Here is a 108,302-nt window from a genome sequence, read left to right as displayed (position 1 = left end):
ATTCTTTAAATATTTTCAATAAATGAGTAAAAATCTTCCAAAAAATCCTAAAAATATCTAGTGATTACATATATATCAGTAAAACTTCTAATATTTTCTTTAAGAACATTCACATAAAAATCAACATCAATGGTTGATTTTTTTGTGTGAATGTTCTTAAGAAACATTTTTAACATTTCTTTTTTCCCACCAATAAATGTTCAAAGATTTCCCCAAAATGTTCAAAATGTGGACATCAGAAGTTTAACTGTGAAATTTTTTTTCTCCACATTTTCAAACTTTAAAACGGGTCAATTTAGACCTGCAGGACGACACGAGGGTTCATGTTCTTCTGTACATCGTCCCTGTCAAATAAACTCATTAAAAATAAATATATTTACTGCACGTAAACTCTCTGCGATTTAGTTTGTCCTCTGTCATTTTGATAAATGATTCCCAAAACTGCACATTTGAGGACCCAAAGGAGGTGTAGCTCGGTGGTTAGCACCGTCGTCTTGCAGCTGGAAGATCCCTGGTCCGCCTGGGATCTTTCTGTGAGGAATCTGCATGTTCTCCCTGTGCATATGTGGGTTTTCACAGCGTTCTCTGGCTTCCTCCAAGAGTCCAAAAACATGCTGAGGTTAAGTGGAGATTCTAAACTGTCAGTAGCTGTGAATGTGATAACAACTGTCCAGGAACATGTAGGGGATTAATGCACATACATGACATCATATTGCATGAGGGGTGGAGTGAGGCAGTGAGGGGTTACTGCACAAACTGTTCACACGTCTGGTTTTGCCATCAATCTCTCTGTGACAGGAAAGAACTTCTGTAGAACTGTGTTTTGTGTGCAATGATGCTGTTTCTCTACAGTGTATGAGGGTGTAGGTGTTTGTTTGAGCAGAGGGTGAGTTGGGTGGACAGTGTCTGGTGATACTCTCTGCTGTTTTTGGCAACGCTGTGTGTAGAATGAGCTCAAAGAAGGAAGCTAAGTCCAAATGACCTGCTCTATAAAACAGAGTAGAATACTTTATTGCTCCCCACGGGGAAATTCTGTTGTTGCAAAACTAGCAGAAAGAGCAAGGTCACCACCGCCGCAATCGAACAATATAAACTACTGCTGCAGCGCGACTCTACATGAGCACAATGTACATTGTGCCAGTTCAAAATTAAGTCAGATGTCCGACAACGCCACCCTGGGAATTTCACCCAGAGAATTGTCCTCCTTTAATAAATGGAGGCACACAAGTTCATTAGTCATGAGGCTTAAGACGTGTGTCCAAATTAAAACAATTTATTACAATTTTCTGAAAAAACAGATAAACATTCATACTAGGGGCCAAAAAAAATAAAAAGAAGCAGAAATCTAATCAGTTGCTGGCCACCAGGTGGACGAGGCAGTGAAGGGGAAGGGAATACCCAAAAATAATATAAAAAAAACCACCCCAAGCACATGTGACATACACTCTGGATGTGAACCAATTTCCCAGGACCACAGCACACAAAAGGAGGGGGACGCCACCAGCCGGACACCAGCACCGACCTTCAGCAACAGAAAAGTAAACAAAAACAAGTTACTGGGAGAAAAGAGCAATTAATCCAACACAATATACTAATGAAACAAAATATACTAAATAGGAGGGGTTCAAATTAAACTATATAAATCATACAAGACACTAAATGCCCCCAAAGAACAAAATAAACAGAAACAAATCAATAAACAAAATAATCCAAATCAAAACAATACATTTCTCAATCACAATTAAAATAGTGTTCATGGGTGCATGCCATATATATATATATATATATATATATATATATATATATATATACATACACACACACACAGAGACACACACAGACAGACACAGACACACACTCGCAAGGAGGGAGGATGAGAGCCCAGGCAGCTCAGCACGTTTCATGCGATCACAGGAGGGTTAGCCAGATGACAACAGCTACACAATAACGCGGTACAAGAGAGGACACATACCAATGCAGCTAGGAGCGGGGGATGCGCGCGCACACACACAGACACACACAGACACACACGCACACGCACACACACGAACTCGCGGCGCACCAAATGGGAACACCAGTCGCTCCAGGGCACAAAGGAAACGCCCTCAGCATATCAACACAGAAACCCTACCAGCGGGAGTAGACGTACCTGTCGTGCGGAAGTGACGCAGCAGCGAACGGAGGACGAAGCAGGGGCGGGACCACAGCTTAAATACTCAGTCCCTCTTCAGTGATTGGCCACCAGACACACAGCATCAAGTGAGGCCGTACAGCATTAGAGATGCAATACTAATGCTGCTACACTATGATAGATAGAAAAATATACTCAGATACAAAATGCACAATAAAGTGTGAAATGTACTACGAATTAAAATGTACAAAAATCAAAAATGCACCATAAAGTACCAAATGTTCTCGGATTGTAAAAGTAGAGGGTAAAATGGATGCAGCAAAGCAACTTTTGTCTAATTTTGTCTTTTTTTGCTTTGTTTCGTGTCATTTTGTCATTTTTGTAATATTTTGTCTTGTTTTCATTGTTTTTTGTCTGACTTTTTTTGTTTTGATCATAAAGTAAAAATACTACATCATTCAGTTCCAGATGACTGAATGTTTTGTGTGTTTGTAGACACTGTGATCTGGAAGTTGTGATGTGTCAATGATAAACTGAGGCATAATGTTGCTGAAATTAAACTTATTTTTCTTCAGAAATTTCAGGTTGTTCATAATGTTTTGTAACATAATAATTCCTTAAATGTGAACATTTTCAGAATGTACTTTTTTGCACTAAAACAAAGGAAAACTTTGGAGTTGTGATTATTTATAGGTTATTATGCTGTGATTTTACTGGTCACTTGAGATCCAATTGGGCTGAATGTGGAACCTGAACTAGAATGAGTTTGACACCCCTGGATTAGATTAATACCTGATTATTATGTTACAGGATCTGTAAAAAGATAATAAATAAATGAATTCAACAGTGATAAAGCACAAACCAAACAGAAACAGTGTAGGGTGAGTAAATATTTTATTTTACATAGCACACCGTATCCATCTGTTAAAGGCCTTCACAAAGTCCACAATTTACACTTAAATAGGTTTTAGAATGAAAATGACATACCAAAAGAGCAATATTAGCGTCTTTTAGAAATCACGAGTAAACCAGGTTAAAGAGACAAAAACAGAACGTCAAATCTAAGATCACAATAAGTCAGAAAAACACGTGCAACAGTTAATATTTCTCTGTAGTTCTAACATGAAGTCAACTGTAAACCTACTGCTAAAGGCTAGCGTTGCTGATTTCTTGTTGAAAAAGGCTCATTTTCTAAACCGCTGAAGATCATTTACTCCGTGACACATTTCAGAATAATAAATGTGGCACAGTGAAGCAGACTCAGGCACATTGGCTGGACTGGTTCTCCATCTTTCAGGCAGTAGAGATTTTAATGCATTTAACTGAAGCTCTACAAGAGTTTTTTTTAACGTTACAAGAAGCCCTTATTTCCTTAAAAAGATATACAAAACAACGAATGAGTAATTAAAGATGATCTAAAATTTTTTGTTTCAAACTGTTTCCAATGCAAACATGAGCTTGTTTTTGGAGATTTATAAAAAAGTAATTAAATAAAGGCAAAAAATGAAACAAAAACGAGCACCAAGCAGGTTCCTTTGGGCTTCACACGTACAGAAATTGTTGAAAAAGAGCACAGAGAGGTAGAAAAATTCTTTATAAACCTTGTACAAAACCGACTGATTTGTCAGCATGATTCTGTGTCAGTGAAAAGTCGTACAATAAGAATCAGAAAGGCAGAAAACAACTTGGAAAATGAGCCATAAGAGTGTAACCTGAGACAGAAATAGAAGCCACTGTGGTCTGAGGTTATTAGAAAGGAGATATTAGAGCATAGCTACAGGAGTGGAACTTTCTGGACACTTCTAGCAAATGTTGCCTCTCATATTAATCTGAAGACGATATATTCTGGTAATTTCAGGTCTAGAAAAAACCCGAAAGTATATCTGCGATGCTCATTCTGATGCTAACGGTGGCTAGCTAACTATTCTACATTCTTACCGACACAAACACATGGACAACAGTTTAGAAATACACGCTGTGAGGTTTCCTTTAGGAATTGCATTGATTAAAAGGTTGCATTGAAACTGAGAGAACACTTGAATTCAGGCACGTGTTTCTGAAACGCTGTAGAGATGAATCGTCGAGTGTGAGGACTTTCGAAGGGAAACATCTGATCGATCTCTTGGCAAAAAGTCCCATTGGCCCAGGAGTCAACTTGTCTTTTATTTCTGTTTGTATATCTACATCTTGAAGAAGAACAGTTACCCAAGAAGCGAGTAGTTGGGGTGAGTCGACCTACTTTCTCACCACGTTTTTGACTTATCCTCTTTGTCACTGTCGAATAAACACAAAAATTAACCCTGAAAAACTGCGAGAGAAAAGACAAGGAGCCTACAGCAGCCTTTTTCCTCTCCTTAACATCCCAAACCAAATTCCCACAGCATGTTTCAGATTATATTAATGGGCAACGTGACTACAGATCAAGCTTATAGTTCATATCTGAACAGATATCTGCCCAGAGAGTTCTAACCTCCTCAGAGCAGGTAGGGATATTTGGAACATAAAAAGGGTTTCAGCAGGCCCAACGCTGCACAGTCTACTCTTATTCATCTCTTGACCTGCAGTAAAATACGGCTGTCTGGCAAGCTGAAGCACACATCCACACATTATCTACAACATCTACACCTCATTAACCAGTACACTCAGCTGACAATACAATGCAAAAATAGAGAAAGTCCTAAACGTCTCCCGTCTTCCCTTACTTCCCACTTGGCTATAAATAAAGCGTTGCACTTTTCGTAATCACCTGATCTCCATCAAAACAGCCCGAAAACAAAACATAAAAGGCATCGCATATGTACGCTACCGTTCAAAAGTTTGGGGTCACCCAGACAATTTTGTGTTTTCTCTGAAAACTCACACTTTTATCCATGTACTAACATAACTGCACAAGGGTTTTCTAATCATCAATGAGCCTTTCAACACCATTAGCTAACACAATGTAGCATTAGAACACAGGAGTGATGGTTGCTGGAAATGTTCCTCTGTACCTCTATGGAGATATTCCATTAAAAATCAGCTGTTTCCAGCTACAATAGTCATTTACCACATTAACTATGTCTAGACTGGATTTATCATTCATTTAATGTTATCTTCATTAAAAAAAAACTGCTTTTCTTTCAAAAATAAGGACATTTCTAAGTGACCCTTAACTTCTGAATGGTCGTGTACATCTGAATACGTATAAGAGGCGACCAGTAAAATCAAATGCAAAGCAGTGACTCGGTCGGTCTTGCATCATTTTGCTTTTGGTTTCCTCATGACTATTTTCTGATGCAGCTCTAAAAGCTCTCAGAATGGTTGGACGTCTTCCAGCTGGCACACAGAGATGCTGAAGTGCAACAGAAAACTCTGCTTGTGAAACAGGAGTTCAAAGACATCGGTGACTGCTTCGAGTTTCAAGAAGTTTCATTTAAGTCCGCGTTGAACCTCACGAAGGAAACCAGTCTCTCACTTCAACAGTTCAGGCAAAAGCCATCAAACAAATGTTGAAATTCACTCACCAGCTCTATACAGGTACAAGTCTGAGGTACTTGAGTGCCTTCTTTATCCTTCGACTCTGGAAAATAATCTTTTTTTTCTAGTCCACATTTATCTGACACCTATAGTCACTGGTTTCTTTAACAGTAAGGGTAGGACACAATACATCTTATATTGCTTCCTGTTGTGATACATTATCACTATACTGGCACCAAATGTCAACTCCTTGTGGTGTCACTTGTTAAATATATGATGGGAATAGTGACTGGAAGTCGCAGTAAAGATGAAGAAACTGACACTAATTGACTGACCCGCCAGTAAATACAAAATTCTTGCTTTTTGAGGTACATAACTATCATGATGCATCATAGATTATTGTCTTTCAGTATGTTGTTTTGCTAAATCGCTAGCTAACAAACCAAGATGACCTCACGTGGCAACCTACTCTGTGATCCCCACCTCTACTATATGGATTCACATTTAAATCCTGATTAAATGACATCAAGTTTTTCATAATTAACAGCGCTGCGGAGTCTTGTAATACCGGTGCCAGCTGCTGTTCACAAAGTGTACCACGGAAGCAAATGTGGACATAACAACAATACAGGATTTCTAATAATTAAAAAGAAAATGGCTTTGCAGATTACAGATGTGTTGTGGCAGAAAGTTTTAACACGTAGGTTAGTAGGTGGGATAAATACACTACCAGTCAAACGTTTGGACACACCTTCTCATTCAATGATTTTTATTTATTTTCTACATCGTAGATCAATACTGAAGACAACAAAACTATAAAAGAATACATATGGAATTATGTTGTAAACAAAAAAAGTGTTAATCTTCAGTATTAAAAAGCACTGGATGAGGAGAAGGTGTGTCCAAACTTCTGACTGGTAGAAAACATTTCTGCATACTGTTTACAGAGTTTATTGTACCCGTAACAACAGCTAAACTACTGACCTGAAATGTTCCGCATCGATTCAGGCTGCTCATCCAGAGATCAGGTGTTATGTAAAACTTTCACATGAACATCAAGTGTAACGACTTGAAGTTCTCAAAGATCAGACTGAGACTTTCATTGTCTAACTTGTAAACCTCATGTCCCGTCAAACACATCAGATCAAATGACAATAAATAAACGGGTCTAATTTGGTTGGACCTCCCTTTTTGCCTTCCTCTCTCCACTGACGTGAACATAAAATTGTTATAAATGATGCCTGTGGGCTTTTTGCTTTTAATGAGATTTAGGATCTTACTGTCAGAGACGTGTTTGTCTTCCTCTGCTTCTAAAGATTTCCTTCTTTGCCTTGTCTTTCTTAAAAAATCGCCTGTCACAGGTTTCATATCCTCAGAGAAAGTAGGGACTAGAAGCAGCATCTCTCAAAACTAAATACAAAAACTACACACTAGAGCGAAGATCAAACAAAGGTGTGTGTTGCTTCTAAACAGCTGACAGGCAGATTTGTTCGAGCCCAGTCACGCAGAAACAGCTTTAAACTTAATGCCTTTTCAATGGAAGAATGCAAATCATAACATTCAAGCGCGGCAGGGCAGTGATGCGACAGGTGTGGCTGCTGATTGTTTTTTGTGGTGAAATGGTGTAAAGAGCTCAGCAACTTTTATGTCTGTGGCTGAGATTTCCCTTTGATTTAACTCATTAAATTCACCTTTGACTGTTAGGTTGTGCTTTCTGATCAGGATGACGGGTTCTCCGGGGGAATATTATCTGGATTTAAAGCAGCTTCTTGCTCTGAGGCTGGGCTGCAGCTTTGTGAGATGAAGACGTTTTGGTGTCAGGTGAGAGGAGAGCCATGATGTCTTGGAGAGCGTTGCTGATCTGAACTCCAAACCTGTGAGAGTCCTAGAAAAGAAAAGAGTTGAAAACAGGCATTGTGAAGAGGAACTGAAAAGGGAAAGGAAAAAACAAAAGCGGTTGTGGGTAGGCAATCAAAACCACAGACGGTGAAGACAGCAAGACACAAAGAGAGTGAGCAGTAAAGTTACATAAGTCAACAACCTCAGGTAATTAACTTATAAGACAAAGCTTATTTGACAGTTCAAAAATTGTATATCTGCTGATGGAAGTTTTTTGTTGTTGTTGTTTTTGCATAAACCTTTTGCATAAGCATAAAACAATCACTTCCCTTTAAGAATCTCTTCAGGATTCGGTGGTAAAAATGAGACAGTGAGAAAGGAAGTGAGACAAACGGTGTCCGTCCTGTCATGTGTTTTGTGGTTTAAGAAGAAATGAAAGACGACACTTCGAAAGCTAAATGGTGCACATACTGTGTGCTAATACTTCCTCATTAAATGATGATGCTGCGTGCAAACTGCTTTATGCATGAAGCCTGCGTCATTCAACAGTAACACTCATGCACTGTTCACGATGACCGGGTTAATATCAGCAGCTGCACTGAACTCAGAATACACCCAATAAATTAAAGAGAAGCGGCAAACATCTTGTGAAAGAGCAACAGTTCAACCCAAACTGTGCATGTTTTCCTAAACCTAACTGAATAGTTCTGGTAAACCAAGCCTCTTAAGATTATTCTCATTGTCAACCAAAGCAGGATATTCTCCTAAACCTGTAGTGAATGGTGAGTAAAAACAAAACTGAAGTCTGAGAACAAAGGTACCACACAGGACATCAACTCTGTCGCCTCTATTGTCTCCTTATTTCCCTAAATGGGCGCAGTCAGTCTAAACTGGAGGGCTTTCCAGCTACTTTACAGTTTTAATTAACAACATGTCTCTTTCAAAGCCTAAATAACAACACAGCTTAGTTGTGAGACAAAGTTGTTTACAGCTGCTTCCAATCAGCACTAGAGGACAGAAAGGATTTGCTGCTAGAATGTTGGTGCCAGATGTTGAAAGGGGGACTTCAGAGGTTCAGCTGCAAAGATCCAAGAAATAACACAATCATTTTTACCGGAAATCTGCTGAAAGGATTAGAATGAGACATGCAAAACGGCCACAAGCACCACAATAAAATGTGATGAAAATGAGAAGTTACAAACGGATTCACAGGTCTTCGGCTGCCTCTCACCAACTGTAGCTTTGTAGCGTGTTTGAACAGAAAACGTAAATCATGCCAGGATGTTATAGGTCGACTAGGACTAGAGAAACATCCGGTCTGTGCGTAAAAAGGATTGCCACATCGCTGCATCATTTCTACGTCAGTTGGAGGTTAAGAAACAGTACTATCCCTGTCGTCTTCAATAGTTTTGTGAAGAACATTTCATAGTCTGGCTGGACGTTGCATTTATTATAACCAACAGTAACTGAAAACTGACGCGTGTAAATTTGTTTTTTAATGTCTTTAAAATGACACTGCAAGGGAGTGTTAGCTTACAGTGTTCAAAAGTGTCTTGTCTGTTTTTGCTTCAAATGACTTTCTCCTTTTCCACTTTATAAATTATAATGTCACTTAAATATCTCTGCTGGATTTCCTGTCGTTTTAATTCAGTGATGGGTAACCTTTCTAAACAACAGCGACAGCGACGAAGGCTTTATTTACCGTCTCACTGCAGGAGTGCTTGGATGACACGTGGAAGTTGATCATGTCCTCGCCCACAATGATGTATGAAACCCCATAACCATCATCAGCAACCTGAAATGACAGAGATCATGTGAGACACATGCTGTAAAATACATAATAGTGTCCTCGTGTTTACAGCCAAGTACAGGGGGTCCTCGACTTACGTCACTGTTCCGTTCTTATGTAAGTCGATTTTTGCCGTAAGTTGGAACTCCAGAGAAAATGTAAACAAAGCCGCTACATGCATCACGATATTGATCATTCTTCATACACGTCATGAATAACAACAACTTTCATGCATGTATGAGTCATTTAGAAGAAGATAAAAAAATATGTTGCACTATTTTTACTATTTGACCTAATAATGTCGATGTTCGTCGGTGTTCCGCTGTTTCGAACGTTTTATTAAATCGAATTTCACTTCCATGGTGTGTTGCCCTTAAGGTAGAATTATCGATGCACTTTTATTCTGAAAAAGCCTTTATTTTGAAATTTTATTGACAGTTGCCACTTCCTGTCCAATATTTTGATGTTTAGTTTTACACACATGCACGCTTTTCTGGATGCACGGCTCTCTACTTTGTAAACGCCACAGAGGCAACGTTATAAGTAATTAACTTCATTTTTGGACTTACTGGTTCAGTTAAAAGGATTTATTTACATGAATTTATGTTGTTTTATTCTGTTTTGTTGCAGTTTTCACTCTGTAATGTGTATCAAGAGCCACAGTAAAGAAGTCAAGTTTGCTACGACTCACAATTAATTTTGCAGCACAAGTTTAACTAGTTGGACGGCTGCAGCTTTTACATTGCAGTGAAGACAGCACACATGGAGATGGATTTCCTTTTCTTCAAAGCATCAGAAGAGTCTGACTTATGCTTGGGTTAGAATAATGAAGGGCAAAAAGTTAGTGAATGTAACACAATCCAAGGCTGCGTACAACCAGAGAATATAAACAAAGCCATCTTATAGTGCTGCGTGATGACATATTCGTCTGCTCCGCTCACCAACTAGTTCCACATAACCAGTTCCGACATAACAACGAAACGCTGTAGGTCGAGGATGTCGTAAACTGAGGACCGCCTGTAGTTAGAATCTGACAATATAAAACCAAACACCAACTGTGTTCTCGTCGCTTACATTTACAGTTACAACTAGAGGAAAGTGTAAGTTACTCACAGGTCCGAATCCTCCACCTAGCGATATGTAGTCCGGGTTGTTCTTCAGGTCGAACAGCTCCATCTGCTGAACGGGTGTCTGACTGGTGGACAGGCGCCAAGGCTCAGACAAAACCTGAGGGACAAAAGACAAATGGACTGAAGCAGAAGATGTGGAAGAAGATCAGTCCAGCTGGCAGCAAGAGTAGCCAAACGAAGACGAGAAGTGTTTTTTATAGCACTGTGCATCAAGTTTATCTATCTATCTATCTATCTATCTATCTATCTATCTATCTATCTATCTATCTATCTATCTATCTATCTATCTATCTATCTATCTATCTATCCATCCATCCATCCATCCATCCATCCATCCATCCATCCATCCATCCATCCATCCATTCATCCATCCATCCATCCATCCGGATTTAGACTCCATATCTCCAATGATGGCTTATTTATAGTGTCTGTAGATGTTCTTTGGGGCTATTATGTGACAGGATTTGGAGCCGTCATGTTCCTCAGCATAATGATTCAAAAAGATGTGGACATTTTCTTTGTGCTAGCTTTGCCCTTACTAAAGGTTTACCTCTTTGAGAAAAGGTGACTCCACCCCCAAGTATTTAGAGACCACGTAGAGGCAGAAGAGGTGTCTGTCAATTCCAGCTCCAGTCATAGCCATTCGATAAAGGTTCTGGTGCTTCTCAGAAGCCACTCGGAAGAGACGTCTGCATTGTTCCTCTCCCTGTCAAAACACATCACATTTTCATCAAATCCTTCAAATAAAATCACACACAATCAATCTACAGCCTTTAAACTTACAAAAAATAAGGAAAACACAGCAAAGTTGCAGATACTTGCTAACAGAAAACCCAGTCACAATAAACTCACTTTAAGTTTTGGACTTTAAGGAGCAACAATATCTGATGTTTACTGAGTAAAATGGGAGTTTTCTGATAGATCTGATGACCCAACCTGGCTGACTGTCTGAGGTGTGGACAGATGTAGAGTGTGATTAGCTGTTAGACCCTGACCAACCCTGCCTGTGTCTGGGGTTAATAATTATAAATTGCTATCATGCGTTGACGTGTGGAGCTGCCTCACGTTGAAGATGCTAATATAAAGCCTGCAGCCTTCAGAGGTTAAAGATATTTAACACTGCTGTGAGCAAACCAAACTTCTGTTTACATCCAGTGACTCCTTACACCACATAAAACTAATCTGTTACAGACTCTTCACTGGATATTCTTTTTACAGACATTCTAGTTTGTAATAGATGTGTAATTGTAGAGCAAAGTGAATGAGGTAAGATTCTGGACACCCAATTGTCTCTACTGCACTCTGGGATGTTAAGGACCGTTATTGGTAAAAGCCTCATGATCAGGCTTTGACCTGTGTGGATACAAATCTTATTTTATAATATTTTTCAAAAGTGGCTTGAAGTGAAATGTGGTGCGAGATTGTTTCGAGTAGCACCAGATAAAGCCTGAGGGTGGGCGTCGACTTGCCAGACTGTGATAAGGAACATGTTGACTTTGGGCAGATACCAGGGCCAGACGGCGTTACATGAAAGACAGATCTATCAAGTGATTCACGAGTACCTCTCCAGTCTCCAGAGCTTTGATGAAGGCACAGCTCTGGTTGGAGCAGGATCGCACTGTCTCAGTCCGGCCTTCTCTGAACAGACGGGTCATTGATGCCTCATAAGTGAGACAAAAACCACCACGATCCTGGTGACAGAAAAGGAGGAGAGGGTGGAGAGGAAGATGGGAAAATAGAAAAAAGATGGCAGCTTTAGTTAGTACTAATTGACACTGGCCATCTTGGCAGACATTTCTGGCTATAGAGCAGGGGTGTCAAACATGCGGCCCGCAGGCCAAAACCGGCCCGCCAGAGGCTCCAATCTGGCCCGTGGGATGATTTTGTAAAGAGTAAAAATTCCAGAGAAGACATTAACTGCAAATTGTAAATTTTTAAAACTATAAATTTAAAATAATTTTTGGACAAGTTGTTTCGATCAAAAAGTAAAACATGATGTTGCTCATTGTTCTTTTGTCGCTTTGTGTCTCATTTTTGTAATATTTTGTCTTGTTTCTGTTGTTTTTTTGTCTGAGTTTTGTCACTTGTCTCATATTTTTGTTGTTTGTCCATTTTTTTGGCGCTTTTTAACTTTTTTGCCTAATCTTTTGTCTCTTTTCTGTTTTGTTTTGTGTCCTATTGTCTCATTTTTTGTTGTTTTGTTCTTGTCATTTTATATCTCATTTTTCTAATATTTTGTCTGTTTTTTTTTGTTGCTTTTTGTCCTTTCCTGTCCAACTGTTTTTGTTTTGATCATGGCTAAATGTTTTGTGCCTCTGTAGACACACTGTGATCTGGAAGTTATAATGTGTAAATGATAAACTGAGGCATATTATTGCTGAAATTGAATTTATTTTTCTGAAGAAACTTGAGGTTGTTCATAATGTTTTGTTCATTAAATGTGAACATTTGAAGATCATACTTTTTTGCACGAAAACAAAGGAAAAATTTGAAGTTTTATGGGTTAATATGCTGTAATTTAAATGGTCCGGGCCACTTAAGATCAAAGTGGGCAAATGTGGCCCTTGAACTAAAATGAGTTTGACACCCCTGCTATAGATGATTCAGACTTGTTACAGTCAGGGTCAGACAGGAGAAGAGAAGCAGCTACATAGCTCAGTGATCAACACTCTTGGACTTTGGCACAGGAGATCGCTGCTTCAAATCCCAATCAGATTGCAGTTGTCCAGTGAGGAACCTTAGGCAAAGTCCTTAGTGCTGCTTGCCTACCTACCTTGTATCTACTCTCAGATGAACGTCGGGGAAAAGAAAAAAATCACAAAGATAACAGACATAAAGATAAACAGGAAAGACAAGAAGCAAAATGGCCACACAGATTTGGCCAGGAAAATTTGCTTTGAGGGAATGCTTCCAGGCAGAAATTACAAAACTATTTCTAGACTGAATATGAAAAGAAAAAATAAATAAATCATTCACAAAAGACAGATAAATTTAAAGGAAGGCAGAGTCCAGGTACCAGGAACTTGAAATGATCCATTATGACCAAAACTTACAGTCCTATTAAGTATTCACAGCTAGTTTGCAGTGGGAGTATGTTTTTAGAGTGTTTACACTTTTAAGTCAACAGATTCGACTGTAATTCCATCTGTCTCAACAATAGAGACTGACATCTGGACATTTGGAAGTCTTCATTTTTATGAATTATTAATAATACACATGGCATTTCCTTTCACATCGTGGAGAACCGGAGAAGGCAACCGGCACAAACTGACATATAACACCTTGAGCAAACGTGATTAATCATTATAGTAAAGATTTAAAATTTTACCATGCGGCCCTTTAAGGACACAGAAGACTAGAACTTACAGATGATGAGTGCAGATGCAGAGAAAAAGGTAAGGTTAAAGGTTTTGTCAGGCTAATGTCTACAAACTTGCAATTTAAAAAAAAAAAAGTGTGTCCATAACCAGTCAGCATACAAGTCTGTGTCGCTCCAACCAGTGCAGATAAGATAACAGGGCAGTGAATGCAAATCTCATCTAGGTTTGTGTACATAAAGGTGCTCAGCCAGAGCAAACTGTTGACTTTAAACGTGTCAGAAGTCTGAGTGACATTCTAAATTCAGAGAGTACAAACAAAATCAGTGCCCTGCATGAATCAACAATTTAGAGAAGCATTATTTGGTTGGATAAAAGCATCTGAAATCAATTAGAGAGAAGTCATAATGATAATGAAGCAGAGCAAGTGTCCTCCTCATCTGTTCATTAACAACAAAACCATTTTAACTGTGTGTTACTGTGTGTAATTGAACATTAATGTGAACGCTGCAGCTCGTCATACCTGGACATGATACAGAGCAATTGTACCTAATGTCAAAGTAACCTTCGCTTTTTGTTTTTTTCAAGGGTGTTTTCCACAGCAGGACCTTCACCCAAGGACTGTGCTGAGTCTAAATTAAGTTCCAGGGAAATTATTCTACCACAAAAAAGTTCCTGTTTGGGTCTTTGAGGGGGCGGGGTTTTAGCACGTCTGATTTGCCGAGAGCTCACAGTTTTAGCGACCAGTTTTAAAAAATCTGGAGCTGTAAATACAGTTTTTTTACTTTTCAATTGCACGGAGCTGCAGAAGAAAGACTACAAAGTACAGAGAAATGTGTGGAACATCATCCCTAATTTCTCCTTGGTTATCATTAGACAATATAAAAGCAAATCTTTTTTTGCTTCTTTCACTCCCATTAATTTCATTGAACCAGCACCACTGTTAATGTGAATGAATGTGCAGTTAGCCACACAATCAACCCTCAACATCTATAATGACATTTATTCAACCGGAATGAAAGTGTGTGCTGAATGATAATAAACCAAGTCATTGTGATTTCTCTGTTCGCTTTATAGATTTCAAACACATCAGGTTTCTGGACTGAAACCTAATGAAACATTTCTAATCGAGACGCATGTTTAGTGTTTGCGACCATCAAAGTGTTACCCTGTAGTAGGCCAGCTGTAAGCTGATCTGGATGAATGCATCGGGGCTGATCCGACACTTCTTGATCCGTCCTTTTCCGAACTCTCTGAAGGGAAACACATGGCAGTCCACGTCATCAGCCAGGGCCTGGGCAACAGCCAGAGAAGTGCAGACCTGAGCCTGAACCTGAGAGGCAGAGAAACAGACTTTCAGACACCACATCAACACTTTCTTAAAATTTTTCAGGTTTTTTAGAAAACACAAAAAACTGAACCACACCACACTGTCAAGGTTTTTTACAAACACAAATGAATTTCCAGTTGCAGAGATGTGAGAGTCCAACAAAAATGGCGGGGAAATTTGGTGCAAATATGGGGAAAGAGCAGGTGTGCGATGACTATCTTACAAACGGTACCCACAAATGGCAGGTATATTGGCAGGAGGTTATCTCAGTGGACGAACATGAAGGAGACGCTTTATCTGGACATTTGAGTGTAACAGTTCGCCCTCTCCACATTGTTTTTATCTTGACAGATTTGAACATTGCCACAAGGTTTTTTATCATCAAAAGAAGAAATAAAGGAACCATGAAATGCTTTGGAAAGCACCCCTTAATCTTTCAAGACCTGCTAAGTGCAACTGAATCAATGTGAGCAAACTGTTGGACATTAGATGTTTCAAGTATTTTTTAGGAATGGGAAGGGGAATGGTCATGAAAGCAGGTCAGAGGAAGGAGTCTATTGTTCACTAGTGTAAAATTTGAGCATACTGATACAATCTGCAGTCACACTGTGTTTGTGTGTGGGAAATTTACTTTTCCCTGTAACAAATTAGATATATTATGTATAACACTGACAGAAATATCTTTATTACACATACATTACTGTTCAAAAGTTTGGGATCACTTGGAAATTTCCTGATTTTTGAAAGGAAAACAGTTTTTTTTCAATGAAGATAACTCTAGTTGAACATTCAAGCTGGAAATGGCTGATGTTTAATGGAATATCTCCATAGGGGTACAGAGGAACATTTCCAGCAACCATCACTCCTGTGTTCTAATGCTACATTGTGTTAGCTGATGGTGTTGAATTGTGTCAATGAGTGTGAGTTTTCATGGAAAACATGGAATTGTCTGGGTGACCCCAAACTTTTGAACGGTAGTATAGATAGATAGATAGATAAATAGATAGATAGATAGATAGATAGATAGATAGATAGATAGATAGATAGATAGATAGATAGATAGATAGATAGATAGATAGATAGATAGATAGATAGATAGATAGATAGATAGATAGATAGATAGATAGATAGATAGATAGATAGATAGATAGATAGATAGATAGATAGATAGATGCTTTATTTGTCATTGCACGTTTTCATATGCAATGAAATTACATTTGAGCTGCCCTGCCAATGACAGCTCAGGCTGCTGCGCAGTATATGTATATATATGACTACATAGACAACATGTCAGCACACAATACACACACTTCTAAGCAATCAAATGGCTCACCACATCAAACACACCTTAAATTGTCGCCAAGAGAGACGTGAGTCAATGTAAAGTCTGTAGTCTGAGCAAAGTCCGCTCCTTTAGTTCTTATAAGGTCATGTATTTTGATAACTCAATCACAGGAGTTTGATTTCACGCCTTCTCCTGTCCAGTTGATATTTACAGAGCACTGGCACAAATACACATTCATTAATCTGCTGCGTTGTGACTGATGCAACTCTCTGACAAACACAGGACATGAACTTCCTCAGTTCGGTTGCTGTTGTTTGATTTGAGTCCAGGATGTTTGCTTCCTCAGTCTTGTCTGTGAACATTTAGAAACCACTCCACCACCATGGAAAACTACCTCAAAGTTGATGGTGTCAGTTCTTAATCAACACTATAAGAGCTGAGAGAAAAGTTCAGTCTGGGCTTCTTCATTATTCACCCAGTCCTTAAGATGACTTTTGCTGCTATAAACACCAGAAAGGGTTAAAATGTTAAAGCTGTGGAGCCAGATTTGCGTGCCGTACACTTTGAAGCTTTTGTTAAAGTAAAATCCATCACTACTTCAAATAAAACCTTCACTAAACTGAATAACATTCATCAGGGGTATTTTTGTTTCTTTGTGTGCAATCAAATGTCTCATTTTTTGTCATTTTCTTTTCGCTGTTGTTATTTAGTATCTCATTTTTGTAAAATTTTGCCTTGTTTTTGGTCCAACTGTTGTTGTTTTGATTATGACTATATGTTTTGTATCTTTGTAGACACATTGTGATCTGGAAGTTGTAATGTGTAAAAGATAAACTGAGGCATATTATTGCTGAAATTGAATTCATTTTTATGAAGAAATTTCAGGTTGTTCATAATGTTTTGTTCATTAAATGTGAACATTTGAAGAACATACTTTTTTGCACAAAAACAAAAGACAAATTTGGAGTTTTATGGGTTTATATACTGTAATTTTACTGGTCTGGCCCACTTAAGATCAAACTGGGCTGAATGTGGCTCTTGAATTAAAATGAGTTTGACACCCCTGGTTGATAGCATACATTAACACACCGTTACTACACAGATTAACAGGGCCTTTGTGCCATTTGCTCCAGACGCTTTTCAGGTCGAAACACTGGAAACATGTGAGATAAGCGCTCATCAAACACGACCCGGGAAAATGAACTGGACACAATGGTGTGAATCTCATTTCTACTTCCTCTGTTTATTGTTCCTCTTTCTGCTCAGTCGCAGATTTATGATCCTAATATCTTCAAATGTGGAAGCAGAGGCTGGATAACGGTCTGCTTTGAAAGGCCATCAGCTGAGAGAACAGTGCAGGGAAAATCCCAGTCCATCCCCTCAGCCTGCTCTCTAAGGCCTGAATAGATCACATGCCACAGCAGTGAGATCGGTGGGACTTTTGATATCGGAAACCACCTCTCAGTCCACACCGTGTCAGAGTGCTGGTTTGTTTACTTATTTGTTTTAATGATTACCATTTAAACTAACTGAAACTCTCACCGAACTGCAGACATACTGCACATGTACTGTATTAGCTTTATATATATTAAGTCACGCTTTGTGAGTATTTTTAAGGCAAACTGTACCAGAAGACCGGTGAAGTTAAGGTGAACTACAAGACTCAGTTTCTTTTTCCTTTCAGAAAGGAAGTGTGAGTTTATAGTTTGAACCTGGAAATAGCTTCAAACTTGTATCACTCTTTGGAGGATTTTTAATTGTCCTCTTCACTCACAAACCACACACAGAGGATGAGATTGTAGATATTCATTCATCAATTACTAAACAATAAAATTCTTACCATTCAGGTCAATGTTCAGTAGCTTTATGTTTATCATTTACTCTTTATCATTACTGCTGTAATTAAAAACAAGCCTTCACCCACTCCCTGGTTCTTTCACCTCCACGCATTATTTTTATTTCCGCCACCCACCACTTTCTTTTAATCGTGCTTCTCATGCAATAGTGTCAATATCAGCCCATCAAACCCGTATTTTTAAAAGCTAAAATATTTTCCCTCTCTGCTTACATAACCTGTCCTCTGTCTGAACATGCCAAAAGAGTTTCTTTCTAGCTTTCTCAGGATGTGTCAGCTTCCTGCTTGTGCAATGTTTTACTACACTGAGCATTTATCGCCAATAAATAAACACATCAGCATGTTTTTGATATACATCACTTATAAAAATAATAAAGTCTGCTAACGAACCGTGAAACACTCGCACGTGACACTAACGCATCTGCTTCGGGTAGCAATAAGCACTGCAATTTCCGCTGCAGAGTGACATGAGTCACTGTTGAGCTCTTCCAAGCTACTCTGAACTCATGAACTTCTTGCAAAAACTACATAGAGACTTCCCCCTGGAGGGCCCTCGCAATCTAATATTGTACTTTTTCTTTTCAATAATTATTACCTGCAAAGTTGGCATCAAGTTTCTATAGCTATTTACTTTCACTTTAACAATAACAGGTGACGAGCTGAAACAAGCTGTTGATGTGTGTGATATTTAGACTCATATCCTTAGGAGTTACTTTCATATTAAATGATTACGCAGCACTAAAATTAACATCCTATGGCTTCTATTACCCCTTTTCCACCAAGAAGAACTCAGTGCTAGTTCGGTGCTGGTGCTCGGTTAGCTCAAATTGCGTCCTAAGAACCGGTTTCCTTGTCCACTGGCAAGGAGCCAAGCTACAGCCACGTCATTGCGTCACCGTAAAACATCAGTACGTCGCTGCATGTGTAACCGTTCAATAACGCTCGCGTATCGTAACCATGCAAGTGCGGTTCCTGACTTTGCGAGCCTACATTGGGATGCAGGAGCAAATAATCAAACTGTTAATAGCTACCTATCTTCATCGTAGTCACAGGCAACAGCGACTACGTTTGAGAAGACAGATAATTGTCAAAAATGTTTAAATTCTTAACAGTGAATGTGTTAGTGTTAGCTTGGCTACTTAGCTTCGACTACGTTTGCATCCATTACATAGCGGTTAAACAAACCCAATAAGTTAATGATAATATCTATGTTTATCTTTATACTGTTTATCTCCTCAGACCACTGCTGCTTGGATTTGGTGACCATATTTACCGGTTTTCAAAACTAATATTAAACATTACTACTACTACTAGCTCAGCTGTTTAAAAATGGCAATTCTGTCTTTTCGCTGTTGATTGTTGGTCACTGTAACCCCGACCCCAGCCCCTGACGTACTCGGTGCTTAGCTCTGGCCCAGCAAAGAGTTGGCACTTGCTAAGCACCAGTTTTTGGAGCCTGGAGTCACTGCTTAGTTGGTAGAAACACAAAGAACTGGTGCCAAGTTAGGCTCTGGCTCCGATCCAGCACTGGAACCAGCTTGGTGGAAAAGGGGCCTATGTAGTGAGGGTTTGATAAAGTCTTTTTCAAACTCTTTAATCGCTACTTGTCAACACTGAAGTTACTGATAAAGAAACAAGAGCAATTGACATCAGTTTTTGTCTCATATCACGTGACAAATTGAAGTAAAAATATGTAATTTGCAGTTCTCCAAAACAATTTTGAATTCAGATTTTGTCAAGGCAGTGACATGGTTTCCCTCCTTTCCTTCCTCTACAGAGAAATTTTTTTTATATTTACTGTAATGTTACTTTAAATTTACTCTTATGTACTGCAGTCTGTTTGTGACAGATTATTGTACCAGTGGGTGAACTTCCATTGGCATGGTGTGTGAATGAGGAAAGCTTTCATCAGTTTCAGAGGTCCTTGGTGATAACAAATAATGTGCGACCTTTGGAGTGCTGGATTGTGCCTGGCTGCTCCCTTGAGGGCAGATTCTGAGTAGTATTTGTCTCTGCACAGGCATGGGGACCCATACTTATTATGGTACCACAATAAGGACTCTTTAAATATTTACTTTTATTTCTGACAACACCCTCTATGTCACTTCCTGCTCACAGCTCTTTCCAGCCTTCTTGCTCATTGATGACACACCAACAGGAAATAAATCTTCCCACAACTTTTAAATTATCGTCTTGACAAGTTCACTACAAATAGAAGTTGAAAATTAATCTTTAATGTCTAAATTTCAATGTCAAAACTATTACCTCTTATGATTTTTACGACAGACCCCACAATAATGTTTTGGCCATTATTCAAAAGGGGATATTTTCAGCCATTAAAAGACAGAAACAATATCAACAATCTAAAATCACTAACAACTGCTGCTGCTTTAAAACAAATGGTAATGAAAAGAGTGTAATCAGCAAAGTAAGAACGTCAGATTATAACATCTGCGCTGCATGAATATGATTGGACATGATTTTCCACATAGATGTGAACGAGACAATCATTGCCAAGCTATTTAACACAATGCCTATATACCGACATAAATAGTTACGATTCTTCCAGCAAAATGGGCAGGTACTTTTTTGTACTCTCAAACACCTCTTAGTTTTCTGTAAAGCTTGCTTTCATCAGTGCTCCTAGCCAGATTCACCAAACTGTTAACTGCGATCAATTGACACTCCAAAAATGTCCAATTTTATATCAAGAACAGTAGAGAAAAGAAGAGCTTTTACACCAGAGCAGCAGGAAAAATGATAGCAGTTTTAGCAGTGTCGGCAGCTGATTATTTGACCTGAAATAATGATAAAAGAAAGTAATGATACTAAAGCTGCTATTGACAGTGGCAGAGAGGTATTATATAAGAGAATACTACTGCCAAGAGTGGGAGATCTTATCAGCAGAGGATGGCGCCAAACAAACCCCAACATGAAGCTGCTGGAATGGAATTTTCCATCAACAGCATAGCAATATATTGCTGTGCCAAAATATGCTGAGGTAACTGTTCATTTTGCACTACTTTTTAAAAAATTCTATACTGTACTGGTGTACTCAAAATGCTGCTGTGGCAAAATGCTATTTTAGTGCAGACAGTCAGACCTGCTATAGCGCACATCTAATTCTTTTCCCTCTCACCTACAGTCTGGAACTGAATGTGGGGCTGTATCATCATCAAGCTCACCACCTACTTGTGCATGAAATGGGCAGATGTTTCTCTCATCTACCTCAACGCTACTTGAGAGCTGAACAGCCTGTAGCTTGTCTGGACTAAATTGGATTGAGTGGTACATGACACATGGTAGATGGTTGCCAAATACAGCACATATACAGCACTCTGATGGCTAAGCTAGTCTAAAACTTATTTTACTCCCTGATGGAAGAGCTCTCCTAAACAGGCAGTTGAGTTAATTGCTGGCGGTGGGCGATCTGATAGCAGAGCACTGGGCATGTGCTCTCAGTAGTGAGTCATCATTTGGATTCCCAGCTGGCAGGACATTAACAGTATGTCATTACCCTTTCTCTTTCAAACTTCCTGCCTCTCCTCACTGCTCCTATCTGACAAAATCAATAAAAACAAATTTAATAAACTACATCTGGTGCTCTGTGCAGACAACCAAAAATCCCAGTCACTAAAATGTTTCGTCATGGTTTTAAAGTCAAACCCATTTTTTGTTTTGTTGGGTTTCACTGGTTTTGATATTTTAAACAGGAAATAATTTGAGGGAGGGGGATGGCTCACATAACAAGAAAAGCACTCAGAGAGCGCAGTACTCCTCCAAGACTGCTTAGTCGTATCATTTCTGACGGCTAAAATCTTGAAAAATTTGTCTCAGAAATAACAGCATCATAGAACCTGTCCATTTAATATCAATGTACCCACAAACAAAACGACCTTACACTGAGCACAGGCGTGTGTTCTGCATGTGTACGTTATGTACAGATACTGAACTGTATGATCTAAATATGTAGCGGGTGAAAGGGATTGATGGGACTCAGAAACACCCCCACAATTAAATCAATTGTTCCTTGTATCATTTCCAACAGACAAGCCCCGATAAGTCCACAGCAGTGGATTTGTAGTGGGATCACAACCATGTGATCGTCTGCAGGCAGCTGACGTAGTAGTAGTAACAGACTTGTTGTCACGGTTACAGTGACGCCGTGCCACTATCTCACAATGATACAGAAATCTTTAACAAATCCGAGGATCCAGATTTTATTGTATCATTTCTGACCTTCCCTGAAAATTTCATCCAAATCCGTTAGTCCATTTTGAGTAATGTTGCTGACAGACAGACAAACGTACGCCGATCATCACATAACTCCACCGTTCATTGGAGGAGTAAAAATATTAATTATGTACAAACTACTGTAATCAAATACAATTAGGCTTGCATTTAACTCATCACATCATGCTCAGTTTTCACTGGTACTGACAGTGACAGAGAGAAGTTGATGTAAGTTAACCAAAGGTAGGTTTTGAGACCCAAGTGTGGCAGTGTTCACCTTTATTTACACACTGTGCTTATATGTGACAGAATAAGTAAAAGCAGTTTCCTTTGCTTAGTACCGCGGCCTGTGGAAGTTGATAAGGATTAAAAATGTTTGGCTTCCTTTCTCTCAGGATGTCAGCGGGCGGTGAGCTACGATACAGGAAGAACAGGTATTGAAAAACGAACAAAATAAGTGAACACATTTTTCTAGAAGGCAAAATTTCAGAAGTTGGAATATTATATCCGCAAAGCCTGTCTTTTGATCAAACCTGACCCGCATCTCTTATCAGAATACTTACTTGCACTTCAGTTCCTGTGTACAGTGTTTACCCTGCTGCCCTGCCTCCACAGAGGAGGAGGGCTCAATAAGGTCACAACAACTGCTATTGTTTTATATTTCCACTGACATCCACTTCTTTTTTTAGCAGAAAATTGAAATGAAAGTCAAAGTTTGTGGTTGTTTTAATTTAAACTGATGTGAGTCCAGCTTCCTCATGTCATGTGAAGGGCTCATTTGGCAACCATTTGAGCTGGAAGACACTATGAACAATGGTAATACGTACTATTCTATTATTTAATTACACAAATAGCTTCAAGGAGAGGGTGCTTTGAAGTGGCTACATACTCTCCTATAGACTGCTGGGTTATAAAAAGCTGATATTTTCAGCTGACCTTACAGGTAAAGTTCACAGACAAGATTGGCTCACTCGCTCCACACACACACACACACTATTGCTGACTCTCAGCCAATCAGAGGACAGTGAACTAAACACGGCACGTTCACTGACATTAGGTAAATCTGGAACTGAACAATAAACATTGAAACTTCAACATCAACAACAATATCAGTAATAGCAATATTCTGTTATCTTCTTGTAAAATGACTCATACATGCATGAAAGTCATTGATATTCGTGACTTTTCCAAAGAACTGATCGATATCGTGATGCACGTAACGGCTTTGTTTACACTTTCGTCGGAGGTCTGACTTAAGGTGAAAATCGACTTACGTAGATCATCAGGAACGAAACTCTGATGTAAGTTGAGGACCTCCCGTATAGGAAAGTCAAGGATTAAAATTCAAAAACTGCTGATTGATCTGGTCAGCTTTTTACTAATTTGACTCAATTTGATGTTTTACTCATTGACCAACAGGGATTACTGTGTTTTGCTTTGGTTTCTTTTGCCAAGGTTAAGTTTGATTTTCTGTAACCTCTGTTTTGGAACTGGATCTACTCCCAACTGAAAGCTGCCAGGGTTAGATGGGCATCAGGTATGACATTGAAGTAAGAAGATTTCAACTGCTCAGGAGACCCCTCAAACTCAAAGAGGTCTTAAAAGGACTTTCTCTTCAAACAGAGAAAATAACAAAGTGAAACGAAGACTGCTGCTTACATGACATACTCAGGCATAGTCATGGGACATGTCACTACTTTCACTGAAGTTACTAACAACGTATATTATCACAGATATACACATGAGATTCTGAAGTGTTGAGTGGGTGTAACTCCAAAGAAAACTACTGACAGAAATCTTGTGTTCATACCTCTGAGGGGATGTCCCAGACAAGCCTCTGAGGGTGGGGTAGTGAACGATCCACCTCGCCTTTACAGTGACCATCTTCAGTGTAGCCCAGATGGAAGGCATCTGTGGCCAGGGTGTACTGGAGAGTGAAATGCAGTTACACAATTACTCATTAATCTTTAAATGTTCATCAAATTTATTTTCTCACCGTCGCTTGTTTAGAGACACTGAAAGGGCATAGTGGGGATTTGTATCATGGCAGCTAAATGGTGAAATAACTAGAGGATGCAAGTTAGCCTTAATTCTCTACACTGGGACCAGCTGCTGTGATGGATGTGATTTCAATATAGTAAAGGAAACCGCTGCAATAACATCGCCAGGCCAAACCCAGTCCGAGAGATAAGAGAATAGAACAGAATAGAGTTTATTGACATTTGCACAGGTACATCACAGTACAGGTACATTGGAATTCTTGTAGATGATTCTGAGTCAAAAAAATTATTTAGCAACAATTAAAAAAAAAAAAACAGGAATTGTTAAATTATATACCATTGACTTCTGGGAAGCAGCATTTTATCGAGCCTTATCCATATCTATCTCTTAGTGAGATCTCTTTTTTGTTTTCCAACAGCAGCTGCAACAGTAGTAGTGACACGATGTGGTGCAACTCTGGTAAGGGAAGGATTTTCTCTTCTAAACACAGCTGCTTCTCAGGAACAAAAATCTTTCACTTCTGGTTAACTGACCGTGATGGATAAATGCTTGTAGGTGCAAATTCACAAGTCAGTCGCACCTACCTCCCAAAGGTGAGCCACTGTTGGTGCATCGGCCCAGGAGTGCTCTGCATTCAGGCCACTCTTCCCATTCTTGTAGATCACAATGGAGAAAGATTTATCAAACCACCTGAGAAATGACAAGGAAGAGGAGAAAACATATTTTATTAGGAAACAGCTTTTATTGTTTATTTTTTTGGTGGGGGTGGGCATTTTGCCTGTATTTAGATAGTGCAGTCAAAAGAGACATAAAGGTGGAGGAGAAAGCAGCGGAAAGGCACACAGTAAAAGTCTGGCCTGTTTAGAAGTGAATCTGAGAGCCACTGCTTGACTGTATTTGTGTCCCACTGGTATATGTCCCAACCATTCAGCCATTGGGACATCCCATGAGAGTTTAACATGTGAAATATATATTTAAATATTTGCTACTGTTCTGTTTAGGGGGGATCATAATTACATTAGGACTGATTCAGTGTGAGTGTAGAATGTCTATGCAACTTATGTAGTTTTATGACAACTGTCCAAATCATTTTAAACCACTTACATCACTTTAAATCATTGTGCCTTGAAAGGTGTATATACCGTATATTGAGTTTTAATACAATTAGTATTTTGATAGATTTTAATATTAGAAGTGTTGAATTTATAGCACTGTACAGCAAGTATTTTTTAAGAGTATATACTAACCTTTAATGTTAATGTTACTAACCTGCCTGTTGTCTTTTTGTTGTATGTCAGCTGCTGAATACTTGGATTCCCTTTGGGATTAATAAGCTGTCTGTCTGTCTGTCTGTCTGTCTGTCTGTCTGTCTGTCTGTCTGTCTGTCTGTCTGTCTGTCTGTCTGTCTGTCTGTCTGTCTGTCTGTCTGTCTGTCTGTCTGTCTGTCTGTCTGTCTGTCTGTCTGTCTGTCTGTCTGTCTATCTATCTATAGTCTGTCTGTCTGTCTATCCTTTTTTTACACTGTATTTCTTAACAAAATGTCAGGAGATGTGCTATGTGAAGACACTGCTATGTTTACAGCCTTTGTACTAGCATGACAAAAAACCATGATCATTGTTTTTGAATCAGGCATTCACAAAGACAGCAGTTAACATGCGAGCTAGTAAAATGCAGAACAAGGGGTCCTTGTCCTGAATAACGAGACACAGATTGTAGCTGCGACTGCAAAAGTTAACCAGAGTCACAGGAGTTGGCAAATGTGGGAGAGTAGAACAAAAATGGATTGTGATGTTGACAGTAAAAGACTAGACAGTATGTAGCTACATAGCCTTCACAAACAAGAAAAAAGATCTATTCACAGCGAACATACAGTAGACAAGACACGAAAGTGTTTTTTCTAGATATTTTGTTATCAAGAAGCCCTGATATAACTAAACAGGAGCCTGACATAGCATCAGGCTGAGACTCAGACAGACATACGGACAGACAGATTAAAGGATATGGAGATACACTGGGTCACTTGGAGATAGTGGAACAGAATGAGGAGTGTAGGCGTCTGTTGTGACTCATACAAAACAGACAGCAGACAGAGCTCAAAACGAAAGCATTCGTCTTTTATAGACCTTTTACTTCATCTTACATTTGTCATGTCCGCAACTATGTGGAGGCAAATGGGGGGAATTCTGCAGCAGTTTACTTCTGAGATAATTCAGCCAAAGTCGGAAAAATTTTCCACCACTATGTTTATTGAGTTTTTTGTTGTTTTTTTTTTATTTTTGAGAAATGCTGTCTGTCTGTTAGTCTCTTAATCCAACTGAAATATTAGTTTCATTTAATGAATTTGCTCCAAAACATTACATTGTAGAGTGGAGCTGTAGATTCCTCACTGAGAAATACTGATAATTTGAAAAGATGTTGTTCGACTGTGGAGTGTTTTGCAGTTTTAGGGGTTGACTGTTCAATACAAGCATGAATGTGGCTATTCAAGAAACAAAAAAAAAGAAAAAAGACAATCTATCTCTTGTACTTTATTTGTGACCTACTCACCTGTCGTAACATTTCCCATGGAGCAGAGACTTGGCATAGCGGTCCAAGTTTCCTGCTGGGTCGTCTCCCCTCATGCCTTGCTCCTCATCGTCCAAGGTGATGAAGAAGGCTGCCCTCTCGATGGCATCCAGGGATCGCCTATTGACACCAGAGCTGAAGTACTGCTTCCTCATCTGAGCCCAAGGAATCCTGCAAGTAGGTAACACACATAAACAATGACACACTTCAGATTCATGATGATTATTGCCGTAATCACTGGCCAGCGTTTAATACTAACAAAAACATCCACAGTGTTTTGTTTTCCAGAGCAGGCTTTTTTTTTACTGTCACAAAGAGCACAAAATGCAGGAAGAGCTTCAAGAGGTCAGGACATTCGTCGAGCAACTGCAGAGGTCATTTTAAGATTAGGGAGACAGATTAAATATTATCTAACATGTGTCTGGCATTGCTCAATAAGAAGCTGTTACAACACTGTATCCTCCCTTTGTCATATGTCTGTTTTAGTTCTCCAAGACAAACACGGAAAATGCAGCAAACAAAGTTTAAAATTATGTTTCCATCAACTGAACTGAAGTTCACAAACTGCATTCCCAAGAATAAATTAACAGGAAAATGTGGTGTCACGAAAATGTGAAATTTTGTGGCTCTTCTGTGGATGGATGGAAACCCAGTGAGGGATATTTTCCCAAAAATACCTCAACAGCTATGTGACAATTTATACACTCATTACAGTATTTTATGTTTTTTATGTCGTACAAAGGCTAAAGACTCTATAAAACACCATTTTTGGTACAGAAAATCATTATTTTCTGTGTTAAAATGTAAAAATATGGAGATTTTAGTGTGCTGTTTTTTGCACCTGGACCACTTTAGACCAGGTCCAGATCAAAAACCACTGAGTTTTGGTGGGTCATATCTGGAATAAATTGTTGTACAAAGGCTAAAGACTCTATAAAACACAATTTTTAATCCAGAAAATGATTATTTTTTATGTTGACATGTAAAAACATGCAGATTTTAGTGCATTTTCCCCCCATCTGGACCACTTTAGACCAGTTCAGGATCAAAAGCCACTGAGCTTAGGTGGGTCATATCTTGAATAGATTGTTGTACGTAGGCTAAATACTCTTTAAAAGCATAACTTTTGATATGGAAAACCATTATTTTTTGTGTTAAAATGTAAAAACATGGAGATTTTAGTGTGTCTTCTTACATCTGGACTACATTGGACCAGGTCCAGATCAAAAGCCGGTGAGCTTAGGTATTTAGCTTGTATGAAGGCTAAAGATTCTATAAAACCTAATTTTTGATATGGAAAACCATTATTTTTCTATGTTACAATGTAAAAAGATGGAGATTCTAGCATTTTTTTTTGCATCTGGACCACTTTAGATCAGATCCAGATCAAAAACCAGTGAGCTTAGGTGAGTTAAATCTTGAACAGATTGTCGTACAATGGCTAAAGACTCTTTAAAACATATTTTTTGATATGGAAAACCATTACTTTTTGTGGTAAAATGTAAAAACATGAAGATTTTAGTGCTTTTCTTTTGCATCTGGACCACTTTACAACAGGTCAAGAGCAAATATCTCTATGCTTAGATGGTTTAAATCTGGAGAATATCACATTTTTGTACCGACAGTTTTTATTGGTACAAGCCTGATCCACAGAGGAACCCAATGGACCTAAGGGATCCACTGCCGATGTCCCAGGACCAGACATAAATAACAGGACACCCACAGAGGTTGCATGTTCATCTAACAATGATCAGAGCTGTTTTAGCAGCAGGCAACCATTAACAAATGAGAGGCTACTGGGCGGAATAGCTAAATTTTACACCACATGTTTTGCACATTCGCCAAATTCTTGTGCACTGTGATCACAGCCACCACTGTAAATCATTTCACAGCCATTAACCTGGAGCTGCTGGTGACGGCCACCTGATCAGCTTACATCCCAACATTCACCTTTCAATGTAATGTAATTATTAAATTGGCCCATAACAAACAGATGCCTGCTAAACACATTTATTATGATCTAATTTTAAAGGTAAGATCATTTTCGAATGCATGAAAGGGAACTGAAAGGAAGATATCACATATACAGACAAACACAAACCGAAACCAACCGTCCATCTACACAACTATGTAATTAAAGTAATTTCCATTAGACTTGTATTACTTTCTATTATGTCAAAAGTATGCCGATTGTGTTTCAAGTGTTCTCTGGGATCGGCAAACAGCGTATTTATCAAACAAATAGGCTCATTTCCGTCCCTGAGTCATTATTCTCTGTGTTGCATTTCTTATCTCATCACAATAACACACTAAAATCTTGGCACTCCTTTGTTTGCTGTTGTGAGTTTGGCTTTCCTTTTTGGCCCTTCACTTTCTTCTCCATTTCTTCCTCTTCCATTTCTCCTTTCTGTTTCTCTTCATAACTCTTTTGTGGTTTTCCTTGTGCTATTTTTATTTGTACCCTTCAGGGATTTTCCCACAGTATCATTAACTTGCAGAGCCAGTAATTTTACTTTCTTGCATAAATAAATAATGGCTTGAATAAAACAAGCACACATGCAAGATTTTTTAAACCCCAGCTCTGTGGCACCTTCAATCTTCTATTTAATTAGCATTATTATCTTCGTAGTTGGACTGTATTTCTTTGTGCACTTGAGAGTTTTGTTATTTACTTTTCATGGCCAGAATATCAAGTTTAAACCCTTAAGGTCACTCAAATATGCGCAGCTTTCTGCTCAGACAGATCTGTGTCCAGTTTGTCAAAACCATTGACAGCTGTGTGAGGTTTATTATACAAGCATACAGACTGTGTCAAATAATCCTGCGAGCAACAGAAATGCATGGACTTTCAAATGTTTTCCCATGTTTTTTGCCGTTTTATGACGATGCTGTTGGAAAAAATGTAGGAATCTGAGCTTGTAAAGACAGTTTAACGTATCTGTGGTGTGGTCTGGTGTGCCATTAAATGTGAATAGACCATAAACCCTGGTTGGGTTTGTGTGCTCTGGCGGCATCTGGTGATCACACAGCAACTTCTGTGTATAATTCAGCCCCAGTGCAATTTTGTATACAGGAACATCGCTTTAAACATAAATACATACAGTCATGTAACACCTGTTAAACACATCACCATCACCCATATAACACAACTGCTAATAAACGTTGTGTTTTTATGATATGTGTGAAAAGTGAACATTTATAGAGAATCAACAAATTTGAGGAACATTCACATGTATCATTCTGAAAAAAGAAATCTGCTAATGTTTTGTATCTTTACCATTTTTTCCTGTCAGTTTTTAACCTCTTGCCGCCGATCGTTGCGAATTTGCATCATACCACTTTCATTCAGACTGTAGCTGAGATAGCGTATCCATCCCCCAATGCCGGTTTCTGCATATTCAATACATACCTCGGAACCTTTTGCAAGCAGTGGTTTCTGGTAGGACCGGTCGGAATGGGTCCTAAATTATTATATATCTGCTACTATTATTATATATCTGTTCTATGTGTAACAGACAAATTAACAATCTCCGCTTATCTTAGCACCAGCTGGAAAGCAAAAACACAAATAATAATTTTTTATAGATAATTGTGTTATAAAAATGTGTTGTTATTTTTTTTACTGATAAGAACCTGAAGCTGCTCAATAAACTGAGTCAGACTGCCTGATATCACGCAGTCATGAGGTGATCACGCACTGAGCAGGAATCAAGAGCATTCGTGTCAAACTTTCCAACTGTCATATAACTTGTACAAAAATGTGTACTTCAGAATCTAATATTCAGACAACCCTGTACCTCTGTGAGAGACTTGTCTCCTTGCTGCAAGAATTAAAGCAACTTTGGTGACTGTGTCTTTCACAAAATTTCTCAGGCAGATTGTATATAAATTCAGGCGTTAAAGGGATTAAGCAACAATTACTCTTATATTACTCTGAAATGTTAGTCATAAAAAATAATTATTCAGTTATTTCACACACCAAAGGACACACCAAAGAGTCCCCCATTGTTCCCACCTGTCTCCAGCAGTAAGAGCTCCAAGTCTTTCCTCTCCAGGTAACGGGGGTGAAGTGTCATCCAGGATCCTCTGGATCTGGTACTCAAGCTCCCTGGGAGACAGCAGCCGGCCGGCCCGGTAGACCCACAGGCGGAAAAAGCGCCCTTTGTGATACACGGCCACAAACTCGCTGTCCTGCCAGTGCTGGAGCACATCTGTGGAGGAAAGGAGGATTATTTCACTTCATATCTGCAGAGATAAACAAGGCTGTGGGGGAAAAGCCTGAGCATGCAGCAAAGGTCTGGTCAGACGATGTCCAGCTGTGGACTCAGCTGCTAAATTAAATTTTTTTTTTAGCCTGGTGTGGTATGTACCCTAAAAACTCACCCCTCAACATAGAGGTCATAAATGTGGCCCTATTTATGTGAATATTGTTTAGTTGGTGTCTTATTCATTCCCACTGTGTTGTTTTAATGGCTTTTAATTTCACTTTCTAGCTGTATCTGTTATACAATGACAGACATCTATTGATTTGAGGAAGCTCAGTCGTCCAACGTTAAACTGTGGGATGTAACTACAACAATGACATGTGTGCGGCTATGTAGTGTGTGTGTGTGTGTGTGTGTGTGTTGCGTTACCAGTCTCAGTTCCTGGTGTGCGTGTTGTGTTGAACATCCTCTCACACTGAGCAGCACACAGAGGGATGACAGTACCTGGAACACGACTCTGACGCACAGAGACACACACATCTATTATTAATTTTTTCTGTAACCTTTTCTCATCCGTTTTAATTTCTGGTTTCATTTTTTTCTGGACTAGAAAAGACTGAAGAAGCATGCAAGAACACCTGAGAGTAAAAACTAGTGGCTATACATCTGCTAAGAGTAGATTTTTTAACAAGTTCTACAACAAAAAGAATAGTAATTGTCACCATTGTCACATATGAAAACACCCAGTTCATGCATTTCATTCATCCACTTTGCAGAAGTGTATGTCGCCTCACTGGTTTGAGTTCCTCTCGGTTGACTTTGCGGCGGTAAAGCAACAAGGCAGTGATGGTGTTTCCTGCTCTGGCCGCCTGCACTGGGGTCGGGGTCACATACAGAAAGTCCTGGGAAGGAACACACACAGGACAGAAAAAAGGAAGTAAGAATTAAATGTTACATAAATTTCTTATCTTGCTATAAACCGTTATAAACAATAAGGAAGACAAAAGGTTTAATGAGGATTGACAAAAGACTATAAAAGGACAAGATAAAAACAAGAAAAAGGAAAAAGATGAATCTGTTTTGGCTCAGCATACTCGTCAAAATTCAAACACATTTCAATTCATCCTTCTGTGAGATGTGATACTGTGAAAGCTGGTTACCATGCCATAGTAGTTACTGTTGACCATTATGGGACTTCGGCTCCTCAGGTAGATGTATTCCTCCCACCAGTCGCTCACCTAGAACCAAAGCAGGGAATTAAAACTTTTCTGTTCATTTGAAACAGGACAAAGCAAACAAGAAACGTAGAGGAAACTTGAAGACTTTCTATTTATGAAACTTTCCAAAACTCTTTCATTCTGAATTTCAGTCACCAATAACTTATCCAGGTCATTGCTTACTGTGGACACTAATCTTTCCAAGGTTTAAGACATTGATGGAGGCTCACAGTGTGTGGAGTGGATCGCTATTTACGTCTGCCACAAAACTATCAAACAATGCAAAAAAAAAATGCAGGACATCTACGCCAAGGATGTGTTACGGAGGTAGTGTAATTATCTCAATATGCACACAAATCTGGGCACATAAACTTCAGCCAAGTTTAAAATGTGTTGCAAATCCAAAGCAGCTGCCACTTCAAATATTTGTATGTTTGTTGTGCCTCCAAGTGGCTGCATTCCTGCATATGTTGAGCTCATTGAATTCTTAAACTTGTCTGAATTTAACAGCACCGTGTGGATTCAATATATTATTCCGCCTGAGATTGAAACATGCTATGAGGCTGGTAGTTAGGCAGATTTACGACAAATGTGAGGAGCATGAGGCTCAGAGACTGTCATGCTAACAGGTAAGTACTTTTCCTAAAGGACTGTACTTATGTCCACATTTTATCTATTTTCATTCTTCTAATCCACTACATTTAGACAGAGATGTTACTCTTCTTACTGCACTATTCAGTTCAGTTTAATTCAGTAGTTTATTACTAAATCCGCTACAGAAGCAAAAAGAGCAAAATTCTTCATAATTCTTTACATATAAATAACAGGCGTCGTCTCTATTTTACACATCAGTTCTACCAACTGCATCAATAAAGTGAAGCACACATTACTACATCAATAGTTACACAATATATACTTTTACTTTTGGTACATTCAGTACGTTTTGATGCTCATACTTTTGAACTTTTGCACAAGTAACATTTTGAATGAAGGATTTATTTTTACAGTGGTACTGTTACTTTTACCTACTTAGATCTGAGAAAGTCGTTCTTCTACCTCTGCATGGCAACATAGAATGAAGTCTGGTGTCCACAACCTGTGCAGATCTGTTTTTTCTTGTACTTTTGTAGGTTGTTTGCCCTGTTTAACTGGATTTTTACTGCACGTTGCAGCCTCAGTGGTCTCAGTAGCCTTTTTTCATTCTTGTTTATCATATTTGAGCGTCTTTTCTTTAACTTTGTCTCGTAAAGGAAAGGAGGCAGACATATTTTGATAAGTGGTTGCCTGTTTTGTTTTAAGGGCTGCATTTAGATAGATGTTCGATTTGGGAAATAAGACCAGTGGTGTGTTTAATATCTATAATATATGCATATGAATGTGTGAGTGAGTTTACTTACATAGTTGGTGGCCCATAGAGCTTTAAGTTTCAGGTAGCGCTGCAGGCGGTTCCCCAGGTTAGACTCAAAGTGATTGGCCAAGTCTGTCATCCGTTTAAATTCTGGATCAGTCAACAGGGGACGCACTGATTCCAAGTACTGAGAGACAGAAAGTGATAGAGGGAAGGTAAAACAGCAACAGTCACAATCTGGTTCTGGGGTTTAGAGAAAGAGTCATTTCATCACATACAGTATTAATAAAGAAGTTTACAGGTACGTTGAAGCGTGTTTATACTCACTCTGCTCAGTGTGTCTTTGATGGGAGGAACAGGCAGGTGAGGTAGAGAGGTTTGATAGCTGTACAGCAAAGGCTTCCTGCTTGAAAACAACCTCACCAGAGTCTGACAGAAACAGACAAAATTGCCAGTATTATTGGGAATGAAAGCAGGGATCATGATCTCTGTCTTTTCAAAGCAGCCACAGAAGGGAGCTGCGGCACCAAGCAGAAGCAAAGCTTACCACCCAGACTTTGGTGGTGTTGGAGATCCTGCCGTGCTGTTCGAACATCCACTGATGGTAGGAGAGCAGCAGTTTGAGGCAGAACCTTAGAGCCAGGATGAGGGAGAGCCATAACAGAGTGCTGAAGACCAGCGCTGACACCATGGTCTGACCCTGGGCACTGAGGGACACATGGAGACTGGACAGAGGGAGGGGAAAGACATTTTAATAAGACAAAAGTGAGCAAAACAATATTAACTGAAAGAAAAAACATCTGACAAAGCAAAATGTTTCTGATTGCAATGAAACACACAAAAAATCAGTGTATAAATGACAGAACCAATATACTAAAAGTTGATGTTATAGATATCCAATTTAGATGTTTTAAGACATTATTTCAGACCAACAATTTAATTATTTTTGTATGATTAAGATCTGTATATACACAAACTGAATACATTTTTATGACATTAATTTGGTTGTATGCAATTATGGATACATGCTGTTAGTCGTCTATTGTAACTTAACATAATAACATAATAACACCTTAGAAGACAAACTTTATGCTGTTTTAACTGTTGTCATTACTGTCATTCGTTCTCCTTAAAAGTGCCAATCTTTTCTTATGGATGCTGACAGTGTCATGGTTCCCCCCTTCTCTGTGCTGTGCTCCTGGCCAGATGACATCCCAGGCCGACTGGGCACAGCTGTGCCCAATCAGCAATCAGGGGCAGTTAAAGCCTGGCTCAGACTGCCGGCTACTGAACCGGTCTACTAATCAATTAATCAGGAAATACTATAAATCCACAATGGAAATATTCATTAGTTGCAGCCTTAGTAAAAAGCAATGCACAAACAGTGATCTATTAATATCAATGAATGCATATTTACCACCATAAATAAGGTTTTTTTCTATGGCAAAATTTTAAAAAATGAATGACTGTCAATTGCAGACTCCACATGTAGAATCTCACTGTGAGGAAGTACAAGTTAACAGTATGAAAGTACAACAGCACCATCTGCTGGGTGACTGAGGAAGTGAATTTGACTTCCTCAGTCACCCAGCAATAGATTTTTAGAACAATACAAAGCAAAAATAAAATAAATTTAATAATAATGCACCAAAAATGGTACAATAATGTGGGTTAGCAGGACAAAATTACAAAACAGTAAAATATAATAACATAAAGGGGCACTGAGAATGTAATAAACTGAAAGTAAAGCGTGAGCAATGAAATCAAGAAAATAAGTAAAGTTTAATGGAAAATATGTTGTAAATAAATGACAGATATTTTTTCTGTGTGTATGTTATCACTGATTCAGAGCATTAAAAGTGCTATAATCCACCATGAGGTGTCCAAACAGCTATTCACAGAAACCCTTGTGTTGGTTTAGTAACATAATATGTGTTCAGCTTTGGAAAGGCACACTTTTAGTTACAATCATGAGTAGGAACGTCGCTGTTTACACCTCTGTTCTGTTCATTATGTTCATATACTTTATCGCTCATACATCAAATGTGAAATCATTAATTTTATCATGATTATTGTGTAATACATTAGTGTGTTTGGCTACAATGCAGACAGAGAATCACTTCTGTGTTTGCCATATCGAAAGCTAGGGATGGTGAAAAGATTGGTAGGGAAGTAGGGGAAAGTTCAAGTGTAGGAACCAAACCCTAAGTGCTCTACGCTGATTCATCACCTAAACATGCCAAAACCTTACTACGGTTGTTCAGATGAGTCAAACATAAGCCCTCCTGACTGTTAGCACATGTCAGACTGGTCTTAAAATGGAGATGTCACTTCTAGCTGTTGGACTCTCTTGAGCGTTGCACATCACTCTGTGAGACTCTTTAAAGCAAATAAATTAAGATTTTAAAATAAACTGCATTTCTAATGTGATCACAAACTTTTGATGCAACAGATCAGAGTGTTTGAAAGTTAGGAACGCAGATATATAATAGTAAAGTGTGACTTCAAAATGCAAACATTTCAAAAATAACAAAAAGTTCAAGCTGCAAACATCACTGACAACTCAACTCTGAACTACAACTTTGAGTGACATTTTACAGAAGAACATTCAATTCACAAAAGAAAAAATATGGAGAGAGTATATCATGAATATAACTCACTATTCAATAATTTCTAGACAAAAAATATGACAAAACTATCTCCTTATTATGAAATCTGGATCTTACTATTATGAAATAATGCTTAATAAACTAAGCAGCCACAACTGATAATGTGATCACGAGTTCAACTAAATCTGTGGAAGAGAGCATGATATGATCAGATCAAAAGATAGATTATCATATGATTTTCTGCCACAAGGCCTCCGACTTCATGGTTACAAAATCTGCATCTCACGACAAGATCCAATCTTGTAATAATGACATAGTATGACTTTACAAGACAAGGTCTCTAAAATGTTTTATGTGTGTGTGTGTGTGTGTGTGTGTATGCAATGCACTTCTGAAAAAGGTAAAAACTATTCCTGCTCCCTGTGTGTTTGTACCTGAGCGGCAGGTGCTGCTGTATCTTGGCGATGAGCCCCATGCTGGGGTCTGACTGCATGTACATGGTGGCCAGGATTCCAATGGCAACAAAGAGCCAGGAGGAAGGGCTCGCAGGGAACACTCCCTTTATCACCCTGTTCTGGTACCACAGAAGAAGAAACACTCGATTAGTCAAATGTGTTGACCTCAGTAACCCTGAAGCAAAACAGCCGTTTCCTTCTGGAAATAAATGGCAACTTATACCTTTCAGGAGTGAAGCTATTACCCCTTTTCCACCAAAAAGAACCAGATGCTAATTCAGTGCTGGTGCTTGGGTGGCTCATATCTCGTGCCTCCTAAGAACCAGTTTGCTTTTCCACGTCATTGCGTCACCGTAAAACGTCAGTACGTCACTGCATGTGTAGCCGTTCAACAACGTTCGCACATCCAGGTGCCGTTCCTGACTTTGTGAGCCTACATTGTGATCCAGGAGCAAATAATCAAACTGTTAGTAGCTACCTGTCTTCGTCGTAGTCACGGGCAACGGCGTCTACATTTGAGAAGACAGGTAATTGTCAAAGATTTAAATTCTTAACAGTGAATGTGTTAGTGTTAGCTTGGCTACTTAGTTTCGACTATGTTTATCCATTACACAAACAAACCGAATAGGTTGATGATTATATCGATGTTTATCTTTATAGATGGTCTTAAGGCTAATTGTGAGGCAGGAAGCACTGGGTCTCCTCCTCAGATCACTGCTGCTTGGATTTGACGTCCATATTTACCGGTTTTCAAAACACTAACACTAAACACTACTAGTACTCGCTCGGCTGTTTAAAAAAACACAAAAAACATGTTTTTGATATCATTCCATCTAAATTTTTAAGTTACCTTTTATATTTCTAAAGGAATTGTAATATTTGCATTACTACCCCAAGCTCTCTATCACTGATAATATCATACAAGAGGTGATGCACAAACTTGGAGGGACAGAGAACAGCAACATTTAGAGGGAAAGAGTGGAAAAATGTCAACAAAATGCAGGTTGACATTTTCTATTGCTGTTTTGTGTAATATTCTTCTTTTTACATGATCAAAATGTTCAAAATCTGTTAAAAAGTCAAAAATAAACGTATTTCAAACATGAAATCATTGTTGTGTGGACCAAAATATAATACAAACAATAATAAGAATTATTATTCTTAACCAAAATCACATTGATTCTTATACGGGTCATTTTTGACCCACTTATGGGAGTGTAGGTTCCAGTCACTGGAGCATCAAAGGGTTAAGAAGCTTCAATATCACATACAGACACTATAGGAGCTTGATCCAACACTGAGGAATGTTGAATTAGCTCTTAAAAACAAATATGCCCAGTTATGCCATTTCAAAGACATTTTATGCCCATCAACTTGAAGTTAAACACAATACACTGATTTAATTTTTACAGTTCTAACATTGACAAGTAAAGTTAAGCCATTTTTATTGATATAGCACATTTGAAAACAATAGCAGTTGATCCCAGTTGATTTTAAGAGAAAACATGACAATCAAGGTAATATTTAGAAAAGTTAGATGACACTAGTGTACAAAAAAATACAAAGACAAGAAAAAAAAACATATTTTTGGCGTCACCGGTACAACAAGGAGGTTTGTAAAGAGATCAGAGGAACTTAAGCACAACAACTACACTCACATTAACAGCTGTGTCTCTGTCAACCCGGCAGGACAAACATACATGTCAGTACATGTTAGGAAGCGCTCGACATTCTTAGCTGGCACAGATGGGAATTGAAACCCTGTAATAAGGCTTTCTGCTCTCTGCTACCTCCTGGACACAAATTACATCCCCACATGCTTCCTACCGCTCACATTACAAGTAACCCTCAAGTGGCAAGTGCTGATATAGCTAAGAAACTAAAGCATCTGTCTTTATCTATAGCTGATTAAACCACTTCGGTGGTCACACTTAACTTGTGATTTTTGTGATATACACAGTAAAAAAACAAACAAACAAAAAAAAACTTCTCCTAATCAGACATGCAGTGAGCAGTTTTTTTTACATTACAAATGTGTTTAAGGATGGATTTTGTCTCTACTCCTGTACTTTGGCTGAGCGTTAGAGCTGGATAATTAAAGAATTTCAAATATTATCATTTGGTTCACTCTGCTAGGATACAGCAACAGAGTTATGTTGGGCTGAAGAGGCTGTGAGGAGAGTTACATGTCCACCCAAAACAAGGAAATCCTTTGGATGATATACAGGCAACCTGAGCCAGAGAAGGCAGGAAACACAGCAATTGTTTGTCAGCATTCAAAAAATTAATGAGTGCACAGAAAGTCAAAGTCTGTCCTGAAGGCAGTAGAAGAATACTAGCACACCCAGGTTTGCAAATGTTTCATCCATGAATCAGACTAGACTCAGATAAACACAGTAAAAGAACAACTAAAACAACTGGGACTCGGCTGGTGTAACTGTCAAATGAAGAAAGGATCATAATCCCATGCTTTTACAACCACAAATGCTCTCATGTGTTTTAGCCAAATCAGAAATAAGTTTATATACATTTTATTTAAATAAAATGCTCTAAATGCTACACAAACAAGAGGTAATGTTAGTCCAAACTGCTGCAGCCGTCACACACGTCTGTCTTTCCTGTCATTATCAGGTCTTATCTATGGTAGGAACCTGTCTGTAGCCGTTTGTCACATTTTTAAAATTACTAACTTTTTGTTTTTATCTAGCACATTAAAGAAAATGCAACAGCTAAACCAGTACATAATGGCCAATATGTGTAACCTTTTATGTAATAGTTCTTCTAAAAAGTGTTACTGAAGCACAAATGTTAAAACATGTTGGTATCAATCATCTGATTAAAAATAATCACAGTTAACCCCATAAAAAACCTTTAATTGATGCATATAGGATTCGGTCCATATCCGAATGTGCGTAATGTTATTATGTATGTTGTATTTGCACTAGTATGTTACTAAGTTGTGTGTTTTTTTTCTTTTCATTTTATTTTTTATTCTTATATTAGTTGTTTTATTTATGTTAGTTATCTCTAATTTCTTTGTTTTCTACTCAATTTCTTATGTGATGGTTGCACTGCCTGCTCTACTTGCCTTTTAAACCCTGAAAGACCCAAATATAGAAAAAAAAACAAGTAAAATAAAAGTAAAAAATATAAATAATAATAATGATAATAATATAAACTCAAATATAGAAGACAATTAGCAAAATATATATATATATATATATATATATATATATATATATATATATATATATATATATATATATATATATATATATATATATATATATATACACAAACACAGGTTTTTTCTAACCCAAAATATTGAAAAAATAATGAGCAAAAAAATAAAACAAAAAATATTATTCTGATTAATAATAATGATAATAATAATACAGCTTCCTTGTAGAGTTTTCTTATGTGCAAGAAAGTTATGTTTACATTCCGTGTTGCTCAATAAAACACACCGTATTCATCCTTCACATCTAACAAACACATTTCCCTTCTCATTAATTATCAATACTGATCAAAATAAATAAGAATATTCTGCACACATTTTGGGCACCATGACTCAGTAGAACCACCAGCTCTCCTCACAACACTGACTCGGCCCAGTTCAAACCTAATTATCAGACTACTTATTTAATTATCAGACGTCTGCACTTTAATGTGGTAAAATTGAATAATAATAGTAAGTGTATCATTCTAAAAGACAAGAGTAACTCGATCCTGATATGGACTCTTGCTGACTTCAGATTGCTGATAGTTAGATGGTGTCAGTTTCCTTGATTCTGGAAAACATAAACTACATTATGACAGCAAAACCGTATAGCACATACAGCGTTGTGGTCACACCAGATTTTTCTATGGCCCTCACCCTGATTCGGCTGACTCGTTTCTTCCAGGATCGCACTCCGGACAGGTAGATCTGATTCAGGGCCTGATAGGACAGCTGCAGATCGATACCCTCTGGTGTGATGGTGAACTGGAACGCTACTGCCTGGTGGGCCTCCGCCATTGCTATGGAAACAGACGCATATTCAATTAAGTTACACACTGATTTCTAACAAAAATAATTTTTAAAACAACAGAAAATACTCATTTCTTTACAAGGATTGTGGCATGATTAATGTGTGATTATAGACAAGATTTAATAACTTGTGATGACCTGATATTTGGTTAGTTTCATGCCATAAACAGTGTGTAACGGCTGGTTTTATGAGCCAGCGGGCTGCTCAATGTGCCACTCTGTGTCCCAACACGAGTAATTTAATGTGTCAGTGGAATGTTGTTGTCTCACTGAATCCTGCTGCAGCACCAAGAATACAGACTGATGCTGCTGCTAGTTCACTGCTCTGTTATGTGAAGTTGAAGTTGGACCAAGCCTTCTGACATACAAGAGGTCAAACTAATGATTTACCATGTTGTTAAATATTCAGCCTTACTCTACTTGTTATATTTGCTATGACACTTGTAAGTCTTTGTGTGAACAGCTTCCTACATGCTAGTCCTCTATTTATCCAATGTCCCACCTCTGCAGTCAGTTACACTAGTTATACTGGCAGATAAGCAGCGAGGAAAATGTACATCGTTCACCAGCCAGTCAGTCAGTCACTGGTAAAGGTTTGATCAAGACATAAACATTGTTTCTTGTCAAATGCTGCACATTGTATTGTCATACACACTACCGGTCAAATTACTACCCAATTTTTCCATTTTTTAATTAAAATTCAAGTAGTTGAAGTCCAATGACTAGCTTGAAATGCTACAAAGGTAAGTGGTGAACTGCCAGAGGTTAAAAAAAAGGTAAGATAAAACAATGTAAATTTCAGAATTATACAAAAACGCCTTTTTCAGGGAACAGAAATGGGTTAACAACTTAAAACTGTTCTGCAGCAATGGAAGCTGATCAAGCCTTGAAAGTTGGTGCAACCAAATCCTACAGGTGTCCCAACTTTTCTACATTCCTTCCAACCCCATCTGTCTGCATAAAGTAGTGTTGGAACCCACCGTGGCACCAAACCCTCCAGAGCATTATTAGAACAGTATTGTACAGCAGAAAATAGTGTGTTGCTGTAAAAATGGAGAGGAAAAGGCAGTTAACAATAGAAGAGAGACAGACCATCATAACACACAGAGAAACTGAAGAAAGTGATGGTGTGAGTGAGTCGTTTTCTCCACCATCAAAAGTCTCAGAAACTGGAGAAACTCTGACAAGAAGAGTTCTGGAAGACCCAAAGCCACAACAGAACCAGAAGACAAGTTAATGAGAGTCTACAGCTTGGTGATAGGAGCTCACAGGACAACAACTTCACTTACATCTTAATAGCAGTCACAGTAAGAAGTCTCAGTTTCAGCTTGAAAATCTGTCCAAAACATGGGGAACGATCCGAATATTCGGTGCGGTCCGGATATTCGGGTCCAGCCCTACCTAAAACGTGGCTGAAATGACAAAACCTGTCCAAAATAACTAAAAATCATCCAAAACAACTAAAAATGTGGCCAAAATGACACAAAAACCTGCCCAAATGATTGAAAATGTGTATAAAACAAGTTAAAATGTGGCTAAAATGACAAAACCTGAGCCACAACAGAATCAGAAGACAAGTTTCTGAGAGTCAACAGCTTGGTGATAGACGGCTCACAGGACAACAGCTTCAAGAACAACTTAATAGTGGTCTCTTGGAGTGATCAGCAAACACTGAAATATTATTTAGGGATGGTCACAGCTCATTGAAAGATATTTCTATGAAAGAAATCAGCTTATTCTATTGTGGAAATAAACTCTTCTTTATCAAATATAATAATAACAACTCTGTCTACAGCTTAACTTCCAGCTGAGCGAGTTATAAGAAGGAAGTCTTGTGATGAAAGCAGGAAACCACAAAAATGACAAGCATGAGCAAACACTCTCTAAGCTACTGATCGGCCTGATGCAAGGCATGTAGCAGGTTAGTGTGTGAGTGAAAAGCAGAGTGGAGACGTTATTCTCTGGCCAAAATGATTGAAAATGTGTATAAAACAAGCTAAAATGTGGCCAAAACAACTTGAATTGCAGCCAGAATAACAAAAAAATCTGCCAAAAACAACTTAAATTGTGGCTAAAATGACTTAAACTTGTCCAAAATTACTTAGAATTTTCCAAAAATGACTTCAAATCTGTCAAAAACAGCTTAAAACCTTTTCAAAATGACTTAAAGTTTGTCAAAATGACTTACGATGACTCAAAACTTGACCAAAATGACTTCAAATCCACCAAAAACAAAATAAATTGCGGCCAGACTAACACAAAATGTGTAGAACACAACCTAAACCGTGGCTGAAATGACAAAACCTGTCCAAAATGACTAAAAATCATCCAAAGCAACTTAAAATGTGGCCAAAATGACACAAAAACCTGTCCAAAATGATTGAAAATATGTATAAAACAAGCTAAAATACAAGCTAACATGAAAAAAACCTGAGCCACAACAGAATCAGAAGACCAGGTTCTGAGAGTCAACAGCTTGTGCAGTGTTTGTTGTAATTCTCATTGTGCTGCATAAAACCCCATAAAAAAGTATTCAAGAATCGCGTACAGGTGTATAAGATCTCCTGACAGCATGCAATCATTTCAAAAAATGAATAAAGAAATAAATGTTTTGACCTTGGTGGATCAAATGTGACAAGTGAACTGCATTTTAATTTAACTTGTGTGGACACACCTGGTCATAAATGTTGGTGTCCGTAATGTTTCTTTATCTCAGGGCGTTCTCACATTTAAATTTCTGACCAGGGTTTGGTATGTTTGAACTTTTATCGTTCAGCTTCAAACCACGGACTCACAATCTTACAGTGTCGCTTTGTAACCCGGGAAAACATGGAGGAGAGCTAAAAGAAATGAGTCATCGCTGCACCGGATTTTACTGGCTAAACAAACAAGGACAACTCAGATGGAAACTATCTGGAAAATATCTGCTCCATCCACAAGGCCCAGTGACTTCCAAAGGCCTGGACAGTTAAACAGCCAGTGTTAAAAAGCAGAGTGAAGCACAGCTGCTGCAGAGGAACGAGGCTCTTGGTACATGCTGGTTACAGACATGACAACTATACGGTTACAGCGACATAACCTGCAGAAAGTAGGTCAACATATAATCTGTTTGAGGTCGTGTGCCAGCTTCCCCTTCTCACTGTCCAGCCACGCAACTGATGGCTGCACATTTCTCACTTCAAGTGTGCATGAGTCGCACAATTTGTGTATTTGCTGATGCTACGGACTCTTTTGTGTACCTAAGAGGGTCTCCATATGATCTGAATTTGTGTATAATCATAATCCTTGCTCTAAACTTAACTTCATTAACCCTCCTGTTGTCCTCATTTATGGGCATCAAAAAATACTGTTTCCTTGTCTGAAAAAAATCCCAAAATTCAGTAAAAAATTCCCCAAATTTCTGAAAATTTGCAAAACCTTCAGGAAGAAAATTCCAATAATTCCTTAAAAGTTTCCCTTGGAAGTTTTATTGCAAAAAAAATCCCCCAAATTTGGCACGAAAAAAAGAGATTTTAGCCAAGGAAAGGGAAAAACACCATCATCAAAATGACAAGACAATAAAAAACTATTTTTTTCATAACTAGGGTTTCATTTACTCCTGAGCTCAGACATTTTTGTTCATCAAATAGTCACAAACAACATAACATACATAACAGTTCATAATTCATGTATATATTTACATTTTAAATAAGGTTATTTACGATATTTTGCAGAAATTTACTGCAGTTTTGCACATTATTTTGTGCTTGAAAGTTCTTTCTGCTTGAAAGTTGTAGAGTAGAAAACTAAAAGAGGCTTGTGAAAAGACCTTAGTGTTTTTGTTGCTTTCCTCTCAGTCTAAAGTTTTTCTACGTGTACTATAACCCTCCTCTAGTCTGCAGCAACAAGAAGTACAAGATGTATTTGTACATAATTTTCCAGAGGTTTAATGCTTTGTTGCATGTTTTTGCACTTGAAAATTCTTCTCTGTTGTAAAGATAAACAAATACTAAAGGACAAAGTGTTGTAGAACAGTGAAATGTTCTGCGTGTAATTCACATCTTTGTTGTTGTAAGCGGTAAGGGACCAAACAAGAAGTTTTTTTACTCATTATATATATTTTTAATTAATTGGCCAATTAATCGGTTATTGGAATTTTTTTCTGCCAAATGTCGGAATCAGCCTCAAAAAATCCATCTCAGTTGGGCCCTAAAAAAACAAATTTTTTCATAACCAGGCTATCATTTATGCATGAATTCAGACATTTTTGTTCATCAAATGGTCACAAATAACGGAAAAAATCATAGATTTTCTGTCAGTAGGCTTCAAGGCCCATTCTGAGGGAGGAAAAATGCTCTTAATCCTTGGGACAAATAATTAAAGAGGTAATGATGAGTCAACACATCTTTACTTTCAAAAACGTCCACCATCGCCTGTGATTTTCTGTACAGATCCCACTCCAGTTCTCATTTCTGTTCATGCAAAAACACTACAAACAAGCGATCAAACAAAAATAGACTCGTTTGAAAGGGAAGTACCTCGCACTACACAACACAACATTGGACATCGGCATCAATCTAAACCAATAAACATGATAATACAGTTCATAATTTTGGTTCAGGTTGCACAAGTTGAGCACAGAGATGTGTCGTATCCAGTGCAACAAATCAAATATTTAAACAACTTTCTGTCAGTTTCAAACAGCATCAGGTTTATATTTTGAGACAGGAAGGATGAGCAACTCAAAGAAGCGGCAAACAGTTCATTAAAATGATCAAAAACCGCAGTATGGCCACATGTAATACCCAAATCGCAGGAGTTAAATAAATGTAAAATGTCTAAGGACATATCCTTGCAAATATAGCATTGTTTTGCTACGGAGGTGTCTGGCCAACAAATCATATTCTCCATTTTTGTTTGGAACAAATTGCCGCAGGAATCCCATCACTTTTGTTTCAGCGGAAAAGAAATGTAAAATTCCCATTCACTTAAGACTGTGACACATCACAATAACCTTCAAAAGGAATTAGCAATGTAATTTATTTTGCATATTGTTCGGCTCTAGCCCAAGTTGAAGCTTGTCCTAATTCAGTTGTTATTTTTGTTGTGGTTACCAGTTAATTACTTGGGCTGCAAATGTTTAGTCTCCAAGGGGGTGTTGATTTCTGGGTCTAATGAGCATCAAAATAGAGCTGAGATACGTCCCAACTGTGATCTGACCTCACACAAACAGAAGCTGCAAACATTTTCAACCTGATTCATATGGCTTCAACTCCTCGTTACGGAAAAATACTGCCAATAAGAGTAGTTTAAATAAAGCTGTACATGAATTATTGCATGAATATGCAGCTGTAAGTAGGAATCAAAATAATCACTGTGGCTAAAAATCACTAAATGCATCAAACCAGAATACATGAAACAGTGTTAAGTAATTAGGATACATGTAAAGGGAGTTTTATTCCATTAAAGTGACAGAAAACAAGGTGGTATGACATTAAATCTGAAACATTTTTCTTCCATATCAACTGATTATTTACCGAGAATTCTCCGTTTCACAGTTACCAGGATATTTGCAGTGGTGGCATCCAGAAACTACACATCTAAAGAGACCTTTCTACACACTAAAGTCACTGTCAGATTATGGCAGAAATAAAAGAACTCATAAAAAGTTGTTGTCAGCTGCACAGGTGACTGATATGGCCATTATCGTATTATAGGACATAGTTTTTTCCTACTCAGGTACACAACAGCATCTCTTCTGCTGTCCTACTTGACCCTGTAAGACCTAAATACAGAAAAAAATGAGCAAAAAATAAACTGAAAAAATTGTATATATACTTATGTATTACATGAGCTTCTTTATTATTTTCAATGTTATATATATATATATATATATATATATATATATATATATATATATATATATATGTATATATATATATATATATATATATATATATATATATGTATATATATATAATTTTGCTCATTTTTTGGCTTTTTTTCTATATATAATATATATATATATATATAAACCCAAATATAGAAAAAAGAGCAAAAAATGAGCAAAAATTATACATATATAATAGAAAATAATAATAATCAAAAAAAGCTGATGTGTCATTTTTGCAACAGTGGGTTTTACAGGGTTCAGGGGTCAGTTAATCCAGATCACTACTAAAATTAACTAAAATAAGTATATTTAAGTATTTAAGTAGATTAAACTCAAAGGAGTAACCCCCACGGATACTTCTGGACAGTTTTTCCCTTGATCAAACATGGACAGAGTAACATTTATTACTTTTATTATGTCATGCATATATTTGTATTTTTAAGTGCAATATGAAGTAATCAAGTTCCATTCATTTACTATTAAGATACCTGGATGCTTTCAGTAACTGGAAGTAATCCTCCAACCCTGGCTATAATTTAACCCAGAAAATTGGTTATTTGAGTAAAATTCTGCAAACCACACAGTAAATTTGCATACTAGTTGAGCTACAGATTGGTGTTTCCCTGTGAATCGAGCGCACGGTACTGATAAACTGGTTATAAACTGGTTTTACTTGCAGGAGCTGAAAAGCCGCAAGTTTCATCTGGCGCGCGGGCACGAGGGGCGGCGGGAAGAGATGCGCGTTCACGCTCCCTCACAGTATGTCCAATATTAACATATTAGCTTAGAGAAATGTGCATTAAATAGCGTTTAGGCAGATATTTAGCGGTGGTAGCACAAAAGTTAAACAACAATACATATAAACACACAACCAGGAGGCTAACGGGAGTGTTTATTTCCTCTCAGTGGACAGAAAACATCTAAAATATGCCTCAGATTCAGCGCTTCCCCACAGCTAGCATGAATAAATACTAAAAAATAACACATTAAATAGCTAAATTTCCTGTCTGAGACTTGAGGAAATAGTTGCTGTTGCCCTCCATCGTGTCTCTGAACGGTAGGAAACAACAACAGAGCAGAAACAGAGCAACACACCCAACATTACAGCACTTGTGTGAACTCCAGTGTTAGCCGACAGCAGAACCGGAGCTCGTCCGCCCACAGAGGTCCATTCATGCCCGGCACCGCCTCCCACCCAGCGCGATGCTTTCACACGCCAAAAGCACCCCGAAATGTTCGGAATTAACACAAAACTGGTGTGGAAATCCGCAGAGGGGTGAGAAAACACGAGGGTGGGTTTACCTGAAGTGTGTTTGGTGGATGATGTCTCGGTGAGAAGCTGGACGCGGAGCTGCTGGTGGATTCTCCTCTCTGCCGTCGCCTCAGAGTGAAAGCTCCGGTAGAACCACTGCCAGCAGCCGCACAGATAGGAGGAAACAACAGAGGAGCCACTCTCACCCAGAAATGTGCTGCAGAAATGTAGGGATAGAATAGAATAGAATAGAAGAGAATAGAAACATTAAAATGTAATTGTTGATGGCTTCTCTGGAATCACTCCACCAAGGAACACGGCGGAGTTATGTGACGATCAGCATACGTTTGTCTGTCCGTCTGTTATTTTTTTAAATTTTATTTTATTATCCCTTATTAATCTCACGAGGGGAAATTCAGATTTTTCGCATATCTCCCCAACTGGGGGGGTCAGAGCGCAGGGTCAGCCGCGGTACAGCGCCCCTGGAGCAGAAAAGGTTAAGGGCCTTGCTCAAGGGCCCAACAGTGGCCACATCGGGGTTTGAACCTCTGACCTTCTGATCAGAAGTCCAGAGACTTAACCGTTGCACCACCACTGCCCCGTCTGTATGCAACATTACTCAAAAACGGACCAACGGATTTGGATGAAATTTTCAGGGAAGGTCAGAAATGACACAAGGGCCACCTGAATAGATTTTGACAGTGATGGAGGTTATAGTCTGGATCCACGGACTTGTCAAAGATTTCTGTATCGTTGTGAGATAGCAGCTCGGCGTCACTGTAACTATGACAACAAGTGAACACTACGTCAGCTGCCTGCTGATGATCACATGATTGTGATCCTACTACAAATCCACCACTGAGGACTTCTTGGGACTTATCTGTCAAAAATGATACAAAGAACAACTGATTAAATTGTGAGGGTGTTTCTGAGTCCCATCAATTCCCGCCGCCTGCTACATATTTAGGTCACATGATTCGGTATCCATATATAACGTACACATGTATAACACACGCCTGTGCTCAGCGCAAAGTCATTTTGTTTGTGGGTATATTTTTATTAAATGGACATATTCTATGGTGTTGTGATTTCTGATCATCAACAACTAATAAAAAATGCTGCATTTCCACAAAAATATGCTGCATTTCTGACAATGCCATATGGGGGAATGAGCAGCCTTGGAGGAGTACTGCGCTCTCTGAGTGCTTTTCTTGTTTATCTATGCTACCATTCTACACTGATGTGCCACTCTGACCAAGATTAAAGCTGCATATTGGCTGTTTTTGTTGTTCTTGTCTTTTTTTGTTGGACTTTTGTCTAATTTTTTTGTTGTTTTTCTTGTTTTTGTCGTTCTGTGTTTCCTTTTTGTCTCGTTTGTTATTTGTCTTATTTTTGTGACTGTTTTGCCTTATTTGTTGCTTTGTGTGTCTTGTGTTTTTGCTGCTTGTGTTTTTGTGCGGCATTTTTGTCACTTTGTCCATTTTTTTGCCACCTTGTAACTTTTTAATTTTTTTGTCTCTTTTTAGTCTTGTTTCATGTCTGATTTTTGGCTGTTTAGTTTCTCATTTTGTCATTTTAAGTCTCGTTTTTGGAATATTTTGTCTTGTTTTTGTCCTATTTTTATCTGATTTTTGTCGTTTTGATCATAAAGTATGAATGTTTTGTTCCTTTGTAGATAAACTGTGATCTGTAAGTTGTAATGCACGTGTAAATGTTAAACTGAGGCATAATATTGTTGAAATTGAACTTATTTTTCTCAAGAAATTTCCGGTTGTTCAAAATGTTTTGTAAAAAGATCCTTAAATGTAAACATTTCCAGAATGTAGTTTTTTGCACTAAAACAAAGGTTTTAAAAAAAATGGAGTTTATTTATAGGTTTTTATGCTGTGATTTTACTGGTCCGGCTCACTTGAGATCAAATTAGGCTGTATGTGGCCCCTGCAATAAGATGAGTTTGACACCCCTGGTCTAAACTTCAGGCTATTTCTGGTGCTGCTTTTGGTTCAGCATCTTCTGGACTCTGGATTTTTATCAGAGTGAGAGCTCTTCGCTATTCTTCTGTTACGTACAGACGGAGCCCCGCCCACGTCCTGCTGTGACTTTATTGATAAACAAACACTGTGGAAGAAACACAAAGATGGATCTGTATCTGGCACTTGGATTCTCCTTTGTTTCATTATAATTTATATTTTCAAAGGATTTATAGTTTTTAAAGGGTTTAAATCAGGTGCAGCTACTAGCCTCCTGTTTCTCCGTTCATGCTCTTAAACCTACTGGAGGTAAAATTAACATTAAAAAAGGGTATAATTGTTTTTTTCTACCAGGAAAAAGAAAAATCATCATAGCAGCAAACAAGACCCTGATCCAAATACAATTTTTGAACACTTTTTATAATTGTCAATCAATTCTCTCTTTTTTTGGTCTTATAAAGCACTTTGTAACTTTATTTTTGGAAAGCAATAAACAGATAATGCTTATTATTATGTATTATTATCATTATATTACTAAAGAACCTTAATTTTACTTACAGTCAAGAGATATGTGAATAGAGCACTTTAGAAATTTGCAGTTTATATCAGTTTCTCACATTTCATCCAATCATTTACTTAATCATTTATATTATTCTGTGTATTAACATATATTTTATCATGACATAGTCCACTTTTTACAGGCATCTATGTGTCATTTACAGCATCCCAAAAGTTAGAAATGAACAACTTTAAACCTTAACACAATTTAAACAGGTGAGTTGCATAAAAATTCTTCCTTGTACAGTTTTCATGGACTGGGAAATTAGCAATAGAGACCAAAACCAAACCATCAGTCATTTAATGACAGAACTTCTTCAACGATATTCACATGTGAAAAAGTTGACCATACATTACAATAACTCCTAAACCATTTTTAATCTGTTCAGCTCATTAAGTTGCTACTTCTTTTTAATTTTTTACCTCCATCTCCTCTGGACTGTGTTCCTCAGCTGTGGTTCTGGATTCCTACTTGTACTTTGAAGATCAGGTCTTGAGGACATGCAGGTTAATCGGATGACTAAGCACCAGTTTTGGTTCTGGCTGTAGTTCTGGTGGTTCTTCTGAATCTTTTCAACCAGAACAGATTTCCTGGGGTTCTTTTGTTCTTCCTCTGAGGCCTCTTTAGCCTCCTCATTACTTGCTATTTTGTCACCTTCTCTTCACATTTCTTCTGGGCCTCTTCCAGTCTGGAGGTTTATGAGCTTCTGTGGCTTTATGAGGCCCACATGTCGTCTCACATTTACATGAACGAGGCCTCTATTTTCTGGGTTTTTGACACCAGTTGTTACTACAGCTGCAGAAGGAGGAGATTTTTCCAGGAGAATGCGTCATTTTTGAGAAGTTCTGTTCTCTTCAATTTGGAAAGCTGTCCTAGAAATCTGCTTGTGTGCTTGTAGCAGCACGGTGGTGGCAGTATCATGGCTGTAAAGCCATTCAGAGCTCATGTTGTTTGGGCTTTTTTAGGGTCCGAGCACCGACGGTGCAAAGACCCTATTGGAATGCAAGGAATTATTATTAGGGTCCGAGCACCGAATGGTGCGAAGACCCTATTGGAATGCAAGGAATTATTAGGGTCCGAGCACCGAATGGTGCGAAGACCCTATTGGAATGCAAGGAATTATTAGGGTCCGAGCACCGGCGGTGCGAAGACCCTATTGAAATGCTAGGGTTTATTATTATTAGGGTCCAAGCACCAAAGGTGCGAAGACCCTATTGAAACCCTGTGGTTTATAATTATTAGGGTCCGAGCACCGACTGGTGCGAAGACCCTATTGGAATGCAAGGAATTATTATTATTATTATTAGGGTCCGAGCACCGACGGTGCGAAGACCCTATTGGAATGCAAGGAATTATTAGGGTCCGAGCACCGGCGGTGCGAAGACCCTATTGAAATGCTAGGGTTTATTATTATTAGGGTCCGAGCACCAAAGGTGCGAAGACCCTATTGAAACCCTGTGGTTTATTATTATTAGGGTCCGAGCACCGACTGGTGCGAAGACCCTATTGGAATGCAAGGAATTATTTATTAGGGTCCGAGCACCGACGGTGCGAAGACCCTATTGGAATGCAAGGAATTATTATTATTATTATTATTAGGGTCCGAGCACCGACGGTGCGAAGACCCTATTGGAATCCAAGGAATTATTATTATTATTATTAGGGTCTGAGCACCGAATGGTGCGAAGACCCTATTGGAATGCAAGGAATTATTAGGGTCCGAGCACCGACGGTGCGAAGACCCTATTGGAATGCAAGGAATTATTCTTCTTCTTATTATTATTATTATTCTTCACTATTCTCCGTCTTTTGAATTGCCTTTTTGGCGGCCTTATCATACCCCAAAACGCGTCAAACTTGACATGCTCATCAGGACTGGTGAAAAATTTGATATTTTATGGGAGTTGCGCATGTGTGTGGCAAAATGGCTCCATAGCGCCCCCTGGAAAATTGAAAATGTGGTCATTAGGCCAACTTGCACGATGTTTCATGTACAGCTACAAAATTTTGTTTGCATATTCAGCACATCAGGAAACCCAAAAAAGTCAATCATGACCACGCCCTAACACCAACAGGAAGTCGGCCATCTTGAATTAGCTGTAAATTTTTCAAAATTAATAACTCATCGGGGATAAGTCCGAGAGATGTCAAATTTGGCCAATATATGCAAACACGCGACCTGATGAAAAATTATCAAAATGTTCATTTCATTTCAAAGGGCGTGGCCATGGCGACTCCCAAAAAAATGGATCCTTCGCCATGAAACAGGAAGTGTACATGGTCCAATCTGCCTGAAATTTGACATGTGTGATCAATGTCCAGGCCTGACAATATCCATGTGGTTATATACATTCACAGTCATAGCGCCACCTTGTGGTAGCAGGAAATTGACATTTTTCACACTTTGATGTACAAAGAACTTGTAGTAGATTTTAATGTGTAATTGTATATTTAAAGTTTTAATAGTAAATTGTGTTTAATTCCTAGTAAAAGTGTTATTGTCTTTAAGATGTTATTTTGTAAAGAAACATTTAACTATTTAAATAAGTGTAGTAGTTTCTTTCACTTTTTGTTTGGATAGGCGTAGTGAGAGACAGCTAGACAACGGGGTAGAAATAAGAATGAGGGCAAATCATACAGCACGGGGTTGCGAGCGGGAATCGAACCCGGGCCTCAGCGTCGGAGACCTAGTACAAACGTCAGTGGCTTAACCCGTTGAACTATATGGTCACACATGTGATGTGCTTTAAAACATGTATAAATGCAATAGAATGTCTAGGGGTAGGGTTAGGGTTAGAAAGGCAGGTCCTTACAGTTGTATAACAAAAATAGGGTTAACAAATATTAATACAATTTTATTTTTAATGTCCAAACGAAGCAGCCGAATATTAAGAGAAATTAATCCCCGGTTCTCCCGTTGGATTTTGGCCGGTCTATATAGCACAGCCAAAATTCACCGGGAAAACCCCACATTCATTTTAAGAATTTTTTGGCTAGTTTGACTTAATATTAAATTATGGAAATATGTAAAATTTAATACCCATATTTTTGTACATTGCTACTGTCAGGACCTGCCTCTGTAACCCTAACCCTACCCCTAGACTTTCTATTGGATGAATACACGTTTAAAGGCACATAACATGCGTGTCCATATAGCTCTACAGGTTAAGCCACTCACGCATGTACTAGGTCCCCAACGCTGAGGCGCGGGTTCGATTCCCGCTGGTAACCCCGTGCTGTTTGAATTGCTCTCATTCTTATTTCTACCCCGTTGTCTGCCTGTCTCTCACTACACCTATCGATCAAATAAGTGAAATAGACTACAATACTTATTTACAAAGTTACATCTTTAGTTATTAAATAAACTCCTTAAATTACTTCGACTTTTATATTTTCCTATTTTATAAATGTTTTCTTGTCTCAACTTTTTCCCTTTGATTTAATGGCATTTTGTTATGTCGTTTCTTTCTTGATTCTTCTTCTTCTGACAACATTTTAACCCCAACCAGGGGTGTATTGGCCATCTGGCGTACCGGGCGATGCCCGGTGGGCCGAAGCACATTTTTGGGCCGGCACAGGGGGTGTCATAATTTAACCATCATATATAAATCCTTTTTGTCGATTGCGACGGCCCATTGGTTGATTTTCTTGAAGGACATTGGACTAATCCAATGAAATCTCTCAGCCCTCCTTGGCCCGCCCCTCCCCGGCCTCTTGACCAAAGTCATCAAATTTTACCGTTTGAGTTGGCCGGAAGTGGAGAGGAGCAAAGATGGAGAAACGGCCCAAACGAAAGGGGGGCGCAGAAAAATTGCGCGAATAAACGCTTAAAAGCCTGCAAGTCGATGCAGCAAAATGCTGCTAAATAAGTGACATGTTTGCAGGGACAGCAGGGACAGATCGACGAGGTCACATTAGCTTTAAAACTATACCTTAACTGATTCCAGCTCTTTTTATTTTCTTGATCATCTATGCATCTCTCTCTCTATCTTTCTCTCTCTCAATCTCTCTCTTCATACTTTAAGGTTCCATTTTGGTGAAGAGCTCCACTTTAAATTCAAGTTGGTATTTTTGACAGTTTGTAATAAAATTTTAAATAAAGTCCCTGTGAGAAGTGACAGAGTGTATCTTTTTTTTTTTTTTACATGGTTACTCATAGCGCCACCTATTGGCAACAGGAAGAAATTGTCATTACATTTGCACGTGCCATTGCCTGATACTTTGTCATATGATTCTGAAAATTGGTCAGGTGAGTGACCACACATTGACGATGGCACAGTGTGAAGATTTTGACGATTCATAAAACGCTGTTGCCGTGGCAACGTATCGTTGCCGGAATAAACAAAGTACTTTTTGACAGGTTAAAAATGCTCAAATGCTCGCCAAAATTACCACACATATCTGGACCGGCAACCCATTTCAGATTTTAGGGAAACTGCACATGTGTGTGGCAAAATGGCTCCATAGCGCCACCTGGAAAATTTCAAACATTTACTACGGCCAGTACGTGTCACCTAGAATTATGAAACTTGGTAGGCATATGTAACTCGTCAAGACACACCAAAATGTAATTGACAGCCATGCCCAAAACCCAACAGGAAGTCGGCCATTTTGAACTATATGTCATACGTTTTGACGATTTTGGGTCATTTTTGTACATTTTCAAAAGCTATAAACTCACATAGGGTAACACCGAGAGAGCTGAAATTCGGCCAGGATGTAGTCCAGGCATGGGTGATCAAAAGTTATCAAAATGCTCACCTTAAGTCTGAGGGCGTGGCCATGGCGGCCTCGTGAATTTTGATGCTTCGCCATGAAACATCAGCTGCTGTGTAACTGCCCTAAACATGCTCCAATCTGCCTCAAACTTTACAGGTGTGATCAGAGTCCAGTCCTGATCACATCCATAGGCCGACATAAACTCTCGGTCGCAGCGCCACCTGGTGGTTGGAAGGAAATGCTCTATAACTAGCCTGGACATGGTCCGATCTGCCTGAAATTTTACGTGTGATCAGAGTCTGACCCTGATCACATCCATAGGCCAATATACACTCTCGGTCGCAGCGCCACCTGGTGGATGGACAGGAAAAGCTCTAGAAGTAGCCTGAATATGCTCCAATCTGCCTGAAAATTTGCACGTGTGATCAGAGTCCAGCCCTCATCGCATCCATAGGCCGACATGCACTCTCGGTCGCAGCGCCACCTGGTGGATGTGCGTGGATTCGCCGACCAGCAAGGATGCGAGGACCCGTCCAACGCTGCTTGCAGCTTTAGTTTACTTTTTGATCGCAACAACTTGTCAAGATATGGAAATGATTTTAATTTGATATTCATTTCCACGTGTAGTAATCCTGACACCACAGCATACAAACTAAACAGGAACTATTAAGGAAGAAGTTTCGGTTATCTCCCTGCCTTGTAAATGGAGAAAATTTATTTTTAAAAAATGCATAAAAGTTTTCTTGGTGCATGAACTGAGGCTGCTGACTGACCTTATATTGCACAATGTTCAATGTCTTTAAATATTTTCACAGTAAGGATTCATCTGTCGATCTATCTATACCTGAAACCTGATCCTCTGTATATAGTCTTCTACATGTTTGTTGTTTTTTTTTTAAGAATAAAGTCATCTGTATATAATGCTATGGGCAATTTTTGCACCGTTTTTTTCTTATTTATTCTTGCACTGCCTTTATACTCTTATACTTTCTCCTTTCCTAAGGAAGAAGTTTCGGTTATTTCCGCAGTTATGTTTGAAATGTAACATTACTTCTTCAGCTCAGTGCATCAGTGATCATATTGGTTTAGTGGTTGGAAGTCAATAAAACATTAGCGTCAGTCAAATTGAATGCGTCAGTGGATGGAAGTGGTGGTTGCCTTGTGCTGCTCTTCACTTGACTGCAGCTCCATGGCTCCATCTGCTGGACGGACAGAAGTGCAGCAGCTGATGGCAGCTTCTTTGACCTCACGCTGCTGTCAGACCCATAGATTAGGGTTTATTTCAGATATATATAATAGAAAATAGTAATTAAAAAATAAGCTGATGTTGTATTTTTGCAGCAGTGAGTTTTACAGGGTTAAGAGCAACCAGTCAAAGGTTATTACTGAGGATTTTAAACAAAAACATTCAGGCAAACAGTTAACATCATAGGGTGCCTGACATGTTTGTTTTTTTTCCGGGTCGATACAGATTTTTTTTGTAATCAAGGAGATCAATAACCAAGATTTGGAATCACTACACATTTGCAGAAAAAATAAAGTTTTTGAACAGCACATAAAGTTAAGTTAAAATTAAAATAATCACGAGTTGCAGCCTTTGCTTATTTATGTTTTACATGCTGAAGTTGTCCTTCAGTGTTTCACTGATCAGATTGTGCTGTGGGCAGGAACAAGATCAGAGGGAGGCAGCTGCAGCAGACCCAAAGTAGTTTCACATTCATTTATCTGATCAGATTTCAGGGGGCTTTTTTTTTTTTTTTTTTTTTTTTTTTAAGAAATGGGACCAATAATTGAAAACATGCTAAATATCAGATGGGATCATTGGTGTCACAGGACATCTGCAGACACAGGTCAAAGATTACAAGGAGTTTATTTAACGAATGAAACTAAAACCAACACAGAAAGGATAACTAAACCAAGGTGAAAACAAAAAGGGGAAACCAGACTAATTGTAGGAGAAAGGTTCTGGTTTCAAAGTCTGTGGTCTGGCAGAGAGCGGAAGAATGAAGAACCGGGCCTTTGTGGATTAAGGTGATTGAGAACAGGTGAATCAACCCCTACACCTGTGAGAGAGATGGATGGATGGATGGATGGATGGATGGATAGATGGATGGATGGATGGATGGATGGATGGATGGATAGATGGATGGATGGATGGATGGATGGATGGATGGATGGATAGATAGGTAGGGAGGTAGATGGACCATAGATAGATGGATGGATAGGTAGATCCTGCAGTGGGGAAATTTTTAGTGTGGCAGTAGCAGATAGGAAAAAAAGTTAAAAAAAAAAAAAAAGCAGCACTCAGTGCACAGATATAAATAGATGCTTTCTCCTTAGAGAAGAAATAGAAATGCTTGTAAAAAAAAAAAAACCCTGTGAAATTGCACATATTGACTTATTTACATTTTATTGCAGTTACTTCATGGGTGATCTGAACTACTGGGAGCAGGCTTGATTGAACACAGTCTGACTGCTGCAGGAAGGAAGGACCTCCTTCAAACATCGTGGGTGAAGCAGTCTGTCCCTGAAGGAGCTGCCGGTGATGGTCCTGTTTCCTGCAGGGGGTGGGAGATGTCCTCCATGATAGACAACAGCTTTGTCATCATCCTCCTGTCTACCACCAGCCCAGGACAGAGCTTGCTTTCTTAACCAGTTTCTTTAGTCTCTTCCTGTCTGCAGCCGTGATGCTGCTGCTCCAGCAGACCAGTCCATACAGGATGGCTGATACCACCACACAACCATAAAAGGTCCTCAGAATTGCTCCCTGCACCCCGAAGGACCTCAGTTTCCTGAGCAGGTGAAGTCTGTTCTGACCTTTCTTACACCGTGCGTTGGTGTTCTATCTCTAGACATGTTTGAATGTCTTTATCAATAAATGCTCAAACATATGTTGAGTGTCAGCTCAGCTCTTTGTTCCATACATGTAAATGTTCCTATGTGATTGGTGTCTTGCAGTCAGAGTGTAAAGAATTGAAGCTGTCAGAGGCTTTCTGTGGTGAAGAGGCTGCAGGACATCAGCTGCTCCAACAGGTGAAGCCTTTGTTCTTTGGCTCCAACCAGAAGCAGCAATAAATCAGCATGAGCTGCAGCTTATCCACCTCATAGAGTGTATAATAAAGAAACCAAGAGGTTTTAGTTGATAGCTGTCGCTAGCAGTGTGTTGTTGAGGTTGTGAGGAGAAGTAAAAAGCTTACAGCACCTGGTATTCCCAGGTAGTCTCCCATCCAAATACTAACCAGGTCCAACCCTGCTTAGCTTTGCAGATCAGATGAGCTCAGGTGTATTCAGTCTCAGAAACAAACCTCACATGATTCAGATCTCCACTCACACCTTTTATTTGTCGTTTGGTTGCGCCAGTACTAATTGATAGCATCATTTAAGCAAAGTTAGAGCAACATCTTGTAGGACAGGTGGTGTAGAGGTAAGTTTTTTGCCTCCCCGGTACCTTAGTACCTTTATTATCTTCACTTCCTTAATACTTTTGTGTACCATCATTTACGAAAACTAACAGCTACACCCAGTAGGAAGGATAGCGCAGTGGTAAGTTATCTGCCTCTCATCCAGGAGGTCCTTGGTTTGAATTCAGCTCAAGGCTCTTTTTACACTTTGGCTGCATGACAACCTCTTGCAACCATCATTACAACAAACTCCACCAGGGACCTTGTGTGACAGATAGCTCACACAGAGGGTGTGTGTCTGTCATGTGGATGGTCACGGTTCGAATCCCCGCTGTGGTGTGGAGTGTCACTGGACTGGACTGGACTGGATCGGATCGGATCCTGGAAAAAAGGAAAACAAGGAGATTTACCAATAAGCAAGGCACGAAGGCACGAAGGCACGAAGGCACGAAGGCACGAAGGCACGAAGGCACGAAGGCACGAAGGCACGAAGGCACGAAGGCACGAAGGCACGAAGGCACGAAGGCACGAAGGCACGAAGGCACGAAGGCACGAAGGCACGAAGGCACGAAGGCACGAAGGCACGAAGGCACGAAGGCACGAAGGCACGAAGGCACGAAGGCACGAAGGCACGAAGGCACGAATTTTTTTTTTAAAGTTATTTTTTTTTGGCCTTTTATCGGCTCTTTATTGGATAGGTGCAGTGTGAGAGAGACAGGAAACAGGAGAAGAGTCAGGGGAAGACACGCAGCAAAGGGCCGCAAGCGGGAATCGAACCCGGGCCAGCCGCGCCGGGGACCAGCCCCCGCACATGGGTCGCCCGCCCAACGCGCCAAGCCACACGGGCGCCCTGGCACGAAGATTTTTGGCAAATTTTGCCCTTTTCTTCTATTCGTCAAGGCGGTGACATCAACACTGAAAGAAAAAAAAACAATCCACAAAATCAAAAAAAGAAGATAATCTACCTACAACTTTTAAAGAACACGCTAAAAAACACAATACTAAAAAGTCACACTCTTCTCCTCATCACTCATTTTTACATTTTAACAATTTCAAAGCCACACAAATCACATTCTTCATGTCAAATCACTTCTCTTCACTACAAATGGGAGAGAACAGCAAACAAATAAAATACAACTTATGGCTTAAATATCTTCAAAATCTCTTTGCTATTCCTCTACATTCAAATTCCTCAACACCACTCAACAATCACCTGCAGGATCTCTTACTTCTTTCTTAGCTCTGACAAAACATCTTCAAGACTCTGAGAAGACAACTCATTTTCAACACATTTGCTGCTTCGTCTAAGTGTCCACACACATCTCCAGTCATCCACAGGCCTCACCACTGATCAGCTGCACAAACTTACATGTTAAACTTCTCCAAAGATAAAATACAGGCCCTTCTGTCTGATCACAACTTTTACTGGTGGCTCATATTTCAAGTTCATTTCCTTGCAAAGTCTTTATTTTGGATTAAAGTGGGATCTGTGACCAGGCAGATCACTTGTTTATTCTTAGCATTTGGATTTCACTGACATTCCTGTCATGTAGAAAAATAGAAATATCTTTGCATTGATTCAGCTAAACTAACTGCAGACACTGAGAGGCGTAAAGTTCAACAAATGCTGTTTTTATTTACTTCACTGGTGACATCAGTAGATGCTTGCAGTGAAACCACCACTGCAAATATTTATGCATTTAAGTATTACAACTGAAAACTCCCTACAAACGTCCACTTCTAACACCACAAACATTGTCCAGAGGAAATGATATTAGCTGAACATAAAAACATGTAAAACAGCTCTGATGCTTTCATCCTGAGCTCCACTCAAACATTTCACTGTGCAGCAGCTCAGCAGTTTGTTTAAGAAAAGCATTTAGGTTCAATCTGTGAAGCCCAAAACCCACCAGCTTTGAAAAATGACACCATTTACCAGAGTCACAAACTGTAAAAACAGAAGGAATTGTTGGATTTTCTATGTGAATGTGTCACCTCTCTAGTTAACTCACCCGGTTACGTCTCCATTCTGACGCTGCTCTGCTGGACCGGAGCTTCTGGACCAGCCGGGTGGACCTTCCTTCACAGATCTTCCCGGTGGGAGTGATTCTGAGTCGGCCTTGGTTGACTGCAAACTCCTTAAAATGGACACGAGAGGAAATCGTGGACAAATCGATACAACAGCTTGTTCGGTTTGTCCTGTTCTTAAATGGGTAGAAAACTGCTGAGAGTTCTCAGTTCAATTCAATTTTCAATTCAATTTTATTTATATAGCGCCAATTACAGTCAAATTGTCTCGAGACGCTTTACAGAACCCATATGCCTGACCCCCAGAGCAAGCCAAAAGGCGACAGTGGCAAGGAAAACACCCTTTTAACAGGGAAAAAACCTCGAGCAGAACCCGGCTCTAATGTGGGGGGACCCATCTGCCTGCTGGCCGGGCGGGTTGAGAGGGACAGAAGAGGTAGAAAGGTAGAGATAGAGGGGTAGAGGTAGAGATAGAGGGATACAGATAGAGGGGTAGAGATAGAGAGGTGGGGGGTGGGACACAAGGACCATAAAACACAGCCACACATCTGAAGCATCCAGCATCCAGCTCTGGGACCAGGGACACTCGGAGAAAGGACACAGAAAGAAACAGAGTGAATGTAATGCAATAATGGTATATGTAGTAAATACATAGGTAGTTAGAGAAGGGCTCAGTGCATCAAGAGAGGTTCCCCAGCAGTCTAGGCCTATAGCAGCATAACTAGGGGCAGAACTAAGGGACGTCAAGAGGGGAAGTCAGTTGTGCAAATGAAAACACCAGCATACCCCGTCAGGGTCCCCCAGTCAGCCCTAACTATAAGCTTTGTCGAAAAGGAAGGTTTTAAGCCTGGTCTTAAAAATAGAGAGGGTGTCCGCCTCCCGAACCCAAACTGGGAGCTGGTTCCACAGGAGAGGCGCCTGATAACTGAAGGCTCTGCCTCCCATTCTACTTTTAGAGATTCTAGGAACAACAAGTAAGCCTGCAGTCTGAGAGCGAAGAGTTCTGCTAGGATAATATGGTACTATCAGGTCTTTAAGATATGATGGAGATTGGTTGTTAAGAGCTTTATATGTCAGAAGAAGGATTTTGAATTCTATTCTAGATTTAACAGGAAGCCAATGAAGAGAATCCAATATAGGAGAAATATGATCTCTCTTGCTAACTCCCGTCAGTACTCTGGCTGCAGCATTTTGGATCAGCTGTAGATGTTTCAGAGAGCTATTGGGACAACCTGATAATAAGGAATTACAGTAGTCAAGCCTAGAAGTAACAAATGCATGGACTAGTTTTTCTGCATCACTCTGAGACAGGATGTTCCTGATTTTCACAGTATTTCTCAGGTGGAAAAAGGAAGTCCTACAGATTTGTTTTATGTGCGAGTTAAAGGACATGTCCTGGTCAAAGATAACACCGAGGTTCCTCACAGTAGTACTGGAGGCCAATGTAATGCCATCCAGAGTAGCTATATGCTTTGAAAGCAATTCTCTAAGATGTTTGGGGCCAAATACAATGACTTCAGTCTTGTCTGAATTTAGTAGTAAGAAATTATAGGTCATCCAGGTCTTTATGTCCTTAAGACAATCTTGCAGTCTAGCTAGCTGATTAGTTTCATTTGGCTTCATAGATAAATACAATTGAGTGTCGTCAGCATAACAATGGAAATTAATACAGTGCTTCCTAATAATGTTGCCTAAGGGAAGCATGTATAATGTGAACAGTATTGGTCCTAAGACAGAACCCTGAGGAACTCCATGATTAACCCTAGTATGCTCAGAAGAGTCATTGTTGACATGCACAAACTGGAACCTGTCTGATAAGTAGGATTTAAACCAGTCCAGTGCTGTCCCTTTAATGCCAATAGAATGTTCTAGTCGCTGTAATAAAAGTTTGTGGTCGATTGTATCGAATGCTGCACTAAGGTCCAATAAAATAAGTATAGAGACCAGTCCATTATCTGACGCTATGAGAAGGTCAGCTGTTTCTGTGCTATGATGCACTCTGAAGCCTGACTGAAACTCTTCAAACAAGCTATTCCTTTGTAAATGTTCACATAATTGATTTGCAACTGTTCTTTCCAGAATTTTGGAGAGAAATGGGAGGTTGGAAACTGGTCTATAGTTGGCTAAAACATCTGGATCTAGAGTGGGCTTTTTAAGTAAAGGTTTGATTACAGCAACCTTAAAAGCCTGTGGTACATAACCTGTTACTAGAGAGAGATTAATCAGATCTAACATTGAGGAATCAGCTCTGACAGAGTGTTGCTCTGACTCCATGTGTGACTGAGGCTGGAGTGAACAGAGCTGCTGCTGCTCAGCTGCAGCTTCTTATTAGCACAACAACAGACGCTGCGTTCACTACGTCTGTGGGTGTGGAGCTGATAAAGAGGATCTTCACCACTGACCTGAGCTGCTGCCACACGGTGAGACGTCCAACAGAGTCACTGAGCAGCTGATGATGAAAAAGATGAAGGCTTCAGGAGGAGGTGGAGGAGGAGAAGCTGCAGGGCCACATGAGACACTCAAGAGACAAACCAGAAATGATTCACACACTAGACATGAAGAAAAGAAAACATCAGAGAGTGTAAAATACAAGAATGAGTCCTGAACATCACAGGCGTAACCCGTAGAGCTACATGACCACACATGTTCTGGTCTTGAAAACGTGTATTAATCCAATAGAAAGTCTAGGGGTAGGGTTAGGGTTGGAGAGGAAGGTCCTTACAGTTGTAATGAAAAAAATAGGGTAATTAATATTACACATAAATATTTTTAATGTTAATACTAAGCAGCCGAATATTCTGAGAAATTAATCCGTGGTTTTTCCTTCAGCCGTTGTAGATCTAGATAACCTAAAGGTACAGTACAACCACAACGGCTGAAGGAAAAACCCCAACTTTATTCTAAGAATTTTTTGGCTAGTGTGACTTAATATTAAATTATGAAAAAATGTATAATTTTATATCCATGTTTTTGGTACATTGCTACTGTCAGGACCTTCCTCTGTAACCCGAACCCTACCCCTAGACTTTCTATTGGATTGATACACCTTTGCTGACAGCCAACATGTGTGATCATATAGCTCTGCGGGTTAAGCCACTGACGCATGTAGTTGGTCCTCAATGCTGAGGCCCTGGTTCGATTCCCGCTCGCAACCCTGTGCTATATTAGTTGTTCTCATTCTTATTTCTACCCCATTGTCTGGCTGTCTCTCACTACGCCTATCCATCAATTAACTGCAAAAGACTACAACACTTATTTACAAATTTCCTGTTTATTTATTAAATACAATTCTTTAATTTCTTACATCTTTTTTCCCCCCATACTTTATAAAAGTTTAATTGTCTTAACTTTTTCCCATTTATTTAATTGCTTCTTTTTTATGTATTTTCTTTCTTTAATCTTCTTCTTCTTTCTAGAATTTAACACCAACCTTCAATTTTGGGTCATTTTTAGACATTTTGAAAAGCTATCAACTCAAACAGGGTAACACCGACAGATATGAAATTCAGCCAGGATGTACTCCAGGCATGGGTGATCAAAAGTTATCAAAATGCTCCACAAAAGTCTGAGGGCGTGGCCATGGCAGGCTCCCAAACTTTGATGCTTCGACATGACACATCAACTGCTGTGTAACTGCCCTAAACATACTCTAATCTGCCTCAAACTTTACATGTATGATCAGAGTCCCGCCCTGATGACATTCACATGCTGAAATACAGCCACAGTCATAGCGCCACCTGGTGGATAGAAGGAAAAGCTCTATAACTAGCCTGGACATGGTCCGATCTGCCTGAAATGTTATATGTGTCATCAGAGTGCGGACGTGATCACATCCATAGGCCAATATACACTCTCGGTCGCAGCGCCACCTGGTGGACGTGCGTGGATTCGACGACGAGCATGGATGCGAGGACCCGTCCAACGCTGCTTGCAGCTTTAATTTGTCATTGTGATCCCATTCTGATTTTAAATGATCTGATTTATGAATCTCGTGAAACAAATTCCTCACCATCATTTGCCTCAGATACAGTTGAAAACTAAATTACCCCCTGTGTCCTTTGGTCAGATGAGACCAAATTAGAGCTCTTTGGCCATAGAGATGTTGCTAATGTTTGGAGAAAGAACACTGTCCTCACAGTTAAACACGGTGGTGGTAGTATCATGCTGTGGGGATGCTTCAGTGAATCTTGTCAAGGTTGAAGGAATCCTGAAAAAAGAAGGACATATGAAGATTTTGAAAGAAAACCTCAAGCAGTCAGCAGCTAAACTGGGTCTGGGTCGCCGCTTTGTCTTCCAACATGACAACGACCCAAAACATACGTCGTTCCTGGTGAAGATCTACCTCCAGAAGGCCAAAGTGAATGTTATAGACTTGCCTGCACAAAGCCCTGACTTGAATCCCATTGAAAACCTGTGGGGTCAACTGAAGACCAGGGTCCATGCCAGAAGACCATCAGATCTGGAGGAGCTTGAAAGGTTTGCCAAAGAAGAATGGGCTGGGATTCCTCCGGAGATGTCAGAGTTGTTACAAACTACAAAAAAACAACTGCAAGCTGTTATCCAGCAAAAAGGAAACACAATTGACTATTAGTATCAAGGGGGCTAATAATTTTGACCCTGGTACTTTTGTTTTTTGTTGAAAAATTTTGTTTCTGTGTGCAAAGTAAAATAATGTAAGCATCCAAAATAAAACTAGGATGTTTGGAAAAGCTGTGTTAGAAACTTTGATACATTTGGGGTTTGCATAGTATTGCATACCTGTATCAAACGGCTCAACTGACTGCAGGAAGTAAATAAATGAACTAAGATGCTAACTATAATATCAGTCTTGCCACCGTTCCAACTAAGAATAGTAACTGTGGATTTTCATGCCGTGAAACCGAACAAGGACACCGGCGTATATTTCCATTGTTGTTTATTGGTCAGTATTTCTCACAGGCAATAATAATCATTGTCATAATAGTGCACTTTTCCTTTTTTGTAATTATACTACAGACATTTCTCTTCGTCGTCGTCATCATTAATCGTGTGAGCAGTTTTCTCGACCCACCCTCCCCTACGCACCTCCTCCTCCCTCCATTTCTTTCTTTTGTTGTTTTTTCAGAGTTCAAAACCTTTCTTCTACCGCGTGGAGTGGAGGGTCATAAGATGGGGGCGGGGCTTGTGTGGTCGGATGGAGGGGAACACGGGCGGTAGACATGAGACGTGAGATTATAGTCGTACGGTTCTAACTGCAGAAGAAGAGGAAGAAGAATGAGCAATAACGATGAGAGGAAGAGTCGTATGGGTGACTACAGTGTCGATAAAACATAGTGAACGCTACATAGATATGAATGGCATACAATGGAGACAGAGACAGGCACGGCGTATACAGACGTACACAGCATCTGTGTCAAAGTATACAGTGTATAAAATGTATACAAGAGGGGTGATTATATAAGGGGGAGACATATGTGCATCAGGGACAAGGATGGGCGTGGATTCAAGAAATACAAAGAGGAGGAATGGGAGGGGGGTGTAGAAAATATCGAGTGAAAGGGTGAATAGGGGGTAAAGGAGGGATGAGGAAGGGAGGGGTGAGATTTCTTTCAATGGGAGAGTGTTGCGTAAACTAGCCGAGCGTCCCGTTGTGTCTCTGATTTCTACGCAGAAACCTGGAGAAGCCGTCTTTCTGTGTCTTCCTTGTCTCTATCCTTTAACTAGCTTCTTTCTAAGGGTGGATGTAAGGGATGAAACTGACCTTGTGTTTAAAAAAAGATCCTCTCTTTCATGTGTGTGTGTAACTTTAAACCTCCCTGACCTTTCAGAAGTGTGCATCTCACTGCTGGATTCTCCTACAGGTGTCCACCGTTAGCAGCGGGATGGGAAGAGAAAGCCTCGGACTACGGCAGAAACAAGGAAAAAATCAGACATCAACAGTAAATCTAAGGTTGAAACACAGCACAGACTGAAAATCCCTCTCGATTACATCTACCAAGGCTCAGAAAAGAAGAAGAACAGGCAAAGAGTTCCCCCAAAAGCCTTCAAAAACTATTCCAAAACCAAGCCAAATCCTCATGATGTACTCATCAGACAGGATATTATGAAAGGTCTAAGTTTGCATTTGAATTTTAATCCCCTGCGCAAACAAATTCAAGGATGCTGAAGCACAAAAATGAGGAAACTGGCCAATAAAATGATTTCCGTTCATGTGCAGGTGTGCAACAAGACTAGCCAAAGTGAATTAGGAATGTTTAGTGCTTGTTTGGATGATTAACCCTCCTGTTGTCCTCATTTACAGGCACCAAAAAATATTGTCTGAAAAAAATCCAAAAATTCAGCAAAAAAAATTCCCCAAATTTCTGTAAATTCGCAAAACCTTCAGGAAGAAAATTCCAATAATTCCTTAAAAGTTTCCCTTAAAAGTTTTATTTTTAAAAAATCCCCCAAATTTGGCAAGAAAATTCTTGTAAATATTTTGAAAAAATGAGTAAAAATCTTCAAAGAAAATCCTGAAAATATCTCAAGTGATTACATATATAAACTACAATCTTTGAACATTTTTCTGTGGAAAAAAAGAAATGTTAAAAATGTTTCTTAAGAACATTCACAAAAAAATTTAAGTTTTTTGTGAATGTTCTTAAAGAAAAGATTAGAAGTTCTACTAATACATACGTAATCATTTTACAAATTTTTAGGATTTTTTTTGGAAGATTTTTACTCATTTTTGGAAACAAATTTTCTTGCCTTTTTTTTTTTTTTTTTTTTTTTTAAATAAAACTTTTAAGGAATTATTGGAATTTTCTTCCTGGAGGTTTTGCAAATTTTCTGAAATTTGGGGATTTTTTTTTTTACTGAATTTTGGTATTTTTTTCAGACAAGGAAGCAATATTTTTTGGTTTCCGTAAATGAAGACAGCAGGAAGGTTAAGAAAAATAGTCGTGATGGAAGCATAAATCAGGGATTGGTTAGCAGTGTTTTATGGGTCCTGAAACTACAGATTAGTGGACACTGGGCGTAAATGTAGCAGAAGTTTTTCATTTTCAAAGAAAATCATATTGTTGTGGATGTAGCCTAAATGAACACTTTGACCTGCTGGTGGCTTTAGATGAAAATAAGGTTTGTTCTGTGGGGAATTATTTAACTAGGCTGAAAAAGAAACTGAATTTTAAAGGCCTGTGTGTGTTTTGTACTTACTGACACACATACAAGCACAGATGACTTTAAAATGATTCTGTAACATTCCAGCAGCTCTAAATCCTGCTCGCTTTTACCTTAGGCGCCATAAAAATAAAGAAAAACGACCTAAACAAATGGCTGAAACAGTGAATGACTCAGCACTGATTAGTATCTGCTGGTTATGGCCTTTTGTTTTAATGCAAAAAAAAAAGAAAAAAAGAGTCCTAAACGTGAAGCTTATGTCTGGCTGTGTGTGAAATTTTGGTCTAGCTTCATAAAAGTTGAACATCTACGGTAGTAAACGTGACGACAAATGAACAAAATCCAGACTAAACGGGAGAAACACAATATAAAGCTGGAAGGTATTTTTGCAGCATCAATTATCAGAATGTTGAAGAAAAAAGGAGAGGAGTTTGTTTTCAGTTTTTCTCAGGGAAAGCAGTTTTGCAGACATCTTGTAAGTGGCATTTCCCTGTCTGTTAACCCGTCTCCTGCTTTTCCATTCAGGAAAAAAAAAATCACACTTTCAACAATACATGGTGAATAAATAAATAAATACATAAATAAATAAATACATTTTCTCAATAAATATATGGAACAAAAATATGTCTACACTCTTGCAGTAATTTCAGAAACGTTTGTTGACATTCACATGGTAACTCCACCCTCTACTTTGCTGGTGGCAAACACAAAAACTAAAAATAAAACACACATAAAGGCCGGAGCAGAGTAGAAAAAAGAAGGAATAGACGGCAAAAAACAAAACAATCACGTTTCATTCTTAAATTGTGGCTTCATTTTTCCTTCCCGGGCAGAATGTGTGCAGAGCTTTTACGACAGCAGACACACCTGAGTCCTTTTTGTCTTTCTTTCTTTGCAGCTTTTCTTGTTTTGCCTCTGGTGAAACGAACATTATTTGTTCAGCTCCACATACCTCGCTCTCACCTCCCTCTGTATCTCCTTTCAGAGAGGCTGAAAGGAATCTGGCTTTTATTGGGGCTTTAGAGCTGCCCTTCACCATTCTTATCTATTGTCAAAGCAAACAGAACATATGAAGGGTTTCTGTTGTCTAATTGTGAGCCTGGAGCGCCTGAACACCTGGTAGTCCAGTTTGACCAGCCTCTGTCACGTTAAAGTACCGTCATTTCATTCATGTCGATTCTCCTCGTGGTGAAAAGCCAGGTTTGGATTTTTCAAGCCATTCTCTGTACAACATTCACATCCCATATACAGTGGAAATTAACCCTCATGTCGTCCTGCGGGTCAAAATTGACCTGTTTTAAAGTTTAAAAATGTGGAGAAAAAAAATTCACAGTGAAACTTCTGATGTCCACATTTTCAACATCTTTGGGAAATCTTTGAACATTTTTTGGTGGAAAAAAAATGTTAGAAATGTTTCTTAAAAAACATTCAGAAAAAAAATCAACCAAAATCCAGCGAATTTCACTGGATTTTGGTTTTTATGTGAATGTTCTTCAAGAAAATATTAGTTTAATATTAGTAAGTTTTACTGATACATATGTAATCACTTTAGATATTTTTAGGATTTGTTTGGAAGATTTTTACTCATTTTTTGAAAATATTTACAAGAATTTTCTTGCCAAATTTGGGGAATTTTTTTTTTTTTTTTTAAATAAAACTTTTCAGGGAAACTTTTAAGGAATTATTGGAATTTTCTTCCTGAAGGTTTTGCAATTTTTCCAGAAATTTGGGGAATTTTTTTCTGAATTTTTGGATTTTTTTCAGAAAAGGAAACATTATTTTTGTGTGCCCATAAATGAGGACAACAGCAGGGTTAAAAGAGCTACTACTCAGTCTCTCCATACTGAACCTGTAGTGATTCCTCAAATGACTGTATCGTTAAAGATAGGGTAGAAAACAGTTAAAAAATGCACTCAAACGTTACGCTACGATGAGCCTCAGGCTGTCTAAGCTTCATAAATTCAGTATGCGTATTTGTCCTGACAGCTGTGTGCAGGCTGGAGTTCTTTATGTTAACCTTCTAGTTGTTATTGAGTCAAAAATGTGGACTTTCTGACACCTATGGTATCTTACATTTGTTAAAAACAAGTATAGAAATGTGTGAGCAAAAAGGAGCACATGTGGAGCCATGGACTGTCATTGAATATCCTTAACTTTAAGCATTAATACAGTATAAATGGGTGAAAATTCAAACAGTTGACATGAACAGAGAAATTAGCTATATGTACTGTTCGAATGGGACTAGTATTACCTGGGGATCTCTGGTAATTTGTGAATTATCCAATTACCCATAATCGCACGGGACAAACAAAGTCTGTATTTTACTCGAATTTACTGACATTACAGCCCGGATGTGATGTCAAATCTGTGCATGTCGCAACATCCGTGGTATGTAGTCGTCATGGCAACAGTAAATATGTCAAAGCAGCAACGTGAATTGTGAACAGCAGGCAGCGTTGTCGGGATAACGGGCCGTCAGGGCGTTTGTATTCAGCCTGTTGAAAGATCAGCATAGAAAAACATTTCTTAGTGCATGCTGCTGCGCATGTCATCCATCTCTATATCCTCCTAAATTTCCCTCTTCCTGTTGATCTGATTTTGCCGTTTCTGTGAATGGTCTACTCCTGTATTTGCACCTAAAATGCTGTCAATAATTTCCACCGCAGCCTCCATAATTCAACTGTGAAAGAGATAGAAAAAGGTGCGCAATAAAAAAAAAAAAAATCACTGAGATGCAGATTTGCACAGGACTAGTATTATCACAGGACGTTGGTGTTTGGTGAAATATGGTAGGTAATTTTTACTTTACAAATTACAGACAGACATGACGCATTCGCACGGGATTAAGATCACAGACATCCTCCACAATTACTACAAATCACCACTGGTCCCGGGGTAATACTAATCCTGTGCAAACAGAGCTATAGAGACCCAAACCGGCTTAGTACCAGACTGTAAACATGGTTATTTCTGCTGTAAAGTTGATCATTTTAACATGGAGGTCTACAGACATTGACTCTCTCATGGAACCAGCCTCAAGTGGACATTCGAGGAGCTGCATCGGTTTTGGCCCTTCTACATTTTCAGCTCCAGAGGTTTCTACTTGTCACTTATGAATGAGATCAACAGCACTAGAAAGCTAATTAAGCCAACGCTAGTGCCATGAGGTGGCTGAAAATGAAAATTTCTAATGACAAGAAGCTTTAGAGTGGTCTTAAATATGCTCATGTTGAAAAAGCGTATTTATCAAGAGAGCATCAAGTCTGACAAACCTGCTGTACCAAAGCTAACTGGTGTTTGCAGAGGGATTTATTGAGTGTTATTCCGACTGCTAAAGCCTCAAATAGCTTTTAATGCATAGAACGAGGATTCTGCCGCCTATCTTGAACTACATGTTTCCTGTTTGTTTTTAGTTCTTATCGTAATTGTCACTGTACAATGACATTTAAAGTGATTTGATTGTTTCTTGGGTTATTTTTTGAGTCATTTTTGTAACGTGTGACTCCACAGTCAGCATGTAGAAAAGGAAAACCTCCAGTAACCATTAACTCATTGTGTATATGGCATATGAACGTTGTAAAAGTCAGACTAGAAAAACCCCTGACCCATCCCTTAACAAGACTGACTTTCATTTTCATCTCTAAGTGAAACTACGAGGCGACTTGTTCTTCTTTTCTCCCTCCTTTGCTACCAAATGGAGACCTGCTGCTAGCTTTCCTCAGTTTTACCTCCTATATATCCGCCTCTCTCTCTCTCTCTCTCCCAGCGGGCGTTTTCACTGATGAGGGAATCTACCTGTGGTGTGAATAGTGTCCAAGAAATGGGGCTAAATCTACTAGCTATCCACTTTTACTCCTCCATTAAAGGCAATACGGTATCATAGCTTTATCAGTGTAATCCAGAAAGAACTGCGGGGCTTCTCATACACTCAAAGAAAAGCTGTGTTTGTCTTACGTCAACATCACTCATTCTCCGTCATTTCCTCCTCTGCTTTCAGACTCTTTGATTTCTTTCTTTGATTGTTAAAGCACAACATTAATTAATCCACTTTAACAATCAAGACTCTTCTTATATTTCCCGTCCTTTCTTACTAGACGTCCTCGTTTTGTCGTTTTGCTCGAGTTGCCCTCAATTAGAAGGTGAGAAGAAGAGTCGAGAGCAGGCTTCCAATCACGTCTGCTGATGTTGAGGAGACTTCCGGTGACAGCTGGCCGGTCAAGAAATGAGAAATGAAGATGCCATGATGCCTTCCGTCACTGGCCACCATCCTCCCGAGCCGTTCTGACTGATTGACGGGAGGTTTCCTGTTGAGGTCGTTGCATGTGGTTGGTTGGTGGGAACGTTGTGTGCTTTCTTGATCTGCTGGAGTGGGTGAACTTGGTGTTTCCCCGGCTGTGAGCTTTTCCTCTAGTTTTATTCTTGAGGCTCATCCTTCCCAGGTAAAGCTGCCCTTGAGGTCTGACTAGTGACCAGCTAAACCTGCCTCCACACATACACATTTCTGCTAAAATCAGCCATTTTTTGGGGAATTATCCATCGTATCCCTAGATCAGCTCCGAGGAAAAAGCTTCCCCCTCCTCTTCCATCCCATTGCCTTGTATTAAAAGTATGAAGCAAGGCAGGAAGTAAGGAAATAGGGAAGGAAAGAATGTGGGAAGGACTGAGGGGAGGAAGAGAAAAAGGCCAGGCGGACGACCCTCGCTTCTCTTCCACGACATTCTTTTCATGGGTGAGACTGCGTCCCGTTGGATGACGACAGGAGTCTGGTCTTGTCTTTGCCCGACCCTCGTCTTTGTAGGACGGTCCCGCTGCTGTTCCCGCTACTGCTGCTGCCTCCGTCCGCCGCGTTCTCCTTCTCCAGCCGCTCCCGATCCGATCCGCTTTCGGAGCGCCGGGAGTTCTGACGCGACGGAGTGCTGGGCTGGCGGGAAAGCTGGCCGTTCTTCTCATCTGAGGGCAACAGGTAAAAGCAAGGAGATCAGAAGTGGCACAAGTAATGAGGCTACAGCCACGTGTGGCGGACTGTTTGTTCCGCTTCCCTCAGGCAAACGGTACAGGAAAATAAAAACTAACTTCCAGACTGAAAACTGTTTTTATCCCAGAGCTGTCCAATTCATTTCCCCCCTGCAAACACAAACAGACACACTATGTGCAATAAAGAACTGAGGCTTGGACTTTACCACCCATCCTACTGCTCATTTGCACTAATTCTGTTTCCATATTTATATATTTTGAGGATTTTTATTTTATTTGTATATAGTATGACTTTTTAAAAATCTTTTATCTACAGCTGGGAGTCACCAATTGAAATCTTGCTGTGTAGAAACACAATGACAACAAAGATTCTTGTTTGTTGATGTAGGTTGTGTGCAGGTTTGTGTTACTCACCAGCCAGTGCCTGCACAGAAGGCTGATCATGAGTACTCAGCAGCTGAGCTTGAATGGTTTCTACTACTCTCTTAAATCTGCGACTGGGACCTGAAAGGAGAGAGGATCCACTTAGTCATTCATTAGCTTTCTAGTCTAAAATCACAGGTTTAAAGTCGAGCCAAGTCACACGCATCTCTAACAGGTAACAGATGTTGCGTGCTTTCCAGTAAAAAAAAAAACCAACAAAACCTACAAACCCAAAAATAGCAAGATTAGACATTACATTGTTATTTAAAGTGTGATTTTACCTGAGTAATTTGCATATTAAGGATTAAAACCATACAAAAAATACACAAAATACTACTTCACCTGACTATAACACATGTTAAGACTGACACTCTACAGCAGGGGCATCGACATTTTGAGTAAAGAACATGAAAAAAAAAGTTAAATCCAAACACTACTGCAGGTATTCCACAATGAGTCAGCATAATCGCTGACACAGAAGATGAAAATGCACAATAGAACCATTTTAAAGTGTTTTTGGTGTGACATTTTTATCTGAAATGCATCAATTCAATGTAATTTTTTTTTGCTTTTGATCAATTTCATATTTAGATTTTCAGATGTGTAGATTCAAGGGGACAGTGTAGAGTTACATCTAACCCATTTAAGGCAGGAAGAGATGATTTTTCATGAGGAAAAATGTGACTGAATATATCATTTTCATGCACAGAGAGAAGTTTTTCAAGTTTTTCTGGGAGGGAAAGGATTCATATACCTATGGGAGCCTGAATATTTGGTTCTTCTGGTATTGATTTCACAATGCAATGCAACTGGACTGTTTGGTGCCTAGAGATGGACTGTAAGTCTTTGTTATTGAAAGCAACTATATCTCTGTCCATCCATTTCTCCTATGTGGGGCTGCAGGGGGCTTGAGCTTGTTGTTCCTCATAATGAGCCAGAAGCAGGAGGCAGCTTGGGAAAGTCAGCTATTAATCGCAGAACTACATGTGGTAAAATATTGTTTTCATTTACCCATACCCAAAAAGACGTACTGTACATCTGGAACGTTTTAGACTAAAATGTATTTAGAGCTTGGGTAGTTCAGATGATAGAGCTTCAGACTTTCAGGGTTCAAGTCCCTGTTCAGACTCACTCCCCAAAAGCATCAGAGAATCCTCCTCACTCATATTCAACAACACACATCTTTTCAACACTCATAAATCCCCCTTTCTCCACTATATTCTAGTTATTTTATTTTTTGTGCTCCTACCTATTTTGTAGAGCGTCTGAGTGTCTTGAAAAGCGCTATGTCAGTATTATGCAATGTCAGTATTATGCATTATAATTCTTATTATTAACCCTCCTGTTGTCCTCCTTTATGGGCATCAAAAAATATTGTTTCCTTGTCCGAAAAAAATCCAAAAACTTAGCAAAAAAAATTCCCCAAATTTCTGAAAATTTGCAAAACCTTCAGGAAGAAAATTCCAATAATTCCCTAAAAGTTTCCCTTAAAAGTTTTATTTTTAAAAAATCCCCCACATTTGGCAAGAAAATTCTTGTAAATATTCTCAAAAATGAGTAAAAATCTTATAAAAAAATCCTAAAAATATCTAAAGTGATTACATATTTATCACTTTTTTTTCAACCAAAATCCAGCGAAATCCGCTGGATTTTGGTTTATTTTTATGTGAATGTTCTTAAGAAACATTTTTAACATTTCTTTTTTTTCCACCAAAAAATGTTCAAAGATTTCCCACAGATGTTGAAAATGTGGACATGAGAAGTTTCACTGTGAAAATATATATTTTTTCCACATTTTCAAACTTTAAACCGGGTCAGTTTGACCTGCAGGACGACACGAGGGTTAAGGCTAACTTTCATGAATTTCCCCAAAAGGATGAACATCTAGCAATTTATTGTTCTGATGTGTGAATGAGACAGTCCAAACAAAGCCAGAGTTATGAAGCTCTTATATGATACTCATTTACTTCTATCTGATCCCATCTAACCTATAAAAGTGTTTGTCTCCAGCTTCGTGTCTCTCTCCCTGTCTGTCTCCTTCTCACCACAGTCTCCTACCTGTTATTAAAGTAAAGGTCACGCTGTAGATGCCCATCTCTCTCCTCCCTTCTCTCTCGGCTCGTTCCCTCTCTCGCTCCCTCTCGCCCTCTGAGAAAGCAATGTCCACCTGCAGGAGTTAAAGGGAAAAATAATGTTGTTACAGCATCTTTTAAAATACTGTGAAGAGATGACTTTCTGTTTGGGGTTCTACACATACTAGTAGTGGCCTCCAGGGTGAAGCTGAGTAAGTTGTTTAAAGGTTGTGTAAAGTAAATTAACTCTGTGGAGCCTATTCATCACTACATAACTTTATTTACACACTATACGGGGCCCCTCTACATACGTCAGAGTTCCATTCCTACAGCCGTAAGTTGGAATGCCGGCGAAAATGTAAACAAAGCCGTTACGTGCATCAAGAGTTTGACTTATGCTTGGGAGCCACAATGAAGGGAAAAAAGTTAGTCAATGTAGCACAATCCAAGGCGGCGTACAACCGGCAAATGTAAACAAAGCGTCTTATAGCGCCGCTTGATGACGTATTCATCCACTCCTCTCCTCAACTAGTTCCACATAACCTGTTCTGACGTAACGACGAAACGCCGTAGGTCGAGGACGTAGTAAACCGAGCACCCCCTGTATAGAGATGTTTACAAAAGTTTTTAAAAACTTGTTTTACTATCTTAAGCAATTTACAGGAGTATGTAGATTTTCAATTAATAGAGCACAAAAACAAGTTTGGATAAAAACAATTTACATGTAAACGGACCAAAAAACATTTTATTTCTCACATTTTTGTGGTAAGTTTGAGCATACAAACAGTGCTAAATTTACCTTAGTTAGTGTCCCTAAAGAGTTGTGCATTTCTAAATATGCCTTTGGTGTTTTTCATGCATTACTGGGTTCCTGCTGACTTATACTTTGTTAAATTGAAAAAATATGAGAGGGACGTCAGACTCCAAGCCGAGTTTTGCAAAAATGAATCAGCAAAAACTAAATTCAGCGTGTTTATCATTCAGCATTTCGATTACAATGAAACACCCTCTAATGAGGGAGCACCGAGATGTTGACTGAAGTTGGATAAAAACTTCAGTCAGAGGTGAAAAAGTAAAAGAAAGGAAATAATACTTGGAACTTGACAGGCTTCTGGAAGACAGAGGGGCCACCGGAGGACTTGTACTCTGCCCGGAAACTGTTCTGTGACACCACACTGTGGCTGAGGGATGGGATCTGCAGAGGCAAAAGGAAACGGGTGTTACTCAGTGTGGAAGATCAAGTTATAAATCTGTGCCTTTAACACCATGAAGAGTATCATATATCAGCGCTGGAAGCTATCGAGGCTTATCTAAGCTTGATTATACTCACAGAAAGAAAGGCGTGAACGATGTCGGCCTTGATGGAGCTGAGCGGCTTGTCTCTTATCAAAACAAAGATTTGCTCCTCTTTCTCCAGGCTGATGAAGTTACCGAACCAGGACCGCTTAGCCAGTCTGCAAATAAACCAATACTTCATATGTGACAAAGCAGCTGCACTCACACATTCCATACATCACAAAGAAGATTTCTGAGTCCTCTGTAGTCACCAATGCAAGCACAGAGACAAGTTAATACACTAGAAAACACAGACAGACAACTACTGACAGAAATATCTGCCTCTTAGAAGTCTAACAGAGGCGCTATGTTCTCCAACTAGTCACTACCTTGGTCTATCTGAGCAAAGACTTAAGTTTCAGACAGATAAACAAAGCAAAATAAACCAGTTCCTTCACCAGTTGTGCATTCTTCTGTAACGAGTAAGGCAGCATCCAAGGGAGCAGTTTCATCACCAAATCTTTTTAGCTAAACCAAAGGTCATGTAAAGTCAGTCAGGGATTTGACTGTGTCTCTTGAAAATGTCCATTTTTCAAATAGTAATAGTCCGGAAGCTCAGATGGCCTACCATGAACCCCGTCAACAGTAAAATAACTCATTCCCACTGTAATTTTTTACGTTACGTTTCACTTTACCCGGAATTACGATATTGTCCACTAGTTTGATATAGCTATTGTAGCCATTTCAATCATGGCAATCACAACATGTTATACACCATGGAGTCTCTAGTTTACAAATATAATCATCTTGTTCTTGGATTTTCATTATGATAGAAATGACATATGATACAATAACAGCGTGTCTCAGAGTTAACTTATTCGCAGAAATTTTTAATATTAGCAAATCAAATTGTATTATATATATATTTATGTCAACTTTTTTTATTATTGATATATAGTATATTCCTGATAGAATGTATTCTATACTGCATATCTGCACTATAATGTCATGTATTGCAATGTTTGGTTGCTTTAAGTATTGACCTACTGTATGATGTTTGGATTAATTTTTGATCACTTTTCATTCGTTTGTTGTTCTTGTTACTTTAAGCCTTTATGTTCTGGCTGAGTTAAGGATGTTTCAAAGGCTTTTCAGTAAAGGATGAGGGTCCATCATGGGTAAAACCAGCAGATTTCACTAATTTTCAGATTTTAACCCAAGAGTGGCAGATACAATGTATATTGCAACATAAAAACATTTGTTTGAGCATTAACATTTTTTGACCTGATCAAATTTTTGGTAAGTTATATTTCAACTTTACATTTCAATTTCTGTTTTGAATTCAAATTTGAGTTTATTTTTCATTAGTTAAGTACTAACAACACGTAATCTGGTATTTACACATGAAACAATACTATACTTCCATGTTGAAGTTTTTCATTAATATGTTTTCAGATACCAGTGGAGTCAGTAACCCGAACCCTAATCTGTCTTTTGTGCCAAAAAGACGTTGTTCAACCAGCAGTTAAGAAAATGCCAAATGTTTCCGGTGCAATATTTTCCTCTGTGTCAGTGACTTTAACATACAGTATGCTGATCTGTTGAGCAAAAAAGCAGAAGAGTCAGTCTGTACTCCTGTTAGGAACATGAAAATGTTCGATTTTAACACTGGAAACAGAAATTGGCAAAAAACTGTCTAACTTTGTCTAAATTGTTTTCATTTTTAAGCCTAAAAACATGCAACATCTGGAACAACTACTTAATGGATGCTATGGTGATTCTTTTGCCAGCAAACAAACGTGAAATTGTACATTGCACTTAAAACACATGTTCTTACTCTGGACTGGACTCTGGAGTCAAACTGGACATGTCTTCTGATGTAGGGACTGAAAACGAAAAGAGACAGAGTGAGAGAGAGAGAAGGGAGAGAGGAGGAAGAAAAAAACAGAAAAGGGCAGAGAATCGTGATGACAGGCTCTAATTTAATTGCCCTAATTACAGATTATCACAAAATCAGACATTACTCAACACAGCCGCAGGCTACAGGCGGGGACACGTGCTTCTGTCTTGGTAATAATAGATCCTATCTTGGATGCAGATGCAGAATAGAGGAGCTCTGATTGTCCAAACCAGGAGTGTCAAACTCATTCTAGTTCAGGTTCCACATTCAGCCCAGTCTGATCTAAAGTGGGCCAGATCAGTAAAATCACAACATAATAATCTATAAATAAGGACAACTCTGAATTTTCCCTTTGTTCTAGTGCAAAAAGGTACATTCTGAAAATGTTCACATATAAGTAATTGTCTTTTTACAAAACATCATGAACAACCTGAAATTTGTTAAGAAAAATAAAGTAATTTTCAACAACATTATGCCTCAGTTTATCATTTACACATTACAACTTCCAGATCACAGAGTGTCTACAAAGGAACACAACATTCTGGAACTGAACGATATAGTATTTTACTTTATGATCAAAACAACAAAAGTCAGCGAAAAAAGATAAAAAAACAACAAAAACAAGGCAAAATATTACAAAAATGAGACACAAAACGACAATAAAATGAGACAAACGACACGAAACATTTGACAAAAAAGTTAGAAAGCGACAAAAAATGGACAAAACAAAAATTAGACAAAAAAATGACAAGGACAAGAAACAAAACGATAAAAAATAGACCAACAACATAATTGAGACAAAAAAAACCCAAAACGAAAAAAATTCTACATAAAACAACGGATAAAGCAAAACACAAAATGACAAAAAGACGACAAAAAACAAGCGAGACAAAAAAGGAAACACAAAACGACAAAAACAAGAAACAAAATGACAAAAACGTGAGATAAACGACAAAAGTCAGACAAAAACAGTCAAAAAACAACAAAAACGACCAAATATTACAAAAATGAAGCACAAAAAGACAAAAGAACAGTGAGCAATCTAGTATTTTACTTTATGATCAAACAACTTGTCATGGTCTAGGAATTATTTTAAATTTATAGTTTTACTAATTTACAATCTGCAGTTAATGTCTTCTCTGTAATTTTTACACTTAGAGGGCCAGATTGGACCCTCTGGAGGGCCGCTTTTGGCCCGCGGGCCGCATGTTTGACACTCCTCATTTAAACTGTCAGCAGAGCATCAAGTTCACGGCTTCATTCCTCAGCAGTGAGACTGATTTTAGGACGTAACATTCACTCTGAGCTTGTCTCCACTCACCTTGCAGTTTGCGCCGGTGGAACCGAGGGGAGCCCAGCAGGTTGTTTTTGAACGAGTTGAGCCTCGTTCTCCAGTGGGCGGAGCTCGACGCAGCCATACCGCCGCTGCCGCCCGGGCTGGAGGGCGGGGTTAACGACAGCGAGGCCCCGCCGGCTCCGTCCGCTCTGGAAGAAGAAGATGAGGAGGAAGAGGAGGGAGGGGTGGTGGAGGAAGGGTGTTGGATTTGGTGCACGGGCGTGCCCAGCGGGGTGGGCAGCGGCGAGCCCTGCGGCGTGACCTGCGACACAGGAGGAGGGGTGGGAGAGGAGTTAGCGGACGAGTGGGCGTTCTTTGACTTGAAGGTGAACGGGGAGGGGAAGTTGAAGAAGCGTGGGATGGGGGAGAGGAGGGGGGAGGGGGAAGGGGAGGGCGAGCGTGGCGTCTGGAGAGGGAGGGACTTCATGGAGTGGAGCTGGGGCCGCTCGGCGGGGCCCTTAGAGGGCAAGGTCTGGGTTTTTGGGTCGGGCGCTGGGCGGGCAGGCCGAGGGGTGGTGGCACTTCCCGGTTTGGGCTCTTTGGAAGAGGAAGTGGAGGTGGAGGTGACTTCTGATTGGCTGAAAGTGAAGACCGGGCTCTGATGGGCAGACAGAGAGATGGACAGAAGGAGGGAAAGAGGTGTGGACAGATGAGACAGAAAGCAATGGTCATGAAATATGATTCATGGACATGACTCATCAACAAGATGCACCAAACGGAGGATGGGTTTGGTGATCTTTACTCTGTCGTACTATCATGTGTGTGTCCGTCAGTCCCTTTTTGTCCCTGTCAGAAGACGCACACAGACCTTTACATGAGGCAGCATGATGCGTCTATGAAATGAGAATGTGTATGAGTGAGAATGCGACGATATGATGGAGAGGCATGGCTAGAAATGACAGCCTGAGCGAGCGTTATCACAGAAAAAAGTCACCACACAGGAAATTTGTTTTTGTGTTTCTGATAAAAAAAAAAAAAAAGCTGCTGATAGGACATATATTTCCCTGTATGCACTCTACGTCCAAATGGAAAAGACTAGCGATGAGTCAACAACACACCACCCTGCAGGGAGCCAAGACAGACTGACTGTTATCCTTAAATTATAAAGAAAAGCAAAAAGCCAGCAATGTATTTACCCTCCTGTTGTTCTCATTTACAGGCACCAAAAAATATTGTTTCCTTGTCTGAAAAAAATCCAAAAATTCAGCAAAAAAAATCCCCAAATTTCTGAAAATTTGCAAAACCTTCAGGAAGAAAATTCCAATAATTCCTTAAAAGTTTCTCTTAAAAGTTTTATTTTTAAAAAAATCCCCCAAATTTGGCAAGAAAATTCTTGTAAATATTTTTTAAAAATGAGTAAAAACCTTCCAAAAAATCCTAAAAATATCTAAAGTGATTCCATATATATCAGTAAAACTTCTAATATTTTCTTTAAGTACATTCACAAAAAAATCAACCAAAATCCAGTGAAATTCACTGGATTTTGGTTGATTTTTTTTTCTGAATCTTCTTAAGAAACATTTTTAACATTTCTTTTATTCCACCGAAAAATGTTTTTGATTTCCCAAAAATGTTGAAAATGTGGACATCAGAAGTTTCAATGTGAAAATATTTTTTTCTCACATTTTCAAACTTTAAAACGGATCAATTTTGACCCCCAGGACGACGCGAGGGTTAATATGGGCTCCTAATACAATCAATCCTCTCAGCCCTGAGTTCAGTGGTTAAAACTGAAGATTTAAATATTTAAAAACCTGTAGAAAGACTTAGTTTCTATGCTCAGTATTTTCAATAAACATTTAGGTAGGTTTTATCAAGGTTTACTCAAAAAAGGAGTAAACACTACAGCAGAACGGGATTATTTTCAGCTTTGGACGACTAGTTAGCATCTGGACAAGAGAATCAAATCAGCTATTTCACTCAACTTTTAAAGAGTAAGATGGTTTCTTGAACTGCTCATAAACAGTAACAAGAATTTCTACAGGGTTCTGCACAGTAATGTAGGAAAACTATCACATAAATCGCACACTTTACTTTGGCATATTATACTGCCATGTCCAATGAAACAGAACGAATGGCGAGCTTTGACTCACTGTCCCCTAACAGTAAAAAATATAGTATAAAGATATTTCTCCCACTATAATCACTGCAACGTCTCAAACTGAATGCAAATAGACTGTCATACAATACAGCACATGTAGAAAATTCTGTTCCCACTTCAACAAAAGCTCAATATATAATTGAGTTTTAATCAACAGATGCTAAAAATGAAGTAAAAAAAATGTTCCCATCATTGCTGGTTTCTGTGACAATTCTACACTTTTATGAGCACCGTCTCTTTGTCAGGTTATGTGATGTAAAGTACAGAGCGGCTCATTATAGGGAGATTACAACGGGCCATTTCTACAATTATGACCGCAATCAATAAAATAAATACTTATATATATATATATATATATATATATATATATATATATATATAGGCTGAGACGCCATATTCATTATGGTACAGAAACATCAAGGCAAAGCAGAGAAGCAGAGACGAACTCTTAATTTGGAGCTTCTTCAGTCTTACGTAATGTGAAGTAGAGCTGAACAGAGAAGAATAGAGTGAAGCTCTCACCCTGGGACTGCTGAGAGGACTGGAGGACAGACCTGTGGACGCTCCGCTGACTGAGCGAGACCTTTAGAAGACAGCAGAAAATGACAAATATTGAGACTTTCAGGTACAATCGTAAAAATATGTTCTCCAATGTTGAGCTTCTTATTCCAACTTGTAATTGTGATTTCAGCTTGTCTGTTCCCTACAGTTTTAACCGGTTCATACCTCTGGCTGTGTGCGTTGGTGTCCAGGGCCCTGCGAGGCGGGGTGGGAGACCCCTGTTCTGTGACACTGATGACCTCCAAGCTCTTCCTCTCTGGACGACAGCGGCCATGACGGGTCAGCATGGGGGAGTCGACGCGCTTCCTGGGTGGGTCTAGAATGGCAGAAATATTAGAGAAAAAATGGTAATGAAACTTCTCCTGACATCATTGGTAATAATCTGAAAATGAACGAAAACACACTTCAAAGAAAAACTAATCAGGTCAATATAAAGCTGCGGGACTTTTTGTATCATAGTTGACATTTTTGCTGTTTTCAGGCCTAAAATCAACATGGCCGCATATAACCAAACACTACATGGCATTTTAGAGAAAGATTTGTCTAAATATTATAAATACAGTTGAATAAAATAGAAATTGAAAGTTATTTCTAAAGATATTGTAGTAAACCTGTTGACTACTTTATATTAAATAACTCAGAAAGCCTTGGAGTCTGGCCAGTCTTTTCTTCAGGAGGAAATGACATCATGTGGAGCAGGTCATGTGATCTGGAATTAACACACTTCTTGAGAGGTGATTTTGTAATGTGTAATTTTTTAAATTTGGATGGTTATTTAGTTGACATTTCAGTGATATCCAGTCATTTTTTATTAATAAGTGATTGTTTCTATAATAAATAATTATGGAATTTGTAAAGACATGATCATAATGAACATAAAGAACATTATTTTTCTTAACTTTTAATAAAAATGTATACAAGATATATCCCATGGACTTCAAAAGTCCCTCAGTTATATATTGACCCAAATATTTTCTGTTATAATCCAGCTTGTTGCTCTTGATTAGATGGTCCAAGGGTTAGAGAGCGACTTTTCTCACCAACGTCATTCCTGGGTGGCAGATCCTCATCCTCACAGCTGGGGTATCGCTCCTTCCTGTCCAACAGGAGGTAGTAGATCATCTTCTCCTGGTTCTCCCTGCAGACACAAGTGCAATAACACACTGAAAACCAAAGGTCAGAAAAACAGGAGAGGGATAGACGTAGAAAGAGCATCATTGTGACTGTCTATGTGTAAATCTATTTGCAACTGTTGGACCAGTCTGGATATACAGTAAATAACAACCAACAAACTGTTTCTAAACAAGGTGATTAAGACACACGAGTACCTGACAATTTGCTTTGTGTATCTATGGTTAAACAGCCCATTATGCTGATTTACAGGTTCAAAATGTTACTTCTTTCGTCTACTAGAATATGTTTACATGCTTTAATGTTCATAGAAAACACTATTTTTATTCCTTGAAGCGGTGACTACTCATTGTCTGAGGCAGTGCCAAACTAGCCAATAGGAAGTCATTATGCAAGCGTGTAACATGGTGACGCAGCGCTGTGTCTGGCTGTGCCTCATTATTATTCTGCTATAGGGGAAAAAATGCTCAGTATTTCTTTAAACCAATCCCAGTCGTCTTGGGCAGCGTTTCGCCCAGGATACAGTGATGGTGCCCCCTGCAAAGCTGGAGAATTGTTTTGGTGGAACATTTACATTTAAATGCTGCCGTTAAGATGGTTAATTCACGCAAAGAACTGGGAAGGCCTGTGTTAACACACGACCCTAATGTTTGGCAAAAATAGCTGATTTTGGAGTGCTGGTTGCTGCTTAGATGATGTTGTGGAAAACTGTAGCATACAGATAGTAAAAGAGGAGGAGATTCCCACATAAATATGCAGCAGAAATGGCAGTTTACATCTGGTGAGTCAGACTACATATTTAACTAAAAGAAGAAAATTAAACAAGGTGAAACAAGCCTTGATAAGCCTTGATAGCTTTTAAAAAAGAGAGTTTTCTGGGACTGGGAATAATTCCCTTTGGGGTAGACTTTGGGCCTTGAAGGCTAGCAGACATTTGACATGCTCATAAAAGCTGTAACACACTACGGGAAAAGGTAAAGCCCAAAAAGGACAATATAAGCCTTTTAACCCTCCTGTTGTCCTCATTTACAGGCACCAAAAAATATTGTTTCCTTGTCTGGAAAACATCCAAAAATTCAGCAAAAAATTCCCCAAATTTCTGAAAATTTGCAAAACTTTAAGGAAGAAAATTTCAATAATTCCTTAAAAGTTTCCCTTAAAAGTTTTATTTAAAAAAAATCTAAAATTTAAAAAAAATTCTTGTAAATATTTTCAAAAAATGAGTAAAAATCTTCCCAAAAAATCCTAAAAATATCTCAAGTGATTATATATATATCAGTAAAACTTCTAATTCATTCTAATTCTAATTCATTGTCAATAAAAAAACAAAACACTGATTAGTGCTGCTGTAGTCTAAATCCTTCATGTTTTTTGGTCTCTCCTACTGTTGCAATGTGGTTTGTTTAAATTCCCCTTCAGTTTGGCAGAGAAGAGGGGCAGAGAGGACGACACAAGAGGCATTGTTTATGTTGCTGCTCTTGTTCCTGCCATGTCAGGCAATTCCTGATGTGAGTAATTGGCCACAATGAGACAAAAGAGATAATGAGCAAGAGAGTAAGAGGAAGAGAGAAACAGTGGGAGAGAAATTAAATTAACTGCACACACAATTATGCAATTGTTTGTTTTCCAGCATGCATGCAAGGACGCATGTGCTCCTGTGAGATTTAACATGAGTATGACTATACAGGGTGCATTAAAGCTCATTAAAACATGCAGGCACAGACATAAGAGAAAAGGCTCTACTTGAAATTCCTTTACTAGGTAATAAATTAGATTTATAACCCTGCTTGGGTGCTGTGTGAATTCTTCTTGTCCTGTATTCCAGCATGTATTTGCTGATGTCAAAGTGGAAATGTTTGCTGGTTTGTATTTACTCACTCCTCACTTGTAAGGTCCTGTGTGAGTTTGACCCGGTCTCTGAAGCACCCTAAAGAGTACATGCTTTCCAGGACATCGGGGTCCAGATCTGTTAATGACAGGATCCTCTTCACGCAGACCCGGCGAGGGGGAGGCTGCTCTGGGCAAGGCTCGTTACGACCACTCCTGGTAGAAAAAAAAAACAGAGCAGGTGTGTTTAGTCTGTCCTTCTACAAACTTCACATAGTTTATAGGAACCACTGATCGATGATAAGGTCGACATTACAGAGGCTTAAGGTGTGATGGAGACGAAATGTAAATATTGAGTATATCTTTGCTTTATAAACAAAAAGTATATTTGAATGTGTTTTAACTTTGTTTCCTCTGTACGGTGACCTTGAGTGTTCTGAAAGGCGCCTATAAATAACATGTATTATTATTATTACTACTTGATTTGTTTTGATTTTTCATTATAGAGCCAATAAATTGGTGCTGGAGTTAACAAACCCACACTACTAAAGCACTGATGATGACTACTTTGGAGGCTGTAAGTCACAGAAAATGCAGGTAGCATCATGAATTAAACAGGAACTTTCAATTTCATTTATGCCCTCAGTGAAAATGAAAAAGCTGCTATAAACCACTGATTACACAGATTAATTTTGCTTTGTGAGATCCATATCTTCAGGCTGGTTGCTACTTTTGGTCTGTACTTTTTTTTCTCTCCATGCTTTCACTTCCATGCCGGCAGACTGAAAAGATAAAGCCCAAAATAGATCAGAAGATTCGCTCTGTGCTTCTTGCAGCTACTCTACCTCAGGAAACTCTGTATGTATGATGCACGTTATTTTAGTATCAGTGTGAGAAACACTGCAGCGTACGGTCAGCCGATATAAAGAACTTTTAAAGCCACCCTATTGAACTCAAAACAATGTTGATATTAACATGAAATGTAGATTTTTACTCCGACTTTGAACTTGTTCATTTATGCAGAATGGCGCAGGTAGGTGGAGCATTTTGAGGCAATAATGGCATTTGAAAAGTGAGGGTTAATTAGACAGAAACAGGAAAAGGGAAAACGAAAAGGAGGTGAGAAGGACAACAGGAAGAAAAATCAGTAAATGTACTTACTGGTACCAGGCGTGTTTCTGTATTGCTTCTAGCTGCAAACAACAAAGACAGAGGAGGATATTACAGCATTGATCAAAACATGTTTTTCCATTTTTGTGTCCAATATTTTCCTTATGGAAAGCTGAAAGTACCACATCAGCGTTGCAGCCAAATGGAGCTGCCCTGGTAAAGTTTAGAAGGTCATAAATGAGCTTCAGGAATTAGCCAAAGTCAGAGTTTAAATACTTTGAAACCCGTGACAAAAGACCAGACAAACTAATGACATCCTCTTCAGCCTCAGCTGCACTTTAGCGATGGTAAATTTCTAAATGATGATGGCATACAAGTCAGTATGATCACTGTGTCCCAACATGCTAGCAATGAGATTTTTAGCATGTTGTTGTGGCATCTGGTACACGTAGCCTCACAGAGCTGTATCCTGAAGACTCCTGTTTTTACAAAGTTCTCCTGCAGTCGTCCTAAATCCTCTCGTACGTTCTATACTCTGCATTTGGACTGCATTCAGAGGAAGCATCAGCGCTGCGCTGTATCTCTTGGGGTTGGAGTAATGGAGCAGCTGCAGTTCTGCAAGCATGTAAAAAGAAAAAGTGGGCCTGCTGCGAGCTCTGCATTTATACATCTGCGGAGAATAAACTTGGAAGCAGCTGCAGTGAGAGCTTTGCATTTGTTAACTTGCTCATAAAGGACTGCAGAGGGGAGACGCTCCAACATTTCCACTTTCAATCTGATAAAATATTGAAGATGTGTGGGTTTATTTCTTAAAGCTAACCGCTGATATATGGTGTGAAATCTGCCTCCCTGTGTGGTGGATGGTTTCCATGGAGGCAACTAGCAAACAGACAGACAGAGACAGAGATGGGGAGACAGTGTGACCTGGTTTCAGGCTTCATTAATCAACAGCTCATCAGACGAACTCACAGTTTTGATTAAATCTGCTCCGTTGTAGCTGGATGACTAACTAACCAGACTCTTTCCTCTCTCCTATTTTACAACCTCCTGCGAAACACATTATCACAGTTGTCCCCATCTCTCTGCCTCTTAAGCAGGAATTAATTTCCACCCCACATGATCGCTTTGTGCCAGCTCTAGTTGATAACCTGAGTGTGGTGGAACTTCACTCAGTCATTCAGTTATTCATCCACTCACCCTCTCTGCCCTATCTCTCTCTGTGAACTGCCAGTCGCTTTTCAAGAACTGCTTTAAAGATAGAAAGCTGGCCTTTAGGTGAAAAGGAAGAGATGGCCTCTTTAGTCCCTCCATCTTTCATTCATTCCAGTCACTGATGAAGCCACTCGATAGTTCATCTTCCTACCATCGTGAACACCAGGGGTGTCAAACTCATTTTAGTTCAGGGGCCACATTCTGTCCACTTTGATCTCCAGTGGGCCGGAGCAGTTAAAATCAGAGCATAATAACCTGTAAATAACCACAACTCCATCTTGTTTCCTTTGTTTTAGAGCAAAAATAGTACGTTCTGAAAATGTTCGCATTTAAGGAATTATCTTTTTTTTTCCCAAAACATTACGAACAACCTGAAATTTCTGAAGAAAGTTAAGTTCAATTTCAACAATATTATGCCTCAGTTTATCATTTACACATTACAACCTACAGATCAAAACGACAAAAGTCTGACCAAAAACAACAAAAACAAGACAAAATATCACAAAAATGAGACACAAAATGACAAAAATGAGACAAACGACATGAAACAAAACAAAAAAAGAGGCAAAAAAATGGACAAAAAAGTTACAAAGTGACAAAAAACTGGACACAAATGAGACAAAAATAAAAACAAGGAAGGAACAAAAGGACAAAAAATAGACAAAAAAACACAAGTGAGACAAAAAAGAAACACAAAAAGACAAAAACATGAGACAAACGACAAAAGTCAGACAAAAAAAGACAAACAGACAAAATCTGACAAAAATGAGACACAAAAAAAATAAGACAAATGACATGAAACAAAACAAAATAAGAGGCAAAAAAATTTACAAAAAAGGTACAAAGTGACAAAAAATTGAACACAAATGAGTGACAAAAAAATCTGGACACAAATGAGACAAAAATAAAAACAAGGAAGGAACAAAAGGACAAAAAATAGACAAAAAAACACAAGTGAGACAAAAAAGAAACACAAAAAGACAAAAACATGAGACAAACGACAAAAGTCAGACAAAAAAAGACAAACAGACAAAATCTGACAAAAATGAGACACAAAAAAAATAAGACAAATGACATGAAACAAAACAAAATAAGAGGCAAAAAAATTTACAAAAAAGGTACAAAGTGACAAAAAATTGAACACAAATGAGACAAAACAAAAAAGGAACAAAAAATAGACAAAAAACACAGGCAAGACAAAAAGGAAACACAAAACGACAAAAACATGAGACAAAAGTCAGACAAAAACAACAGAAACAAGACAAAATATTACAAAAATGAGACATAAAATGACAAAAATGAGACAAACGACATGAAACAAAAAAAAGAGGCAAAAAAATGGACAAAAAAGTTACAAAGTGACAAAAAACTGGACACAAATGAGACAAATATAAAAACAAGGAAGGAACAAAAGGACAAACAATAGACAAAAAACACAAGTGAGACAAAAAAGAAACACAAAAAGACAAAAACATGAGACAAACGACAAAAGTCAGACAAAAAAAGACAAACAGACAAAATCTGACAAAAATGAGACACAAAAAAAATAAGACAAATGACATGAAACAAAACAAAATAAGAGGCAAAAAAATTTACAAAAAAGGTACAAAGTGACAAAAAATTGAACACAAATGAGACAAAACAAAAAAGGAACAAAAAATAGACAAAAAACACAGGCAAGACAAAAAGGAAACACAAAACGACAAAAACATGAGACAAAAGTCAGACAAAAACAACAGAAACAAGACAAAATATTACAAAAATGAGACGCAAAATGACAAAAGAACAATGATCAATCTCGTATTTTACTTTATGATCAAAACAACTTGTCATGGTCTAGAAATTATTCTAAATTTATAGTTTTACAAATTTATAATCTGCAGTTAATGTCTTCTCTGGAATGTTTGCACTTTGAGGGCTGGATTAGACCCTCTGGAGGACCGGTTTTGGCCCATGGGCCGCATGTTTGACACCCCTGGTGTACACACATGCAAATTTGTCGCTTCCTCCCTCCCCAAGTCTCGGTTTCTGTGAGCTTTTTCTAACTAACTTGGCTTGAGGACAGAAATACAAAGTGCTGTCAGGCTGACTCTGCTCCTACCTTTCACCATCACCTCTTCTTTCTAACCTCCTCATTTTCTTCTCCTTCGTCCTCCCGCTGTAAGGTCTTGTGTCAGGTTTCATTATTGTTTCATCTTGAAGCGAAGCCTGGAGCTGCATCTTTTCTTTCCTTCCTTTCCACCCATTTAGAAGGTCTAGTTCACGGTTCATGTGCTGTAGAAACTGATAAGCCCTGCTCTCCTTAGTTACCGTTGCTACACCTGTCAAGCTTTCCATTCAGACGCAGCCTACAGAGAAAACGGAGGCGAATTTATCATCAAAATGCTGGGTAATTTCTGAAAACAGAGATTTTAAGTAGAGGCAGATAAAAATAGGCCTCTCGTTTTAAGGTTGTGACGGATTGGAATGATAAATGCCACTGACAGATTTTATCATCGGCAGCTAGTTAGATAATACAGCTCACATTAACTCCACGAGTTCAGTGAAACAACGCTCTAATGTTTCATAACGACTCATTAAATGGTCTTAAATACAAACTTAATGGAAACAAGCACGATATTGTTTGCTTATATTTCAAGTTGCATGTTTAAGGTTACAAGAGAAACGCCTCATAGAATGAGGACTAACTGATGTGTTTGAAGCACAAGAAGCTGTCACCGGGTAACACTGGATGGGATTGCTGAGTAGAAACATCCTGAAATACAGCGATGAGCAGGGCAGGGCTACTAACACCCAGATCCTGAGCTGCAGAGGGGCAGCGCTGTGGGGAAACTCTTCTAAAAGGTGTCAGACTTCAACACAATGAGAACACAGTGGGGAAGCAGCACACAGTGGGAGAAGTGATCAGGCCTGTTTCTGAAGGAAGCTGTCAAACCACAAACTAAAACATGGCGTGTCTTAGAGGTAACACTCATGTAACTGCTGTAGGTAGAGCGGCAGTCAGCTGGATGTGATTATGATTGCAGGGCACATTACAATTCTGCAATTCTACGGTTTCATATAGCAGACGCTTTTATCCAAAGCGGCGTACATCTGAGAGTAGTAGCAAGGATCTAGTCAGGAGAAAACAACCTGGATGAGAGCCATAAAACAAGTTCAAGAGTCATAACAGGACTGTGGTGTCTACAGGTAATGTGGACGTAATGAGATTTTTGAGAAAGACTGCAGATCAAATAGAGTTTTGTAACTCGTTCCACCACCGGGGAACCACAGAAGAAGAGTCTAGCTATGGACCGGCCCTGTTGAGGTGGTTTGATCAAGTGCCTTTTGTTTGCTTAAAGTTTAAGCTTAAAATATATATTTTTTTACTTTATAAACATGTCCATATGGTGCTTTCTATGCGCTGAAAGACACACCATAAATGAAATAAGCAGTCAATGCCATGGCTGAGTATTTCCACCTTTCAAACACACTGCAACATAATTAGGAAACCAATCCTGTCAACCTGTCAATCATTATTATACTGGGGCTATAGTCCCTATGCAGTGGTCACGGGTTCGATTCCCGCCCACTGCTGCAGGTCATTCCCCCCTTCTTCTCCCCACTTTCCTGTCTTCCTCTCACTATAACTGTCAAACAAAGATGCAAAAAGGCCAAAAAAGAATTGGTTCCGTGTCCCATCATGTAAGGCTGAATTACTCCACCACTACTATTTGTGTGGCGTAGTTTTACAGTGTTTGAGCGGAGTCATAGGTGAGCCGGTGTGCTCAAGCTGCTGCAAGCAGCAGTAAAGAAAGAGATGCTGGGTGCCCATAAACAGGGGCTATAGTCTCCAACGCAGCAGTCATGGGTTCAAATCCAACTCATGGCCATTTACTGCATGTCATTCCTCCACTCTTCTACCCACATTTCCTGTCTCTCTCTCTCTACAGTCCTGTATAATAAAGGTAAAAAGCCAAAAAATAATTTAAAAAAAGAGATGTTGACTTCATGTAGCCACACATTCTAAAGGTGTAGAGTTTCATCTATGCCATTTCAAGGCAGGAAGGGATCTAAATATGTAACTTTGATGCACAGAGATGAGATTTTTAGGGGTTTAATCAAAGACCAGAGAGGGACTTTTTGTTCTTTTCTTGATGTGGACAAATCTAGTGCTAAACTATGACCGGACAGTTAAGGCGAGGAGCTGAGGAAATGTTCTGTTTGTAGAAGTGGATATGCTGACTGTGCTTTTGAGTCCTCTGTGAGATCAAAATAAATATACCCTCTCCAAACAGGCAGCAGATATATAAACAGAGCATCCTTGTTGACTTTGCTTAGTCACGTCTAATCTTCCCGTCTTGTTACGGCACACCTCCTATCCTCTCCTACCGGTGACTCAGCTGGATATTGATTTTAATAGATGTCTGCCAATGTTCTCTCATCAGTGCACAACAATGTACCGACACCACTGCGCTTGATGAAATGTGTTTCTCATCCGCTTGATGATGAAGCAAAAACACACATCAAGAGAGAACCCGTGAGGTTTCCAAAATGATGTTTCAGCACCTTCAACATTTCTAATTTCAGACTTTGCTGTAGTTATATACGTATAAACCGGATATAAATATTAACTGCAAACTAAAAGCAGACCCTTTAGGTAAATCAGCTCCTGTTCCTGACTCCTCTCCCTCTATAAACTCCCGTGATCTTTCCCTCATTACCGTGAGTCTCTTGTCAGGGTTGACTTCTATCATTCCTTTGAGCAAAGCTTGGCAGTCAGGAGGTATAAAGTGTGGCATGTGAAAAACTCCGCTCTTCACTTTCTCCAGCAGCTGCCGCAAGTTGTCGTGGTCAAAGGGCAAGGCACCCTGGGAAAAGATGGAGAGAGAAGGAGAGAGATAAAAGAATAAAGATATCTGAAAGCAGGATTATGCACCGGTCTGTGGTCGGTTGTTTTGTGTGTGAATTACAGTTAAAAGTGCCCCTGTAGTGTTTTTTTATATAGATATCATTCTAGTTTTCTTGTTCTACATCTTTTGTCCAAATTGAGATATCTAAAGGGAGTTTGCAGAACGTCAGAGGACCACACTGGCACAAATTGTGGTTTTGAGTTACGTGTCTTTGATAATATCATTGCAATATCTTCAAAAAATAAAAAATGAAACTCCAGTCAAATTCATCTTTAACTTAGTTTACTGTGCGTTTTGTCTCTTTTTTTTGTCAGATGAATTAAACTCAGAATATTGGTGCTTTTCCACTTGGACCTACTCAGCTCGACTCTACTCGGATTGTGAGGTTTTCCATTAGGACGTAGTACCTGGTACCAGCTACTATTTTAGTACCTATTTGAGTCGATACTGTGCCGTCTGCAGAGTGCAGGCCACTGACTGGACAGGGAGGGACGACACACCAGACCTGTACCGTGGGCGAATGAAGACTTTTCTGTCTTTGGTGGTGGACCAAAGAATACAGAGAGAGCTGGACGGTGCGACTCGCAACGAGAAAGTTTATCAGGAGGTCTCCAAGCAGATGGCCGCAGGACAATGAAGCAGTGTCGGGAGAAGCTGAAGTACTCAACTGTAATGGGAAACAGCCTAAACCGAGTAGAGTTGAGCCGAATAGGTGTGAGTGGAAAAGCGCCTTATGTGTGCAGAGTCTGTAACCATAACTGTGCAGTTTGTTGTTCCTATATTGGAGTGTTAATCTGAGAGCGACTGTCACTGAGTCATTTATGATATTCTCATACGTGCATAATATCATATTTAAAAATCACGTTTATCGTTGGCATCAATTTGTCACGATGCACCTCGTAATTAACTGTGATCCACCGCCAAAATCGGCATTTTAATTTTCCCAATATTATGAGTTCTGACCTACTAGATGCAAAAAATAATGACATCCACATTCATTAGTGTTTAGGGTCTATTGCACCACATGTGGCCAAAAGTTCTGCCTTCCTCTCACAGTCGAAAAAAAATGCATGCTGAGGTTAATTGGTGATTCTCAATGGGTCGTAGGTGTGAATGTGAGGGTGCGTGGTTGTGATGGACTGACGATCTGTCCAGGGTGAACCCCTCTACAGTAGAAAGCCTGTATATCTAATAGATGGAGGCTGACAGTCTGGCTAAATGCTCAGTGTGATCATTGCTCCACAAACTGACAAAGACAAAACAAGAAGACACGAAAAGAAAGAGAAAGAAAAAGGCCTGAAGCTGAGAGGATCTTCTTACCACAAGAAGAGCAAAGAGGATGACTCCACAACTCCAAACGTCTGCCCTGCGACCGTCATACTTCTCCCCCTGGAACAGGAAGACAGAGTGATGTTAGACATGCAAGAGTGCAGACACATACATAAACATGAACTGAGGGTGAACCCACTCACTCGTATGACCTCTGGGCAAGCATAATGTGGAGATCTGTAGGAAAGAAGAAGGAGGTCATTACATCATGTAGCTACATGAGAACTTACACAGAGTGCTGATTTATGTTAAAAACAGTGTAGCCTGAGTGTTCGAAGTCTGAAAACACCTGCTGGTTAATCCGTGAAATAGACTGAACATGTGAATCCAGGTGAAAGCTACAATCCCTTCCTAATTTTATCTGTTAAATCCATATTCCTCCTGATGGGCAGATGGTTTAAAAAGGTTTGAGCTTTTAATAAAAGCTGGCGCCGGTTATGTAAAAAGAACAAGAGAGCATCAGTGTGGATTCTCCTGATGTTCTGCACACTTAGATCAGCAGATTTATTCAATGTTTAAATCTTAAAGTCACTGAAATGCTAATACAATGCATACATGCACTATTATCTTGATTTACATTGAAGCATCCATCCAGTTTAGAATCATCAATTAACCTCAGCATGTTTTTAGACTGTGGGAGGAAGCTGGAGAACTCGGAGAGAACCCATACATACACAGGAAGAGCCCTACAATGAAGTGAAACAGGATAATTCAACCCTAAAGAAAGTCATACTGTACTCACCCACAGCTAGTTTCCAGCAGACTGTCCCCGACTTGTAGCGAGGCCATGCCAAAGTCTGCTATCCTGATGTTATTCTTCTCATCCAGGAGAAGATTTTCTGGCTTCAGGTCTCTGTGACTGAACACAAAAGCACACATGTTTAATAAAGTCTTTTTCCAGAGCATAAACAGAAAGCAGCTTGATTGATTTCTGCATGATAGGTAAGAATGTATACCAAAGTTTGTGTTTAAGGGTTGTGATCTTGAACATACAGCAGACACGTGTGTGTGTGTGTGTGTGTGTGTGTGTGTGTGTGTGTGTGTGTAGGATTTAGCTCTAATGTGAAGTTTTAACATTTCTGTCTTTAAATTTCATAGGTAAAAAAGATCTACAGTTTTAACTCCTGATATACATTTACTAATCACTTTACAGACAGATTTTTAGTTCATACATTTCCCCACTTAACTTCTCAAATGGTCTGATGCAAATCTGTAAAACCTTTTTTCTGTATGTTTTATATATTTTTTTGCCAATTTTCTTCTATATTTGGGTTTATATATATTATTTTTTATATTTTTTTTAGTTTTATTTTATTCTTTGTTATTTTTTTATATTTGTATTATCCTTTTGTATTTGTATTATATTGTATTTTATACATATATATAAGGGTTCCATAAAAATATTAAAGGCAAAACTGGTAAAATCCTCACTCCCCTTAATTATCTCACATTTATCATTGGTTCAAAGCCACTGGACTAAACTGTCTACTTGCATATAAAGTATTTAAAACAATCTCAGGCCTAATTGTGTAATTTATAATAACCTATTCAGTACAGGAGCCACTTATCAGCATATAAAAGAAGATGCATGAGAAGGTTTCTCACAGACCATATGGAGTGGTTATGGCAGAAGTCGAGTGCAGAGATGATTTGTCTGAAGAATTTCCTGGCCTCCTTGGGCATTAGCCTGCCCTTCTTCACCAGGTAGTCGAATAACTCCCCGCCAGACACATGCTCCAACACCAGGTACCTGAGAGACAGACAGAGAAATCAAAAAAACAATTAACACAAGTCAAACACACACTTACAGCCCTCTACATCTTCTTCTTTACCTCAATTTTGTTTAACAGAACATTTCCCCCTTTCTAATTCAAGGTTGTTGCTGCAGTGAGGGAAGCGTTTCTTTCAATTTTAAGTCAGCAGAAAGGAGAAAGATGCAGAGATACTCACAGGTATTTGTTATTCTCATAGACATCATGCAGCTTCAGAACATGAGGGTGTTCTATTAGTTTAAGAATAGCTATTTCTCTCTCCACCTGCACAGATGGAGAGAAGAGGGGATGTGGAGAAAGGTTAAGAGAGAGAGAGAGAGAGAGAGAGAAAAGCACAGGTTAAAAATGATGGAGATGGAAATGTCAGACGGAAGAGAAAGGTAAATATGATGTAATACGGAGGTAAAATGCAGAGCAGACGGAGACGGTATGAAATGTTTTTTCAGTCGGTTCATTAATAGCACGGCAGAAACAATTAGCAACAGTAGTAAACAGAGAGAAAGCATGACGAGCAAATAATCGGCGGCGCCACTGTCGTTCAAGCAGCAGACCGACTTCCTTCTACTCGGCACCGACACATTTTCTATGAGTTTGTGGGACACAGCAGACTGGATGCAGGGCTTGATACTGTCGGTATCCAGTAGTAGCTGCCTGGCTGATTTACTGAGGCAAGGTTTTATAGACTGTGGACACCAGAGACTTTATCAAAAGGAAAAAATATGAAGGGAAAGAGGTGCAGGCGAGGCTAGAGGAGATGGAGAAACATCTCCTGCTGAATAATTCTCATTAGGTATACATAAGTTTTCAGGTTTTTCTTTTTAAATCAGCAACACAGACAGCAGTTTTGTTCTTATTATTATATATTAGAATATATTGTGTTTTAGGACTTTATGAATTAACTCCTGTAGCTCTTCTCCTGCACTATTTAAAGGGTTGCTCATCCAAATCACTGTGAAGTAAATTTCTTATTAAACATGAAAATGAGTATTAATAACCTATAGTTTATCCCAATCTTAACCCAGAAGATAGATAAACCTGGTGCAACTCAGCAGTTTTATCACAAGGCACACCTTGACATAAGATTAGAGCTGTAAATCATATAAATAAGACTAATTCCAACAGTTTGAGAAACACTGTTCTAGCTGACCTGCACTCACAGTGATATTAAAGTGAAATACTGGCTGAGCATAGTGAGGAAGTAAACTGACCTTACTTTGCCTACAGCAACGTTTCACATTTTATATTAATTTTGCTCTAAAATAACTTGAAAATGCTGCAATTATCAGGTTAAAATCCAGATATTTCTTAACTTTGCAAAGCCCCATATTCAACATCCCAACAACGCTGCTGTATGTAATTATTTACTATGATAAAGTGTGTTTTAAATGTATAAATGATAAACAAAAAACTAAACGAAAGGACACAAAATTATTAACAACTTCATTCAGTTTCTTGTAAGCAGGTCATGACCAAAGTAAGCTAGCTCTACTTAGCTAGTTGCTAATATGTTAGCTTAGAGCATTTAGGTTCTAACTTACTTAAATCTACACAAACATTAAGATGCACTGTTTAATAATTTTCATACAAATAAAGAACTAAATAATTATGGATAATGTGAAAGGTGTAAGTTGTAGCTACCCAGCAAACCGAGAATTATCGCAAACTTTAAAGCTAGCATCTTTTAGCATCTTTTAGCTAGTAGCTTTTGCCTAGTTAAAAACGTCAGTTAATAGCGCTCTTATCAACCAGGATTCCAGCAGAGGAAGGCATTTGTTTTCACTGAAATTGTTCTAATAAACCTACCGTGCAATACCTGTCCAACAACGAACATCGGACACATAAAAAATAAGCTGAAAAATCAAAATAAAACCCTCTGTTCAGCACCAAATAGCAAAGAATGAACAGTGGAGCAGCTAGCGGCTAAAGAGACAGACAAGCTTCAGCAGAGGCCAAAAACGGAATAAAAAAAAGAGTGAAAAATTCATTTCTTATAAGGCACAATAAATGACGGTTAACTGTGCTGTGCTGTAATATAAACTTTAAAAGGTAAAATTCTATCAATATTTACAGCTCATTTTGCTCTATAAGACCTCTATTAGATTCCTGTCGCTAATAAATCTGTGCTAAAGACCAGCGAATGTTGAGAGCAACTGTTGTAAAACCAGTTCTATTTTATGCTGAACTATTTTAAGTTAGACATGTTACAGTATTTGAACTAAATACTATTGTTCAACTAAAAAAACTACACTCACATTCCCATTAGGGCTGAACAATTCATACATTTCAAATTAAAAGTGCAATTTGAAAGCAATTACCAATCTGCAAAGGCTGCAATTTAAAATACACAAAGTGTGAGACTAATTTAATTTCATTTTAATTCAAGCAGATAAACTTTCAGCAGTTGTTTATGCTGCCTGTTGGTCAGTGTACTACATGATTCAGGTGGTTTAAACTGTTGTGACAGTGGTTTTACAGATTTATCCTATCCTCTATGTGGTACTGATGCTTTTTCCCCTTAAATCTATTACTCAGGGATAATTAAAGCTTAACTTTGCAATTTTCCCCAAATTGCTTGTCCCTAATTCCCATACTGAAAGAGTAATTGTCCCCAGTAAGCATTTCTCCTCACCTTACTGGCCACGAGGAATTCATTTTCTACACCAAATGAGGTACAAAATCCAGTCTTTGTTTAGTGCAAAAAAAAGGCCTAAACTGTCAAAGTAAAACACATCAGGTGGGTCTTTTCCAAAGTTAAAGTATGTTGATTAAATTCAGACTTTGTACTGGCTCATTTTAGCTTTGGTTTAACTTTTCTTTATACATTTTTCTGCAATTGAGAATTGAAGATTTTTGCACTTCATAGCCAGTATGGACAAGAGAAAAATGATCACAAAAACCAACAATTCTCTTAACCTAAACTCGTGTTTTGTATACCAATGGATTTGAAAATATCCAAGCCCATCTTTTAAAATGAATCACTTCATTTCTCAATTCAGCACCAGCTGTTGTCCATAGCATGACCTATTAAACGGTCTTGCACATGGCAGAGAATGAGGCACAGTATCGATTTTCTCTCCACATTGGGGGAGTGATAATCACATGGTAAATTCACGTCATTGCCACTGACATTTAAAGATGGATTCATCCCTTAAGCATCACGTGAAACAGCCCAAAAAGTTTAGAATGAGCCTTTTGTGGTGACAAATCACATACATTTAATGCTATTTACATATTACTGACCCATTTTCAGCAGGTTTTTTTCTCACATTGAAATTTGAGGCTTTTCAAGCAGAATTATCTTAGAAACTTAAAGATAAAAACCTGAAATTTTGTACTTTTTTGTACAAAAATCAATATAACCAGGTGAATGATGTAAAATCTGATCAGCAGATAAACTGTCTCATTGTTGTACATCCTGACCACTGGATTCAGATAGATGGGTTTCTGCTCTGAGCTCACGTCACGTGCACGCTCCTGTTTTCTATGTACACAGGTTTGAGGTTAATTTAAAGCTTCAGAAACCTTCAGTTCAAAGAGAAAATGGCAGAAAAATCTACTTTTGTTAGCCGTTTTCTGGATTTTAGCAGCAAAATTTCAGTTTTTTTCAGAATTGTATTCTTTTTCCAGCAACACTGACCTCAATAAAAGCACAGAAACAAGCTGAGAATCATTAAGAGATTTCCTTGATGATCTGCTGTAAGCAAGAAAAGTGGGCAAAATCTGCACGGAAATTTTGTCACAAAACTTTATAAGTATTGCTTCCGTATCACGTTGCAGGAAACCAAGCATCTGAGGCCACATTACAAGTATGAACATAAAAAAGCTACTTCAGTCCCTTGCAGTAAAGTGCAATGGAATGAGCTAAAGCTAACGGATAGCAGCCCGGCAATGCAGTTACTGACGCTCAGCATGCAGAGTAGGCAATGGGCAACTTTCCAAAGCAGCACAAACGAGCAATACTGTACAGACATGAGATTAAGGGCATTAAGGGTCAGCGCCACGTGCAGGGAAAATCTGGATTTATACACATTTGGCAAGAGAAAGAAAGAGCTAAATTCTTTTAATGTTGTCAAACACACGCAAATATGTGGTTGGTCAATAATACCAGAAGCATGACCCTGTAGTAGTAATAATAATTTTATTTATATAGCAGGCTTAACCCTCGTGTCGTCCTGCGGGTCAAAATTGACCCAGTTTAAAGTTTGAAAATGTGGAAAAAATATGTATTTTCACAGTGAAACTTCTGATGTCCACATTTTCAACATTTTTGGGAAATCTATGAACATTTTTTGGTGGAAAAAAAGAAATATTAAAAATGTTTCTTAAGAACATTCCCAAAAAAATCCCCCAAAATCCAGAGAATTTCGCTGGATTTTGGTTGATTTTTATGTGAATGTTCTTAAAGAAAATATTAGAAGTTTTACTGATATATATGGAATCACTTTAGATATTTTTTAGGATTTTTTTTGAAGATTTTTACTAATTTTTTAAAAATATTTACAAGAATTTTCTTGCCAAATTTATTTTTTTTTTAAAAATAAAACTTTTAAGGAATTACTTGAATTTTCTTCCTGAAGGTTTTGCAAATTTTCATATATATCAATAAAACTTCTAATATTTTCTTTAAGAGCATTCACATAAAAATCAACCAAAATCCAGCGAAATTTGCTGGATTTTGGTTGATTTTTTTGCTGAATGTTCTTAAGAAACATTTTTAACATTTCTTTTTTTCCACCAAAAAATGTTCAAAGATTTCCCAAAAATGTTGAAAATGTGGACATCAGAAGTTTCACTGTGAAAATATATATATTTTTCACATTTTCAAACTTTAAACCGGGTCAATTTTGACCTGCAGGACGACACGAGGGTTAAAAGTGATCAGTACAAGTCTCTGATTCTCTTTGTGCCTCAGGTTTTGTGAGGTTGTAAAGTCAGTGCTGATGTACAGCTAGACTAAAACACATCATACCACGATGTTGCCCTTGCAGCGTCTTTTGTGCAACATGCTGGATTTAAAAAAGACAGACTGCACGAAGCTCCGAGCAATCAGCCACATTAGAAACGCCAACATGAGAAGAAATAAAAAAAGCTATTTAAATTTCATCTCAGTCCAGTGTGTTTCAGCTGCAGAAGCTTTCATCAGAGGACTTAATTAGCAGAATGAAATCATCCCTATTGTTCGCCATACAGAAGCAGTGCCCACACACTCAGCGGCTCCAAGTTGCAACACACCGACGGGCTTTTCTTGACAAAAATAAAGACTTCTTTTCTGTTGCTATTTCTGCAGCCGCCATAATAAAAGCCTCAGTGACTACAGGCACAGCAGGTGCAGCATGTAGATAGAAAAGAAAGAAGGCCGGATAAGTAGGTGAGATCAATACTGTACCTTCATTAGAACGGATTCAGACAGTTTCTCCCTGTTCACGATCTTTATGGCCACCTTCTGCCCCGTTATACAGTGGACACCCAACTTCACCAGTCCTGAGAGGCACACGGAGGGAGGGAGAAAGTGTTTGAATATCACCAATCATGATGCAGCGTGAAAACAGGAAGGAAGTGATGCCATAAATAATTCAAAAAAAGCTTTACTGACAGTGTCACAAACTCAGCTCCAAAAAAGACTGATAGGAATTTGAATTTAAAAGGCTGCTGTGATGTCTGCTGCCTCTCCAAATATACACGAAAAATCCTTTGGAGACCCTTTAAGACGACTGTAAGGGTGTAAAACCATGGAAGATAAGAAGACTTAGAGAATGAACGAGGATGAAACCTTAAGCTGTGAACGTTATAGAAATGTTGAAGTGATTTTACATTACACTGGGATGTAATACCCTGGAATCCACATGGGAAAAGATTGTAAAAGAGGGGTCCCTACCTGTCTGTCCCTTCCCGAGGGTCTTCTCCAGCCGGTAGGGGCCCACGTACTGGCTGGACTGGCCCACGGTGAGCTCCTTGCTGCTCATCCTTCCCAAAGGTGAAATTCTATTCCTGGTGCAAGGCAGATCAAGATAGTGCTCGGTCCCGGTCCGTGCGTAATGCGTAAACGCACATCACAGGCGGCTATAAGGCTTAAAGGAGAGGAGAGGAGAGGAGAGGAGAGGAGAGGAGAGGAGAGGAGAGGAGCGGAGAGGAGAGGAGAGGAGAGGAGAGGAGAGGAGAGGAGAGGAGAGGAGAGGAGGAGGACTGGTCGTGATCTAAAGCCGGGCCCTGCAGGCTACTCCCATGCACTTGTTTGTCATGCGCTCGGGTTCCGTGCTGCTGGGAGTGAGAACCGGCCCAGTTTCAACTCTGTAAGGCCTACAATTCAAAAAGTCTTCTCCACTTATTTCCTCTTTACCACAGCACAGAAAGCAGCATCATTCACAGGGAAGGTAGAAAAGGAAAAACGATAGAGAAGAGGGGATGTGTGAGGTTTCACCGGTGCCAGTTCTGGGAGATGTCCACAGCATCAACCCCTGCTATAAATAAGAGTAGTTTAAAGCTGATTGATCCTGTGTAGCTTATGCAGCTGGCCCCCAAAAGAAGCGGAGCAGCGAAGAAAGATCTCATTCAGACCCGGACAGGAAGGCTACATTTGCCACACATTGATTTCTGTAAGAGCACAGTCTCAAATATCCTAAGTCCTGATTGAATCCATTCTCAGATCGATATCAGGGACCCCCGTTCCAAAAATGTTTTCATAATCCTCCAGAGCTCATACATTCCCCTTCTTTTTTTTCTTCTTCTTCTTGTCAAATCAGGCCTGGTTCGGTCAGGATGTTCCTCCCTGTGCAGATGCGGCGTTGTCCAGATAATCATCTATTATCACAACAGCATCAGCAAGAAGAATGGGTTTTCCAATATCCGGTGCACACTTTGGCTCACCCCCTCCCCGGCCCTGCATCAGGAAATAGAGGAAGAGAGGAGGTGGAGGTGGAGGGGGGAGAGAGAGCATCAAACAGCCTCGGGGCAGACCGGGCCAGACAGCAGAAACGCGCCCCTGGTTCGGGACAGCCGCAGCTCGGTACGCACGGAGCGGGATGGATCAGCGGCGCTCGACCCGGCGATGATTTCTAGAAACAACAAGCATCCTCAGCTGGCCTGGTGGCAGCCGCCTCTCCTCCTCCTCCTCCTCCTCCCCGTCTCTCTCTCGGTCTCCCTTTCTCTCTCCCCGGCCGGCTGTGCGCATGATATCACCGCATCTCCTCCCCTGCAGCCGGCGCGCACAAAAAACCGACAAGAAAGATGGAAAAATCTGGGGGTAAATAATCTGTCAGGCTGTCAGAAGTTCCTCGGGAGTGTTCATCGGTGCCGGGATGTCCTCCTGCTGCCCGTAATATCCCCCGTTTCTTTCTCTCTCTCTTCCCCACCTCTCACACTCCTCCTCCTCCTCCTCCTTCTGTCGAGTTTCCTTCTCCTCATCGGTCAGCATCAGCATCCGGGTTCCGCTGTTCCCGCCCCACCCCTCCCCATCCTGCTACACCTCTCCCTCACCCTTTTTACTACAGCAAAGTTCCACATTACTGGATCTGATTGGTTGCAACAACAGGAGAAGAAGAAAAAAATGAGGATACCAAGAATGCTGAGCGCCACATGGTCCAGTCAGAATGAAAGGAGATGAAGATCAGATGGAAGAGGCTGGAGGATGGCAGGGATATGCACTGTAGATGCAAGAGCACAGATTTATAAATGGTGTTATTAATAAAAGAAGAACTTTTTCCACCTTAAAGAAACATATTTTACATTTACAGAGGGACTAGCATTAAAGAGTTAAGAGGCTTTTATTTTGGTAAAAAGGCCACATGTTCTTTATATAAGGAGACCCAGACGAGAATCTCTGAAACAGATTCAGACTTCCAGGAGTTCATATTTAACAAACCTCAATAACCAGTCCTGTTCATTTCAACATGTTTGGCTAAATTACTCCAATATTACAACTTGCCTATGAGTAGTTTTGCAGTGTTTGAGTAGAATCGAGGGTAAGCTGGTGTGCTCGAGCGTGCAGCAGGTGGGAGAAAGCAACAGAGTGGAGATACATCTAAGCCATTTTAAGGCAGGAAGGGATTAGGGGTTAAATCAAACACCAGAGAGGAGCTTTAGCATCTCATTTCAGATTACCTCACTCATCTTGCAGCTTCACTTGTCATCCAACCTTCCACTACTTAATGCACTTTGGCCATAAACCTCTTGTCCAGTATTTGGTTCTATGACACAATTTACAAAATTAGAAAAAATAATTAGGAATTAGAGAAGTTCCTCAAGGATCAGCAATGAAACCATTTTTTAAAAATGTTTTGCACATGGAAACATGAAATGAAAAGAGTGTATTTACTATGGGAGTTGTAACAGCGACTAAATAATAATAGAAAACTTACATCATCTGTCTCTATAGCATAATAGCACAATTAACCCTTGTGTCGTCCTGCAGGTCAAAACTGACACGTTTTAAAGTTTGAAAATGTGGAGAAAAAAATATATTTTCACAGTGAAACTCCTGATGTCCATATTTTCAATGTTTTTGGGAAATCTTTGAACATTTTTTGGTGGAAAAAAGAAATGTTAAAATTGTTTCTTAAGAACATTCACAAAAAAAATCTACCAAAACCCAGCAAATTTCACTGGATTTTGGTTGATTTTTATGTGAATGTTCTTGAAGAAAATATTAGAAGTTTTACTGATATATATGGAATCACTTTAGATATTTTTAGGATTTTTTTTTGAAGATTTATATTCATTTTTTGAAAATATTTACAAGAATTTTCTTGCCAAATTTGGGGGATTTTTTCAAAATAATTTTTTAAGGGAATCTTTTAAGGAATTATTGGAATATTCTTCTTGAAGGTTTTGCAAATTTTCTGACATTTGGGGAATTTTTTTGCTGAATTTTGGGATTTTTTTTCAGACAAAGAAACAATATGTTTTGGTGCCTGTAAATGAAGACAACATGAGGGTTGATGCTGTTATTCGAAAGTTAGAAGATGGGTTGGATATATCAGACATTACATGATTTTAGTCAACATGCATGAGGTGAAATTACAAATGCTGTCCTTTGTATTTTTTTTCAGGAAACATTCTTCATGTGATTAACCTAAATAAAAAATAAAGCATATACCATAGATGTAAAAACACTTAACTGATGAGCAGCTGCTGTATGACTGTACAGTCTGCGGCTACACAACTGACCTCTGCGACACAATGTGCACTCAGAAAACCACCAGGCGCATCGCTGTGTGTGATTAAACTTCACATTGTGATATCTGTATGACGCTGATTCCCAAATCTTAATCCCTTTTAATCTTAATCTCTTGGTACAGTCAGGTCGTAGCTCAGATTATCTAACGCTGTCATGTGTGAGTATGTAAGTCAATGCATGTCAGTTCAGCTATGAAGTCGTTGTGTCAAATGCAAAACCTCCACTACATGTATGCTCAATTTCTGCAGCATTAATAAAAGATACAGAGTGAACTCTGACACTTGGGTTTCAGAAGAACATGCTAAAAATCTTTGTTTTTCACAGAAGGTTCAGTGTGGTCACTGCTAATGCAAGTGCATGTTCCGACCACAGGATGGCGCTGTTATGCTGCTGTATGGGTTATCAGGTGTTCTCTGTAGTGGTATTTTGTAGCCATGAGATGGTGATGTAGTGGTTGAACTTTAATCATAGTAGGAGCTTGTTTATTCTGTGTGTTTGCTCACAACTTTGCTCTCTGTGTTTTGTTTGGATTCAGTGTTTCTCTGGTAGAGATCACTGGCAAACATTATGTCACACTTTGGAGTTCAGTCTTGGTGTAAGCAGGTAGGAGAGAGTGGAAATGAGTATTTACATTTAACGGAGCTTCTATTTTAATTCATTTCAGGAAAATACTAATAATAAGTGTATAAAAACTGCATACTTTCAATCGCAGTTAATTTGTTAATTAAGATTTTGCATAAAATACACAGGAAAAGGTTATAAATTGCAGACTTTTTGAAGCTTTTTCAATAAATATACAGCTAAATATTAAAATTATTAATAACAACATGACAAGCAAAGAGATTTAAGACTTGAACAATTAACAAAAATTATGAAAACTGGTAAAATTATGCACACTTACAGGACCAGAAAAACAACAAATCAAAGATTTGTACACAGCCAGTCAAAAGTTTGGAGTCACTTAGAAATGTCCTTATTTTTGAAAGAAAAGAAGTTTTTTTTCAATGAAGAAAACATTAAACAAATAAGAAATCCAGTCTAGACATTGTTAACCCTCCTGTTGTCCTCATTTACAGGCACCAAAAATATTGTTTTCTTGTCTGAAAAAAATCAAAAATTTCAGCAAAAAAATTTCCCAAATTTCAGAAAATTTGCAAAACCTTCAAGAAGAAAATTCCAATAACTCCTTGAAACTTTCCCTTCAAAGTTTTATTCAAAAAAATCCCCCAAATTTGGCAAGAAAATTCTTGTAAATATTTTCAAAAAATTGATTAAAAATCTTCCAAAAAAAATCCTAAAAATATCTAAAGTGATTCCATATATATCCGTAAAACTTCTAATATTTTAAAAACATTCACATAAAAAACAAAATCCAGCGAAATTCGCTGATTTTTATGTGAATGTTCTTCAGAAACATTTTTAACATTTCTTTTTTTTCCCACCAAAAAATGTTCAAAGATTCCCCAAAAATGTTGAAAATGTAGACATCAGAAGTTTCGTTGTGAAAATATAGATTTTTTCCCCACATTTTCAAACTTTAAAACGGGTCAATTTTGACCTGCAGGACGACACGAGGGTTAATGTGGTAAATGACTATTGTAGCTGGAAACAGCTGATTTTTAATGGAATATCTCCATAGGGGTACAGAGGAACATTTCCAGCAACCATCACTCCTGTGTTCTAATGCTACATTGTGTTAGTTAATGGTGTTGAAAGGCTCATTGATGATTAGAAAACCCTTGTGCAGTTATGTTAGCACATGGATAAAAGTGTGAGTTTTCATGGAAAACATGAAATTCTCTGTTTGACCCCAATCTTTTTAGCGGTAGAAATAAACAGAAATTTCTATTATTACTAGAAAAAAATACTTGAATAACTTCAAGAAATTTGAAAAAATAATGAAAAAAAATAAAACATGCATTTAAAAATTGCATTCTTAAACATTAAACTAGTGGTTTTGGCTTCTAAACTTTTCTACAAAAAAAAATCGGGGTCCTTTGCTGTGTTTGTCATGTGAGATTCTGCAAAAAGACATCTAAGACACGTGTTTAAGGTATAATTCTTCAACAGTTCATTAAATGTGAAAATGAGAGAAAAACCTAAATCTTATGTGGAACTTTATACAGCAGATTTACAAACAAATGCTGCAAATTTTGTTAAATTTGAGTTTTATATGTATATTTTTTCGTAGCTGGTTCAAACAGCGTCATTAGAGTTCAGTCCACATGCGACTGTGATGTAAATCGATGTATAATGTGATGTACATTCAGGTCACTGTTCATGGCACCAGAGATTCCCACTGCTCACAATCAATGAACACACTGTTACAATCAGTTTACGAGGACAAACCAACTGCAGGACACCAGACACTGAGGCTGGATGTAAAGCAAAAGTAAATGTGATAAAATTTACAACAAAGGCTGAGAGGGAAGCAACGAAAAGAAAGAGTAGGTGCAGGGAGAATCAGACAAAGTCTAAAACTCACAAGAAGATGGACCGGACGGACCATAAATACACAAACTGGGAAACAAGACACAGGAGGAACAAAGACCATGACGACCAGCAGCAGCTAAGAAAGAGCTACATTAGTTAGTCTTACAACTGTGCTGTATTAAAAAATGAAATAAACAGCTGCAGCTCTGATCTAAAGCTGATCATTTCCCTTAGAAAACAAAAGCCACAGCTATAATAAAACCAAAACTTTGATTCCATTCTTAAAACATTTGATGACAATTTGTCTGACTTGGCTCTGATTTTAACACTGTGTTTCTGTGTTTCATGTGAGCTATAAAATCAATCAGCAGTAAAGGAAAATAATATATCTACTTTATTTTCTGTGTTAATAAGCTACTTTTTTGTGTGTTTGTGCAGCTTCTGCTCTTTTTTTGTTTGAAAGTAATAAATAAAACCACTTTGGCAGCAACCTTTCCTGTCAAGCTGATTTATTTAGAGCATCACTAAACACCATACAAAAAAGAAAACACTTTAAAGATGCAGTACGGTGACCGAGACACTTTTACACTTAAAGAAAGACAGCAGGGTTAATTTATGCATTCTCTTTGTTTTCTCTGTTATACAGAAAATGCATCGAACCATGACTCTAAAACTGAGTTGCATGCTGAACTGTGAGTATGGCGTTAAATATTCAGGAGTCAGTTCAGACTAAAAGATCTTTTCTTCACCACAGCCTCACATCAAAATGTGTCACAGCTGAACTGGCACCAAAGGATGAAATGTATCAGTCTCACCATAAAGGCACATAAAAAGTGGAAAAAGTTCACATTCGGAGGTTGGAAACATGCTGGTAGCTCTGAAGCAAACCATTCCTTATTGTGTTATTTTTACAGTTTTTTTCAGTTGTTTTCAGATATTTTCAGTGACTGTCTGCTTTTACTTTAGTTCCAAACTACTTGGTTCAGTTTAGAAACAAAGATCATGGTTCGGGTTACAGTGATGAGTCCCACTAGAACAGACATATC

The 108,302-nt window shown here is 38.9% G+C and overlaps 2 protein-coding genes across 4 annotated transcripts; both read right to left on the bottom strand.

Annotated features, from left to right (window-relative positions):
- Positions 1 to 3,008: 3,008 nt before the first annotated feature.
- cpt1a2b (carnitine palmitoyltransferase 1A2b) lies at positions 3,009 to 48,079 on the bottom strand. Its single transcript, XM_023266918.3, has 19 exons — positions 47,970 to 48,079; positions 40,643 to 40,785; positions 36,745 to 36,884; positions 34,249 to 34,426; positions 34,029 to 34,130; positions 33,751 to 33,888; positions 32,297 to 32,374; positions 31,931 to 32,038; positions 31,566 to 31,653; positions 30,947 to 31,142; positions 26,914 to 27,102; positions 24,951 to 25,056; positions 24,176 to 24,292; positions 14,831 to 14,995; positions 11,908 to 12,036; positions 10,896 to 11,051; positions 10,329 to 10,442; positions 9,129 to 9,221; positions 3,009 to 7,472 (listed from the first exon to the last, which is right to left on the bottom strand). The coding sequence occupies exons 2-19, from the start codon at positions 40,781 to 40,783 to the stop codon at positions 7,344 to 7,346; spliced, it is 2,367 nt and encodes a 788-aa protein (XP_023122686.2). The 5' UTR covers positions 40,784 to 40,785; positions 47,970 to 48,079; the 3' UTR covers positions 3,009 to 7,343.
- Positions 48,080 to 56,901: 8,822 nt separating this feature from the next.
- brsk1b (BR serine/threonine kinase 1b) lies at positions 56,902 to 103,038 on the bottom strand. Of its 3 annotated transcripts, none has more exons than XM_055005238.1 (22): positions 101,527 to 103,038; positions 101,038 to 101,132; positions 95,830 to 95,915; positions 95,489 to 95,629; positions 94,622 to 94,738; positions 94,023 to 94,056; positions 93,871 to 93,939; positions 92,362 to 92,508; positions 86,498 to 86,529; positions 85,388 to 85,552; positions 83,419 to 83,516; positions 82,544 to 82,694; positions 82,340 to 82,400; positions 79,702 to 80,314; positions 78,318 to 78,366; positions 76,536 to 76,659; positions 76,299 to 76,400; positions 75,192 to 75,300; positions 73,125 to 73,214; positions 62,999 to 72,686; positions 60,581 to 60,706; positions 56,902 to 59,483 (listed from the first exon to the last, which is right to left on the bottom strand). In XM_055005238.1, exons 1-20 carry the CDS (start codon positions 101,612 to 101,614, stop codon positions 72,460 to 72,462), a joined length of 2,598 nt encoding a protein of 865 aa, XP_054861213.1. In that variant the 5' UTR covers positions 101,615 to 103,038; the 3' UTR covers positions 56,902 to 59,483; positions 60,581 to 60,706; positions 62,999 to 72,459. The 3 variants fall into 3 exon arrangements, with proteins under 3 accessions (XP_054861213.1, XP_054861214.1, XP_054861215.1); XM_055005239.1 differs by having other exon boundaries at positions 56,902 to 58,949; XM_055005240.1 differs by having other exon boundaries at positions 79,702 to 79,978; positions 101,527 to 103,035.
- Between the last annotated feature and the right edge of the window lie 5,264 nt (positions 103,039 to 108,302).

The sequence above is a fragment of the Amphiprion ocellaris genome, chromosome 19, assembly GCF_022539595.1.
Source record: "Amphiprion ocellaris isolate individual 3 ecotype Okinawa chromosome 19, ASM2253959v1, whole genome shotgun sequence".
Classification (NCBI taxonomy): Eukaryota; Metazoa; Chordata; class Actinopteri; family Pomacentridae; genus Amphiprion; species Amphiprion ocellaris.
This window is presented reverse-complemented; position numbering and strand designations above follow the sequence as displayed.

Excerpts from the sequence above, each read along its gene's own strand:
- cpt1a2b (XM_023266918.3), bottom strand. The coding sequence starts at position 40,783 with ATGGCGGAGGCCCACCAGGCAGTAGCGTTCCAGTTCACCATCACACCA. Across the intron at positions 27,103-30,946 it reads GCTCTTACTGCTGGAGACAG|GATTCCTTGGGCTCAGATGA; the intron begins GTGGGAACAATG and ends ACCTACTTGCAG. Across the intron at positions 11,052-11,907 it reads AAGCTCTGGAGACTGGAGAG|GGAGAGGAACAATGCAGACG; the intron begins GTACTCGTGAAT and ends GTGTTTTGACAG.
- brsk1b (XM_055005238.1), bottom strand. The coding sequence starts at position 101,614 with ATGAGCAGCAAGGAGCTCACCGTGGGCCAGTCCAGCCAGTACGTGGGC. Across the intron at positions 95,630-95,829 it reads TATGAGAATAACAAATACCT|GTACCTGGTGTTGGAGCATG; the intron begins GTGAGTATCTCT and ends TCTGTCTCTCAG. Across the intron at positions 83,517-85,387 it reads CAGGACCTTACAAGTGAGGA|GGAGAACCAGGAGAAGATGA; the intron begins GTGAGTAAATAC and ends TTGTGTCTGCAG.